The sequence below is a fragment of the Pezoporus wallicus genome, unplaced genomic scaffold (assembly GCF_028554395.1).
Source record: "Pezoporus wallicus isolate ANWC-B61680 ecotype Strahan unplaced genomic scaffold, APGP_CSIRO_Pwel_v1 contig_10706, whole genome shotgun sequence".
Lineage (NCBI taxonomy): Eukaryota > Metazoa > Chordata > Aves > Psittaciformes > Psittacidae > Pezoporus > Pezoporus wallicus.
The window spans coordinates 1-126745 of NW_026642616.1; the positions used below are offsets into that span (position 1 = coordinate 1).

General features: G+C 39.1%; 4 protein-coding genes across 18 annotated transcripts; 2 read left to right on the plus strand and 2 right to left on the minus strand.

Moving 5' to 3' along the window:
* Positions 1 to 9565: 9565 nt before the first annotated feature.
* On the minus strand, positions 9566 to 27374 carry LOC130610843 (ceramide transfer protein-like). The gene is made up of 3 exons (XM_057430968.1): positions 26995 to 27374; positions 23277 to 23411; positions 9566 to 9742 (listed from the first exon to the last, which is right to left on the minus strand). The coding sequence occupies exons 1-3, from the start codon at positions 27100 to 27102 to the stop codon at positions 9581 to 9583; spliced, it is 405 nt and encodes a 134-aa protein (XP_057286951.1). The 5' UTR covers positions 27103 to 27374; the 3' UTR covers positions 9566 to 9580.
* Positions 27375 to 27759: 385 nt separating this feature from the next.
* On the plus strand, positions 27760 to 63182 carry POLK (DNA polymerase kappa). 6 transcript variants are annotated; one of them, XM_057430950.1, is made up of 15 exons: positions 27760 to 27775; positions 37640 to 37818; positions 40122 to 40241; positions 46659 to 46811; positions 47185 to 47316; positions 49040 to 49193; positions 51176 to 51388; positions 52972 to 53096; positions 53258 to 53424; positions 55679 to 55711; positions 57538 to 57634; positions 58886 to 59057; positions 60514 to 61473; positions 62622 to 62673; positions 62818 to 63182. In XM_057430950.1, the coding sequence occupies exons 2-15, from the start codon at positions 37681 to 37683 to the stop codon at positions 62900 to 62902; spliced, it is 2601 nt and encodes an 866-aa protein (XP_057286933.1). In that variant the 5' UTR covers positions 27760 to 27775; positions 37640 to 37680; the 3' UTR covers positions 62903 to 63182. The 6 variants fall into 6 exon arrangements, with proteins under 6 accessions (XP_057286933.1, XP_057286936.1, XP_057286935.1 ...); XM_057430949.1 differs by lacking the exon at positions 27760 to 27775 and adding an exon at positions 36877 to 36971; XM_057430952.1 differs by lacking the exons at positions 27760 to 27775; positions 47185 to 47316 and adding an exon at positions 36875 to 36971.
* A 5776-nt stretch (positions 63183 to 68958) lies between these two features.
* On the plus strand, positions 68959 to 95441 carry ANKDD1B (ankyrin repeat and death domain containing 1B). 7 transcript variants are annotated; one of them, XM_057430963.1, is made up of 15 exons: positions 68959 to 69172; positions 72730 to 72833; positions 74895 to 74993; positions 76485 to 76583; positions 76679 to 76783; positions 78531 to 78629; positions 80233 to 80331; positions 82137 to 82265; positions 83141 to 83239; positions 84823 to 84921; positions 87450 to 87548; positions 91237 to 91332; positions 93787 to 93949; positions 94696 to 94827; positions 95180 to 95441. In XM_057430963.1, the coding sequence occupies exons 1-15, from the start codon at positions 69097 to 69099 to the stop codon at positions 95236 to 95238; spliced, it is 1557 nt and encodes a 518-aa protein (XP_057286946.1). In that variant the 5' UTR covers positions 68959 to 69096; the 3' UTR covers positions 95239 to 95441. The 7 variants fall into 7 exon arrangements, with proteins under 7 accessions (XP_057286946.1, XP_057286948.1, XP_057286947.1 ...); XM_057430960.1 differs by having other exon boundaries at positions 68963 to 69172; positions 93787 to 93985; XM_057430961.1 differs by having other exon boundaries at positions 68963 to 69172; positions 84826 to 84921; positions 93787 to 93985.
* Positions 95442 to 96850: 1409 nt separating this feature from the next.
* POC5 (POC5 centriolar protein) lies at positions 96851 to 126739 on the minus strand. 4 transcript variants are annotated; one of them, XM_057430958.1, is made up of 11 exons: positions 126592 to 126739; positions 120009 to 120156; positions 110145 to 110341; positions 109610 to 109786; positions 106860 to 106964; positions 105438 to 105617; positions 104117 to 104279; positions 100645 to 100763; positions 99680 to 99793; positions 98654 to 98830; positions 96851 to 97004 (listed from the first exon to the last, which is right to left on the minus strand). In XM_057430958.1, the coding sequence occupies exons 3-11, from the start codon at positions 110304 to 110306 to the stop codon at positions 96855 to 96857; spliced, it is 1347 nt and encodes a 448-aa protein (XP_057286941.1). In that variant the 5' UTR covers positions 110307 to 110341; positions 120009 to 120156; positions 126592 to 126739; the 3' UTR covers positions 96851 to 96854. The 4 variants fall into 4 exon arrangements, with proteins under 4 accessions (XP_057286941.1, XP_057286939.1, XP_057286940.1 ...); XM_057430956.1 differs by lacking the exon at positions 126592 to 126739 and adding an exon at positions 122766 to 122875; XM_057430957.1 differs by lacking the exon at positions 126592 to 126739 and adding an exon at positions 122766 to 122875 and having other exon boundaries at positions 100645 to 100717; positions 104113 to 104279.
* Between the last annotated feature and the right edge of the window lie 6 nt (positions 126740 to 126745).

Here is a 126745-nt window from a genome sequence, read left to right on the forward strand (position 1 = left end):
ATGATGAGTAAACAGCATGCAGACCTACTTGGCAAGGGTCAGTTTTTAACTGTTTAACCACTCACTGCTTGCACACTGCAGCTCTGTACTTCCTGTTCTTGATACCAAGAGCTTACCCTGATTTGAAGGGGCTTTTATCACCGAAGTCAAGCTTGGCACAAGTCTCTCTCAATGAACAATATTGTTTTTCAGGGAGACCATGCAAAAACATGCTGCCGCTCTGCCACAGGAGAGCTTAACTACTGTATCTACTGTGTGTCATTCTGCCAGTTACAAACAGCGACACTCTATTTCTGTTACATGAAAGTATATGCTGTCAAAATGATCTACTACAGTTGTTTTCACAAAGTGAATTAATAACATCTTTGAGTTTACTACTAGAATTCTATTTGTTTATAGAAGAGGCTAGTTATTTACCTCACAGCCAGCTGCACAGTGAGTCTGGTAGCTTAGTTCCAGTCACTCCCAAGACTCAGCATCAGACTTGGCTTTTACCATCTTTACTTTAGCCAGGTACATCACCCTTCGTCAAACAGCATTACAAAAATACTGACAGACATACTCTTAACAGCTTAGCAGTAGTGTCATATGCCTTTCATATTATTTGACACAGAGCTAGCACTTTTCAAAGTGCTTTCTTTCACATGGTATTACAGCCACCAGGCAATGCTCTGCTAATTTGCATTTTGGCCCATAGTTTTCAGGCATTCTTTAGAACATCCTGGTTCACCAGTATGGCTATACAGAGATTAAAAAGTTACTTCAACCTTTATGCACATATGCATCTTCAGTTAATTCATATATTAAGCTAATTTAAGGGAAAAACAGGAATCAACTATCCCAACCAAGGTCACTACTGTTAGGGGCAGCAGACTGAGAGACAGGAGTTCAAGATCTCTACTAAGATTATGAAGACTACCTGTTAATGTTCTGACTAGATGGAGGAGAAAACTTCTTTATTAGGAATATACAGCAGACAGTGATCACAGCTTTCATTGATACAGAGATTTAAGATTACCTTAAGTAAACATATGTATACAGTTTCAGACACAGATTAGTATATCCCAACAGAATAACAAGAAAGCTCAGCTATCATCTAAGATACCACTAAATGATCTAGCTTTTCTTCACCCAGCTAGCCTCTCTACTTTAGAAAGTACTAGGAGCAGTGCAATCACTTAAACTGAACCCAACCCAAGGGGCACAAAATTATTTCTGTAAAGAAACCAAAACTCAAGACAGCAGAACTGGAAAGACTGAAGTTGAAAGGGGAGCAGCAAAAATGTAAAACTCCGTACGCTGCAGAAAAAGGAAGTTTAAGGTTTACTTGGTTATGGAAAACACTGTAGTGCACAAGAACAGGACAGGTAACAACTGGCAGACAGTTTGATAGATGAATCAGATTTAGTAGTTCTTAAGCTCAGTAAGTTAGTAAAAAACAAAAACCCAAAAAAACAACATAGTAGTGGGTAGTCTACAAGACCCACAAAATACCCTACATTCTATACAACATCTGTAGGATCTTCAGTAAGAATACCTAGTCCAGTTTTGGTGCTGTACATTGAAGATGTGACTGAGTTTGGAAGAGAGCCGTACAAGGCATCGGAGATTTATAAAAGACACCCATATGAACAACAATGGAGAAGTGGGGAGCTGTTCTAACAGCACAGCTGTTCTAACACAACAGTAAGACAAGAAATCTTAAGTGTTGCAAAGATGAAGAGAATAATCTCTCCAGATTGACTATAATACTACTCTATGAAGTAAACCTCAGATATGACAAGAAGTTCCTTTAACAGAAGAAACAGGCTAAAATAATTCCATGACCCCTCACTGTTACAACACTTACCAGTCTAACTTACAAACATGTAATCCAATAAGGGTGACTTTACTTCATATTCAGGGAAGAATTACAATAAACTTTGTGACTCTTCCTTAAGGATGGCCCTTCAGTTTACTTCTCCTTTGATACCTACAGTAGTCAGATGTCACTGAAGAGCAAAGGAAAATACAGTATTTAGTGATGAACTTGAAAAGCTAGACAAAGTGCTTGGAGTTGAGACAGCTGCATCCTTCTCCTCTCTATTTCCCACTTTAGTCTGAGATTCAGGTCAAAATCCAAAATAAGCAAGTTTATTAAAGCAGAGTTAAGACTATGCTTGGACTTATTTTCTTGTTTAATAATCAGGGAGTATTTCTACAAACACTTCAAAGTCAGCTTTGAGGGGAGATGTCAAATGTGAATACACAAGAACTTAATTTATATATTATATGCCAACATAAAATAGTGACCAAACAGCAACAATAATACATCAAAGTTCCTGCGTAAGTCTGAGCCAAGGGTCATGGATTTCTAGTTACAAAGTAATATGCAGTGGTTTTGCAACACCTTTAAACATATTTCTTCCAATCATCAGCAGCTGGACTACAAATTTAAGTTTGTTAAACAAGTAACAACTTTTTACAGCTTAACAGACATCTGAATGCTGTTCTCCAGCATCCTCTCAGGCAAGTCCCACTGCTGCTGCAAGTCAGTGCCTTGCAAGTACATAGTGAGAGTGGGGCATTAGCTTCTGGAGTAACACATGATATCACAGAAACTAATTTGGTATTCTATACAATCCAAAGTGTCAGCATCAAACAAAAATTTAGACTTTCTTGACGTGCTGGAGGGCATCAGGCAACGGTACAAGGTAACCCAACTGAATATGATTGGGAACAATAGCTGACACCAAGACTACTTAAGAAATCTGTTCCAGCACTTTGGCCACAATATCAACAGAGAAAAAATGAGGCCTTATCATCACCCTCCTACAATTTCACTCTGAATCTGAAAAATAAAATTTAAACAATATTTACCTACTCTCCTACCTCCTGTGCTTTCCTTCATCTGCATTATTGCTTCCACCTAAGCTAGTCTTACTTGTGAATGGGTATGGAGGGCAAGTAGGGACAGAAGAACTGGTATTTGGATGAAATGCCAACATATTCACAGATTAGGGAGCCACATTCCTTTCCCTTTTCAGACCTCAGCAACCCTTTTGTAGTCCTCCTTTGCTGTGATCACCTGAGCTGTATTTTTCATAATAGAACTCTGATACTGGTTTCTGATCAAGTTATTTTGCTCTGTTATCCACTGTTAATAAAATAGTACAGGAAAATTACCTCTATTAGCAATTTTCAATGTTCTTTTAGCACAGCTAACTAAAAATAATCTCACAGATCAATATTTACATCCAGTATTTAAACAAAAGCTTAAGTATTGTTGTTAATGCAAAAGCTCTTAAGGCAGTTATTAGGTTGAAAGAATAGGTAGGTGCACTTGGGGCTCGGTGAAGCGCTTCAATTACAGAACAAACAGAGGGAACTGAGGCACTCTGTGTGTTTATCGAGTTGGAAGGGGAATTCAAGGTTTTCTCTGAGTCAGAAAAAGTTACTCCTGCCTAACCTCTTACCCTTGAGTTTGTAAGAGAAATAACACATAGACAGAAGGCCAGAACAACACACTGACAAGAGAAAGGGTAAAATTAATGACTCTAAATACCATGCTTTAACTCTTTTAAGAAGCATTTTGTGAAAACTTCAAGCTGGCAATTTGTAATTGTTTTTTTTTTAATTAGGTTTTCTTGTGTTGGTTGGTTTTGGATTGTTGGGTTTTGTTTTGGGGTGTTTTTTTTTGCTGGCATGCTTTATTGTGTTTTTTTTTTCCCCCTAAAACAATATTCTGAAGTGTCTTTATTAACTCCAAGCAAAATTACGCTGTTTAAAGTTTGCCCTGCAGTTTTCTAAATTAATCCATAAACTAGGATCCACAATCAGAAAATAATTGTCTCAAAACTCAATGCCCTAATTCTATGTCCTGGGTTCAGCAGTAGCAGTCATGTTTTTCCTTTGTGGTAGCTGGTGCAGCGCTGTGTTTTGACTTCCAGCCTGGGAACAGTGTTGGTGAAGCCGATGTTTTCAGTTGTTGCTAAGTGATGTTTACCCTGACCAAGGACTCTGTGAGGCTCATGCTCTGCCAGGGAGGAGGGGAAGCTGTGAGGAAGCAGAGACGGGGCGCCTGACCCGGGCTAGCCGGGGAGGTATTCCATACCACAGCACATCATGCCCGGGGTGGGGGGTAACTGGGAGTTACCCGGAAGGACATGGGCTTCCGGGTGGGACTCATTTTCTTGGCCGGTGGTATCGTATTCTCTTCCCTTGTTATTTTCCCTTATCATTGTTGTTGGTGGTGGTAGCAGTGGTGATTTGTGTTGTACATTGGTTGCTGGACTGTTCTTGTCTCAACCCGTAGGAGTTGCACTCTTTCTATCCTCCTCCCCGTTCCTCTGGGAGCGGGGAAGGGGAGAGCCCTGGTGGGGGGGGGGGGTGGGACACGACACACAACGGACCTCGATTGTTGTCAGCTCGGCACCACTCACTGGGAGTGAGTGAACAAGTTACCTGACTGGGTTTAAACCACGACATTCTAGTTAACTTGTCTGGAAATGTATTAGTGTTTAATAAAGGATGTGAACCAACTGTTTTAATACTTATGCCTAAATTTGACTTCACTAGACTGCCAAATCCAGCTTTTTGGTTTTTCACCATCTTAATCAGATCTGTACTTAAGCGATGCAAAAAACAGGGATGTGAAGTGTCTTACTGAGTGTGACAACTGAAAATTTAAAAAGACCAAGTTGCAGTATATTAAGAATTTCACAAATTACTTAAAAGCTAAAACACCTTTGACTCTCTGAGGCTGCCACATCCCTTCCCAAAGGCTACCAGGGTGGGGAGGGGAATGGTAGGAAAAACACTTTATAGTTTCTACTCTTTTCTGTTTATTGCTATTCTAACTAGCTGAGTCCTCATCTTGCAGTGTTTAATCAACAGTAAAAACACTAAAGTAATCAAACCTTCAAGGTAGCCAATTTATGCCTTTCACAGACTTCAGAATTCATGCTTACTGCTCTAGATAGTAACACTTTGTACCTCAGGACTGCAGGTACTCAGGGAACCTACCTACTCCCTACATGCCAAAATTGGTGGCACCTAGATATCCCTCTGCAGAATGACCTTTTCCAGTTTGACACGAAGAGAGCTTTTATAAGAAGTTCAGCAATAAACAACATTTCGGTTTGATAAACACAAGATTTTCAAAATTCAAGACTTAAACCAACGTTAACTTATTTTGCTAAAGAGTCACAGTCAATAATAAGCACATGCAGAATCTGTGTGAAAAAACAGAACTAAGTGGAACAAAACAGGACAAACCTTAACAAGCCAATGCAGAGTTTCTCATGAAACTTTCATTTCTAAACAAATTCTCATCAAGTGTTCAACTCAGGTGTTAGTTAAAAATAACAAAAAAAAAAATCATTACCTGAATCTCAGGAGTTCAAGTTAATTTGCTCAAAATAAGCTTAATTATCAGGTGGTTCCCACAGCAAACAGCAATTAATTCCCCTCATCTATACCTCTGGGAAGTAATGCAAGTTTGTAAATTAACTATCTGCTCTACCAGGGTAGAGGATAAAGAATGAAAACATTCTCCATACGTAAACCAGACATTTTCCTCATAGTACAGAACTATCAATATTTAATCTGGTTTCTCTAATGTTAGGTTAGAAATTGCATACTCCACTTTCAAATCACAATACAGACCTGGAGTCACTGTTTCAATGTATTATTAAGTAAGAGAGCAGCTTTTCAAAAGCATCAACAAAAGCACTGGTGCTCATGTACCATCAACGTTTTTAAACCAGCAAAATGTGGAAACCCTTGTCTAGTCCTGAGTTCTTCAGCAATATAAATGGCCATTAGATACATCTAAGGAAAGGTCATCAGTCATCATATATCTTGTCTCTTAGGGTAGGAGAATAGAGAAGCTTCTTAATGATACACACCCTTACAGCCAGGCATTTTACAGATAAATATCTGCTCAGTACACTTCCTGCAACAGTTAAGTAGAAGAAAGGACTCCTGGTTACACGAGCTATTTCCTCATTTGCCTCACTGAGGGTCTTACCACTTTAGACTTTTCCCTTCTCCATTTCAGGGAGATTACTAAGCCTTTTAGAAGGCGTACTTGAAACATTTAATCTAGTAAGTATTCAGGACTTATACTTAAGTCCTGAATACTTACTTAATACTTAAACACTAGTAAGTATTTAATCTAATTATTCAATAATAATAAAGACAATTCAATGATAAAAAAAGAGCAGCAAACTTAATAGTTTTTATGCTCAAACATTAGACATTTTACATTTCTCAGCTACCAGCTACCCATTAGTGTTGCTAAGCAGAAAGTTCTTCTAAGTCTGCATATACTCAAATTTAATATAAAATTAATTCTAAATCAGTGTTTTCTCTGTTTGGAACACAATGAGACAATCATAAAGCTTCAGTCCATCTTTCATACTCTAAACAACCTTGTGACACGCTACAGTAAGTCTCACAAACATACTTTTGTTAGCAAACAGCTTAAACAGCCTACCAGAGCTACCCACTCACTCAGTAAGCTACAAAGAGCTTAATAAACAAACAAAAAGAAAGTACTTCATATAGTAGTACACTCGATCAAAATGACTGCTTAGTAAAGGGAACAATTTCCTCTCTCAATTTTATTCAAATTATTATGTCTGTTCAAGAGCCTAGTTCTCAAAAAAAAACAATTTCTATTTGGTGACAACAGACTGACAAGAAACTTTTGCTTGAGTTTTGGTAAACTGACCTGGAAAGTTCCTTCAGAAAATTTCAAAGCCACCAGAAAAACATTAACTTTTCAGTGAAATGGGTTTTTTTGCCTTATAAAAGCCAATCTCCTGTCTCAATCAAATGCTTAGATATAATAACTCCGTAAGAGCTGAAGAAAATTAAAGGATGGGTGAAAAGTTACTAGAACTAAAGATCATCAAAGCATTCTTCACACAAATTCAAATGAAAAATGACATTAATTTCCACTCTTATTTTTTACATCCTATCAATGTTATTAAGAAGCAGTACATTTTCCCAGCACATTTTTCTTTCAAAGTTGTATATAAATTATAGGATATAGCACTATCCCCTCAATTTGGAAAAATATAGAAACAAGACATTTGGAGACATATTCTTAAAGAAACATTAACAATAACCAGACTGAAAACTGGATTTGGACACTTCTGGTTTATGTTTAATTATATCATTTATTTACGTGCATACAGCACTTTTCCAAGGCTTCTGCTGATAAGATTGCTATGTGTTTTAGTAGGAACAATTAGTAGGAACAGATGCACCTCCACACCTACAAGATTTATTCTATGAAGTTGCTACTGTATTATGAAGACAACAGAATATTGCCCTGGAAAAAAATGCAAGTAACTCACAATCTTCTGAGCTTTAATTACATACTTCTAACTTGAGCCAAAGTTATTGTTACAAGATTGCATTACCTTTTGGCATTTTCCTTGACTTATCTTGATCATGGTGTTGCATACTACAAAGAGAATGCTTTAAAATAATGTATTGCTTTAATATATTAAACGGTTTGATGGTTTATTCAGAAGTGCCACATCTCCCTCTCCATTTAAGAATGAAACCAAATGCTATTTGTCTCAAATACTCTAAACACTATAGAGCAAAAATGTGTGTACAACAAACTGAAAAGTGTTAAATAGCCATGAAACTGCAAGGTACACATACTGAAAAAGCCATCAGAACAGGAAAAGTCAAGTTCAGTGCTATTACATTAGGACAGCAAGATACAAACTGAACTATTTCCTGTCAGTTCAGCATATACAGAAAGAATTTTATTTCCACTTCCTACTTGTAGACAACTTCAATAAAATAATGAAAAAGGTACCCATTATCCCTGTCTTGATACTAAGTAAATACTGAAAAAAATGAGTAGTGGAATTATCTAAGAAACCTCTCATTCTACTCCTTCAAATGCAAAGACATACCTTGTACAATTTATTTCTTTTTTAAAGAACTACTGAATTCTTGCAAAGCATGGAAGTTTAAGCTGTCCAAACTGAAACCAATATTAAAAGAATCAGCTCGCCTCTTTTTAAGTGGAAAATCTATGTAATTAATAAGTATTCTTCACAAAGGGAAGTTACTTTTGGAATGCTCAAAACAGCACTCAACACTCATTAACTATCTGAGCAGGAGATTCCATATTTTAAATAGGCGATTATGTAAAATTGTCAGCTCAGAACTCAGCTACAGTTAAGGGCAGCCTTAGAAGAGGGAAAAGAATAACATGAAAAACGCCTCCCTTTCAGGTTGTGCATAGCAGATTTTAAGGCAGGATTTGGGGGTTTTCCTCATTCATTACTGCATGAAAGCATGCAATGACGCAGCCTGCATTTCAGTTTAGCCAGACTTCTGGTTAAGTTCTGCATCTCACCAGCTGAATCATTCACTAAACTCAGTGTGAATTTTAGCCCAGGGTTATCAAGTTTCATGGTCCCACAACCTCTTAACTGAAGGCTCCCATGCCTGCAAAACAGTTCTTGAAATGACAGCTCTATGGATGTGTAATCCAGCAGCTTGTTAAGTATGTCCTCGAGACATTTCTCTGAGGTATTGCAATAGTAACGAAGAGCAGTATTTTTGGCTAAAGAATACTCTGTGCTTAGCTTTGTATTTTTTCACTTGTCTACAGACAAGAATTCTGGTTTTGCAACTTAAATTTGATATGTCTTAATGTTACCTCTATAGCAGTGAAGGCAAAACGGCAAGCTATAAATGGACTAATATTGTAACTGAGATTAATTTTTTGATTTTTTTTTAAGAGAACCATTATGAAATGGCAGGACTTCAAATGTAAGAGCACATACTACTTATTGTAAGGATTGTCCAGGAAAAGGTAAAACTTCCTAATTATACATAGTACTTACGTAAGCAACACTTCAAGAAGCTGGAGGTAAAATTACCTACCTAGCTATCTATTTTAATTTGTATTCCAGTAGCACCTGTGTAATTCAGATTCAAAAATTGCACTGTACTAGGTATTGTAGTTAAACTCAATACTTTGGCACAGTGCCTACCTTGTACCTGAAAAACAAAGGATGTTTCATATGCTACATACTTTCAAAATAGCTGAGCATTAACCTCTTTAGGTAAAATGAAAATAACTGACTTCACTGGAAGACATAAGGAATAGATCAGTAAAGCTGAACCAAAATGCTGATGAATAGTAGGGCCTTAAAAGACAAGGAGACAAAAGCCAGATACAGTAAAAACAGCCAAATGATGAAAGAGAGGAGCCTAAAACCAGAACAATAACCTAGGACAACTGACTCCAAGACTAACAAGTTTAACACTGAGGACAGATAAGAAACAATTCAATAATCAGTGAGAAATAACAGACAAAACCATTAAGTAGTCACTCAACATAATGCAGGCTTTTTCTTTTTCAAGCTAGAGAGTTCAAGAAAAGGCTCACAGTTGTTAGCTCCCTGTTCTCTGAACTCTTATCTACAAAGAACAAGTAAATCAATTCCTTTGAAACATATTTAACACACAGCTTCAATCTCACAGCTTTTAGATGTCATAAATACCTTGAGTATTTTAATGACTGTACAGGGAAGCTTAAAACTGTCCACAAGCACCATTAGATATAAGGAGGGAGAAAGGAAATTAGAAAAAACAAACGTACCTTGTGTTGTTCTATTGCATCTATCCACTGCTGTCTGTGGTCTGGGTCCTGAGCTCGGAGGTACCAAACACTATCGTTTACACTAATATCAAATCTGCATTCATCAAAGTCATGGGGCTGTGACAGAAAAGAGTGTAAGAGTAGCTAAAATTAGCAACATGATCAGCAAAACCTCACAGAATATTTTGACACTTTCACACCAAAATTTAAAAAAATGGTTTACAGTCTTGAATTCAACCTTTATTCTAAGCTCCATTTTATGTAGCTGTCTCAATAATGAACATACACTCTTATAATAAAAAATGCTAGTCTTCTGAAATAAAAGAGGCTGTTTAATACATTCGTATTAAATAAAATTGTCACAAAAAGGTGCCACACAAACATTGAGAAAAAATTGCACACGCTAAAACAAATCCTTTAGCAAAATAACTACTGGACACAAGCAGCAAAATACAACTTTCATATACATTTTTTATTTCAAAGCAGGAAAAAAATACTAAGGTTATTGTTATCAGTATTGATTTTTAGATGGAATACACACATCATAACAAATAGCATCAGGATTGAACCATAAAAGTAGACTACAGCAAAATGACAACTAAGAGCAGGAACTAAAGGAAGCTATGGCATCCTCTTGCCTCAACTATTTTCACCACCTGAAACAACTGGGAGCAAGACTCAATCATTTCTAATGTCACCACTCAAATGCATCCAACTTCCAGTTCACATGTCTTAAATACTAAAAAGCTTTTATTAGCATTACAAGGAATCTGGAAGGGAAGTGGAGGAAAACAAAACAACGATCTAATCTGCCCTGTGCCCTGATACTGTCCATTCAAAGCTACTTCTCAGAAAACATCCAATTGAGCATAACATTCCCCACCCCACCCCCCGCCCTTGAAAACTATTCTTAAGGAAACATAACACACATAAAAGCAGAAAACCTTTTTGAACTGTAATACAAAGAAAAAGGTTAAACATGCAAAAAACTTTAGGAAGCTAACAGGTTCTGAGGTTAAGGCAAATAACACAATCTGAAGGACCACAAACATTGATTCCAGATGCTAAAGATGATTACATGTTAGTAATATCCTTCACAATATAAGAACTGCACTGCAAATACATTCATCTTTGCAGACAACTAAGGCACTGTGGATCACTCATTAAATACTCCTAGAGACAACCTAGAAGCAAGTCTCATTTGTTGTCATGCACAGTCCAGTGCCAGTGAGAATTATCTTCAAAGGATCTGAAGTTATGCTACTTATACATAATACACAATCTTTCTTGTTTAAATATACAAAAGAGGAAGGAAAGCACAACAGAAGCCAAACTACCAAATGAAAAACCAGCTAGGAAGAGTTTAACAAAAGTACATAAAGTTTCACTTTTTTAAAGCTTCACATATTTGGTCAGGCATCTGAACCTAAATTTAATTTAAAGAAATCTAAACTTCCCACAGAGGAAAAGAAAAAAAAATCCACACAAACCAGCAACTGACGAAAGTGACAAGCAAACAGCAGCAGCAACTGATTACTTGATACCTGACCATCTCAAGTTGATTCTAATCAAACAACTTTCAAAATGGTTATATACACTGTTTTGCCTTCACTGAACCACAGAATACAGGGATGTAGGAAGGGACATGTGGTGGGTCAACCCTGGCTGGACACCATGCACTTACCATAGCTGCTCTACCACTATCCTCCTCAACTGGAAAGAGGAAAGAGAGTATGTTGAAAGGCTCATGTGTTAAGATGAGCCAGGGACAGCCAGGGACAATAATCACCAATTATCATCATAGACAAACCTGACTTGACTTAGGAAAATTATTACCAATCAAATCAGAGTAGAATAATAAGACCAAATTTAAAGGTACCTTTCCCCATACCTCCCTTCTTCTCTGACTCAGCTTTCTCCTGATTTTCTCTTAACTCTCCTCCCCAGCAGCAGAGGGGCCAAGAATGGGGGTTAGTCCACCTCTGCCACTCCTTCCTGCTCAGGGTCTTCCCTGGTTCCAGTGTGTCTCCCATGGGAGAGAGCCCTCCATGAACTTCTCCAACATGAGTCCTTCCCACAGGCTGCAGCTCTTCTGACTGCTCCAGCGTGGGTCCCCTGCATGGTCACCAGTCCTGCAGCAAACCTGCTCCAGTGTGGGCTCCTCTCTCCACAGGGCCACAAGTCCTGCCAGGAGCCTGCTCCAGCACAGGCTTCCCACAGGTCACAGCCTCCTTTGGGCATCCCCCTGCTCCAGTGTGGTGTCCTCTATGGGCTGCAGGTGGAGATCTGCTGCACCATGGACCTCCATGGGCTGCAGGGGCATAGCCTGCCTCACCATGGGTGAGGAGTCTCTGCGCGGGGAATCTCTGCTCTGGCACCTGGAGCACCTCCTCCCCTCTTTTTGCACTGGCCTCAGTGTCTGCAGAATTGTTGCTCTCACATATTCTCACTCCTCTCTCCAGCTGCTGGTGCACAGCAGGTTTTACCCTTTCTTAAATTGCAGAGGCACTACTATCTTTGCTGATCAAGTTAGTTTTGCCCACCAGCAGGTCCATCTTGGAGCAGGACAGAACTGGTTCTACTAGATATGGGGGCAGCTTCTCACAGAAGCCGCCCCTGTAGGCCCCACCCCCTGCCCCCAAAACCTTGCCATGTTAACCCAATATAGGACATGAAGTATTCTAGTCCAGGCCCCTCTTCTTCAAACTGCACTTGCTATGTTATTATTACTATATATGAGAAAGATGCTTATCTGCTTTAGGGTAGCAAACCTGCTGTTATCAATGAGTCAGGCTTACATGCCTGTTCCCAACCACCCATGTGCCAGGCCCCCTTTAGCCATGTGGTGGGGTACCTGCATCTGCAACAATGGAAGATACTCCCAAAAAATCACCCAAAAACCAAGTGTACAAGAAAAAGCTATCAAAGTTTTTCCTCCCATGTTCTGCTCAATCTCACTCTCTGAAACCCTCTAGGAACAGTTACACGCTACAAGAAAGACTTGCCAAAATTCATCTTGAAAGCCTGAAGTACCACTCATTCCACACTTCCATACATAACTTACTTCAGTGCGCAACCATTCTCGCTTCCCTCCTTCCCTATCTCTAATCTGAACATCTTCCAATGTGATTTAAGACCAACGGCAGATTTATGTACTCCTGTTCTTTGCACAGCAACTCTTAATTGCTTGAAAATCTACACCTTATTGCTAACACTGGGAGGAAAATGTTTTCCTTGAGGTCTAGCTAAAACCTTAAACAATGGGGCATTCACTACATGTGTACTTCTGCATTACCTGTAGTTAAGAGATGAGGCCACCTAAAACTCACATCTAGGGTTATAGTCAGTTTACTGTGCAGTTCCATGTTACAAAAAAAGTTAGGTAATCAGGTGGTCCTGTTAGACTAGTTGCTTAAAGGTAAGAAATATCCACTAACAAGCCTAAATACTGCTCCAAAAGGAAGTTAAGCAGGTGATACCTGAATTGCTCGACATATGCACGCTACCTGTTTAGTATCCTATACTACTTATTAAACACCTATTTTCCTTATTTTTGACAGCTGAAATTAGATCCATTCCCCTCCTTTTTCCTCTGTGTGTTTTTTTTTTTGTTGGTTTTGTTTGTTGGGGTTGTTTTTAAAGACAGGCTTTACCATAAGAACCCTCATTAACTGAATATGAAAGGCAAGTTCTTTAATATGCATTTTACCAAGAGTAAATAAACACCTAAATGACATGTGACCCATTCTTGCCTTAACACAGGACAAATCGAGTTGTTGTTGATATACCCCTTCTCAACCAGGAATGAGTTTGTAGTTCATCTTCACTCATAACTTGGCAAGCTTCAATATGTAACTTTTTGGTATCATCTATCACATTCTCCTCCCCACTGAGCTATGGACAAATTTCTTTGTTTCTCCTCTTGCTATAAATGCTTTTACTGTTTGCTGTAGCTTCATCTAGCAAAGACCACAAAGTGTCATTCACCACTTCTCAGGTCTGTCCTTTGTGCTTCTAACATCCTCCTCAGACCAGTTTGAGTTTCTCCTGACACTAGCTGGAAGTTTTTCAGTTCTTCTTCCTTTTACTTTCTCCCTGCACCTCTAGATGTATTTCATCCAGGTCTCCTTTTTCTTAGGTTCACCTTTTCTAGCCTAGTGTTTGCTTTCCTCCTTGTGCTCAGAAGTGATTATGAAATAGCACAGTTCTTAAGCCAGCAGCCTAAGACACTGGAGGATAAATAGGGATTTGCGTCTATAATAAGCTAAGGACTTCTACTGAGGGCAGGATACGTTCTACTGCCCTCTCACAAGAAAGGTAAGGCAAGAAAGAGGAATGTTTTAGTCATGCAGGTAAGCACAAAGCAAGTAGGAGTTCACTATCTACCTTCATGATCTAAAGCACACTGGAGAACTTCAGCTGCTTTTTCCTAACACCCCCAACTTGAAGCAGCCTCAAGCAACTTGCATACATAGATCAAGAAGGCATTGGAGAACAAATCCCAGACTGGCCCATGACACTGTGAATAGAACCATCTGAAAACCTTTACAGCATTTTTAAAGGCGAGCTGAGCATACTTCAAGAACCTGCAGCAGAGGCAGCCTGTGTGTGCACAAAAAGCTCCTTCTAGAGCCAGCATTTAAAAAAAAAAAAAACCCAAACAGCTAAATCATAATTCCATGCAAGAAAATGCTGCAAGAAGTAGGTCTCCAGCAACCCCAAACACCCTTTTCTTTCTTTCAAGTCCCCTGCAGGGAATTCAGCTGTAATAAAGGCAATTGCAAGTATTCAAGAGTCCTGAATCTTTTCTGCGTAAACGAAACTGATACTAGCTCTTACACTCTAAAGAAGCAAGAACAGTTTACATGAAGAAACATTTACTTGGCTACAGTTACTGAGGAAGTCTGTAGCTAGTTCAGGTCTCATGAGTCATACCTGACTGCACTGCAACAAAACCCTTCTCAAGTCTGAGGTACTCATGAAACAAGCCTCAGAGCAGTATCTGCTTGGAAAATACTGGTTCAAGTGTTTGAGGCAATCACACCGGGAATATTAAGTGTTTTTATATACTTCATAACCTTCAAGAGTACTCTATAAAGGAAAAAAAAACAAGGGAAAAAAAAAACAAAAAAAAACAACCCTTGAATGAAGAAACTTTTGCTTGCTTTCTCACTACTTTAAAAGGCTTTTCTTAGAGGCAAGCCATGGTGGTTCACAGTACACCAATCTCAAGTCTGCTTATTACAACCATTAAAGTGTGTTTGTGCTACTATTCCCATTGCATAATTAAAAATTACCTGTGGTGCATTTATTTTAAAATTTTGAAGGCTTTTTGTATTAATACTTAGCGGGGGCACTACCACACAAGACAAACAATAGAGGCCAACAGAAAATGAGAACTATCATTCTCTCTCAGACACGAATGTCACTAACATAAACGCAACAGCAGCTGTTATTGAACCTAGCTCCATGGTTCACAGTTGTTAACCAAACAATACCCTTTACTGCTATGAAGATAACTGCACTGTTACATACTGTAATAACATATTAACCAAGACAAGCATTCCTACTTACCTAATTTATCAGTACAAAGCTACTGACCTCAGAAGCTATGACAGGGCACTTTTTTGTTGTTTTCTGTGATTCCAAAATTTTTTTTTTATGCAAGATTAAGAAAAATTTAGTATAGCTGCACACTGCTTTTGTCCATGGATAAATGTGAAAACCTGTTCAGCTGCTGAATACAATTCTTGAATTTCTAAATTTCAGTCATATTTAAGCCAGATTCTGTAAAATCTCTAATGCTAATTTTCATTCATCCTGCTAGAACACTACATTATTTGCTTTTTGTGGACTGAGTTATCATAGCCATAGAATCGTGTAAGAAATATACTCATAAAAGAGTAAATTTACAACAAAGGCAAGTATTCAGCATTATTCACACTATTCCCTCTAACAGAACTACTGTAAAACTATGAGAAATTGTTGCTTTTGAAAAGACATTTTGTAAAGCAATGCATTTTGGTTTACTTAGGTTTTACAAAATCCTCTTGAGGAGAAAAGCTCAAAGATCCGATTTCCTCTGGTGATCAGTTAGTTAGCTTTCCATCACTAGCAAAAACTTTAGTAGTACCTTTAAGCTAAAACATGAAAGCCAGTGGCTCCCATCACCCCTCTCTCACTGCAGCTCAAAGCAGGTTAATGGAACTTTTCATTCTTTTTCCAGGTAGGCTTAAAGATGGTGTCAGTCAAAAGGTACCAACTAAAAACCAAGAAAATGCATTCAAGTTTTTGTAATACAACTGAAAGTTTTTCTTAAAAATAGCCAAAACTTATATGCCTTACACCAGAATATCTACAGCTATTAAAAATGCTAATTCTCAGCTTAAAAAAAAAATCACAAAACACACACAAAGAGAAATGCCTTATATAAGTAAAACTGACTTGAGATTGTTCTTTCTATACAAATGCAAAGTGTTTGTTTTGCATATATTCCACTGCTGCAAATGCTGTAACCCATGCTTACAAGTGGTTTTGAGGTTGGGGTTTTTTTTTGGTGGGTTTTTTTGCTTGGTTGGTGGGTTTTGGTTTTGTTTTGGGTTTGTTGTTGGGTTTTTTTCAAGTAGGATGTGTATAGAAAGAAATCACCCTCAAGTCAAATCTGATGGGACAGTACCTGAACGTCACTCCGATGAGTATCTGCAAACATCCTTCACAAACACAAGCCTGAAAAATCTTTTAAAGTTATCACTCTCCACCAATTGCAACTTAAATGCCTCTTATAAAAGTGGACATGGAAAGTTATACACTGGAAAATGAGACAGTGTTCATCAGCTCAACAGAGCTGAATACACAATCTTTTCCAACATGAATGGTGGCAGTTTCCTACAATGCAAAGTACAATCCTCTAATTTGTGGATTTTCCACTATCTCCATGGAATTCATGCAAAAGTGTCCCTTCTGCACCATTGTGCAACTTCATGAAATCCTCCAACTACACTGTACCTGAACAAAGTCCCACTTCCTCCACAAAAAAAAAAATAATGCTCAGAGCATACCACAAAGCAAAACCTACAGATCAGCTCATTTTTCAAAATACAGCCTAAACACTGCAATTCCCAATAGTCTTTTCCTCCTTGTATCCTTCCTTAACATTCTTTCCCTTGAATTAGCATTATCGCAGTACTTTCCTTTACAGATTTCTTCCTTTTCCAGAATTCGAGTACACACAGCAGAAGCCTCCTTCTTAGGAACAATCCTTGTCCCTTCTTGTTCTTTCAAACATACACATTAATCACAAGCTAGATTACTGTGGTGGTTTGACCCTAGCTGGCTGCCAGATCTGCATCCAGCTGCTCTCGCACTCCTTTATCTCAGCTGTACAGGAGAAGATTACGATGAAAAGTTCATGGGTAAAGATAAAGATAAAGATAGGGAGATAACTTACATACAGCCACCATGGGCAAAAGAGACTCGACCTGGTGAAAATTAATTTAATTCATTGCTAATTACAGTAGAATGCTGAGAAACAAAGACAAAACTGAAAACATCCAGAGGGGCATGAGAAATGAGGGCTGCGGTCAGTTTATAGTGCTTTATCTCTGCTGCTTCTTCCTCACATTCCTCCCCTGCTCCTGCACAGCACTTCTCCATGACGGCAGTCCTTCAGGATAAACCTGCTCCAGCATGAACTCTCCTCAGTCTGCAGCCTTCTTCAGGGCATATTCAGCTGCTATGATAGGGTCCTCCACAGGCCACAGCATGGACATCTGATCTGGCCCTCTACACAGGATGCATGGCAATGGCTGCTGCACTGTGCTGTACCCACAGGCTGTGGGGGATATCTGCTCACTGCCTGTGGCACCTCCTTCCCCCTTCTGCTCTCACCTAAGTGCTTGCAGGACTTTTTCTCTCACCTTCCCCCCTACTCCTCTCTCAGATACCACTGAAGCATTTTTGCACTTTAACTATGTTTACCTGGCAGTCTCACCACCTGCGGTGCCCTGGAGCCAGCTGGAACCAACCTGCCCAGGGCAGAACAATGTGGCCTCCCATCACACCCCACCCTTGCCAGATATGTCCAGTAAAACTACAGAAGTCCATCAAGAGCCTTCCGTCTCTATTTTTTAATACACTTGGCTTTAGAAGTACATACATTAAAGTTACTGAACAAAGACATTGCTTTAATTTTGCAAGTTTTTTGTTTTAACATTAACTATTCCAGATCTAACTCTCAGGGTGGAATAACTTAGAGAAAGCACTGTGTTTCATGTTTATAATACATTTTATTTAAAAAAGTTCTAAAAACCCAGGGGACCTTGCCAGTTCTAATTCACTTTATTTTTTGATACATCACTTATCCCTAGTTGCCATCCACATCCAAGTAGATACACAAAGCTGGAAAATTAGGGTCTGACAAAATTCACAACACAAAATTCTGGTTTCCCTTTTGGAATTAAAAAAATCTAGACAAAACCTGATAGAAACACTGGACTAGGATGTCTTACATTTCCTTGCTGCTATTCTTAAGCAGTAAGAACCCAGAATATAGGAAAACCTTATTTCAAATAAGCATGTAAACAAGACAGCTTTAGGACCACTGAAACAGTAATGATCTTTTTATGTGGCAAAACATGGGACATCTAATCTTCTTCTCATGACTACATACAGAAAACTCTCACAATGGCATGTAGAAAAATCTTCAAGAAAACAGGCTTAAAAATATGAAAGACTATTAAACTCTCTGCTATTATCAAAATATTTTACTTCAGGTCTTTGGACATGTTCTTTTCAAAATGCCTTTCAACATTGCTTTTTCTTTTAAAAAAGAATCTTAACTTTCTCAAACCTACCTACAATAGAGGCCCACTGCACCCAGGAAAGCAGAAGCATGTTAAGTAAAATTTAATATTAGCCCATTAGCATGCTTTGCAAACTTTAAAATTAGCTTGGTTTAAACCATTGCAAGGAAACCCTCTCATTGGAAAATAGCCTTTTAATGCATATATTGTATATGTTACTTGAGCAGTGAAATCATATTTCAAATTTGAAGCCTACATTTCTGAAGAACAAACCTAGTCCATTGGGTTTCCAGCACTGATTGCAGACATTCAGATGCAGGAGTGACTATAAATTTTCAGATTTCTCCAAGGAATCAACTATGCAGGAGAGTCTTACAGTACCCAATTTGTTTGTTAATATTTTATCCAGCTATTTCCCTGATCATAATGTGGAATTACTATGTAGTACTGAGTCAAGCTGTATTGGTCTACATGTATACACATCTCAACACATGCTATTCTCAACTGCCTACTGAAAACAAATGACTTTAATACCCAGATTTTTGCCGCACGCAAAGAGTTGTGGTCAACAGCTCAATGTCCAGCTGGAGACCAGTAACGAGTGGTGTCCCTCAGGGATCAGTGTTGGGACCAGTCTTGTTCAACATCTTCGTCACTGACATGGACAGTGGGATTGAGTGCGCCCTCAGCAAGTTTGCCAGTGACACCAAGCTGCGTGGTCTGGTTGATACAATGGAGGGAAGGAATGCCATCCAGAGGGACCTCGACATGCTTGTGAGGTGGGCTGATGCCAGCCTTACGAAGTTTAACCATGCCAAGTGCAAGGTCCTACACCTGGGTCGGAGCAATCCCAGGCACAGCTACAGGTTGGGCAGAGAAGAGATTCAGAGCAGCCCTGCGGAGAAGGATTTGGGGGTGCTGGTCAATGAGAAACTTAACATGAGCCGGCTGCAGTGTGCGCTCACAGCCCAGAAAGCCAACCATATCCTGGGCTGCATCAAAAGGAGCGTGACCACCAGGTTGAGGGAGGTGATCCTGCCCCTCTACTCTGCTCTCATTAGACCTCACTTGGAGTACTGTGTGCAGTTCTGGTGTCCTCAACATAAAAAGGACATGGACCTGTTGGAAAAAGTCCAGAGGAGGGCCACGAGGATCATTAGGGGGCTGGAGCAGCTCCTGTATGAAGACAGGCTGAGAAAGTTGGGGCTGTTCAGCATGGAGAAAAGAAGGCTGCGTGGAGACCTCATAGCAGCCTTCCAGTATCTGAAGGGGGCCTACAAGGATTCTGGGGAGGGACTCTTCGTCAGTGACTGCAATGATAGTAGAAGGGGTAACTTAAGCAGGGGAAGTTTAGATTGGATATAAAGAGGAAGTTCTTTACTGTTAGGGTAATGAGGCACTGGCATGGGTTGCCCAGTGAAGCTGTGAATGCTCCATCCCTGGTAGTGTTCAAGGCCAGGCTGGACAGAGCCTTTGGTGACATGGTTTAGTGTGAGGTGCCCCTGCCCATGGCAGAGGGGCTGGAACTAGATGATCTTAAGGTTCCTTTCCAACCCTAACTATTCTATGATTCTGTGACTCTTTCTTCAGACTATATGTAAGGAGATGAGAACCTTAGAATTGGAAACTGCCAGTTTAGCTCTTTTGTGTATAATGTTCTTACTCTTTTCATAAGCTGGAACTAACATGTTCATATCAGCCCTAATTTATAACACGAATATTTAGTAATTTCTTCACAACAACAACTTGTTATTTAGGAAAGAAAAGCTATGACAATTCACTATGCCCTCTCTCAGGCAGGCTTCAGTTTTCTATCTTCTTGCCTGTCCTGAGCTCCAGGAATTCACAACAGAAACTCAAGAAATCCATCCTTTCAGAAGCCCATTCTGAAGGAGAGCAGTTTGCAACTCTTGTATTAATATTTTATTAATAAAATCATTATTGCCCTTATCAAGTGACAGTGCTTTCTAACTACTTCTGCTTAACACAAAAAAAAACCACAAAACTCACACCAACCCCCAATCAGTTTACTGAAAATATCTCCATTATGCAAACTAAATTTATTGCTCAGCCCTGTTCAGACACTTCCACAGAACCGTCTAAATGTCTCTTTGCAATACAATAAAATGAAAGCATTCATAAAAAAAAAAATCAAAAATCAAACCACACAAGACTAAAAACCAATACCAAGTCTCCATTAAGACTGACATGCGTATGCATGATCACAGTATAATCAAAATAAAGGAAAACCATTGCCTCACCCTTACTGCATCTTGCTTAAGCTACCGAATTAGAAATCAGCAAGTTTTACTACATCAGTAATATACAAATGAAGACAAAGATCAAGCACTGGAATAAAACAACATGGCAAATACAAGCTTTTGGAACTCTTCCTTGTATAGGTAACCACCTCTATTGACAATAATTACAAAGCTTACACATGGCTAATTTTAAGCATTCTTAAAATTTATCAAGCATGAGACTTCTCTAAGCATTTTCCAAGATCCTCCATATGGATCCATGCAGAAAAGCTATCCTGACCAGCTAAAATCTTTTTGGAAAAAAACCTAGAACTCATGATATGAGCACTTGGTTGTTAAGAATTTGTAAACAGGATTGAAAATCTATTAATATAAACTACCACCAGGATTAAATTAGTGCTGGCCTTTCCATGAGAATGCCTGGGCATGGGGGGAAGGGAGACACAACAGATGCCCTCAAGATTTCCCTTCCAGCTGAAGTCACACTGTGACTACGAGTCGGTGCAAGTCACTCCGTACAAAAGCAACACTATCAGAACAAACACAGCAATCATGGCAAAGACAGTACAAGCTGAAAGCCAATCTGCCTGGAAGCTGGACTTCCAGTTCTATAGAGAGTTTTGTGACAGACCCTAGACCTTTCAAATCCAAAGCTGAATCCCATGAATCCACCACTACAGGGATGCTACCAACATCAACTCCTAATCACATACACAAAGGTCACCATTGAAATTTTTACTTTGGGAATGAAAGAACTAAAAACCTTTACATTAATAATCTTTAATAAACACCACCTGACATTGACAACCAACTACAGCAGTAATTTACAAAGTCCAGGGTAGATTAGTAGGTTTAAATTTGCACATATACAAACTGTTTATAATACCCAAAATTCCTTTTCATTCCTTGACCACCTAGCAGACCGCACAGCTTTTAACTTGAGTTCAAGCCTCCGCTCTGCTCTAAATCAAACAAACACCTTTGAGGTGTTTTGCCTTATCTGGCTAAAAGCAACTCAACATCATGTATTGATTTTCATCGTCTGCCCCCATAGCTACATTTGCTTGGCCAGTTCTTGACAGTTCAGTACTTGATGTAATCCAGCGATTATACAAGATTCATACTTTAGTCCTCCGTTCTAAAAAATTCAGTTCTTTACAGTCCCAGTGATTAATATGGCAATTAGTCCAACCAAACCCCACTTTTTTCATTCAATTAAAGACTACCATCACAGGAACCTACCTGTTTTGGACAGATGGCATTATAATTCTATACTTGAAATACCTGAGAAAGCTATTCTAACAGCCTAGTTTAGCTATTTTCCTCTCATTAAAGGGAAGATGAATGTCTTATAAAATATCCCTGTAGAATTGTCTGTTACCTATCTCTGCCCAATGTGATAGGACTTATAAAACAAGAGCAGAAGCAACTGTGGCTGTCTGAATACAACACTCATATCTCAATACTATGACTTATCATCAGGCTGATCTTCATTGCTGGAAGTACAGTAAGACTCAGTGACAGTAGCTTTCCACCTTTATACATCAAAAAACATGAACATCCCATACTACTAGTAGAATTACATACAGATCATTACATTGCCTGTTGAAATCAAATGTGCATACCTGACTAAAAGAAAGCTTTGTGAAAATCCAATCACCCTTTCCTATAAGGAAACATAACAGTAATCAACTCCATCTCATACCACCCATATTCTGCTTTGTACTGAAGGAAAACTTATTGAAATACACCAGGTTATCAGACAGGTAGTTCCTATGCCTGAGTCTGGATCAGCAAGATCAAGGAGATCTTGATACCAAACTTACAGTATAGTGAACATAAACAGTAAGATTTCACAGTACTGTTCCAGGAACTTGTGTGCTACACAGAAGTCTAGCTATTTTTCCCTAATTCATAAAGCTGGACTGGCTGTTTAGTAACACAGAAAAGCTACAGCATGTTTTTTGGCAAACATTAGTCATAACTAATACATAATTCTGAAAGCCACAAAGAGAAGGTTGTTTTTATTCTTTATCTTTCAAGGCTAATTCATCTTTAGGAGATTTCGTCTGTATTTAGGTTCATTAGTCTTACTAGCACAACAGAGGATCTTTTAGCATTATACAAAACCAGCAACACATTAACTTGTTCAGAGGAGGAAGCAAGTAGTAGATCATTTTCTTTTGGAAATGTTCTACAGAGTCATGTTCAGAAAGTACAGCCAAAGAACTATTCCCCTCTCTCGCTAGTGCAAAGACTGTGACAGACATCTTCTGGAAAGTTGTGGCAGGGTCTTAAGCTGACCCCTGGAAAAACTTTGCAGCCTTCAGAGGCAAACTGTATCTCTACCCACAGAAACCTCTAACGTGAGAGATTAAAAGGTACTTACCAAAGCCACAGATGAGAACAGCTTATTTTCTTATTGGGAACTCCTAGTCCTGCTTCGCAGTGTTCCACCAATACCACTAACTCTCATTACAGCTGACCTAATAGAATTTGCCATACCCACATTTGCTTTAACCAGACATTACCTACAAATATGTAACACCTCAAAACATGAAAAGATGGCAATAATAAAACACCACTTACTGTAATCACAGCTTTGCTCAGACAGATGGAACCTCTACAGCCATACTCCTTTTCGTCTTCAGACTTGTAATAACTGAGTGTGCTGCTTTTCAGAACTACCCATCGATCCTGCCATCCATGAATGTAGTTGGTCCACTGCAAAAAAAAAAAGAAAAAAATTCCAAAGATCAGCTAATAGAAAAATAACAATACAAACCAATGTGGCTGATGTTTCTCAGGCTTTCCAGCACTAGGAGAACAAAAATGCAATTTATGTTTATAAGTTCTTCCCAATTGAGAACCTTACTCTTCTCAGAACTTATGAACTCCTAATGGTACTAAAACCAAGTTGTTTCAAGCAAATAAGATAACAGATGATTTGACTACAACTGCATTGCCAAGGCCATTTAAAATAACAGAAATAAACATACTGATAATACAAACTGTGGAAAAGATGAGTTTCACCACTCAATTTAAAACCTGAAGTTAGACCTAAAGCCAAACTTAAGTGAAATCATTTTATTGACTTATTTTATATAAAAGTTAATTTCTACAAAAAAAATTTTACTTAGGTATTTTGTTCTTTTCATATGAATACAAACATTCTATTATCCAACAGTATAGTAGATAACTATTGGAGTGACTGGAGTAATCAGTTCTTTATCAGTTTAATATTCCCCATAGACAGTGCTTTAGGTTTTAATTCCTAACCATTTTCTCAGTAAGATGATAACAGCCTATCAGCAGACATTCCAATCATCCTTCCACTATTCAGATTTTTTTTAAGGACTTCACATTCACACATTGAATAAAATAAATATTCCAGGAACAAGTCCTGGATTCACCCTACAAAGATAATAGTAAGGAGTAACCTAAAGTTGTGGTTATTGATCTTGTATTTGCAAGATCTTCCCAACTGCACTCTGCAGAATCAAACAACACTGACAGAGTATTAGGCCTGTTCTGTAACTCCAATTATACACTGGTGCTTGACCGTCAATCACAGTGCAAAAAATATAAATTAGATAAAAAAAAAGAAACAAAAGCACAAAAATTAATTTTATCACACAAGCATTTCTTTAATCATAACTAATGTTCTTTTACCAAAAGCTCTGAGAAATAAGCTCTTTTTAGCATTTAAATCTAACCATTATTCACCATTTTGTAATATATATAATAATACATAAATGGAGAAAAGAAATAAGACTAACAGTCTTATGTCCACATTATATTGCACATACTAGTTAATATATGTCCCATAACTACATATTAACTCTAGTAATAACAACAGGTCTAAGTAAAACAAATTCTATAAATGAGAAACTCCTACCAATTTTCAAGCATAGGTGAGACACTGATTTGTTCGTCAAGGACAAAGCCCTTCTTGATCTCTTAATACATGAAATTGTTAAGTTCAGTATTTCCTAAAGAAAGCCTCAGCTATGCTCAGTACATGAACGGTAGCACAAGCAGGCCTGGAGGTTTATTATTTCCTGCCTTCCTCCTTCCTCATCTCTCACATTCCAAACTCCTCCCAGATGCGAAAGGCAGAGTTCAAAGTTATATTGGGCAAAAGAGCAAGGGACAGGGAGGAAAGCATGCTCCCTTCTTTGACAGAGTTAAGTGAGATAAATATAGAAGTCAATCTTGCATTTGCTGTTGCAATCAGCGCTTGTTGTTGCAATCAAAATGTGCCATGAATTAATACGCTCCTTAAAGTGTATTGAATAGGCACAAGATTTTGACAAAAAGCAAAACAAAACACTTCCCACTTTTTTCCAACAGCTAGATTCCTGTACTTCAAGAAAGTCTATTCCACATTAAAATTCTTTCTTCATATCTGCCTTAAAATCTTTAGCAGGAAATACAACAGGAAAAAGTCTAGAGTTCTGAAACACCAAGACGTACTTGTAATATGCTTCTCTTACCATGTTACTCTATTTCTTTCAAAGCTTCTCTTTACTAAAGGGCACAACAAATGATACACTACCAAGCACAGAGAACTGAAGGCACTGGATTTTTATTATAGACAGCAAGTTATTAAAAATAGGTATTTTCTTACTAGAAAGTTTGATATGTTACCATTTCAATTAGTTTGTCCCAAGTATTGCCAAGGCAGCAATTAATAAAAGGTAAACTTATCCCTCAATATATTCACAGGCTCCACCATAGCTGACTATTTGGATTACATCCCATGTTCTCACAGTAAAGGCAGCATCAGCTACACTCAGCATTATCATCCAGAAAAATAAAAAGTTTGCACATACCTAAACTTCAGAATCTCAGGAGCCACAGCTTCACCTGCTATGCAAGGAAGAAACAGCACCCGGACTTTATTTAGTTTGGCAACATAAAAATCAGTTACATCCCACAAATTATACCCCTTCTAATGATGAAAGAATCTAATCAGAGAAAAAATTTTCAACTGGAGAAAAATATAGCAAACTAAAACCTCATGTTTTAACTGCTCTAACATCTCACATCCACCTCATTCTCTCTCTCCCATTCACAATTAGAAGATGAGATCTTCCAAATGAAAACCAAGACACTTCTCCTAACCATCCCTCTCATTTCTGGTGTTAGAAGCGTTTTCAGGCTGAAAGAAGTTCACTGACCCTCACAAAAAGCAGAGTGCTAGCCCTGTTACAGCTGTTTCCTCAGCATCCATGGCCGGTTCTCAATCTCTATATCCTGTGCCTTCTATGCTGGCTTGTGTTCAGCCTTATCACGAGAGCAGGAGAAAAAAATCGAAACATAAACCTTTAATGCTAAAGCTATTTCAACCTTATTCTGAATGTACTCTGTAATAATTAAAAACATCTGCGTTCAAACTTAGTAATTTAATACTGCACTTTCAAGTACTCCTAAAACCAAAATTTCCCAGTAGAACCTAATGCATACTTGCAAGTCCTCTTACTTTCTGTGATTAAAAAGTAAAACATTGCTTTTAATTTTAAGAGGTGAAACAAGTTTCAGGGCCATTTTCCTTCTGCTCATCCCCACCTCCTATATCCCTTGTGGTAGCAGCACAAGTGCTCCGATACTTGAAGTAAAGCCTGTGCCATTTCTGTGCCGGTGACCGCTCCTGGGAAGCGACCACAGGCTGCGCCTTCGGGGAGCTGCTGGAAAGCGAGCAGGGCGACGCGGGCCCGCAGCCGGCTCCGGCCAGAAGCCCGAGGAGCAGCGAAGACGCCCTCCCCCGGCGCACCCCGGCCGCGTCCTCCCAGCCCGACTCTCCGGAACCTCACGCCAGGCAGCCAACGGGCGCCGGGCAGGGGCGGCAGGGACCTCCGGGCCGGGCGGCAAACAGCACCTTCCTCCGCCGTCCGGCGGAGATGAAGTCGCGTCCGTGGCGCTCCCCCGAAGCAGAGCTTCCTCCCGGGGTGGGGAAGGACGAGCGGCAGCTGCGCACAGGCGGGGAACCCAGCAGCGGGGATGTGCCGGCGCCCGCGGCTGAGGGAGGGGGGCACGGGCGGGTGGCGCCGGGCGCCGCAGCGGCTGCCTGGCAGGCTCCCGAATGTCAGGTGGCGGCTGCCCCAGTCATGCCAGCGCCTCCTGTGGAGCAATCCGGCTGCTCCGCCAGCCCCCCCGGCCCAATCCTCTAGAGCGGGCAGGAGACAAGCAGAGGGGGCTGACAGCCTTCGGCCAGCCACGAAGTGAGGCGGGGCCAGGGTGCGGAGAGGGGAAGCGAGAGGCCGCGGCTGGGGGGGGGGGAAGGGGGGGAAGAGAGGCGGCTTACCTTGCTGAGCACCCCGCAGAACTCAACCTGCAGCTCGGTATCAGGGTCCTCCTCAGAGCCGGAGGACTGGTTGTCGGCACAACTTGTCCAGCTCTGGTTGTCCGACATGGAGACCCGATCTGCAGCCACCGCCGAGCACGAAAGAGCCGAAGCGGCCCCCGCCCACAGCAGCTTTATCTTCCTCCTGCCGAAGGCACGGGAGCTGCGGACTCCACCTGAGCGGCACCTCTCCGCGTATGCGATGCCACCAGCGTCGCACGCCCGCCCCTGCCAGCGACCGACCGGCCGGCCGGCGCAAAGACACGCAGGCTCAGGCTTCCCTCTCACCGTAGCTCTGCAGCCCTTGCCCGCGGAAAGAGTCACAACATAGAGGTGGCGCGGAGGGGGAGGAGGAGGAGGAGGAAGAAGAGGAGGAGGAGGAGCGAGCGAGCGAGCGCGCGTCCCCCTGCTGCACGCCCTACTCACACATCCGCCGTTCCTGCCGCCGCCATTTCATGTGAGGCGGGTGCTCGGTGCCACTATTTACCAGCTCGCCCCGCCCGCCGCCCAATCCCTTCGGCCGGTCTGGCTAGAGCAATAGTCTTGCCTTACGCAGCGGTCAGCGCCGCCGCTGCCTCTCGGGAAAGGTAGTTTCTGGCGCTCGCAGGTGCAGCACGACGTGCTGGGAGATGTAGTCCGCTGAGGTGGCCACCTCCTTGACTCGTTCCAGCCGGCAGGCGGCTGCCATCTTGGGTTCCTAGTTTCTGTGGCGCTACCGGCGGGTGTCGCCTCTGTGCCTCCGGTGAGTTGAGGACTTCGTGGTGCTGCTTGGGGTGATGCTCGCTTGATTTTTTGCGGGGTGAGGGAGGGCTCTTTCTTTAGAGAGGTGAGGAGTCTAGCTCTGCTCGCTTTCTGGCATGAGAGGTGGCTTTCTCTTCCTTGCGTCAAACCGGTGGGGCTGGGGGTTTCCCTTAACAAAAATGGTGGCTGGGGAGGCTGGAGGAAGGGGCGGGAAGCGCTGCCAGCTCTCGGGAGAAGCGTGAGCGGGGTGGGTCACGGTGGCGCCGGGAGCGAATCTGTCTACTGCATGGGGTTGGCGGCGCTACTTGGGGCTGCTGACTGGGGCCGTCGTCGTGCAGGTATCAGCGATCGTGGTTAGGTATAGTAATCGGCAGCCCGCTCCTTCCCGCCCGCGGGGTGGCTCTGTGCCCAAAAGCGTGTGGTGAGCGGAGCGGCAACGGGCGGTCAGCGGCCTGCCTCGGCTGCGAGGTAGCGCTGTCTTTACTCTCCTTTGCCCAACGTTTCGTAGTTTAGGGAGCGAAACGGTTTTTCTTTTTCTTTCTTCAGTCTTAAGTCTGAGATACGTGTAGTTCCCGATATTTATGATTAGAGAAATGTTTGCAGAAGGAGGAAAATATAAAAGCTACTTGGACGTGTTGCTTTACAACTTACGTGTTAAGTAGCGTTTGTTGTAGAAGCTTCAGTTGGTTGTGTCGCAAGAATAATGCTGTAGCGTTGCATTTTCTCGGACTTCGTCCTTATGCAAATAATTGTGCAATTTTCCATGTTATGCTGCTTGACGATTTCCATTGAGGGTTCATTATCGGTTTTGAAAGAGCTTTTGGCATTGACACAGCTATTTGCATTATATATAGCAGCTGAAAGTTAGATAATATTAGCATCAGCTCAGTGTTCCTGGTATAAAGATATTTGCAGTAAACGGAGCACTGAGAGTGCCTGATGAAGTAGCATCATTTTTCCTAAGCAGTTAGAAGTAAAGAATAGTCACAGACGTCTTAATATTTGTGTAATCACTGGAATGCACCGAAAAATGTTTCTGTGAGTCAGTTGTGGGTGCTATTTTTAGAAAAAAAAAAATTTTTTTGAAAAAGTGGTTTTTGATTAACCAGCTGCTTGGAAGGAAACCGGGAAAGATACTTTTTTAGTGGTTGTCGCAACATCGTGCTTTTGTTTGGCAAGCAGAGTGACAGTTTTGTATATATTGATATGTATGAGAATAGTTTATAGTTCTTTGCAGTATATTGATAAAATTCAGGAGTATCACCTGTAAAGCCGGTCGTGTTTTCCCCATTACACTCTGAATGAACTTCTCTATACTGATCAAGAGCAGGATGTGAAGAGATATGTCTGAACAAATCCTTTTGGCTGTGACAGTCATAGCCATGCGCTGTCATGTTTTCAGCCTAGGACTATTTGCTTAATTCCAGTTCACTTCATTGCTGGGTTTGTTCTTTTATCACAAGTCCCTCTACTCAATCTATACTTCTTCTGGTGTCTTAGAGATTGCACGAAGTTTACAAATTACTGCATTAAAATAGTCATCAATTTTGTTAGAATAGTAGAACAGATAGTGTTGTTCTGTATTGCTGATACACTACTTGTAATACTGTCCTGGGTTCAGCAGTAGCAGTTATTTTTCTCCTTCTTGGTAGCTGGTGCAGTGCAGTGTTTTGACTTTTAGCTCGGGAACAGAGCTGATAACAAGGATGTTTTGGTTTGGCCAAGGACTTTGTGAGCCTCATGCTCTGCCAGGGAGGAGAGGAAGCAGAGACAGGACACCTGACCCAAACTGACCAAAGAGCTATTCCATACCACAGCACGTCATGCCCAGGATGTAACTGGGAGTTAGCCGGAAGGGCTGGGAGATGGCAGGGTTGGAGGAGGTATGGGTCGGTGCTTGGTCGGGCTTGGGGGACAAGTTATCAGTCAGTTGGTGGTGAGGTGTTGTATTCTCTTCCCTTGTTATTTCCTTTATCATTATTATTATTGGTGGTAGCAGTAGTGATTTGTGTTATACCTTAGTTACTAAACTGTTCTTATCTCAACCCGTGGGAGTTGCATTCTTTTCGATTCTCCTCTCACTCCCTCTGGGAGTAGGGGGAGGGAAAGAAGGGGGACAGTGAGTGAACGAGTTACCTAACTGGATTTAAACCATGACAAATACAAAAATGGGGATTTTTTTGGTGGCTTTTGCAGTTAGCTTTTTAAATACCTATTTTTTTTCATCATCCTTATTATACTTCTTATTTCAAATGTTGTACCTTCTGGCTTAGTGTGTTCACTGTGTTACTAAAACACATTTTCCAGTATGTTCATGCTTCTGGATATGTTTGTGGTTACAGACTCTTTTTCCTAAGAAAATGAAGGAGCTTTCTTTTATGTCATGGCATATTGCCTGATAGTGGAAGTTCTGAGATACAAATCATTCAGACTTTTTCCCCACAAATTTTGTCTTTCAAAAGGCAAAAAGTGTCTTTGAGAATTGCTGTATTAGGGTTTTTCTTCCAAGAAAAAAAAAAAAAAAAATCCCCCCAAAAGACAAAGTCCCAAGCCAGAATATTACTACTGCTTATTGATACATTGGCAATAAGCACGTATCTTTAAAAATAACGTTGCAGATAACTATTTACTGATGAATGTTGTTAGTAATTGTTCAGTTCCTTATTTTCTTTATGGATTAAGCTGCTAAAACATGTTTTCAGTAATCTGGAATTACTAGGAAAACTTGCTTAGAAACTTGAGGTAAGTCTTCCAGGTTAAAAGTTCTTGTAAGATGCTGAATATAGACAGAAGATACCAGAGTACTTTCCCCTTTGGATTGACTTTGAAGTTTTAAAAGACAAAGACATTTTAGACGGAAGCTGAAATCAGGATTTGGAGCAGAATTGCGCTGCCTCTTGCCTACAGAAAATTGGTAATGGATACTTCTTTCATTTGTGTTGCTCTTCACATAAGCAAAGAATTATTCAGTTTGAATGGTATAAAATACATATTTTGATGTAACATTTTGGACAATGTCAAGCAGTCTCTATTATCTGTTCACTTTGCAGTATGAATTACTTTTTAAAAGGATTGAATTGTCTGTAATTCGGTGTATCTGAAAGCCAGTGAGGTCAGAAAAGACAATTCTAGGGTTGTGATTTTTTGAAGTCTAATTCTAGGTACTTGTGTGGGATCTATGTTTTTGTAAAAACCTGAGTCAGCTGCTACTCGAAAAACAGTCGTATTCGGCTGTGTCAGCTTGAACTTGAAACTTTTCCTTCTGTGAATCCTCACCCTGTTTTCCATTCAGTATTAATTTATTGTGTACCTTGGCTTACTACATTTGTAACACCAGAAGTTTCTTAGAAGATTGTTTTCTAGGAAACTAGATTTTATTTTATTTTGAGAGATAGAATAGTGAAACAGTAGCAGTTTTGAATGCACTAGTAGGCAGCCTAGGCAGTTAACACTGTGCATAGTAGATGCTAGTAACACGCAGTTCCTCTTACCAGTTTATTTCTTGTAAATCAGTACAGAATTAAAACTGACAGGAGTCCTCCGCGCTATTTGGAAACCAGGGCTGTAGTAAATATCCACTCCCCTGTGGCTGAAAAGAATCGAGCAGATAGTTCAGGACTATCTGATGTGCTTACTTGCACGTTTGTTGGTAGTTTATGCTGCTGAGAAGGAGAGACTTGAGAGCAGCTGATATACATAAATCATTATCAGAGGAGCATGTTTTTACAAAGAAATAAGACTTAAGGAATGTTCCCTTGCCAAATTAGCTTTCAGAAAAGACAAGTGCACTTCCTCTCAGAAAGTATGTAATGTTACTGTTTTGGGATAAAGCGTTTTCCAAGTAATGGATAAATTAAGTAGTATGGAATTAAGTGCACTACTGCAGTTTGTAGTGTAACCTTTTAAATATCAGAAGTGTTAAAAATATTCTAGCTGAGTTGAATTTTCCTAGTTTGTTGAAGATATGATTTTCTTGTTTTAAGAAATAAAGCAGTGCATTTGTGGAAAATGCATTGATCAAATGGCCTGACTATTGGTACATGAATTTTTATACTAAAGTGTGTTAGCTAGGTTTTAGTTCTTTCACAGAGGTGACTCTTCTGAGTTGCATGCATGGCCTACATGAAGATACTTCTGTGCAGTGAGTGGAGTAAGAAGTGTAGCTACATGGACGCCAGTTCAATCTTAATTAGCAATTGGAGCAAAACCAAAGTGGTGTTCATTAAAATGTTGATTTAGATGAATTCTGGCCTTATTAGGAAGATCTCATATGGTCTCTTGTATTTATTACTTACTGTTTCAGTAGTACCCAGAGGCTTTGGTTCTAGGTAGCCTGTGATGTGCTTTCCAGTTCTAATAATTTCCAGCACAAGAGAAATATTTGAAAAGTTGGGATTAAGAGTTACTCTTGGAACAGTCTGCTTGGCTTGTTTGTTCAGTCTTCGGTTCTTTATTCTTGAAGTATTTCTCAATGCTTGGTAAAAAGTAATGAAATAGATAAATTATTTCATGATTAATTGTGTGGTATAGGTTTTGGTACAAATGATTTTCATTTCTGTTCAAGACTATCTTCATTCACTTACAGTAGAGTTTATCAGCTTTCCATGTATCTTGTCAAAACAATTTTCTTAGGGTTTTGGGAGGTGCTTTTTTTAAAAAAAAAAAAAGTTTTGGTGTTTATGGAGTTTTGTTGTTTTTTTTTTTCTGATGTTGGTTGGGTTTTTTTTTTTCAATTACTTGATTTCTTCTCTGATTCAGTACATGTATAACATTCAACATGTCATCCTTGGGGTGTATTTTGTATTTTACATTTATATAAATGGAAGTTTATGCAAGTAGGGGAGTATGAACTGTCCTGTCTAGGGTCTGGAAGGGTCACTGCTCATGTGTTTATATTTCTTGGTAGAAGAAGCTGCTTACAACAGCTTAATTCCATCTCAGTATAAAAGAAAGTGACTGCAAAGAATAGTTATTGGTGACTTTTTTGTAGCATTCTCACCAGGGAAACACAGTTACCGTGCTTATTTTTGTTCTTGTTGCTTGTCTTGGCTTACAAGGTTTTTGGTTGGCTTAAGTGTGTACTGTGTTGAGGTGGTGGCCCTGCAAAGTTTGATGACAGCTGTAGTTTTTGCAGAATCTGCCTCATAAACTACTGAACTACTGAAGATGTGTTGAAGCTGGGTGTTTTATTTTTGACTCATAAGGAGTTTATGAACACTTATGAAGTGTTCTAGGAGTTTCATATTCACAACCATCTTCTACATGAATGGAATTATTTTAATTGTTTTACAGAAGTGATATTTCCATCCCACACTTGCACTGAGTGCTCCTAACTTCAGTATTATTTGATAATGGGTCATGTGTAAAGTTTTCATAAGAAAAGACCAAGGATTTCATGTGTATACATATTCATATTTGGAAGGTTGTTTGCTTGGGTTTTTTTTTCCCTTGTCTCTTTCTTCTCTTTGATGTTTTTGGTACTGTACTAAGTCAGAGGCATTTATCTTTTGAACACAGGGTGATCCATACTACAGCACACTTGATTTTAGACAAAAGCCTGAGAAGTGATCCTTTGTGGTCAAAACTGGATGAATTAAAGTTCTAACTTTGTTTATTCTACTTTCTACTTTTACAGAACTCCTATTAACATCTTGATCTTGTAATTTAAATTAGGAATAATACTGGGTTTTTTTTCTGATGCAGTCTGTGTGATGACAGGATTCCTGAAGCTGTGCCTTCATCTGTTCTTTGCATTCATATGTGAAGTTAGCTTTTCTAATTTTGTTTCGTTATTACTAAAGTAAGAATAGAAAAATTTAAATAAAGGAACTTCTGAAACATTTTAGTTGAGGGAAAATGCAAAGTTCATTTTGAGCTCATACCATAATAAATGAGGTGTCAGATTTTGATGTCAAGTGTTATTGAAGGCTTTTGTGAGTTTTGCAGAAATTAAAGAAACTATTTAACTTGAATCATTGTTTTAGCCATCCAAAGAATAACAGTTAAAAATCATATAGAGAGGAGTTTTAAATAATTGTGTTTCTATTTGCAACTTTTTTTTTTTCCCCCCATTGTGAAGTTATACTCAGGGCAATTGGGATGCAAAATATGGTCTTTTTCATCTGTAATATGTCTTGATTCCTATGTTTAGCTTTTGAGCTCTGGGGGAAGCTGGCAGTTGTGTATTTTAGTAACTTCTTTGCGTCTCACTATTGGCATGAGCACCTGTGATAGCAAAGATGTCAGAATTCAGTTTTCTTTGAGGACTGGTACACAGTTTGCATGCATCAAATAATGAATCAGCATGTAAATAAATAATTATTCAAGCTTTTCCACACTGGTGTCATTTTTCAGTCCGGATATATCTTTGTAATAAATTGCTAATGCTATCAATAAAAGACAGACTGTTAACATACTTTGCAGGTGTTAATAACCTGCTAATAACCTGCATAATAACACTGTGTCCACTGAGCTGAGTATTAGAAATACTTTTTATCTTATGTATTCCTTTATTACATGAAAATAATAATAGGAAAGCAGATTTTCACACAACATACAGGGTTTCTGTTGCTGGAATTGGAGGATTTTTACTGAAGACAGGGTGGAAGAGTGGCACAGAATCAGATACAAGCCATTTCCTTAAATCACTTAAGTCAAGTGCCTCTACCTTTATTCAGATTTAGCATAATTTGGACAGTTGACTGCCCAAAATATGCTAAATCTGAATAAAGGCAGGGGCACTCGGAATTAAATTGATGCTCTGACTTTTGCAGTTTCAGTCTCTTAATACTTTCATACTACATAACTCTGTCTGATTGGTTCAGTTGAGTTTCTGTGCCTGCTCCTAGAAGAGCTTGATTGTGGTTTTGTAAGTGGTCTTTATCCACTTGTAAGCATCCCAGGTTAGTAACAAAGCTTCCCACTCAGTAATGCTATTTTGTGTTTACTGTCCGCATTTTTGGTTTGCTGTAACTGTTGGTATCCACTGCCAAAGTCTTTGTCTTTAACTTTAGAAGTCCTTCCGGTAGCAACTTGAAAGTTACCTCCTCCACTTATAGATGATTCTCCTGCTACCCTCCCCCCGTTCCCAAGTCAGAGAAATAATAGGTTAGTATTTAATTGTAGCCTAACTTCACAGACTTCTCTGATTTCACACCCTACTTACTCAGTGTGATGCTGAGAGAGATGTAACATGTTCTGTTGGAGGAAACAGCTCAGTCTTATAGCATCTTCTTGAGATGACTGCATGCCAAAAATATGTCACTCTTTGTCTGGACTGTTCTGAGTTAGTGCTTCATTAGACTATAAAACTTTACCCACTTTTTCCAAGTTGTTACAGCAAAAATTTTGTAAGATTGTGTCACCACAAGCTAGGTGTTTTCTCTAGGTCTGTTTTCCATTAAAATGTTACTACTTTAAGTCCTTACGAGTTTCTACACTGACATTTTGGTTCACCTTTTGCATTGTGTTTCAAACTGTGCTTCTCCTTAATTTCCTTTGAATATTTCCATTTCTATTTTGTGTATGGCAGATGATCCACTGGTTTTATCTGACAGTGGTATACACTTTATCAGCTGGTACTAGCAACATATTTTGTTCCACACAGGAAGCTGGAAAGATAAAATCCATTAGGAGACCACCATTTGTGAGAATTTTTAAAAACAATTATTTTTTTCATCACTGGTTATCATCATGGTAAATTTTTTTCTTGCTCAGTGTGTAACAGTGTGATAGAGAAGGTTTTTGACTGACATGAAATAGTGTTTAAAGCCTCTGCTATAAAACTGAGCCTTTAAGAATGATCTGAATAAGGAGGGGGAAAGATTTGTGTATGCTAGAGATAAGGACACGCTCAAGATGTGCCTAAAAAATGTTGTGAACATTGGAATAGGAAATGGAAGCAGTCTTGTGTTCATTCAAGCTTCTTGAAGGGAAAGAGTGATAAAAGAACTAGGGAGATCCTGGGGGGGCATTTACCCTGAGTAAATTACTTCTTGGGAATTGTGCCCATTATTTACCAGATGCTGCCAGTAACAATGGAATTATTGTGGGCTTAATTGATACGGGGGTGCTTATGAGCTTGAGATGAAACTTGGTATGCCATGCTGCTTCATTTGATTCAAGTTCTGGTAAACGTGTATGTTAACTGTAAGAGATTCTCCTACTGTAAGTGAAAAAAATCATGAAAACATTTGTCATCATGGTTTTACTTTATAGGTATATGTAAAAGCTATGAAGCCATTCCCTTTTCTAATTGCCATTATAGGAGCTTAAGTGCTGCTAAAGGATCAAGAGGAGTTCTGGTCTTTACATCACCTTCTGTTCTTTGAAATACAAGCGGGAGATAAACACACACGATCTTGCATCTTCAGAAGTCATCATAAATTATCTGAATTAATAGAATATGATTAAGGTTGGGATTTTTTTGTTAGAATGTTTTTTGAAGATGGGTTTCTTTAATATCTTGACTTCAGTTGGGTAGTATGTTTCAGGATACGATCTTCAGGAAAATATAATTGCCATTAATTTTAAAAAGTCACCCATGTACTTCAATAGCAAAAATCATCTCTAAATGCAAAAATAGATATTGACCTCCAGTTTGGTTGCTAATGAGGCCCATTTAATTCCTGGAGTGGGAAAGTGGCATTTAAAGAAAAAGATGTTACAGTCTCAGGTTTATGTAATGTTACAGTCTCAGGTTTATGTAATTTGTGGTTGTTTAATAGAGCTGCTGCGTGTACCTGGAAGGCTGTCTCTTCCAGCAGGGAGTGCTCCGGTCACGGGGAGTAGTGAAGGGAAAGTTTAGGGGTGGATGTGCTTCCTGCATGACAGTAAAGCTGAAATAGTTTATGAGTCAGCGACTTGGGATAGGAAGAAATTCTTTCTATATGCTTTCCCAGTAACAAATACATGTTAAGTAATTTGTGCCAGTATCACATTTTCTGCTTGTTTTAATCTGGCAAAAATAAGACCACAGGTTCATTCCATAAAGGGTAAAGTTAGCTTAATTTAGGTTTTTGGGTTTTGTTTTTTATTTTAATCAATTTAGTCACTAGACAGTTTACCGTATATTTAAATCAAAGGATTTAGCTATTGATTTTCGTAAGCAACAAGGATATATGTCAGAAGTTCCCATATCAGAAGTACCTGCATTTATAAGAACTTACTGATGACAGTCATTGAGTAATAGAGGCTTGGTAAGTTACATTAGTTGGATATCATTAATGGAAAAAAGAATGCATTAATCTTACGCTGGATTAAACAATAGTATTTCATTCAGAACTTTTAATTGAAGCCATCTGTTTCTAAAATAAGAGATTCTTAACATCAAAGTTTTGAATTTGAGCTAGAAATTACTGGGAAAGAGACTATGGCCTGTCTCAAGCAGGAATGAGGACTGAATGAACAATGGTCTTCTGCAATTTAAGAATCGTTCAGTTTCTTTTAATGTAATAATCTAGTGAGCAGTATTTCATGTTTAAGGCAGTATTGTTTTGTCATCCACCATAATATACAGCCATAAAACTCATGTACATGTGTAGGTACTGGCCTTTGCCAGAAGAAGTTGGTGCTCAGTTATTTCTGTAAGGGAGCTTTCAAAAAAGTGCATTTCTAGCTTAATATTAAAAATAAAGTTGTGCAAACACTGACAGAGTTACAAGTGGTTTTATATACTGAGAGTAACAGGTCAACCACTTTACAGGACTACAGTGTGTTATCGTCTGAAAGTATAAAATACTTATTCAATAAATAATCCAAATTGATTCCATAAGGTTTTTTTTTTTTCTATTGTTTATCTGGAACTTGGAAACAAATGTATGATTTCATTTTATTTTTTTTTTATTCTCCCTCCCTCCCATTCCAGGTATTAAGTCTTAAAAGAGGGACTTGTTTTCAGCAATTACTATGGATGACACGAAAAAAGCTCGCAATAGCTCTTGCAATGATGGAGTTCTACTCAGAATGGGCCTCAATGATAACAAAGCTGGAATGCAAGGTTTGGATAAAGAGAAAATCAATAAAATTATTATGGAAGCTACTAAGGTTGGTTTGCTTACTCTTTCCCTGCTGCTTTATCCATTGCCCAGTATCATAAGGTCCTCTTCCTCCCTTCTCCAAATGTTGTCCCCCACATGGAGAAAATGGAGGGCATCTCCTAAGAAGAAATGCATGTGTGGGGAAGTAGGAGAAAGACTATAGCTTAATACCATAAGGATTAATTCACTGGGATGTGAAGGAACACAACTGAATACGTCTTTAAATACTCCCATTTTGCCTGAAGCAGTGTATAAATATCACAGTATTGTCCCTTTTGCCTGTCCCATCGTTAATCAGTCAAGCAGATATACCCTTATTGGTCACCTTCTTATAAATTTTGAGTTTGATATAGTCAGGTTTTTCTAGTCCTTTCAGTAGAATTTCTGTGTGTTTACTACCTCTTTTCTTGACTGTCCTCTCAGTATTCAAGAGACGTGGCCAGCAGTGTGCAACTTTGTACCTGAGATCCACAGAGGACCCCACAAAGCATTGGAATATTAGTCCTCTTGTTCTTGGAGAGTCTTTATTTGAGCATCTCTGGGTTTTTGTACTTTTCCTTCCACAAGTGTATATTCTACTTGCTGCTGCTTTGGCCCTGGGTTATCTGGTTGATATTTGGCTCATGAATTCTGTGTTAACTGCTATTGCTGTGTAGTAAGGTGCGGGGGAGCAGAAAATGTACTATAAAGAGCTTTTATTTGGCAAACTTTATTTTCTGCTTGCATTTTCACTTTGGTACTTCATATGCTGTCAAGCCCCTTGTTGGTTAGATGTTTCTTTTACTTACTCTGCTCTTTCTTGAAAACACAGTGCTTTGTCAGACATATCCCTAATAATGATATTCGGATAAATCGTTTTGTCAGAACAGCTACTGTTTCATTTCCTGTTGTGGAATAGAATGAATTATAAAACAGGCTTTCAAAACTGATACACAGGCCTCTATCTATGTGTCAGAAATACATTTCTGTGAAAAAAAAAGGCAAAAGAATGTAACAGATATAGCTCAAGAAATCTGAAAAGTGTTGATTCTTTTTCTTAACCTTTTCTTTAGTCTTCAAAATTACACCTACAAACACTACCCATAACTGCGTTACAGCAAGATTTTATAGCTTTTTAACTGTAAAATACTGCAAGAAATTTAAAGAACGCCAAAGCTTAATGAGAGTCTTAACTATTGGGCTGATTCACACACCAATAGTTTGGTACTGACTTCTTTCAGTCAGACTTGATAAGGCACATTTGATTGCAGAGGGAAGAAAAGATGAAATGCATGTCTGATATTGAAAGAAAACATACAATAGTTTCTTATAATTAGAGATTTCTTCTAAGCAATGAGATATGACTTGTTACAGTCTTGCCGTTCATCCTTTTTATCATTATTGTAAAAGTGGATATTGTTGCTTTTTATATTCATGCCTGATTCTTATTTGACAATAGCTGAATTCTTGTCACTGGCAACGGTTTGATAGCCAAAGGCTTAGAGCTAAAAATCTGGCCACTTTTACAGATTTTTATAAACAACATTTCAGGCAGTTCAATAAAAGACATTACTTCTTCCTGAAAATATTATTTCTCTTGTAAGCTAACTAGGTATTGCTAGAAAAATATTTTATTTCCTGTTTTTTAATTTTCTTCTATTTCATCGTATGCCCTCTTTTCTTTGTTAGGAAGGAAGTCGTATACATTCTTTGCATGATTGTTGTCTGTTTATGTTTTTATTACATCTGCTTCATTCATTTTCTTGAAGGAGTAATTACATACTTGGGGGTGAGAGGGCTTTTTTATACTCATTTGCTTTTCATCACCGTCTTCCAGATGGCTTGTAATTCTGCAGTATCCGTCAAGTTTAAATGGCCTGTGAAACAACGTTATAATTGGATTTGACTTTTACAGTGTCATTATTTATTTCTGTGTACAGTAAAGTATATGGAAGTTTGCCAAAATGCTTAATTTTTTTTTTTTTATTTTTACTTTTTTACTCATCTTGGCGGTATTACAAAGAATACTTTGGCTTTTAGCTACTATTTCAGATTTTTGTGGTCAAGTGTTAGAATGCAGAAACATCGTAAGTTCTCTAAATAATCTCTTGTACTCATCTGAGTATAGGGTATCTGAGAAGGAGAAATACATCTGTGTCTTTTGAGGAGAGAGATGTAAAGCAGCACTGGTGTCTCTTGCGCATCATATGAAAATACAAAGTATGCATTAGAAACCATTACTGTGTTTTACGTTTTCTGTATGTAAAGATCAGATGTGTTTATTCATAGGAAAAGACACAAAAACATAGGTTTTTTGCAATTTTCTTCCAGGGTTCTAGATTTTATGAAAATGAACTTAAAAAAGATAAACAAGTTAACCAACGGATTGAAAAAATGATGCAGCTAAAAGAGAAAATTACAGCACAACAGCTCTTGAAAGCACAGCTGCAGGTACTAATTAATCTTATAAAAGCTTTTTGAAGTAAAAGGTGAATGAGAAACACTTTGGTGTGTTCTAGTGTTTTGCATTAAATTCTGGTAATAAGTACAATGTTAACTACCATTTTGATGTTAGTCACAGAAGTAAAACTGCACAATGTTTTCATGATGTAATCTTAAAAACTTGCTAGAAGAAGAAATTGTAAAATCACTCTGAAATGTTCTCTAAATGAGTAAAACAAAATAATTCCTGTTTTTCTAAGTCTGTTCAGTTTATAGGGCTGTCACGGTTTATGTAAACATTTTGTGAAGTACCTTATTAATACCAGTCTTGAGTTTACTTTGTATAATATATGTATATTTGTGTTCAGTGGCCTGCAGTGGGAGGAAGGGTATCACAGTCGTCAACTCTTCTGGATATAATTTATTTCTTATTTATGCTAATTAATGAAAAAATCATCATGGCAAGCAGTCACAAGAAATACAAGTGTCCTGAACTAGAAAGATGAAGGGGGTGTTTATCTTCTCAAATGCTAAAGACAGGTAACAGCATCCAACGTGTTACTGTGTATGAAAGGTGGTTGAAAGAAAACAACAGCACCAAGACTGCATGCTAAACATTCTCAGGCGCAACAGAATTAAAGTTGCTTGTAGAAGCTTAATTTCTTTCCATTTGTACTGTGATTCAATCTTTAATTACATGATTGCTTGCTGGTTTTCCCTAACAGGCTTCCTGCTTCATTCACTACACAGTGCAGACAGTGTGCACTGAGTAGGAAATTATTCAATATTTACTGTTCTCTTCGTTGTTCAGTGGGTGGCTGTAAACTTTATTTGTTGTATGCTAGTCTAACACAGCCTTGAATGCAGAATTACTGACTTCCTCATATGCTTCTCTATGTTGTACACCACATAGTGTGAATTCTTTAAAGTATTGCAGTACTCCAGCAGAGTAGTTTGTTTTGTAGATGAGGAGCTGAAGCACATGAAGATTAAGCACATCCATTAATTTTGAATGCTGTTGTGGGGATTGCAAGTCCTAAGCTTTGGTGTACAATCTTTCTTCATTCATTGCAGATTTGCAAATTACTTCTGTAAATTATGTCAGTATATCAAATTTGTGCCCAGGAAAGCTTCTAATTACTGAGTATCTCTGGGAAGTTTGTTATATGCATGTATGCCTCAACTTGTTTTAGTTAATATTTAACATGGATCACTTATGTCTCTGGTTGTTCGGTATTGTTTTGTTTGTTGTATGATTTTTGTTGGTTTGGGCTTCTTTTGTGGTTGTCTGGTTGGGGGTTATTTTTGTTTGGGTTTTTGTTTTTTGTTTTCTTTTCTGTGTTTTGTTTTTTGTTTGTTTTGTTTTGGTTTTATTTTAGGGTGGCTTTTAAGTCATTTAATCATGAAAAAGATAACTTCCTGTTGCATCCTTCCTGGTTCATGATTGCTGTTGCCCTCATTTATTCATTGCAAGTTCTGACCCTTTTGTGCTCTCTCTGTGCCTTTCTTTTAATTTGTCCTACCCTTGATTTTCCTCTTCTTGCCCCACATCCCCAGATTCCATCAGTCCTCTTTCCAGAGCAGTCATTGTGCCCCCAGAGTCCCCATTGAAGTCTCCAGTCTCCTGGCCCAGCAGTCTGTCTATGCCTGATATTCAGAATGCCTCTCCCTTTTCCTGTCACTTACCTGCCAGCTACTCTTTCCCAGGTCATTATCTCCACCTTTAACTTTGCAAGTCTTGAGTGCCTTATTTGTTTTTTTTTTTTAGTATGTGCTGTGTGTTTGTTTAATCAGCTTCTCTGGGTCTTTGGATATATACTCAGGTCTCATTATCTTCTTTAATTTTGTCTGTCGAGTTAACTCTTATTTTCATTTCTGCCTTCGGATACACCATGAGAGAATTTGTTTTCTTAAAATTTTAAGTATGAGGTATTGACACTGCCATGGGATTCCTCTAAGTAGGTCTTTGAAGAGGCTGAAGATTTGCTGGTGATATGAAGCTGGGGGGAGTGGCTGATACACATGAAGGCTGTGCTGCCATTCAGCAGGACCTTGATAGGCTGGAGAATTGGATGGAGAGAAACCTAATGAGGTTCAACGGGGCAAGTGTAGGGCGCTGCACCTGGAGAGAAAGAAGGCTGAGTACCAGTATAGATTGTGTGCTGACCTACTGGAGAGCAGTTGACCTGAGAGGGACCTGGGAGTATTGGTAGATGATAAATTGACTATCAGCTGGCAGTGTGCCCTTGCAGACAGCAAGGCCAATAGTAACCTGGGGTGCACTGGGAGGAGTGTGGCCAGCAGGTTAAGGGAGGTGATCCTCCCCCTCTACTTGACCCTGGTGAGGCCACATCTGGAGTTCCTGTGTCCAGTTCTGGGCTCCTCAGCACAAGAAAGACAAGGAGCTACTGGTGAGGGTCCAGTGGAGGCCACAAGGATGATCAGGGCTGTTACAAGGAAACACTGTGGGAGCTGGGCTTGTTTAGTCTGGAGAAGACTGAGAGGGCATCCTTTGATGCATATAAGTATCTCAAAGGTGGGTGCCAGGAGGATGGTGCCAGACTCTTCAGTGACAGGACAAGGAGCAATGGCCATAAATTAAAACAGAATGGGGAGAGGCTTCTTAGCATGGCCTGTTGCAATAGGATGAGGGGTGATGGTTTTAAACTGGAAGAGAGGAGATTCGGGCTGTGTGTGAGGAAAAAAGTCTTTATGATGATGGTAGTAAAATACTGGCACAGGCTGCCCGGAGAGGTGGTGATATCCCTGGAGATATTTAAGACAAGGCCAGATGTGGTTCTGGGCAACCTGATCTAGTTCAAGTTGTCCCTGCTCATTGCAGGGGGATTGGACTATACGACCTTTGGAAGTCCCTTCCAACCCAAACCGTTCTGTGGTTCTGTGAGGAAGAACTTCTTACACTGAGTGTGGCAGAGCACTGAAACAGGCTGCCCAGGGAGGTTGTGGAGCCTCCCAGTATGGTGACATTCAAAACCCACCTGGATGCATTCCTGTGTAGCCCTGCTCTAGGTGGCCCTGCCTTAGCAGCAGGGTTGGACTAGATGATCTCCACAGGTCCCCTCCAGTCCTAATGATTCTGTGATGTAAAAATAAGCAAAAAGGTCCCTGCTTACTGGATTTATTGGACAAAATCCTAGTTAAATGGTGGAAACAGTAACAAAAATAGAATGTAGAATCTGCAAGGTAAACCACTACCGGAGTGTATATATGCCAGGAAATTTGTGAGGATCTTTTTCATTTTTGCAGGTTTTTTTAGAAGGCCTTCTTTGCAGAAGTGCACTGATGTTTTGCAAATATTAGCACAGTAGAATGTGCTTATGAAGCTTCTTAAAACTGCCATTTATGTGTACAGATATTTCTTTGTTTTTTGTTTGCTGGAGTTTTTAAAATAATCTTAAATTTGAAAGGTAGTTTGAAGTTTTTCTAATGATTGTCATTGTTATATTTTAAGAGAAATGATATACTGTACAGTATTATGTGATTCTTAATTTTGGAAAACTTTTCTGTAACAGAGTTAGATTATTCAAGCAGTCTAGAGTGGAATTGCTTGAAATTCAGCAGTAGTTAATAATGCTTTAAAAAGTATCCAGCTGCTACCAGATTTGCGAACTGCTGTACTAATGTTGGCTATTTTTATCCATGTGGATTTTTCCCAGATGTTTATTCTGTAAATAGTTACTATTAACTCAAAATCAGTCAGATGCGCTTACAAATATAAAAAAAAAATTTGAATGATCTTTTCTGTCTTACTTTGGCAAAGCAATTTAAGATGGAAAACTTGTATTTTGCATCATGAGATAAAAAGAAGTGAGAGGTTATTCGTTAGGTCATTTGAAAGTCACTAGAAGCAGAATTAAACTTCAGTTACAATTCGTAATTTTTTAGGTTGTTTTTTTTTTTTCTTTTCATCTTGCTTGGAAATAAAAAGTCTCAGTATCTCTTTCTGTCTTTAAGGAAAAATTGGAAGCAGCTTTTAAAAACTTGTCAGCCTGGCTTCCTTCTAAGAAATTATTCTGTGACTTATCTTACTAAGGAAACATTTGTAGGTGCCTGAATTTGCTGAGTATGTCTGGGTGTGTTTTGTTTGGCTTTTGCTGAAGTGTTATCTTTTTGTATTTCTGATTAGTTTATGTAGTTTTGCTTTATTCTTCAGATGCATGTGTTAACTGATCAGTAAGTATGATGATACATTTGCGGAGAAAAGGCAAAAAAGTTTGTTCTTAATTTGATCAACTGAAATGCAGAAGTTATGTAACTAGAGAAGCAATTTACAGAATTAATTAAGCAATTTGAGTTTCAAAGTAACCTGAAAATTATCTGTATATTTTAAAATAAGGATGTTTTTCATTATCACTGCATGACTTGAACTCTTACTGAATTAGTAGCATAATGAAAATGATGTAAATCACCCAGTTTTTGTTGTTTGAATGGCTTTCCCCGTGCGTTTTTAACTTCTCTAAACCAGTTTTCTTGGCCTCAGGGAGCATACTGTGCTCTTCTTATGGAATAGCTTGGTTTGAGGCCCCATTCTAGCCTTTGATCCCTCAAATCAACTTGGAACAAAACAGGATACTTCATAAATTGTAACTCGGCAATTTAGTTTGAACATTCATACCCATTTGCCTTGGTTCAAGAGTCTAAACACGGGTTTTTGGATCAGGGTTTTGTGTTTTTTATTAATGAGCTCTGTTGAGGGGAAAAAGACAGAAAATGTCTTCAAGTAACCATGCAAGTTACACATAAACGTCCCTCTCCAGGACCATAAACCCACTGCGATCAATCCAGAGACATTTCTGTAATTGTATCCTGATGTCATTAATGTGTGTGCGTCCTTGTACTTGAGAGCAAAGAGTACTTAAATTTCTTGAGCTCTATTATGCCTATTTGGTGAGGGTTTTTTCTTTTTCTTTTTTTTTTTTCTTTTAGTGTTGTTGAATTATCTCCTTCACTTACAGAATGGTGTGCTGTACTGCCAACATAGACATCTTAAATTCTTAAATCAGTGGACCTTAAAAATTGCCTGCCAAATAATGCGTTCACACTTCCTGGTCACACAGTTCATAGCTCATTCACATTTGAAAGATATTTCAGAAAAATGATCTGCAAGTCTTTTTGCAAAAGAATATAAGCAAATTAAGCCCAATTAAAGTAGTTCATGGAGATGTCCTTGTGCTTGGCTTCTGCCTCACAACATCATGGAACTAATGCAGCAGAAGTATTGCTCACCGCCTGCTAGGAGACAGTACATGTTTAACTCCAAGTGAAATGTGCTCCTTTTGCATCGGCTTTTCTTAAAAACTCATCTTGGATTATTTCCTAGCAATCTAGCCTTGTATGATATGGATTCCTGTAACAAATGTTGAGGAATTTTATAAAGGGATTATGAGACGAGGAGGCACAAAAGTACAAAATGTAATCAGTTCTGTTAAGTTTGATGGCTTTGTAATGGAAAGTAACTGCGGTGCTTGGAGGTAGTTGACATAGTTTCAGGGCCTCAATACAAAAGGTGTGAGAAAAGCAGAATAGAAGGACAGGGATGGGGAGTATCCCGGACTAGCAGATGTCCAGGATGACAGCAGTTAAACTAACTGATAAGTAGAAGGCCAGGATGATTGCTATGTCTGTAATGTTAATTAAGTTTGTTGGGAAAGGTAAACGACCCTTAAAGACCACCACATTTTGTATGCATGCCGGAAACCTTTCGGAAAATGATGTAACCATATAAGGATGACCTGTATAGCAATTCGGGGACACGCGTTAGGAGGAACTATCCCCCGTGTCTCCCGGCGCCGCAATACCTGCTTGTCAACTTGAAACTCTGTTGGCAAGTTTGTTCCTGGAGTTTTCTCCGAACCAATTAAGAGTAGTTTACTTAGCAGTAAATGAACCTGTTTGTTTGAGACCTTATTTTTCTGACAAGAAAAATGGATCTGCCCTGTGAGCTGTTGGCCTTCTCTTAGTCTGTCTAAGCCGGTTTTCTTAACTGTGGTAGCTTAGTTTAGGAGCACTGGAAATTCTCTAAAAGCATGAAAGCATGTTTTGTTGCTTTTTTTTTTTTTTAAATAACCTGTATCCTGTAGCTAAAATTGCATATTCAGTGGTCTTACAAAGTTTCTGTTTTAGTCAGGTGATATATCCTTTCCCCACCTCCATAGGTGGGGTTTTGCTGTTTGTTTTTTTGTAGCATTTGCCGCAGTAACGGCAGTGTTCTGAGAGCAAGCTTCATCAGAAACTTGGCTGAGGGTGGTGGGTCTTTTTGGTGGTGCTGGTTTGGTGAGGTTTGCTCATTTGTTTTGTTTGCTTTTTTAGCTACATGCCAGATGCATTTGATTTTCTAGGATCATCTGTACTGTTGCACTTCTGCCAGGTTGATAGTTTTTTCAATTACTGTTTTATTCTGTTCAGGTGGACAAACTTGTGGTAGAACTAGAACAGAGCCGTAACCTTAGCAATACAATTGTACACATTGACATGGATGCCTTCTATGCAGCTGTGGAGATGAGAGACAAACCAGACCTGAAGGAAAAGCCTATAGCTGTGGGATCAATGAGTATGTTGGTATGGCCAAATGTCAAACTGATATAGAAATCAATTACGTGAATCTAAAGCCTAATAAATTATACAGTCATAATGCAATATGACACTGTTACATAGAAAAAATTTGTAAGTGTGGAACACTAACAGAAATAATAGAGGGAACATTGGTTCTCAGACTAGACCATGTAAGATGGATTTTATTTTTTGGTAAAAAGTGTACTGATGAAAGTTTAAGGGATGTAAACAGATTGAAAGATGGTGGGAGGAGATGCATATAAATTCTCAGTGTTTTGAGTTTTTTCTTCGTGGAGATATGATACAATTTGATTATTTAACACTGAACTTTAAGAAAAACCTGATTACTGAGCACTAAATTTATTTAATCTCTCCTAAGTCTACCTCAAATTACCATGCTAGGAGATTTGGTGTGCGTGCAGCCATGCCTGGATTTATTGCTAAAAAGTTATGTCCACATCTAACTATAGTACCCTTAAACTTTGGAAAATACAGCAAAGTGAGTAAAGAGGTAAGTCTAAAAGTTCTCTCTAACCAAAAGTCAATGAACTTGGTATTAGACTCTATCAATACATAACTTTTAGGTAATATGAAAAGTAGTAGTTTAAATATTGAATGCTTCAGTGATGTGGCTTTGAAAACAAAACAAAAAAGGAGGGGAAAAGCATTGCATTCACCCATCTTGCTATTTAAGTCATGCTTCATTAAAAGCATGCAAATATCTATCAGCATCATTACTGATGCTGATAGAGATTTGCAGAACTGTGTAGTAAGCCAGTGGTACCACTTGAGCCTTACTATTCTTAAAACATCAAAACCATGGAGCATAATCTAATTACTGGGAAAGCACATAGGTAAAATGGAGATAATAATTTCATAGAATGCATGATCATTATTTTGAATGCTGATTACTGGAGAGAGGACCAAAGAGCATTAGTGATTTCTAAATGCAGATTCATTTGTTTCAAAAGAAGGGGCTTGAAACAAACGGCAAAAAATTAAGGAGAAAATAAATAATTTTGCTTTACTGGAACTAATTTTACTTAGTGCCAGGAGAAATACGTAGGATTACCTGAAATCCTACTAAAAAGAAGAAAAGTATCTTTTGTAGACCTGAAACCAAGCTAATGCATGGCACAAGTCTCCTGATTTCAGTAACATGCCAATATTTATTTATTCTTATGAAGCTTCTATCTGTTTACATAAATGAAGGTAATTACTAATTTTGATCCTATTTGATTTTTCTCACTTCTATTTTAATAAAGCATATATAGATATGAGTATTTCAGAATGCATTTTAACTTGTTAAGGATCTCAGATTTCATGATATGTATTTCACTTTTTGTTTGATGGGGTAATATATTAAACGTTGAGATTTATTTGGTTGTTATGTTTTTCTCTTAGGATTTGCATTGAAAATATTTAAATTTATTTCATTTTGTCTTTAAAAGTTGAGCAGTGAATCCTATCTTCAGTCAGTTTCAGAAAGATGAAGCGCATGTTTGACTAAAGTTAACAGAGAAAACATGACACAGTCAAACTGTCCTCCTTGTTTTAGGGAAAAAAAAAAAAGGTTGGGGAGAGGAGAAAAGGTAGATAATTTATTTTGACTGTTTAATTTATTATATTGCCTTCTGGGAAGACACATTATCACTGAAGATTTTTCTAACCTGTGGCATTAACCAGTGATTTAAAACATTGGCTATAATTTCAGTTTGAATATAATTTAAGACTTAAGTGTGGGGGTTTGCAGTGGTTTTTTGGTTGGTTGGCTGGGGGGGGGCTTGTTTAGTTGGGTTTGTTTTGGGGATTTTTTTAACCTTTGCATGTGTGAGGTCTGAAGCACAGTCCCTGGAAAGGTGCATCAACTCATGTGCTTTGCTGAGTTCCCAGGTCCACAGAGTTTTGTTCAGGTGGTACTACCATGTCTGTGAACCTTTTGAGTTCCTCTGAAATCGCTATACACTGATCTGAATGACCTGTGTAAAATCAAGGCATAGATTAAAGTACACTGCTCAAAATCCATTTAGTTCTCACTTATTGTTGGTATCTTGCTCCTTGTAAGAAGCAAGTAGCAGTAGTTACCAGTATCGATAAATAATTTTATGTATTAATTTTGCTTATATTACTTGGTCATCTTCAAGTTTCAGAGTATATTGGTTTACTTTAATTGTGTGTCAAGATATGCTCTTAACAGCAACACAGCTTTAAACTTCCACTGTGTGTTTATAAAGGTTAGAGAAATACTGGCTGAATATGATCCCAATTTCATGCCTGTGGGCCTAGATGAAGCCTACCTGAACATAACAGAGCACTTGGAAGAAAGACTGAACTGGCCTGAAAATAGGAGAAGATTCTTTTTTAACACAGAAGGCACCACAGAAAATGGTAAGGAAGTTATTGTCTTTTTATGCAGTTACCTGAGACTGAGGGAACAGTCAGTTTCTTTTAGGGTTCCTTGGCAGAATGAGGATGGCACTAAACAATAGTTACAATTAAAGCTTTATTTTCCTAATAGGAAGTCATGATCAGAATAGCACAGAATTTCTCCAAGCAGAGTCAATGAAGTACAATCTTTGAGCAACGTTAATACAGAATTTCTAAGACAACTTAACTTTAAAGTTTCTAATCATCTGGATCCTCCGAGGGTCATGTCAGATCTCAATACATGGATTGCTATATCAATATAACAATCATAACCTAGACTTGAATTATATTAAAGAATACTCAGTCCTTGGAGGAAGCAGAAGACACAGTGGAGGTGTCCTGGGCAGGTCCTAGTCTCCCTCCCTGTCCAGCACAGTTCTGGTCCATGTTCCCGGTTAGGACTTGAGTTTGATTTTACAGACGGTGCACTGGTGCTGTTACCATCCTTGTTCTGTGTCAGGGTCATCAACACCACCAAGCTGTCTGGGTGCCTGGGACCTTCAAGGACAGTAAGGACAGGAGTAGTCGGCCTCATGCCCATGAACCAAGGCTGGTAGGAAGGGGAAGGAGAAATCTGTTTCCTTTGTCTGCTTAAGGGCCTGATAATGAGGGGGGAGGGAGTGAATACATGACGTGGTCAGTCTCACAGAATGGCTGCTTGCCCTGTAAAATAATATTAGTTACACTAAATGCATTACCAGATGTCAGGAGAAGGGGGGTAACTCATAATGTAAGCTTCAGATAAGATGCACTCATTGAAAGTGCATAAAAGGTGTGCAGCTAATGTTTTGGACTCATAGGATTTTTTTTTTTTCTTTTTTAACCTGAGGAAAATGTGTGAAAAGTGGTAGTAAGTTTGCTTAAGGAGGTGTGAAATAAACTACTGTTCTAACAGTTATTTGTATTTTGTAAAGATGTTTCCAAAAATACTATAGAGTTCTGCGCATCAGAAACAGGAGAAAATGTCTGCAAAAACAGTATGTGTAAACACTAGTTACATGATTGTTTTACAGGAATAAAAATGGATAAAGTAATGAGCGCTGCAGAAGTTGTGGTAATTCTTGAGGTGTGACTGAATTTCATTTGGCTCTAGAAGACAGAGTTGGAACCACATCCACAACTGTATACACAATCAGGAATACTAAAAAAACAAGGAATCATACAAATGGTTGACAGATGCACAAATGAGAACATTTATATTTTAACTATTAAAAAAATATCTAAATAGTAAGAGGATAATGAAGGATTCACTATGACTGGAAAGTATTAATAGAATAGAAAGAAAAAACCAGGCATAGTCTTTACAAAATATCACTTAAGTGTAGTCATGTGCCTTTCATACTTCTTGATCATCTTCATCCTTCCAAAATACAACTGAGCACTCAGAATGTGAAAATATAACAGCAAAGTTTGTGGAGTCAGACGAATGGCTGCTGACATTATTTGTTTTATCATGACTGCAGTTGAAAATAAGAAGCTCACCAGCTTGGTGGTTCTAAAACCAGATATTCCAGAACCCTGGTTTTCTTTGGAGAATATTGAAAAAACTGCTGCAAAGGATTTATATTTCCACAAAAAAATGGAGCATCTGGCCTTCATTCTGATATGAATCAAAAATAATGCCAAAATCTTGATGTTTTTCTGCTGCTAGAGCAACAGGCCAGTAAGTATAACTTCTTGGAAGTTATATCTACTCTCCTAGCGAATTCTTCCAATCTCAGCCAAGCTCAAATCACATTAAGAACAAAGCAGTTATGATTTCTTTCTCAAAAAAAACAAACAAAAACCCAGAAAAACAAACAATGCGATTGCTTTGGCTATTTTTTTTTCCAAACAGAAAAAAACACCTGCTAATGAACTCTTTTCAGCCAGTGCAGAAGGAAATCGGTAAAGTATGTGTTTTATACACATGGATTAATTGTTTCTGTTTCTTTCTAACATAGATAAAGATGATATAAATATATCTGCCAAATTTAATGAACATGGATGTTCTTCACCGGTATTGTTTGAAGACAGCACACCTCCGATTAATGACCATCCTGAACAAAGAGATCAATTGGTGGAAAATTCAGTTGCCTTTGGAACTTCTGCAGAGGAAGTTGTGAAGGAAATTCGCTTTAGGATTGAGCAGAAGACTCAGCTGACTGCGAGTGCAGGTATTCAAACACACATGAATTATAATAATGGTTTGTATTTCCACAATATCTGCTGCTCTAATCTCAGAGAGCATTACTTAGGAAATCAGCATTGCCACAGCATTGTGCTGCAAAGAAATACACACTCTTTGCCAAAACTGCAAAGACTGTGATTTTCAAGTGCTTCAAGAGATGTCAGGGGTGTTGTGTCACTCCTGGTTTTTGTTTGTTCTCTTTGGTTGGCTTTCGTGTTAGTTTTTGGCCTTTTTTTTAATCACAGAAGTAGTTTATCACCTCTTTGCTTCTTTCTTCTTGAAATACATGTAGTGTGGAACAATGACCAGCGTGCTCAGGAGCTAAGTTTAGCACTGGTAGTTGTTATTTTAGTGTTCTGTGTAAGTTGTTTTTGAAAGCCAGTGGTCAAGTCAAATCTGTCACTGGTTGCTAGTTTGATGTTAGTTTGCATAGCAGATCCATATTGTTAAGTACTTCGAACTCCACATTTGTTCCTTGCTTAAGGCAATATCAAAATTCATCCCATCTCTGTCATTTTAATATTAATCTGGATTAGGTCACTAATGTGTGTGTCCCCAGCCACTTAGTTTGGATGCCATCTAATCTGTTCTGTGTACCAGGTCAGTGAGGTGTCAGGGAGTGCTGAGCTTTATGAAACAGATGTGGAAGACCAAGGAAGTGTTGAATGTTAAGCAGACATAAAGGAACAGCTAATAAGCAGGATGAGACGACCCTCCCATGCAGGGGATGAGACAGCCCTCCCCATGAGTAGTAGCAAAATAATAATTTTGGTCTACTGAAATTTTGTCTTTCTGAAGAATGAGTTAATGTTTACAAAACAGGCATGTTTTGTATAAGTGCATCAGGTTTTTTTTTCCCCAAAATGAAAAACGATAAGAAAGCTACTTGAAGAAATACTAGTAATCAGTAATAATAGAATTACTTAAACTTTTGAATATTATGATATATTAGGGAGCAAATAAAAATTTAGACCACTAGGGCTGTAGCACAGAGTAATTCTATTTTTCTTGCTAAACCAATTCCAAGTTTATTTGTAAAAACAGTTACTTTGATAGAGAAGAGCAATAGCGAATAGCAGTGGTAGCCCACAAAAGACTTGAATTTGGTAAATTCTGTCAAAAATAATTTAGTCTTTTTGCTGAAATACAAGGGAGAAGTATCTCCTTCTCATTAAGAGGTCATTATAACTGCCATTTTATTTCCTTTTGTCTTATCATGATCACTGTCATAAAATCGGTCAATAATGTAACTGATGTTATTATTAAACACATGATATTTAACCTCTCATGACCGAGTACTGCATGTTATGTTACTCTATCTTAAAATAGTAGGTACACTTTATCCATTACATTTGATCTACCACATGCATTTATGTTCTCACATGTCTATTATAAATTTTTTTTGCAGATTTGTACCACATCTGGTTAGCAGCTGTTGTCATTCTTCTGCTTATGTTTTGTCTTTGCCAAAAATGTAGGCTACTTTTGTGCTTTTAAGTATTGAACAGTTGAAATTAAACATTGTCTTCCATTTTTTATAAATACGGGTTTTGTTTGTTTGTTTTTAAGGAATAGCACCGAATACCCTGTTAGCAAAAATGTGTAGCGATTGTAATAAACCCAATGGGCAGTGCAGAATTGTCCCTGAGAGACAAGCAATTCTAGACTTCCTAAAAGATTTACCCATTAGAAAGGTAAGAGATACCATGACATTTACAATGCAATCATGTTTCTTATGTTCTAAAAGCAATGGACTTTTCTAGGTAGTCTGTCCAGTTGTGTTTAATTTAAATTATTACTGGTATTAAATCTACAAATGGAAAGTTTCCAGCATAATGAACTTCCTCTTTTTCAGGTGCCAGGTATTGGAAAAGTTACAGAGAAGATGTTAAAAGCCCTTGGAATTGTGACTTGCTCAGAACTTTACCAGCAGAGGGCACTGCTTTCACTTCTTTTTTCAGAAGCATCTTGGCGTAATTTCTTGGATATTTCCCTTGGTTTAGGTTCTACATATTTGGAAAAGTATGTTTTGTTTTGGTAGTTTTTTTCCCTCTTCTGTTTATAATTTTCAAAATTTTTCCTTGGGTATGTTACATACTGTATATTTTTAAGGTATTTTATTGGCAGATACTAAAATTTGGCTTTCTTAATATTTTAAAAGATCTACCTGTTACTGTTATACTTGTGGCTAAAATATACACAATGGCCAGGTATTAAAAATCAGAAGTTTGTACAACCATGTCAAATACACAAAATGCAAAAAGTCTGTCAGAGAAGTTGTGCATAAGTATGTATCAAGAAGTAAAGTCAGTGTCATTTAGGATAACCTCATAATTATTAAAATAGCTAGAGAGAAATGTGATATCCTAAGCAGAGGCATTCAGTCCTGTTTCTTGTATAAAAAACAATATACATTCATTGTTTATTATCTGTTGTAATGAAAAACCTGATCTTTGGTGGTAAATTTTCATATTTCTAATGAAAGTAAGTGAGTTTCTCTCTCTCCTACCATGTTTCATAGAATCATAGAATGGTTTGGGTTGAAAGGGACCTTAGAGATCATCTAGTTTCAACTCCTCTGCCACAGGCAGGGACACCTTCCACTAGACTAGGTTGCTTCAAGCCCTTCCAGCCTGGCCTTGAACACTGCCAGAGACAGGTCAGCCACAGCTTCTGTGGGCTACCTGTGCCAGTGTCTCACCACCTTCACGGGGAAGAATTTCTTAGTTCTAGATCTGCCTTCTGTCACCATGAAGCCATTCACCTTTGTGGGTGGACACCTTGGACCTATGTAATCACTTGTCATGCAGGGTTGTAGGTGTAACATAGTGTAACCTGTTCCATTTCTGTTCTAGTCTAGTGTTGTCCATTCTGTTCCAGTCCATTCCGTTCCATTTCATTCCGTTGCATTCCACCCCATTCCACTCTATGCCATTCCATGCTTCTCCATCCCATTCTATTCCCTATGCTCACCCTGAGGTGAATAATGCTGAGACTGTTATTTCCGTGCAGTGACAGGGGTTTTAAACTCCAAAACCACTTTGAAGGACACAAATCACAAAGCTTACAAGTGAAAACAGGATTTTATATTATGATTCCATTTGATTTTGGTTTTGTAACTTTTAATTTTATGTCATGTTACTTTTATGTTATTTTATATACTTTTTTTTTTAATGGGGGGGTTGGTTGTTGTTGTTTTTTTTTTTGTTTTGGGTTGGTTGCTTTTTTTACTTTATTCCAGAGCTCACAAGCATCAACAAAATGCACGTGTAGCCAGAAGCAGGTTGATGCCTTCTTCAGCTTAGCTTGAAAAAACATCCCTTGCAGTCTGGGAAAGAAAAGCTACAGAGCCACGGAAAGCAGCAGCAGGAAGACAGGCCAAGCAGTCCGTGTATCCTGAAGAGAGGGCACATGAAGAATGATCAATAGGACCAACCACACACAGATGTTCAAGAAGAAGCAAATAAACCCCACCAGTATTTTAAAACCCAGCATTATCATTGTGAAGGGGAACACATTTTTAATGGTGTTGTCTGAGAAATTCATTTCTTTGTTTTACAAGCACCAACTTGATTTCAGTGATTTTTAGTGTGGAGAAAGCAAGCCCTTAACATACCCACACGGGTCCTCAGTAAATGGCTCATATAAAGGTTCATTGTCTTTGAGCACCTTCTTTTAGGAATATTTGAGAATACCAAACTCGTTATTTCCAATACTTATGAACAGAAGAAAGAAATGCACTGGAGAACGCTTTACATGCAGAAAAGTTGTTAAAGGGGGGTTCAATTAAAAATGAAAGAAAGAAACAGAAAAAGCCTTAACATATCTTTAACATAGGGAATAATTTAGACATAAAGCAATCAGTTCCTCAGATAAACAAATATTCAAGTATAGAGTGCTTAATAGTTACAGGTGAGACAGCATAGGATTCATAGTTTTGTTTTTAAGTAAGACTCCTGATATGAGAAGGGAGTTTTGAGGGGTTTGTTGATGGTTTGGTTTTGTTTTTTTTTTTCGTTTTACAGACTGTTGACATCTCTGCCTGATCTGTGTCTTTACTTTTCATCTACAGTATAAGGTTTTTTAAAGAAACTTCTTCAATTTCATACTCATTTAAATTTTATATAGAAGATTTATAGAAGAAGTTAGCATCCAGATCTTTGAGATACTGCTGTTAGTTATTGAATCATGATTGGTTGAATTAAGAGTTTATTGAAAATGTAACAGTTGACGGTAAAGTGAGTTTAATAAATTTAAATTGTTTTTGTTTTTAAAGGGATGGAGAAAGAAAAAGTATGAGCACTGAAAGGTATGCCTCTTTAACGCTGAAAAAACAGTAATCACTAATCCTATATAATACAAGATAGAGTATACTGTAAATATAATTTCATTGTGTAATGTGTGTTAAAAAAAAAAACAAACCACTAGCCTACTAAAACAGATTCAAGCTTGCCTTTTTTTTTTTTATTTTTTTCCCCTTGACTTCAAAATACTGTGTAATTGTTCTGGCAGTTTGTGTGTTCTCTTCCTCATCATGTGATCCTCCTAATACCTTTAATTCATCAAAGTGGTCTTCGAGCCATAATACAGGGTGGAAATACATAACGGATTGAATTTTTTTTTATATGTTCCAGTAATGTCAGTATCAGCCTATTAGCCTTCAGTCCCATGCATAGCAAGTATAGCGTAAGATAGACTTGTAAAGCAGAAAATAATTTTGCTTGGTTAAATAAAATTTCTGACTTTTATGTTTTTACCAGTGTTAAGTTCCTTAAGGTGGTGTATGTCATTCTCAGAAGTTCATTTTAAAAAAATAAATACTGCCAGGAGAATGCGTATAGCATCATAATAATTATCTCTACCCTCATGTGTTGCATCATCTTAGAAAACAAGATTTTTATTCCTACGGACTTGGTAGTTGTGGGCATCTTATGGAAGCTCCATAAGGTTTTGTGCAACCAAAACTGAGGATTTTATGGCTGTAGTCCTGTGCTGGTTTGCAGGCAGACAGATAATCTGGGTAGCCTCTTGTACTTTAGCTTTTCTTAACTTCCTTTTTCCCTGAAGGAAACAGTTTTAGATCAGAGATGTTAGTGAGCTGGTGAGATCATGAAACTTGTTTATAGGGGGGGAAAGATGGACCTGAAATGGCATTGTCTCTATCCTGCCCCTTTCAAACCCAGGATTTACAACCCAGTTGCTGCAGTGTTGTAACTGCAGCATTGCCAGGACAGCATAAATTATGACTTGGATAATGGCATGGAACCCACAGCACAATATTCATCCCAATAGTTCAGCAGCGTGCATATATTCTTAGGGAAACGGGAATCATAACAGAGGATGACTTTTCAATATGATCCGGTAAATCTGAATATAACTTAGAGATGTAAAATGCAGTGTGACTATAGTGACTTTACACTTGTTAATATAAAGCTTGGCATGAAATAATGGATCTGTGAGACCTTTCCAAAAGCATCTGGTTGCAGTAAGTTTTGCTTCCTGTTTCTCTTAAAACCACTACTAACTGAAGGTTGCCTTTCCTGTCATGTTATTACTAAAAAGCAGATGCACAACAACAGAAAAATAATGCTGTAATTCCGCTGGTAGCAGTTAGCAACATTTTTGGCAGAAAGATAGTTTTTCTTCCTCTGAAGCTAAACATAATTATCCTAGCTGACTTTTTTTGTTAGCATCTGCATTATTTATTTATGATATGTGTCTCTAATGTTGACTTTCCAATCCTTTCTTTCTTTTGATATTACAGAGCACTGTACAAAAGAGATTAAATACCAGTTATTTAGCTGTCCTCATGAGTTCGATTAGTGTTAGTGTTCTTTTGCATATATTAAAGCATTAATGACCTTAAATCTAATACATTTTCAAATAGTGCATGAAAATTTGAAAGCCAGATTATTTTGTTATTTGAAAGGCTTCGCAAACATTTTGAAATGCATAAATGTGCACAAATCTTTCTGTATATTTTGGCTATTAATATTCTTTTTTCCTTGAAGTGAGCACTCAAACCTATACAACTTACTAATGCAGGTTTGTTTAACTGTACAAGAAAATTTTAGATGGCAGCCACTGAGCAATTTTTAGGATTCATACTGAAAAGATGTCATATCTTTGTCTTAGAACATTCAGTGAAATGAACACAGCAGAAGACCAATACAGCCTGTGTCGAGAACTCTGCAGAGACCTTGCTCAAGACCTACAGAAAGAGGGACTTAAGGTATTTATATTATTCTCTGTAGCTTGCAAAATGACAGCACTTTGCACTAAAACTTACTAAATATTTTAGTTATGTTAGCGTGTTATTTTAGTAACGTGAGTGCTTTCAGCAGCATCATACCATACATAGGATGTCTTTGATTCTTTAATTTGCAGATGCTTAGAATGATTTAGGCAGCACTCATTAGGTGGCAATCTAATAATGAGTGGGAAAAATTAATTAACTAAGTTGTTTAGCATGCAAGCATTTTATGCTTAAAGTAATGTTTATAAACAAGTAATGGAACCGATTGTGATCTGTGCTTTGTTCGATCATGTGATACTAATGTGTTCAAGCGCTGTGTTTCTTTCCCATATTCATACGGGATCCAGTCAATAGCCAGTAGTGTATTTTAAGAAGTACACATGTCCCAGACTTGCTTACAAGTTATTCATCCCATTCAGTGGTATGAATGATAGGAGCAGTCCCTGTATTCCTTCTCACCAAGTTTCTGTCTTTCATATGGAAAGAACAGTTCATATTTTCTATGGATGTCTTTATGGTAAAGCAGGGATTGACATTCAAGACCTAAGGGAATTGTGATTAGTCTTCTTCAACCATAAAAGATTGTCTCAAAAGATGATAGGTTGAAAAAGAAATCATCAGCTAATAAGGATGAAGAGATAAGCTTACAACAGCACCAGAACAAAAGGAATGCCATTTGTTTACATTTGGAGGGACACACTAAATTGCACAAATGGTGTAGAAGGTGTGACCAGGGGAATATCTGTGCCGGACAGATGCTGTGTGTGGCTCTGCTAGCACAATGCAAGAGGATGGAAGTCTTCAGTGAATCCTCAACTGGATAGCTCTTGTACTTCAGTAATTTTCCCTGCAAAATTAAGATATCAGGCACTGAAAGTTAAGAAAATAATTGTTTTGTAGGCAGGTTAGAAGTTGTGACTGTAGCAGAGCATGAAACCTATTGAACATGCACTGGTGGCAGATGGTCTGTTGGGAACCATAGCCAAATCACCCAGTCAGAGAATTCAACTTTGGCAGCAGTTTAGGAGCAAGCGCAGAAGCTTGCAGACAAATTCTTGGTAGTGCCCCTTGCTGTACACAGATACGCACACTGTCTTGACTATAGCTTTAGGGCTATATAGATGCTATGTAATTTTTTTTGTTTTCTGTGCTGTATTTGATACGCTTAACCTTTTTCTTTTCTCTCTTTCCCCCTTTTTCTCTCCTCTCCCACCCCCATCATCCCAGGGTAAAACTGTTACCTTGAAACTAAAGAATGTGAACTTTGAAGTAAAAACAAGAGCTTCAAGTGTGCTGTCTTCTGTTTCTACTGAGGAAGAAATATTTGCTGTTGCTAAAGACTTGTTAGGAACAGAAATTGATAGTGTTGCTCCTCACCCTTTACGGATACGACTTATGGGTAAAATATTTCAAACTTATTCTTCCTTTTCAGAGTTAGCTCTTATAATGCATAAAAATAATAGACTGTAGTCTAAAGTAATGGTATAAATGGTTGATGGAATTATAGAATGGTTAGGATTGGAAGGGACCTTAAGATCATCTAATTCCAGCCCCACTGTCCATGGGCAGGGATACCTTCCACTAGACCAGGTTGCTCAAGGCTCTGTTCTTGAACGCTTCCAGGGATGGAGCATTTACAACTTCCTTGGGAAGCCTGTTCTAGTGTCTCACCACTCTCACAGTAAAGAGCTTCTTCCTTATATCTAACCTGAACTTCCCCTGTTTAAGTTTGAGCCCATTACCCTTTGTCCTATCACTGCAGCCCCTGATGAAGAATGGCATCCTTGTAGGCCCCCTTCAGATTTTGGAAGGCTGCTATGAGGTCTCCATGCAGCCTTCTCTTCTCCAGACTGAACAGCCCCAACTTTCTCATCCTGTCTTCTTATGGGAGCTGTGCTACCCCCTTTATCATCCTTGTGTCCTCATGTGAATTTGCCCAACAGCTCCATCTTCTTTTTATGTTGGGAGCACCAGAACTGCACACAGTACTCCAAGTGGGGTCTCATGAGAGCAGAGCAGAGGAGCAGAATTAAGTCCTCCAACCTGCTGACCATGCTGCTTCTGATGCAGCTCAGGATATAGTTGGCTTTCTGCACTGCGAGTGCACACTGCTTTATTCTTTCTTGCAAAGTAGAATCAGTTGTGGAGTCCTGAATGGTCCTGACTGAGAAATGTTTTCCTAATTGAGGTTCTACTTTCCTTACCACCTGTTAGCCCCGGAACAGCACACACTGGCACAAAAGTAGAATCTTAATGCATAGCAGTGCTTAATTCTGCTGTCTTGAAAGAGCTTTTAAATCTGCTTTGCACCACAGCACCACGTAGTTTCTTTTCATAACCTGTTTTAGAAACAAATGCTTTAAATAGAAGTGCTTATAGATTTGCAAATGCTATATTCTGCGAGAAAATTGAACGTCTCTGCAAAATAGACTTTTGATTCTGAGATCCATGTGTTTCACATGCTTATACATTCTGCTTGAACTGTTCAGTGATACATAAAAATTATTTGTTGATTGCATTAGAATACACTTAAGAAAAATTATATTGGTAGGAAAAAATAATGCAAAACTCTTTCATGCTGAATTATGTATGTTAAGGTTCTGCCGTAGTGTTATGGTTCAGTCAGTTAAAACTTCATGGATATTGAAGTCAGTATATGGTTGGGCAAGTGTTCGGATCTGATAAAATAGTATTGTGATCTATTGTTAGTATCTGATGGTAGTATAGGCTCTGTTGAGAGATAAAATTCATTTTTATTGAGTGTATGCATACCAGGACAACCTGAAAAGGTTTTAATTAGAATTAGTATTAAGTTTTCATAAAACTGATATTATAAATTTTGTTTTCATCATCAGGTGTACGAGTATCAGGATTTCTGAGTGAAGAAGAGAGGAAATACCAACAAAAAAGCATTATGAGTTTCTTAAAATCAGGAAAAGAAACTGGTTTTCTTAGACTTCAGCCAGGGAAGTCCAACAAAGAATATTTCAGAAACAAATCAGAAGCATCTACCACAGGGAGTTTTTTTGATAAAAAGCGAGCTGCAAGAAAGCTAAATGGTGAGAATCCTTCTCCAAATAAATCTGTAGGTAAGCATCTATTTCATGATAGGAAATCATCAGCAAATTTTGTAGAAGAAACAAAGGAAGTCACAGACTTGCAGGATTCTAGTGATGTAGGTAAGATCTTCACCTGCCCTGTTTGCTTTGAGGATCAAAGCAGCAGTAGTTTGGAAGAGCTTAACAGGCATATTGATGTGTGCCTCAGTGGGACTCTTTTTAAAGATACTGTGGAAATAACCAAGAATTATGATTCAAGAGAAAATACGTGTAACTTTCTTCCGCAGTTTAAAAATGAAAATGTTGATGTATGTCAAAAAAATAAACCAGATCAACTAGCTGGAACAGACCAGTCTGCGAGTACATCTGGGAACTCTATCAGCAATAGCACAGAAAAATTCACTCAAATAATATCTGATAAACCTCACAGAGGAAGACAGCCTAGCAGTCTCAGTGATATTGCTAGAAGCATGTGTATGAAACAGTGTCTCCTCCCCAAAGGAATCTCACAAGACAGTGAAGACCATTTTGAAAAGACTGAACATACAGAAGAAAATAATTCATCCTGTTTCTTTGAAAGCAAAGAAGACAGTGTTCTTGTTTGTCCAGTTTGTAATTCAGAACAGAAAACAACAAGTCTTGTGTCATTTAACAGACATGTGGACGTCTGCTTAAATAAAGGCCTTATCCAGGAACTGACAGAAAAGAAAGATTTTCCTACAAAGACTTCTAATACGGAAAACTCAAACAGAGTTGGTGAGTGTGCGCACTAAGATACATTGGATTATTCAGTTTATTTGCTTGTACAATTAATATGGTAATGGTATACCTGGAACTTTTCAAAAAGGGCTTTATGATTTTTCCAACAAATTAATTTGAGTAAAGGCTATGTAAGAGTTTGCATTTTTTATATCAAACTAGTTTTCATTGCAACTAGATTTATTAATGCAATGTTAGTCACACAGTGCATTCTCATTTGCTATAATGGTAGCAAATGGAGAAATTACTGCTCATTTCTGTGAATTGCATTTTGCTACTCCCCAGCTGTGTTCAGAAGGGTGTTTGTAAGGCCACTGGAATCTAAATGAAAATCAGTGAAAACATCTTCAACCTGGATTGTTGCAAAGATGCAGCTGACAGAAAGTTCTATTGTATAACGTGCTGGCAAATACAGAGAGGTGGTGAGCTAGAGCATAAAGGCAGAAACTGCAAGTGTGTTTTACATCTGATAAAGTGTATCACGTAACTCCACCTGTAACATGCCAAACCAGCAGCATGACTCAAGTAGTTTCTCCTTTTGATGAAGAGTTAATCTTTGGCCATGTTAGAGAATATGTGAAGGTAGTTAAGTATCTACATACAGTACTTTGTCACTAATCTAAATTTGGGGCTTTATAAGAGGAATTTAAAATGTTAGTGTTAGAATATTCAGAACACAACTTAGACTTACAATATGAATCTTTTACACAAAAAAACCCCTTTATAAGCAGTATTATTTGTTGTGCAGACAGGCTTTGTTTTAAATGAAAAAACTTGCTATTGGCAAAGATTATTTCCTCCCTGAAGGATAAAAAAAATTAACAAAACAGTTTTCAGCAACCACCTTGAAAATCAACTACATTATGCTAAAATACTTCTGGAAAACCACAAGCAGATTCAAATAAATCCCTTAGGATTCAATAAATTAAAGGCTTTTTGTTTTCCTCTCTTAATAATGTTAATATAAACTACAGTTCTCTAACTGCAGATAATACGTTATTTGCTCCTTCAGATAGATCAAATTAAGTTATGAAAAAAAATAAGTTTACCAAAAACTTTTTTTTAAAGTTCTGCCATGTGTCATTTTCGACGTGTCATTTCATTACTGAATTAAATAATTCTGGTGGTTTCCAATTACTTTTCAGGAGGTTTAAGCAGAGGACAGCAATGCGTGAATCCATCACAAGGAACGAAAAGGTAAGGTTTTTCTGGAAACTTGAGTACACAAGTGATTTTAAAATAATAAAGTTTTGAAATCCAATGTTGTAAAAATTGTGTAGGCTTGCATTGTGTATTTGAATATCTTACCAGTTTTTGGTTGTTTTTTTTTTCTTTTTTTAGGTCTGGACTAACAACTTCACAGTCAGCATCAAAAAAGGCCAAATCAGGCAATTCCAAGCATACAATTGAAATGTTTTTTAAATGACTGTGTAGCAGCATATTCTATATGAAGTATTTCATAATATTTTATCCTGCAAATTAATTTAGCATTGACGGTAGGCTGGATTGAGATGCCAGTCACTCTAGAGCCATGGTATGCCTGTGTAAACATGATGACTGAGGTAGAAAGAGCTGCAGCTGAGGTAATTTTATTTGTTTGTGTGGCATTTTTTTGAGAATAATATTGAGGTTTTTTTCCAGCTGTTCCTTAGAATCAAAATTTGCTAGCACAGCCTCATGAATTCTCTCTGCTGTTCAACAAACAGAACAGCTGCCATTAAGCAAGCCTGTAGGGCAAGGTCCATGGAAAGCAGGAATCATTAGCTAGGGTACCATGTTGTGCTTACTTGATGGCCCCCTTCCCACACCTACCTGCCATCTTCTCTGTTGGTTGTATTGGCCATGGTAGCCATAGTAGCTCAGACAGACACTTTCTTGGACAATTCAACACCAAATTTAACTGAGGTATGATCTGTGTGGTAACAAAGACAACCTGAGTTGCTTGATTTCAGCCTATGAATGTCTGTCTTCTCAGTAGATACAAAAATTGCTTGGTCTTGCAGTTTCAAAGGGAAAGAGCAAAAACATAAAGCACTATCTGGCTTTCATTGTTGTCATTGAAAATGTCTTCAGTAAGAGTTGATGGACCAGCCCTGAAGCATTCATTGTGATGAGATGCAGGATGACTTGACTTATTTAAAAAATGTTAATAAACCTGTTGGTGGAAGAAGGATGTGTTCAGGCTGGTGAGACAAATGCTGTTTAATCCTTACCCTGTCCAGAGAGACTGAGAACTTCAATTTTTGTCACAATTGTGAAATTCTTACTGGTCAGTAGCGATAAATTTACTCTGAATAAAAGGACTAATGGTGCAATAATAATATGAATTATGTGCAAATATGCAAGATATTGGTTTTTGTATTATATACCTATCTCTTTAAAATTATTTTGTATTCTGAATAAGCAGTATTTTGTGAGTGCGTATGTGGAAGGAGGAAGCTGTAAAGTGCAAATATTTAGAATATTTTGGTTAGTTTTTTTTCTGTTCAAGATTAATTTCTTTCTTAAATGTAGAAATCTTTTTATAATAAAGTATCAGGAAAATAATTTATGATGACAGCCAGATTTCTCATAAATTAATCAATGTCAAACTATATATGAAAAATGATTTTTAATTGGAAAATATTCTACGAGAAGTTACTATAGAAGCATCTGTTCTGTTGTTTAACTGTATTAGAAGAACTTTGAGTTTGCTTGGGTTTTGAACAAATTGTATGTTTTAGATGCCCAGGGTAAGTCCAGAATGTGCTTTTTTGTTTCTAAACTTCCTAGAATTGTTTCACTATCTCTACCTGCTCATCTGTTTGTTTGCCAAATGCCACTGTACCCACAGCTCTGTCACTTTAAATCATGTCAGTGCTTCCTTATCTGCTTCAGACCAAATCAGCTGGACTAGTTTGACTGTGTAAGCTGACTGTGTGGATTTTTTCTAAACTGGGTCAGTGAGCGTTCAGCATGAGCTGGCAGAGGTGGGAGCTGGAAAGTTTTAGTTAACATAAAAGCAACTGAGGGAACAATGACTTAAGCTGCCGCTGCTGTTTAGAAAGTGGACACCTGTCCCTTTATTAGTTTTTATCTATCTGGTTCAATAAAGTATAGAATATAACTATTAACTTGTCATTGTGTGTATTTCTTTAAAAATGTGTATTTTTAAATATGCATTCCTTAGCAAAAAGTAAAATAATGTGCTTGAACAAATTGCTCTGGATTCTGCATTTCTGTTAGTGTCAGTCTTTTCTGCATGTTGCTGGGGTTGCTCGGAAGAGCCAAGGTTGTGGGAAGTGCTTAGAAGTGTGTCACACTTGCTATTTGCAAAGTTTGAGCACATAAGGTATAGTTCTACTGGCAGAGTTAGTTAAGAAACTGGGGATATGGCTGTGAAAGAGTATTGTATGATTGTAATTAGAACTGGAAACTAACAGCTGGTATTTCCAGACCGTAAAATTATGATCTTGGTTTAAGATTCACACTGTAACTCGTGCTCTGCATGAGGCTGTAAATCTGTTTCTCCTTTGGTGCTAGCTTTGTAGGCAAACCTACTTACCCCAAAGTTGTCTGTTGTCTCTTACTTCTAAAAGGAACATTTCTGTTGCAAACAATGGGTCTGTATTAGTAGCCCAGTCATCATACAGGGAAAAAAAAAGAAACTCTAAAGAAATTTTGCTGTAACATTTGGTTCACAGGAAGCAAGAAGTGAAATCCTGTGATTCAGCTATGGCTAAATGAGTTACTTGTTCTTCTCACTCTGGGTTTATTTTCAGAGAGTTTTTTTCAGCTGAGTAATATTCATCTACTGAAAGTACAGTTGATGAAACTGTCTTATCAAGCCTAGGTGTATCAAGTGTGAAGTTTCTTATGCATTACAGCCTGACTGCATCAAAAATGTTTAAAGGAAAAAAAGGACTGTAAAATCTCTTCTTGTATGATAAGCAGAATCTGAACAAATAGCTTTGTTCCAAGTTTGCTCAGTTTACAAGCTTTTGAGTCTGTCAGATTAATTCTGCTATGGACATGTATGGTGTTAATAATCTCGGAAGTTAAGATGACTGTAATTTTAGTATAAAGAAGAAATTATAGTGAAGGAACTGAAATGTGCCTTCAGTTGTCTAAGGCTGAATATCTGTAGTACTGCATTCTTCTCCAATATTGGTGCTACTTCTCCAATATAGAATCATAGAATAGTTAGGGTTGGAAAGGACCTTAAGATCATCCAGTTCCAACCCCCCTGCCATGGGCACAGACACCTCACACTAAACCATGTAACCCAAGGCTCTGCCCAGCCTGGCCTTGAACACCGCCAGGGATGGAGCATGCACAGCCTCCCTGGGAACCCCATTCCAGTGCCTCACCACCCTTACAGGAAAGAATTTCTTCCTTATATCCAATCTAAACTTCCCCTATTTAAGTTTTAACCTGTTACCCCTTGTCCTGTCACTACAGTCCCTAATGAAGAGTACATCCCCAGGATCTTTATAGGACCGCTTCAGGTACTCAAAGGCTGTTACAAGATCTCCATGCAGCCTTCTCTTCTCCAGGCTGAACAGCCCCAACTTTCTCAGCCTCTCTTCATACAGGAGCTGCTCCAGCCCCCTAATCATCCTCGTGGCCCTCCTCTGGACTTTTTCAAACAGTTCCATGTCCTTTTTATGTTGAGGACATCAGAACTGCACACGATACTCCAAGTGAGGTCTCATGAGAGCAGAGTAGAGGGGCAGGATCACCTCCTTCAACCTGCTAGTCACGCTCCTTTTGATGCAGCCCAGGATACAGTTGGCTTTCTGGGCTGTGAGCACACACCGGAGCCCGCTCATGTTAGATTTCTCATCGACCAACACCCCCAAATCCTTCTCCGCAGGGCTGCTCTGAATCTCTTCTCTGCCCAACCTGTAGCTGTGCCTGGGATTGCTCCAACCCAGGTGTAGGACCTTGCACTTGGCATGGTTAAACTTCATAAGGTTGGCATTAGCCCACCTCACAAGCATGTTGAGGTCCCTCTGGATGGCATTCCTTCTCTCCAGCGTATCAACCGAACCACACAGCTTGGTGTCATCGGCAAACTTGCTGAGGGCACACTCAATCCCACTGTCCATGTCAGCGACAAAGATGTTGAACAAGACCAGTCCCAACACTGATCCGTGAGGGACACCACTCGTTACTGGTCTCCAGCCAGACATTGAGCCATTGACCACAACATTGATGGCGTGCGGCCATCCAGCCAGTTCTATATCCACCGAGTGGTCCATCCATCAAAGTGATGTCTCTCTGGTTTAGAGACAAGGATGTTGTGTGGGACAGTGTTGAATGCTTTGCACAAGTCCAGGCAGATGATGTCAACTGCTCTGTCCCTGTCTATCAGTTCTGTAGCCCCATCATAGAAGATCACCAAATTGGTCAGGCAGGATTTCCCCTTAGTGAAGCCATGCTGGCTGTCACCAAGCACCTTGCTGTTTTTCATGTGCCTTAGCATGCCTTCCAGGAGAATCTGCTCCAAGATTTTGCCAGGCACAGAGGTGAGACTGACTGGTCTGTGATTCCCCGGGTCATCCATTTTCCCCTTCTTGAAAATGGGGGTTATATTTCCCTTTTTCCAGTCATTGGGAACTTCACCTGACTGCCATGATTTTTGAAATATGATGGCCAGTGGCTTAGCAACTTCATTTGCCAGCTCCTTCAGGACCCGTGGATGGATTTCATCAGGTCGTATGGACTTGTGCACATTCAGGTTCTCAAGATGGTCTCGAGCCAGATCCTCTCCTACAGTGGGCCCAAGGTCTTCATTCTCACAATCCCTGCGTCTGCCTTCCAAGACTTGGGTGGTGTGGTCAGAGCCTTTGCCAGTGAAGACTGAGGCAAAGTAGTCATTAAAAACCTCAGCCTTCTCCAAATCCAGGGTAGCCACTTCTCCTGATAGCTTCTGGAGGGTGCCCATATTGTCCCCAGTCTGTCTTTCATGCGCTACATACCTAATGATGTCCCTAGCTTCCTGGACAACATCTCTGTATTCTTCCCAGGCCGCCTTTCCTTGCTCCCACCTTTAATAAGCCTCTTTTATCCCTTGAATTTTCCTCAGGAGCTCTTTATCCATTCAAGGAGGTCTCCTGGCCCTCCTGCTGCACTTCCTTCTGGTTGGGATGCAACACTCTTGAGCTTCCAGTAGGTGATCCTTGAATATCATCCAACAGTCTCGGGCCCCCCTGCCCCCTAGGGCTGTATCCCATGGAACCTTCCTAAGCAGGTTCCCTAATTGGCCAAAGTCTGTTCTTTTGCAGTCCAGGTCAGTGAGCTTGCTGCACACTCTTCTCACTGTCCTGAGGATCTCAAATTCGAGCATCTCGTGATCGCTGCAAGCAAGGCTGCCCTGGAGAGTCACATTTCCAACGAGCCCTTCCCTATTGGTGAGCACGAGGTCAAGCATGGCACCTCTCCTTGTCGGCTCCTCTAATATTTATTTAGGAATGTCAGCAATATCAAAGGCTGTTTGTAAAGTCAAATTTAATTTAGTCACTTTAAAGAGGTTTTATGCTTATCTCTGAAAATCACTGAAATCATGAAATATCAATGCTGGCTCTAGTATGCCAAAGTAACTGTTGACTTTAAGATAAACCTAGAAATACGAAGATTAGGTGGACCTTGGTATATCAGTTCACAAAAACTGAACCTTTTGGGATGTATGTATTGATTTTGACTGGACTTTGACAAAGTAAATGAAAGTCTACCTGAAAATGAAGAGTCTGGCGACTGGATCAATGCCGCTATTGCACATGTGTATTTCTGCCCACATCTATGGCAGAAGCACCTCAGTCTCTCACCTCCCAAGGCTGTATCAAGCGTGCAAGGGCACAGGGAATGTGACCCCCTCCACTCCATTGAACACTGGTTGACAGCAGCAAGAATAACTGCCAAGAGGGATTTTCCCTGAAATAACTTTTAGCTTTGCAGAGAGCTCCATGACTACCCTGTAATTGGTGACAAGTCGCCTGGTTCTGGGGCTCCTGTGTGAGCTGCAATGTCTCTGTGTGTCTGTACCTATGTACTTGTGGCATTGCTTTTCAAAACTGCCTCGTTTGTGAGATGATAGGGGAATCACTTAAGCAACGAGGATTATTTTTTTGTCTTGTGAGTGCATCTGTTGGTGCAGACTGCTATCTGCATGTAATGCTAGAGAAGATCTTGGGGGGATTGTGCAAGCGTGACCCTGTTCAGTGCCTAGCTAGTTCATAGAATCATCCCATCCTTTTTATTGGCCCCTTTTAAGGATTGAAAGTCTGCTAGGAGTCTTCTCCAGGCTGAATAGAGTCACAGAATAGTTTGGGTTGAAAGGGATCTTCAAAGGTCATCTAGTCCAAACCATGTCAAGAAATCCTGTGTAGCTAGTGCCTGGTTTCTTTTAAAATGAATTCCTAAGGCTGCTTAGCACCTCTCCCTCCCTGGGCGCTGTGTCCCAGTGCCGGGTGCTGCTGCAGGCACACCCGCAAGGGGTGCTGGGCCTTGCCTGGGTGTGCTCTGCTCAAAGCTTGGGCCCCAAGAACCGGTTTGTCAGGGCCAGTGAAGGGCACCTCCCTCAGCACCCGACCTGGGCCCGTTCCCTTGTGTGAGGAGGAAGAAGAGGCGAGGACAGCGATGAAGGGGCTGAACCACCTGCTCCATGCCGGGAAGAAGGCCACACATGGAGCCACCGCAGCCAGCCATGATGGCCGTGAGTGTGTGGGGGTCAGAGGCAAGGCTGCCCTGTCAGGGTGCCAGGATGGTGGGGCCCACCCCAACCCCCTTTTGCCTCAACCATGGAACAAAAGGGATTGGGGGGGAAGGAAGAGATTAAATGTGAGCTGCTTTATATGTAGTAGAAGACATCAGCAAGGATGTGTGGATGTGGGGTTGGGAGCTGGGGTTTGGCACCTGTGCTTTCCGTGAACTGCACAATGCCCGCTTTACCTGCACCCCGCAGTGGTCTGAGGGGGGTCGCTGGAGTTAGTCACATCCCTGGGGCTGAGCACCTGCCAGCAGTAACACAGCTGACCAGCACCCCTGTTCTGGGATTCAGTCAGTCTTGTGGCCTTGCCCTCAGCAGCACAACTCCCGGTGAGGATTCAGCACGCAAACCGGCTTGTGAAAGAAAAGCCCACTCTGGCCTGGGCTGCAACTACTAAAAACACATTAATTTGTGCAAACTGAGTGGTAATTTTTCAGTCCTGCCGCAGCCCTGTCCTGTGATCACAGCATGACAGCCAGAAGCCGTCCTCCTGCACCGTGCTTTCTGATTCCAGGCTGGCAAAGAGGGCAGATAGAAAAGAAACAAATAAAAGTACAGTTGGACTCAATAGGTAGTTCTTCCCATTGCTTCTTTGAACTGGAAAACAATTATTCTAGAAAAAGACCCTTCATGACTTAATGAAATACCTGCTTTGCCCCTGTCATTGTATTTCCAGTAACAAGAAAATGTAGAAGGAAATATTACCAAAGTATTAAATATTTTATTTAATTTTTAGAAAAAAATAAATATTTTTGTTATTTGAATCTGAATATTGTTCATATTTCTGTATTTTTTCTCCTTGGAACTCTTCAGCCAATTCAAGTTCCTGTTTAGCAATTTTGAGACAATTTAGTGCTTTTTGAGACAATGACAGATTTCATCTTGTGAATGACTACAACAGGAAATTAAGAAAGGAGCAGGGGTAGGGAGGTGGAAAAATTTCCATTGCTGATGAGTATTGAAACCTCTGGTGCGCTCTTTTACTCCATGGGAAGTCATCCTTATTTGTGTTATTACTGAAAGACAGATTAAGGCCACTAAAATCAGATGTAAATATGAGGAAAGAAAAATTGAAGGTACTTCAGAGCTTGAGTTTCTGTGAAGAAGACATTCTGTTTTCAGGTCAACGAAGTGATTTACTTTTCTTTTTACTTCCTTTCCCTTCCAAGAGAGAAGAAATGTTAGGATGTTCAATTTGCCACGGACCGGACCCTCTACAAAGGAAATGAAGTGAAAATTACTACTTTATTAGCTCAAAAGAAAAATTGAATCTATTTTCTAATTATATAGTTACAATAGAACCTGTAGGGCAATGAGCCAGACATTTTGTATGAAGCCAAAGAAAATAACCACCCAAAAAGACTGACAGCCACAAATACATAATCAGTTGCTGCTGTCACATGAAAATAGAGTGATTTCTAATAACGCATGGTCTGCCAAATCGTGGATACCACAGCTTGGATAGAAGGCTTCCAGGAATTTGTAGTCTGACAGCTCTATACTGCTGTAATTTCATGCATAAAAAAATTATTTTTCAAGAGCAGCAAAAGGTTATGCAGCTAGTCGGTGCCATAGTGTCTCTGGATTGCCACTGCTCTTAATGCCTGAGTTAAGATGTATTAAGGAAAAACACACCCAGAGCAAAAGGCCTTTATTTTTTTGTGACTTCTGGGACAGGAGAGAAAAGATCAGTTATTAATACTTTGTCAGAACCACAACAAAATGCAGATACAGTAAAGAAATATAATTCTTTTTTCTTGAAGGCAGTGCAAGTAAACTGTTGTTCCTGAATCACAGAATGTTCATGTTAGGGTTGAAAAGGACCTTAAGATCACCAAGTTCCAATCCTCCTGCCTGTGGGGAGGGACACCTTCCACTGGGCCAGGTTGTCCTGAGATGCAGCAGCATTTATCTTTGCATCCTCGTGCAAGATACATGTATGAGTGCTCAGCAGCAGGCAGTAGGAATGAATATGGCCTAATTGCAACTAGTTGCAGCTAATTGGTGCCCTGCATTTTGTGTTTTCATGTTTGACCAAAATTGCTTTGAGCAAGATACCCTATGACCGTTGTTTTACCAGTGTTTGAAATCTAGATAGTGAAAGCCCTGCTGGATAGTTCTTTAGAGTGCAGACTATGAAAACACACTTGTATCACAACAAGTGAGATACTTACTCTGCAAAGATCCCTGTTCATGATGCTGATGTTGCTGTCAGCCACTCTCCTTGTCACCGGCTTTGTGTAGTGTATTCTGTGATTTTCAGAGGATTTTGGGAGGATGCTTTTGTTGTTAGAGGTGATTGGATAATGTTATAGGAAAGCTGAAAACAGTTCTGAAAATGTCCAGTTTAATTTCTAGCTCATTATGTATAGTACAACTGCAATTATTTCCACTGAGATAATAATCATGTAGAATGGCATTAAGTGAATGTCATACTGATTTTCCTTAGTATGCTCTGCAATTATAATACTTCAAGCTGTATTCTCATTTGGCATTAATGAACTTAGACATAATGCAGTAGGATGAACTTTCATGAGAGGTCTCTAAGGAACAGATAATTGCTGCAGTTTCTAGCTCAACAGAGACTGCTGTCCTCTTTGGCGATATCATTGGACAAGTGGCTTTCAGGCCAAAATAGTCTAGACAGAAGATACCTAAGCAATTAACTTTTAAAGTGTTATATCCTACGAAATTAAAAATATCTACTAACATTTTGCTACACTAATTTATTGTAAATGTTTCATTAAATGCTAAGGTAGGAACATAAGACATACTCTTACCTCTAAGTTAGCTAAACCAGTTATTAGACATTGGAATTTTATTTTCCAAAGTTACTGAATATTATGAGTCTAAATGCACACTGCAGCTACTTCAATTGACCAAACGGATATTCATTTTTAGGTTTAGATATTAAAGGAAGGTCCCAATTTAATAGTAAATTCCACAGAGTAGCCAAATTTTGAGTTCAAGTACATATCTCTTTCAACACACCCTCTTCCCACCCCCCATGAAACCGCTGATTTGTTTGATTGTTTGGGGGGGCTTGTTTTGTTTCCAGTTGGATCATACCATTTGGTTACTGTTTTACATTTTTATGTATTTTGGTGATGTGTTCTGTTTTCAAACAGACCAACTTTTCCAATAATAGGAAATAAATGCTTCCATTTGTACTGTTTTGTGCCAGTAAAATATTTTGGGACCCATTTAGATGCCAGAGCCTTATAAATTAACTCCTGTTCCTGTGAGCAGCGCGAATAATAGTAATCCATGCTGTGAAAAGTCTGCCTCTTTGCACTTAGAAGTTGGAACTCGAAACATTAGCCAGATGTCTCTAGAGGAGAAAAAGGTAATCCTGGAACACCTCTATCATGAGAAAAGCAAATGATTTTCATAACATATGTAATCAGGACAAATAACAGAAAGTAAGAACAGTACCATAATTTCTTATGTTGGTTATGGCTATTTTTTTAATAATACAATTTTTTCATCATGTTTTTCCACAGTATTGCCAGATGAGAGAGAATTTCAATATGCTGCTAAAATGAACAATCTGGAAACCATGGAAAAGCTGTTTAAAAAGAATATTAATATAAATGCTGTAGATACTGTGAGTATGAAGCATCTGACAGGTAACAGATCTGTAATATGACTTCTTGGCATTTCATAGTGGAATGACAGCAAGGTAGTGTCAACTGCAAGGTAGTGATGCTGCAGAGTCCCCACTAGGACCTCATTAAGAAATATTTTATGCATCCAGAATGTTCAGTAGGACTTGTGCAGTGTAGCTCACAGGTCTTTAACCACTAGTCTGTGTGTCACAGGGACTAAGGAACTCAGTCCTTAGGAACTAAGGACTTCTGAACTGTGGTCTCTGATTTACTATTTACTTTGTGTTCTAATTTCTTGAATTCCCCATGTTTCAGAGTAAGAGGACTTAACCTCACAGTCACTTTGAGAATGAATTTATGCTGCTAGCATTACAAATTTCAAGTGTGAAGTGTTTCCATTCAGTTTGTATGGAACCACAGGAGTGTTCTACCACACCCACTGGCCCCAGGCTGAGTTCAGAGTTCAGATTTACCCTAGACAGATGAAAATGCGTTTCTTGTGCTGATATCAGCTCTAGGCCTGAATTATGAGGATCTGTACTTCACAGTAACAAAATGTAGTGCTGTGTTCCACAAGAGAAGTAATTCAACAGCAATGGAGCTGTCATGATATTAATCTGGGAGTTGTGGAGAACAGTTTGCCCTCAGTGGCTATGTATAAATCATCTACCCATGACTATCAAGTGTTACTTAACCATCAGTTCTGAAAAACCTTGCTTCCCATGCCCATGTGCATATTTTCCCATGGGGAATTGTGGAAATAGCACAGATGCATTGCTTGGTTTGTTTATGAGAAAGAGAGGAAGAAAAAACTTCTCAGTAAACTCTTGAACAATGAGAGTGTTCCCATCAATTACATAGTACTCTAAAAAGTCACTTTTAAAATGTTCTTTCTTCCTTATTGCTTTCCAGAACCCAGGAAATTAAACTGAATACTTTTCCAGCCCAGCAGTTTGAATCTTTACTCTGTCATTCTAAAATCAGACCAATAGTACATGAGATTTACTAGCATAGCTGCATGGGTGTTGAGCATTGATTGATTCTCCTAGGGGTGATGTAGCTTATACTGGCAAAACTTTTCTTTTGTTCACATTGATCATTCCTGCCCCTGCACTGCCAAGGCAAATAAACCAGGCTGCCAAAAGGTGAGTTTTGTTGATAGAACTATTTCTGTGCAAGAGGGTTTTTCTGGCATAAATGCATGTCATAAATCCCACCTTTGAATTATTTTAATGCATATAAACTGTAAATTTAAACTTATACATGGATAAGTCAGCTGGTCTGCATAGGTGCTTAAGATAACAAATCCAAACTTACTTTTAAAGTTAGCTGGTTAAATCACTTCTGTATCCTTGGCATGTAAACTCTCAATGAATTTTGTTAAACCCAATTCTGTTAACTTTAACTGGAAGCAAAACTCTCTCCACTAAAGTTTGATGCAATTTAACCAATCCTTTTTTAAATTCACACCATAAATTACTTTAAAGGAAAATTAATCAAGTGTTCCTTAGAAGCACTGAAGCTATTCACCTGTGTAAAATTACTCACTGTTGGCAACTGGAAGCTTTCATCTACATGCATAATGACTCAGTCTGGCAAGGTAACTGAGTAGGGGAAGAATCTTATCATGCATTGCAGAGAGATAATAAAAAGGAAGGAAGATACCAAAAGCAAATCTAATTGTATAAATCTAGTTGTCAGCTTTTCAAATTAAACCATATAATAAAATAGTAAACATGGATGCTTTTGTACTGCATGCATCTCCTCTAGGGAGGATATGATTACTTAATCACATTTTGACATATCAGGAAGGGACGATGCTATGTAGAGAAACTAAATCATTCTGGTTCTACAAGAAATCTTTAAGATCAATGCCTCAGTTCCACCCGAGGGAACAAAAATGCAGATAAAGACCAAGCATAGCTGTTGAAAGAGAAATATATAAATATATATGTATTAACAAGTACATTTATTAATCAGAGAATTCAGAAATCCTGATCACCTGCACAAGGAAAAGACCTGTATTATGGACCTGACAACCAAAGCTTTGCTTATTTCAGCTGAAGCGCACTGCATTCCATTTTGCTGTTGCGAGAAGTCATGTATCAGTAGTGGATTTTCTTCTCCATCACAAAGCTAGACTTGATATGGCAGATCAGGTAAGCTGTTTTACATGTTTTGAGTCACACTGTGTAGGAACATCTTAGGGGGAAGGTTGGTATTTGCCTCATGCTCCCTGTTTTACAAAATTAAGTGCTTGTGTAAAATCTTCAGTTTGTCTTAAGACTGCACATGTTTATAAGGAAAAATATTAGAGATGAAATGCATTGCCCAGAGCTTTGGCTGCGCTGCATACTTGAGTGAGCACAAGGGTGGTTGAAGTGACTTGTGCAAATATACCATCTGTGGTAGCTGTGTGTTAATCACTGGCCACTTTATATGAAAGCAGTCACTGAAAGTAAAAAATAGCTCTGGAGATTGCTAGGAGTTCAGAAAGTAACACCTTGTGCTCTTCCCTTCCATTTTTATGTGAGTAGCTTAATGCAAAACTGTCAACCACTCTGCAGATTCCAAGACATTAAGAGTTTAGCAGTGTATGGCTGATTTGGTTGGGCCAGATGGTGATCCACAGTGCAGGATTTATTCAGATATTAAAACCAAATGTATGGTATGTTATTAATAAACAGGCTATTCAAACTAGGAGTTTTCCAGTGAACTGAATAATGCAAATAGACAAATCATTTACGTTTCCCCCCTGTCCCCTGTCATGGCAAGCATCCTGCTCTCCAAAGTGTTATACCAACAAGCATAAAAACTGTTCCTGTTCTCCATTAGAGGTGGAAGTCAGCCTATTTATATAACTGGGTGAGGTTATAGCTGCTAAGGGAACGCCTTTCTCCCTCTTGCTATGTTTATATTCCTCTGATTTCATCTCTTAGACCAGGTGTTTTTATGGTGGCATAGAAATGTCTTGTATTTACACAGCACATAGCACAATGAGCCATGATGTATGCTGCTGCACCTGAACACAGTACACACAAACTGAGGAAGGTGATTCTATGATTCTATGATTCTATGATAAGAGATGCGGAAAAGCTAGAGTCATCTGTGGCAAAGATGGAGAACACTGGCTGGAAGTTCTATATCTCTATTCCTGTTGGCTCTAAAGAAGTTAACAACAGAGCTATTCTTTTTTCCTGTAGAAAAAGAACTTTTCAAGAGACTTTGAAAGACAAGGGAACTTAAAAAACCGGGCTAACTAGCAAATTATGGTGACTCACAGAAGTACAGTCATTACAAATGATACCTGAAATGTCACCCACCGCAGCCAGTGCTAGTGGTTTCTGGTAAAAGGAAATAATTTCCAGGGACTATTTAATTCCTCCATCACAAAATAAGATCAGTCCTTTCCTGGAAGACCTTTTGTTAAGAAGAGGGGCAGCCTGAACATTTAGCTAGGTCTTGACGCACGACATTTAGCTTAACGTAACTGAAATGAATCCCACTCACACTGCCAGGTGTTAATACTGATTTTCTAAGAGCCGACAGAGCAGAACCCACTTGTACATTGAATTAAGAAAAAAAGATTTAAAGAAATTTGGCATGAGGTATTCTGGTGGTAATTTCTGCCTGTATCATTTTATTTGAAGCACGGCCTGACAGTGATTCATCTTGCTGCTTGGACTGGAAATCTGGATATAATGCGAAAATTAGTTAAAGCGGGAGCTGATCAAAAGGCTAAGAATGAGGTTTGTTGGTTACAAATTTTTACCAGCTCTAAACGTGTTTATGCTGGAAAAAAGAAATCAGACTTGTTCTTAAAGAGTTGCTTATGGCTTTTCAGGAAGGAATGAATGTATTGCACTTTGCAGCTCAGAACAACAGCGTTAAAATAGTTGATTATGTTCTCCAAGATCTCCACCTGAATGACTTGAACAAGCCTGATAGGGTACAGTATGTTTCTTTTTGTTTATTTCTAGATGTCATGAGGCATCTGTTGTGGGCAAAACAATCTTGACTTGAGAATTTCAATGAATTTATTTTACTGCCAGCTATATAAGCATTTAATTATTGATTTGGGTATTAAGAAACAAGTAAAACAAACGGCCAGACAAGCACTTAGTGAAAACACTTTTCCTCCCTTTCTGGCTGTCTCAGCTGAACTCCAGACACCTCTCCTGCCATGCTTCCCTTGCTTTCACTGAATGTGATGCTCAGTCCCATCCGTGAGGTGGTGGAAAGCAGAGGAGATTGATTTTTTTTTCAATCCATTCCTATATTTTCACTCTTCGTTTCTTACTCTTTTTGTCTGTTCTAGCAAGGGTTCTTTTGTGGGCTACAGTCACCCTGTGGGTGTACCTTCTCCTGAGTCTCCTCTCACATCCTCTCGTATTTCCTCCTGTACCTTCCTTTGTGCATCCTCCCCCTAGCAGTGACCAGCCTTTCTTAAATGCATTTTCACCGAGCCATCAGGCACTCCTCTGATGGCTTGAGTGCTGACACGTGGTTAATACTGTGTCAGTTTTGTGCCTTGTGGAGCCATCTGGAAATGGCTGTGACCAGAATAAGGCAGCCTCTGACCTCCTCCCACACAGTTCACCCTGCAGCCCCCCGTCCTTACCAAAACCTGCCAGTCAAGGCCAACATGGGAATATTGCACCAACACAGAACATAAAACTATGTGTAGCCATTCAGCAGAAGTGCACTAGCTGTGTAACAGTGCCAGGGCATTGTCTTCATCAGGTTTGCTGCGTTTTAAGTTTTCCTTCCCAGAGCTTAGGGATCTTGCTTTGAAGGCTTACTTGGCTAAGTAGGGTATTTTATCTTTACGTGAGGAAATTTATTCTTGTAGGATCTCTCAACAACAGAACAAAGGTTCCCTATTTTTTTTTTTAAGACTTGTTGACCCAATGATGCAAAATTCTGAATTTTTTCCACATAAGACAAGGCACAGAGTTAATTTAACAAAAGAAACCTTTGTGGCCTAGGACTTGGGAAAAGAAAGGTGACGAAGAATCTTCTTTATGTTGAGGTTATTTCATAATTATCTATTAGTTGCTTGCATTTTCTTTTTTCTGAGACATTTAATATAGGCGACTATAAGGTAGTGAAGCCATCTAGTTATTTGATTAGATGGCCCCACTTTCTGACCAGTGGTATGGTTTTATATCAGGATAACTTTCTGCAGTTGAGCTGTAAACAGCTGGAAAATTTTTTGTTAGTTTAACCACCACCAAAAAACCCACAATGCAGAGCACTGAATTCAGACCTCCTGGATAAAACATCCAAGATACGATTGTTCTGGTCTGTTCTTGCAGAATTCAGATCATGTTATGCCATGGAAATGAATCTTGCAACTTCTTCACTGGCTGTTTCTGAGCATCCTCAGACTCTTAATGACACTGTTCTTCTGATAAATATTTTCATACTGAGAATAATTAAATATTTTTAGCACATTTTCTACCTTGTCACCATTTCTGAACAGTTTTCAGATGTTTTCTTCAGCGCATGCAAGATGTGTAGTCTGGTTTTTCACACTAAATATTGCAATTTTTAAAAATTCTTACTCTTGTGTACATCTACTTTTTTAATCTACTTAATCATATATAATTTTTAATACACATATGCAGGCCATATATCTAGTATCTGAAAGCAAGTATTTTTATTTTCAATAACACTGTTTCTTTGTTTTCTAGAATGGTAAAAAGCCATTCCTTCTGGCATCTGAAAAAGGCCATGTTGACATGATAAACAATTTGATTACTCTGAAGCTGTTTACGTCTGAAAAAGATAAGGTAAAGGCTTCTTTTTCACAGAAGTACAACTAAATACATGCTTAAGAAAGATTACTTCATTTCAGTGTAGTTACTATGCAATCAAGTATTGTGGATAAGCTATACAGATGTGCTGGTAATGATATTCATTGGACAAACAAACACATGGGTGATGATTCTTCAGTAATTAAGGGAAGGCAGTGGGACTTCTTGTCTTACTGCCAGAAGACTTTTCCATATGCATAAGTAGTGCATGTAAAGTATGACATACATGACTACTATGACAGCATATGCTGTCTGTTGGGACAAGTGGGAAAGGCTGGTAATTAAGGTGTTTTAGCCTCTGTACTGGGAGATCATATTTCTGTTTTTCACTCTGCTTGACTGTTTCTTTCTGTCACTGCTAAATCCCACGTGACTAATTTTTCAAAGGTGTTTAAATATGTCAGGATGCAAACAAACACCTATGAGGATTTTTCAGAAGTGTCTTAATACTTTTATCTGAGTTTGCTTCTGACACTGCATTTTAAGGTATCTAAATGTCTTTCAAAGTTTCCTTACTCAATATATGTGGAATGAGCAAGTTGGTATTTCTCCTCATCTGAGGCATTGCAAGGATAAAAGACATTAAAACTATGAAATGGACAGATACTGTATTAATAGAACCATATAAGTAAGCACCCAGGAAGTGATGGTGTTTTTCTTGGTATTCTGGTAATAGTTTAAAAGCTGCAGTGTAACCCAGAGCTCTACATGCTAAGGAGTTTATCAGCAGATGTTAGAAGACAGTGTTGTCCCAGACATCTAGCAGGCTGAAGGTATAAACAGCAATGATGGAAAGCAAATGTGATCCTATAGCGTAAGTAGATGAGAAGCCAGGGCAGAAAATCATCTCCTAAAAGCAATCACAGTGTATCCATAATCACTGAAAGGACTTCCTCTGCCCTCCACCCCCATCTCCCCCAAGCTGTGAACAGAAAGCTGTTCTGGACTCTAATTTCTCTGATGCTTAGGAGTCTTTGAAATTGCAGCTTCAGCGTTCTTTTAGCCAGTTTGATACTCCTTCTTGTTCCAGCATGGTCTTTTAGCTCAAATCCTAATGCTCTTCCTGAACTTGCTCTGTGGTTTTATTTGTTTGCTGGTGTGTGAGGGTTTTTTCTTAATTAGCTAGTGAGAAATTGTATTGATGGTGAAGGAGATTGAAGATTGCCATGTTGGCATCAAAGGCACTACAAGTTTCTATACACTTACCTAGGTTTTGGCCATTAATCTTTAAATCAGTGATCTTGAGGGCTTGGTGTTATTCTCAACATTGTAGAAACAGTACCCAAAGTTTTCTTCTGATTATTCTTTAGGAGGTAGAATTTCAGGTCTTTTCCCTGGGCATACACTACAGTTTTCACAATATAGGACAACTAGCTAACCAGCAGGATCATGTTTGCATACAGATGAAAAGGCCCCTGTCGTTTCAGTCTTAATCTTGGAACATGCTTCTCCTTGTATGTAAAAGAGAGATGTACATAAAAACCAAAAGGCTTTGTATTGCTTTTACTTGATGTTTTAACTTCATTCTTATGACTTCATTTTTGTTTCATAACATACTATTTGACATTTCAATTTCAAGGAGGGAAACACAGCATTGCATCTAGCAGCCAAAAATGGTCACAGTGAAGTTGTAAAAATTCTGCTGGAACAGTGGGGGGAAATAAATGACCTCAATGAGGTAAGGGCACAGAATTTACTGAAATACACAGAGATTTGAAAGATCAACTAAAAGCAAATAAATAAATAAATAAGTATTGCACTGAGAAGATTTCAATACCTCAGCTGCTTTTCTAGTACCATTGCATCCTGTTTTGTTGTACCTTCTCCGATAAATTCAGCTCCTTTAACTCCTTCACTGTCTCTTGCCCTGTACCTTACTCCTCACGTAATGGCTTCCCATCCATCCCGCATGCCCTTGAACAACTACTGGCAGAAAGAAACAGACGAGGGCCTAACTTCCACCTTGCTTCCTGTCCTCCAGCATTTCTGGCTATGTAATCCCAATTCCTTTACCATCTCTGGTGTTTCTCAGGCTATTCACTGAGGCAGTTCATTGTGCACACCCAGCACATACCATCACAGACACCTCAGCAAAGAGATCTCAGGTTTGTACCTTGATTATCTGATCTCAGTTGACTGCACAGAACTGGCAGCAGACACTGCCTACCCACTTTTTCTTTCCTAGATCAGCGCCAGTGAGCTCAGCTCAGCCAGCACATTCATAAATTGCACAGTAGCTGTGAAAATTGCATCCTTGATCTGGTGCACTAATGAGCTTAATTTTTGAGGCCTAAAGTAGGGGTAAAGGAGGGGAATGCATACTAACTACTCAACTTGGCTTTCCTGCTTTGCAGAGAGTCCTTATGTCTTCTGTTTCTCCTATGGGGCAGCTGGAATAAACTAGGCAAGTTAATTTGTTTTGCTGCAGCTGGCATGCCCACTATTTGAAGTTGCCACATAGCTGAAGTCTGTTCTGCTGGCTCAGCTCGCAAAATGAATGCCCACTCATACCCACGGCCCTCCTCTTCCTTAATCAGCAACAGATTCATGGGTCGATGGGTTCTCTTATCCAAACTGTATGTATTTCCAGCTATGCAAGCTCTGAGGGACGGGAATCCCTTTGAAATGTGAAGCCCTGCTGTTTCCAAGCCGTGTCTAACAATGTTGCTTCTGCACTCAGACTTGTACTTCTTGTGTCCCTGTCTTGCCCTGGCTAGTGGTGTGACCTTCCTGTCCAGCTGATGGTCTGCTCCATGAATAAACAGGTCTCTTTTTTCAGCATGAGCAAACCACTACATTAAGTTTACCAGAATAATGGTGGCAGGAGTTCAAGCAAAGAAGAACCAGGATTTATTGATGCTTCTGTGAATGCTAAAACACTAAAGTAACTTTCAGTAAAGTTTTGTGTATTTTAGGAGTTGAGAAGCAGTGATTAGATCATTGTTCAGCTGATATAACTTACCTTAGAGATTCACTATGGAGACTTGGAGACTCTTTGGGAGTGAGAAGATTTCAAATAAGTATGTAACAGGATTATTTCTGCTAAAAGTGCACCAGAGTTGGGAATTCATCACAAATCCATGGCATTAGAGTGACAAAAATTGGTTCTGATGATATGTGCTAGTGTGATAATAGTGTTGCTTGGAGTTGAAAAGCAGAAATTGCTACCTGTTGTCTTTGCTTCTGTGCTTGTTGCTTGCAATCTTCTTTCATTAAGAGTGTGATTAATATTTATGAAATAGCTATCTGTATCATAAACCTCACCAGACATCTGTCTGCATAAATACCATCTGCCACTTAAGTATTGGTGAGTGCCTATTTCATTTAAGTGTTAATTTCGGAGCATTCAGATTGTGTTCTTGTGTGAACATCTCTCCTTTTCTGTTGAGCTGGATACGTCTTACTGAACTAACCTGTTTTGTGTCACAGCATTGCACTCACATGTCTTAAATTGGAACAGACATTTTCTCTCTATTGGTCTAGAATGGAGAAACTCCATTTTACTTGTCTGTTGAAGGAGGTCATGAAAAATGTGCTGAGTTCTTGCTGGAAGCAGGAAGTGACATCAATGTTCTAACTCAAGTATGTACACAATATCGCACCAGCACACAGGTAGTGGGACATCCTGGCCTGTGGGAAGGACCTTCTCTTCTCTTTTCTGTGTGTGCTAACAGTATATTTGCTCTGCTAATTTTTATGAAATGGTAAAAAAAGATATTAATTAATAAAGTAGAATTGGGGATGTAAAGAGTGCTAACAGAATAAAACTGATGTGGAAGAAATATAGCATAGATTTATTTCATGGAGTACGGTGGTGGAGACATTAATTTACTGTACATCCAACAGTAAAACATACGACTAGGAAATGTAACCAGCTAGGGTTGAAAATCCTCCTTTTTGGCAGCATATATGACTGAACTGATGGCAAACCTGTTCTCCACATCTGGTTCCTAGACTTTAGTCCAGCTCACATCTGTTAAATGGTGCTAGCCTGCCTGCTGTGAGAAGTTTATGATTCCAGCAGACTGAGGGCTTGTTTGTTTTAGCAGAATTAACTGAAAATTTTCTACTGGTTTATTTTTAAAAGTTTGTTAATGTGACTGTACTTGCTTGTTAAAGGTCAAACTGAAGTAATAGATGAGGAGACGTGGGCATTGTCATTGTCCATGGCACAGATAAATCAGCTGGCAATGCTGATTCATCAGTTTCTTAAAAGACATTGAGGAGGACTATAGAATACTGTTGGTTTTAGCATGTTTGTTGTGTTAGAGTAAAAATGGGAAGTTCCTTCAGTGTTTACAAAACCACCATCATGCTAACGGCTGATCCACTTCGGTTTATATAATTTTGTCAAAGGGAGTTTTTTTTGGGAGTGGGATAATAACACAAATTTAAGTGAAAGATCATCCTATATTGACAGCTCTCTTTAATACTCTTCTTCCAGCAACAAAAATGTAAGTTTTTGCTATATGTATCATTTGTTTCAGAACAATAGCAGTGCTTTGCAGGTTGCAATTCAGAATGGACATCTATCCTTGGTTACTTTTCTTATTGATAAGAACATTGACCTGGTTCCTAAACCTGAGGTGAGCATATATCAGTCTAACCATTCTGTTGTTCAGCCTGTCCTGTCTTTTATGACCTTCTTTTGGAATTTAGACAGCTGAAGGAGGTTGACTAGTTCCTTGATTTTTTACTAGACATGTTATTATGTGGTTTATGGATGTTGGTTAGCAATATGTATGGACCAAAAAAGACAAGGTTCTGTTGCACAAACCCAGTGAGCACTTGGGCAGATTGGTGTAGTGCAGTGTAGAGATGGTCAGGCTAAGCCAAGGACCAGGCATTAAGATGAGTGAAGAACCCTGCTTGAACTATGCAGCAGTGATGTAGGCCTCCCTGTGTGCTGTGAGCAGAGTTAACACTTTCAACTGATTATGAGTGAAGGTAAATACAAGGTAAATAAACACTTGAGTGCTTTTGCCCTCTGCACTCAAAGCATATACCTTCAAAATCTGCCACTGTTCTTAGGGGTTTAAAAAGAAAGAGGTATTTCTAGTATAAAAATCTTGTCTCAATTAAGATGTGACAGTTTTTGTTACATCTGAGATTTTCTGTGTATAGGAAATTAGTTTTTGCTTCTACAATACAGGATGAAAATAGCAACTGGGCTTTGTGACTTATGCCATGATCACTGGCCTGTTGTGTAATGTCATCAAGGAAGAACTCATGATGTGCCTGCAATTATTTATTTGAATATGAGGTAGTTGTTGTGCTGCCTGTTCTCTTTGGCTTTCTGTAGCAGAAGCAACTCATAAAATTGTAACTTTCATTTTGGAAACATTTCCAGTGCAGCATTACATAAAAGCTTGCTTTACTTTTCCGTAGCCCTGAAGAAATGGCTGTGGTTTATAAAGACACTAATGAACAGGTGTCTGGCACCCATCAATGGCACTAGTATGGGATTATTCTTTAGCTGTGTTTAACAAGAAACTGACAACTCACAGGTTCAACATACAAAGTGATCTTGCCCATCTAATGGCTGGATTGTGACTGGTGGTGTGTCTGTGCCTCAGTTATTTTAATAGTAATCTCTCAAAGAAAATAAAACCAAATTAATTTCTTTCTAGCTGTAATTTACTTTGTATAAATATGACAGGAAGTCAGTTTCATATGAAGAATAGTTCCAGCAGCGGTATCTAACAAGAGTTTATTCCCGGAAAGTAGATTTTGACATCTGTTTACCCAGCAGAGAATAAATCTGCGTCCAGCCTATTCAACTAAGAGCAAACCCAGTTTTCTGGGGGAACAGAAACATTGTCCTAAACTCTCTATTGTCAGCCAAGGGTAGCAGCATATCCAAGGTATAAATACATCAGAGGAGTACCTTGCTGTGTTCCTAAGTGGTGACACACTGATACTCAGTCCGTGGACTCAACATTTCCAAGTTCCTCGGTTAGCATTTGTTTACCTGCTGCTGAGCCATTGCAGGAGCAGGCTACCATGTCTGGCGTAGCTCTGCACCTCCAGATGTGTTTTCTGCAGTCTGGAAAGTCTGCTAGAGCATCTCGCCTTTCCAAGGGGTGGATTTTAAAAAAAACCTCTTTCTTGTTTAAATGGACGTCTAATAATATACCAAGGATAATAGTCTATTATTTTCCCTCCACAGCAGAAGAATTCCCCTCTCCATTTAGCAGTCATCAATAACCACCTACCAGTAGTAAAAAGCCTCTTGGATGCCAATCATGATATAAACTCCTTAAATCACGTAAGAAAAGCTGAGAATTAATATAACATCACTTCTAACAAGGAGATTATGTGGATTTTGCCTGAAATACATTGTATTTTTTTTTTCTTCCTGAGCTCAGGGTACAAAAAAATAGGAAGGAAGAGGCAGTTCCCTCCTTATCTTTTTGCATGTGTGCATATGTATTAGTCACTGGTACATGCTGTGCTAGTATTGTTTCTGCAAGATAAGGATAGCAAAATGCTATGTACCCAGAAAATATCTGATTGTTCAAGTATTACAGTTCATGTGTAATAACTGACAAAATTGTCTCAACAGCACTGACCTCAGACAGAAACCCAGTACAGAGGGTCACTTAGCTGGTAGGGAGTTAATTTTTTAATAGCAACCCATAGTGTGCTGTGTTTCAGATTTGTGACCAAAACACTGCTGGTAAGTCAGAGTTTCAGCTGTTACTGAACTGTGCTTACACAGCACCAAGGCCTTCTCTGTTTTGCACTCTGCTTCTCCCGGGGCATAGGCTGGGATTGAGCAAGAGCCTGGGAGGAGACACAACTAAGCAAAGGTCCAGAGCTGCTTCTCACAACACATCACACTGAAGGATGAGGTCACAGCTGTCTGGTGGAATCAGTTGGTGTGTCTGGGTGTTAACTGAAAGTTTTGTGGTTGGAAGTCACCCAGGGACATTGGCATCTGCTTTCTCCACCTTTACCAGGATCTTTTTCTTTCCGCTTGGTACCAGCAGTCTTTGGAGGCCTAGCTGGCTGCTCCCCAGTTCACTTTGAATGCAAGGTAGCTCCTCAAAGAAGGTATTGTAAACCAGCAAGACAAGTAGACTATCATAGAAGGTATCCAGTATTTAAGGGAGTTAATGGTGGTGGAGGTGGTCTACAGCAACCTAGCCAACAACCAGGCCTCCAAAGATCTGAATGACATCCAGGTCTCATGGCCAGTAGCAGAAGTTTGTACACTGGCCATGTGGATGTAGTACATTGGTGCCCTGGCCGCAATGGATTGGGCAGACACTGAGACACCAGCTGTGTATAGACCAGCCTGCCAGCTGTGTCCCTTCAAAGCGAATCTCCTCCCCTCTCCATCAGCCCTACATCTCAGCTGTGGGAAGACCCACCAGGTCTCTCAAGTCCCACACCCACACTGGGGACTGTGGCTCCCTGTTGGTGAAACACACTCTGAACTCTCACATGTCAGATGGGGATGCTCCCCAGTAGTCTTTGAGAAATCTGTAGTTTGCCTCTTCTTGTTGATCATTTTATTGCTAAAGATTAATTTGTACACATTTTAGTAGCAGAGGCTGTAGTTAGTGGCTTGAGTCAAGTATGACAATGAGTCCTTCTATCACATAAAATACAGAATTCTGTTCTTGAGCACATGATTTAGAAATGTTCCATGCTTTGTCCCTAGCATGTCTGAGTTACATACATTAGCTGCACGTATATCTCTGAACTACTGCAGCAAAGAAAGTAGGGTGTATTGCAGTGGGAGATTCATGAGGTCACGTGTCATAGTGTGTATTCCTAGAACAGCTGATGAGACACTCCAAGGCGGAACCCTGAGGCTGGTGTTTCTTCATAAGGTGTTGCTGTTTGACTCTGCAAACTTTAAGTCAAGATTTAAAGAACAAAAGTTTTCTAATCAGACCTGCAGAATGTGGACTTGCAACATCAGAGAGGTGCAGGTACAAAACCTTCCACCTAAAAGGATGCTGTGTCACATGAAGCATGCTACAGGATATGTCCAGAAGATATGCAGGGCTTCCACAAATGACAACATATCTTATTTGCTGCTGCATTACACCCACAGATGGCTGGAATTTCTAATATTCTGCAGAAGGATAAATAAATAGGTTTCATTTGGGTGCACGCAGTCTTGTAGTGGCTACACAACCCTCATTTCAGACCTAAAGATTAGACTTGAAGCTGAATGCCCCTTTAGCTGTAGTTCTTGTTAATAATTTGGTTTTGTTTAATCCTTTTTTTTTTTTTTTTAAATTTTTCCCCCTTTGTGTGTGCTTGCATGGTTTAAGGTTCACTGAACCCATTACAGAGCTGGTAGACTTCCAACACATATCACCATTTTGTGGCAGCGCTGGCTAACAAACCCTGCTGTAGTGTTGAAAATTACGGATGTCCAGTTGTCTTTGTATGAATTTCAGCTGGGAAGAGGTTACTTGAGAGATAGTATGGGTGGGGGTTGGCAGCTGCATGAAGCACTCTGTCCAAACCACCTTGTTTTAAGAGGGAAGAAAGAAAGCTTGTTAAATTACAGTACATTACAGGAGCATGACAGTGACCTTTTCCTGAGCCAGCTGGAATTCCTGCCGGGTTTTTCTGCAGAGATCCCAGATGCTGTCTTGTTTGTCTGGAACAAAACTGGCAGGTAGATCACTCAGAAGCTAAATGATTTCATCCTGTTCAGTGTTTTCTTTCCAAGGCCATCTCATGTGAATCTTCTTCAGATTCAGATTATGAGCACTCTATTTCTAAGAGAGAATTTGGCTTACTGTATTTATTTGGTGTCATTAATTACAGAGGCAGGAAACCCCACTACATCTGGCAGCTGATCTTGGCAACATGGAGCTGGTGGAAGTGCTGCTGAAGGCTGGCTGTGATCTCAGGGCTGTGGATAAGGTAGATTGCATTCCCCATATGTGCAAGGACATTGTGATTTTATGTTTTGTTTTACAACTTTCTTCCCAGAGATGCAGAAAGCACTTACTGGCAGTTCTCTTTCCTAAGTAAAGCTGTTAGTTGTTACAAAGGAAGCCTCCTTTTTATATTGCATTACACAGCTTGCAGAGATCTGAAATGGTTTTAGTGAAGAGGTTCCAAGCTCCATAGTTTGAAGGGTGAAAACCCTGCTGCCAGAGACCTCTGCTGGAAAAAAGGATTAGGCTTATGGAGTGGAAAACAGCCTGTGGCTGTTGTAACTGTGTCCCTGCAGCATTCATTGCCAGGAGAGGCACAGGTACTGCCAGCTTCACTAACTGCAGCGATGGCGAGTTTCCCTTTACCCCTCTGGGCCACCTGGAAGTGATGGTGCTGTGTCCTTGAGAAGACATCCCAGGTCTGCTCAAGTGGGTGCTTAGACCTGTTGCTGATGTTCAGCCTGGAAAGACAGGGGCAGGAATGGCTGGAAGAAGTGCCAAAACTAAGAGCCTCTGCCAAAGTGCTTTCGAAAGGACAAAGTACCAAATACAGCTTTTACAAATTCTGCTAAATTATTGCAAGACTGAGCTTCCCCTTCTTATACTGTTACCATTATACTGACTTTCTGTATAACTGGATTGACAGATCTGGTGTTTATCATGCTGCATTGTTAAGAGTTATGCCTTATCAGTTAAGCCTTGCCGTTAAGAGTCATACCTACACTAGCTGGAGAGCTGCAGTTCTCATGTGGGCTAACCCAGAATGAAATCTTGTCTACTTTAGTTAGTGCCTTTGCCATGGGAAAATTGCGTCCACCTAGTCGTATTCCAAGGGCAGGCACAGAAAATTACTTCTTACTGCCTGTTTTGATCTTAAGCACCTCAAGCCTTTGGGCTGGGTAGTGCTTCAGTATTACAGCAAGTTGACATTGTTCAGCACATGTCATGAGAAGGTGGTTCTCAGCCAGCACAAGTTCTGTCACCTTTCTGCTCTGGTTTTATTTCTAGGAGTAGCTTGTCCCTTGCCCATTTGCTGGTTCACCCCTGAGGCCATGCCACTTCTGGGAACATTTGAAAGTTCAGCTCTCCTTGAATCAAATCGCTGCCGAGGTGCCAAAAATGTTTCCATCCCCGCTGAACAGTAGGCAGGAAAAGTGGAGCCAGCTTCAAATTGCACAGTTTTCCTGGCCTGTGTGCCCTGGCAGCAAGAGTCCTCAGATCTCCAGAACATGTCATGCATCTGTGTGAGTCATGAACTCCCTTGGGAGCTCTTCCTTCCTCCCTCCCATCTGCAGAGATAATGGTTGTTGGTTGTCATTGGTAGTGCAGAGACTTGTGCACACAATCTGGTGTGCAAGACTGCTGTGCCATGTGTGCAGTAGCATGCCAGCAGTGTCTGCATTAATACAGGAGGCCAGAAACAACCCCTCTTCCCATCCCCTTCACCTCTCTGTGAAGTACAGAGCACTTTCCAGGGCTGGGTCCCAAGGAGCTCTTGTGGTCTCTGGACTCTTCACATACAAAGTATGTCTGTGCTATAAAAATTTTATGAAAGGTAAATTCTTTGGATTCCAATGTGATGCTTTTCTAAAACCAGGCTAATTAGAATGATCTTGAGCAAAGCCTGGAGGCAGAACTCAAAAGGGAACTCTGTAATAGCTGGAAAGTTGAAATGCCTCCTAATTGAATTACTGAACCTTTTAATTAAGGTCTTGGCTTCTTTTAGGCCTAATTTTCTAGAATGCCTATCACTTGATATGAAGAGAATAACCTGAATGCTTAAATCTGAGGCAGTTCCACCAGTGCAAATTCGCTGAAAATAGATAATTGCAGAGGGAAGTGGGCAGCTGCAGTTCTCTGCACCTAGAATTAAAGCAATGGCTTGTAATTCCTTTGACTGCCTGTACTACTTGAAAAACACCTGTTTGCTGAAACAGTCGGTGTCCTCACTTCAGTTGTCACAAGAACAGAATTCCCACACTCTCATTCCTTCTATGATGGGGCTACGGAACTGATGGACAGGGATAGAGCAGCTGACGTCATCTACCTGGACTTGTGCAAAGGGTTCTACACTGTCCCACACGACATCCTTGTCTCTAAATTGGAGAGACATCAATTTGATGGATGGACCACTCGGTGGATAAAGAACTGGCCAGATGGCAGCACACAAAGGGTTGTGGTCAATGGCTCAATGTCCAGCTGGAGACCAGTAACGAGTGGTGTCCCTCAGGGATCGGTGTTGGGACCGGTCTTGTTCAACATCTTTGTCGCTGACATGGACAGTGGGATTGAGTGCGCCCTCAGCAAGTTTGCCGATGACACCAAGCTGTGTGGTTCGGTTGATACGCTGGAGGGAAGGAATGCCATCCAGAGGGACCTTGACATGCTTGTGAGATGGGCTGATGCCAACCTCATGAAGTTTAACCATGCCAAGTGCAAGGTCCTACACCTGGGTGGGAGCAATCCCAGGCACAGCTACAGGTTGGGCAGAGAAGAGATTCAGAGCAGCCCTGCGGAGAAGGACTTGGGGGTGTTGGTTGATGAGAAAATGAACATGAGCCGGCTTCAGTGTGCACTCGCAGCCCAGAAAGCCAACCGTATCCTGGGCTGCATCAAAAGGAGCGTGACCAGCAGGTCGAAGGAGGTGATCCTGCCCCTTTACTCTGCTCTTGTGAGACCTCACTTGGAGTATTGTGTGCAGTTCTGGTGTCCTCAACATAAAAAGGACATGGAACTGTTGGAACAAGTCCAGAGAAGGGCCACGAGGATGATCACGGGACTGGAGCACCTCCTGTATGAAGACAGGCTGAGGAAGTTGGGGCTGTTCATCCTGGAGAAGGCTGCGTGGAGACCTCATAGCAGCCTTCCAGTATCTGAAGGGGGCCTATAGGGATGCTGGGGAGGGACTCTTCAGTAGGGACTGTAGTGATAGGACAAGTGGTAACGGGTTAAAACTCAGAGGAAGTTTAGATTGGATATAAGGAAGTTCTTTACTGTAAGGGTGGTGAGGCACTGGAATGGGTTGCCCAGGGAAGTTGTGAGTGCTCCATTCCTGGCAGTGTTCAAGGCTGGGTTGGACCAACCCTTGGGCGACATGGTCTAGAGTGAGGTGTTCTTCCTCTTGGCAGGGGGGTTGGAACTTGATGATCTTAAGGTCCTTTCCAACCCTAAGTATTCTGTGATTCTGTGAGCCAGTTTCTCTTACCGTCTGAAATAGGACAGGTTTGCCATAAAAGTTGGAGGTTTCCAGCCCTGCTAGCCTACCCTTATCTGAAATGCCAGTCTAATCATAACATGGGAACAGACTGTGTGTAGTATTTTCAGCCTGTAGGTGCAAGGGCTTGCAGCAGGCACTTGAAAGCAGTGACTGAGGAGCCAGAAGCTGGTATGAAGTACGCAGGAGTCTGAGTGTAGAATGTTTCTTGGAGCAGCTGTACCTCAACAGAAATTCTGTAGGGGTAATTCAAGGCAGGAAAAAATTGACTACTCAGGGCTAGGGGATCCTGCAAAGCACAGAACTTTCACAGTAGCTACCCTGAAGCCATAAAACTAGCAATACATTTTCTCGAGGAGAAGGGATATGGCTCTGTAAACAAACCTCCTGTTTTTTCTATCATATACTTATCCTAAATATAAGAGATAATGTTCTGATTCACTGTTTCTGCTTTCAGCATGGAAAAACTGCACTAGCTGTGGCATCAAGGAGCAATCATGCCCTCATTGTAGATATGATCATTAAAGCAGAAAGGTATTATGCCATGAAACAGGTAAGAAACACTCTTCATTACACTGAGGAAAACACTAAGGGAGTACAGCCGATTCCGATCCTGAAGCACCTTTTGCCTGAGGTGGTTCCTTTTGGCAAGCTGCAAGACTGGCCTTGATAAATTGGTTTATGTGGGTTCCATGTCATGATTTTGACACAACACAGTTTAAAACCCCTAAGATTTCTCAGGTACACCTTTTGTTTGGAAGCAGGTCCTGGTGAGGCAGTATAAGACATCTCTTGTAGCATCCACCCTAAAACCTGCAAGAAAGAAGATGCTGACACAATTTATCTATGTCAAGCAAGTAAATCTGTGAGCGCCAGAGCTAGCAAACCAGGGCAAAAGGACTAGCGAAAGGAATGCACTCGACTGTCAGCTCCTGTGCTTCATTGCTGAGCTGCCACACAAATATCTAACTTCATTATCACTCCTGCTTACTGTCAGGGAGTGTTTGTTGTACCAGGTTAGCCAAGTGCCTCCCACACTTAGGTGGTATAAGCATATGGATCCTGCCCGAGTGCCAGCACATGAATTAGCCATTTTTACCACCCCACTTCATCCCTATGTGCCCAAATCCGTGATACTTCGTTTTACAGGGCATTGTGCTGGTAAACCACCCATCTAGATTAACTATAATGAAAACCACCTCCATGAACTCCCTGTGTTGTGCATATTAGATTTGCACCAGTTCAGCTGGAGTTGTCAGGTACATGATTGTTTCTTTTGGCTTAAAAGGGGAATTAGAAGTAATCTCTTGTCAAAGAAGACATGACAAGTCTGACAGCAGTGAGCCCTTAATGCTCCTAACTCTTAGCATTGTTTACTGAATTGCCTGAGGAGAAGATGTCTAAGCAGATGGTCTTCCTCAAGAGCTCCACAGGTGTTGGGAATAGAAACAAAAGTGTTTGTATCCTATTACTACGAGCACAGCCTTTGGCAGCTGCTTAGATCTTACAGGTATGGAATATAATGTTGCTCAGGTGGCTTTACCATATAAGAAACTAGAGTGTTTTGAACCATTATTTTGAGAACTTTTTGTTACACTGAGCTGACTTACCATCTGTGACAAGGCATTAGTTACAAAAGGAAATGTCACGTTGCTGTGAGGAAGTGCACATGACACTAATGTGTGGGAGTGCCTTGTTCTTTCCATTTGCCCTTTTTTCTATTTGTTTGCCTGTAGGTTTTTTGTTGGTTTTGTTTTTCTAAACCTCAGAGGTTTTCTATACCCCCTCTGAACCAGGGAGAGCCTGAAGCTGCCTGGTAGAATGCCCTGACCCTCACCTTGCATGTATCAGGAAGCATGCAATAAAGTCTGCACTAGAAAAGTGGAATCAAACATACATGAAAAAGCTTAGTTACTGAACTAAGATTATTTTTTTCTTGCAAGACTATCATAAGGTTAGTAAACAACGCTGTTGTATTTTTCTAAATTTTATCTGGAATGGAGTATTTTATGCTTAGCATTTTAAAATGTGGCATGCTGCCATTTCCTTTTTTGCTTAGTAGCTGCTCTGTAATCCCATACCAACTTCCTGAAGACATTTTTCACTTTGGAGAATTATTTGAAACAAGACTAGCATGTAAACAAAAAGAAATACAAAAGTAGTTTAGGCTTACCTACACTAGGAAACAGGCTTTCCACTGGGCACTGCTCAGCTAAGGCTAAAATCACTGCTACATTCTAAATGTTGCTTTCGCAGAGGTGCCCAAACAAGAAGCAATACCTTCACTCCTGTATCATGCATACGGTAGCAACACCACTTTTCATTTGGAGGGTGCTTGTGGTTTTGTTTTCTATCTAATTTTGCTTACACTGGCAATAAAACTAGATCCAGGTTCAAACTACATGTGCTTACCAGTGCTTGGACACTTTGCTGAATGGGGCTCCATGCACAAAACCCAATGGCTTCATGCTGGCACCAAATGACCTGGTTGTCTCCACTTCAGGCGAGCTGAGCTGATGGGCAGAGGCAGAACAGCCTGAGCAGCACCATGCTGATGGTGCCTAGCCTCTTCTCAGGTAGAAGTCAATACTTCTAGAAGCAAGAAAATAGAGTAAGAGCTGTGCTTGAAACCCAACCATGTTCAAAACATGGCATACAAAGTAGACAGAGCCAATGAGCACAGCAGTACTGGCACGGGACTTGCTGCTACTTGCTATTGTGTAACAAGTGCCAGAGAAAGGAAGTGGTTTATTTTGAATTTAACTTAATATGACATAGGAACAGACACAGGTGGGATTCATTTACGTTATACTACTTCGACTGTAATAACATCATCCACGCTGACACATCTTCCAAAAAGCTCAACTAGCCAAACACAGCTCCTTTACCTGCACTGAACAATCACTTGTCAGGAGCTACATGTGGCTGTAGAGGACATAATGTTCACTGCTCTCTAAGTGAAGTTCCCAGCTTCATTACAACATTTATCATCTGCTTTCTTCTTCAGGAACATCTAGTTCACAGTGATGATGGGCCAGACTTCAGCTTGTCCTTCAAACAAGATCACAGTACACAGACCAAGCATATCCGTTCTTCCCTTTGGAATCTAGCATATAACCAGTTAAAACCCCAGGAATGGAAAAAACTGGCCCTGCTCTGGAAGTTCACGGGTGAACAAATTAGAGCTATTGAAGAACAATGGACAGGTAACAATATCTGAATGGCTAGACATAATAGGTAAGCTATAAAAACCACAAGGCAGAGCGGCTTTTTAAACTACATGAGTGTCAGATTCACAATGGCCATACTGCTCTTATTCAAATAATGAAAAAGGGCAGTGAGTGGGTACAAGCTTTGTCCCTGGTTCGAGTGGCGGTGATGTAGAAGTACAGGCCACTTCTGTTCTCCCTTTTTGCCTGAAGGAATCTTCATCTTTAGAAATCAGAAACAGTGAGTGGCATGGAAGGGTCTTGCAGGTCATGCTGCAAGTGAGGAACTGGGAAACCTCGTGACAAGAAGACCTTGTTCATGCCCTGTCTTGACAGCTGCCATAAACCAGCATTTTTTGGTTTCAGGCCCCTCAAGTGCTGGGAAAGCCATACTTCTAGAGTATGCATTGTACTTGCTTACTACTACTCCACAATATACTTCCACACATTGAGGAAAAATGAAAGGAAAAAATCGTATTAAGGTGTATTAGCTTTTCTCTCCCTTTACTGTAGCCTTAGAATAAAACTATAATTTGTTTGTCTGCTTTTACAACTTTTTAAGCCTCAGTCATCATTTTGCTTCTGGGCAAGAAAGGGAATAGTTAAATGAGTAGGTTTTAAAACCTCTTGGAACTCTAGAAGTACAAAAGCACAAAATATCCTGTTCCCAGCACATGGAACAGACAAATGCTTTGTGTATTGCATAGGGAAAAAAAGTTACAAGGAACATGGAAATAGAATGTTGCTCATCTGGTTACATGGTATGCTGCTGGCCCGTCAGAATCCTGTTAAGCACATATACGAGGATCTGGTGGAAGCAGGATTTCAGCCTTTAGCTGGTAAGTTGTTAGAGACCACCTTACACTGTCCTCTGCCAGGCTGCAGTGCAGTGCAGAGGTGCCTGCTGCTGCTGCCGGGAAGGTGTAACTGTGGCTGAGCTGGAAGACAGTCCCTTCCTTTCTGGGACTATGCTCTTCCTGGGGGTGGCATGGGGGTGGGTGACATTCCTTGAGAAAGAGCATTTAAGCAAGACTTGTGATTTCTAAAGGAAGACAAAGAAACAGACAAAGAAACTTTGCTTCCCTCCTTTGTCCTGCAAGTGAATGTGATTGGCTAGCCCTTAGTTAAGTTAGTCTGACCTTGTGAAATATAGAGCATGTCAAGCAAGTGACTTCTCCTCTTACTTTACAGAGAACATCAGAGGTGCAAGTAGCACTGGCATGGACTCGAGAAAATGTGCTATTTCATGAGTTCATTAGTAAAACACGGCATATCTGATGGATTTACATACCAGACGGAAGGGGACTTCCAAATACAAACAGTATCTTTTCTGGAAACAAAAACCTATTTTGAAGTTGTATGACTTTTTCCAACCTAGAAGAACTTGTAGTCCTGAAATACTGGTTAGTTCTCTTATAAGCTTGCTATACAATGATTTAAAGAATTAAGAGTGAATGGCTATTAGTATACTGGTAAGCAAGAACCACACTCCTCTGTTCCCCCCCACCAAGGTTCTGCACCTGGCCTAACATTGATACACTAATTCTGTACTGGAACTGCAAATTAAGATATTTTGTTTGACATGAAATGTAAATGAGATGTTTTCTACCTGAATAAAATTAATAGGTGAAAATTATGTGTATAAATCAACACTTCCAGAAATAGGCTGGCACCTGGCCTCATTTGGGATTCAGGTTTACGTAAGGGCTTGCTAGGATTATAGTGTTCCTGTGAGAAGAGGGCTTTTCTCTTGTTTAAACAGAGCTACGATTAGGACAAGTCTTCCTCCTTCAGCATTTGATTTATGTAGTGAAAATACACAAAAATATCATATTTAAAACCATGTGAGGATGGCCTATCATGGCATAACCTTGAATACATACTCAAAAAAGAATATTTTATATTTAATAGTTAATACATCTAGAAATTATTTACCTATTTCTTGGCCATATCTTGAATTAAGACTTGGTAGTGTCTGGCTGAACATGTTTAAAGGTTTCCTCTTTACTGAATATATTTCATATCTAAAAAATTATATAGCATGTCTCTCTTTGTAGTCTTCGCTAACAAAACAGCAACAGTTTTATCACGTAAAGGAAGAATTTAATTGCCTTGTCTGTGTGTATATAGCTAGCAATATATTGTACTGAATCTTACTGTTTGTACTAAAAAGATCATGATTTGTGTCTTAGTCTGAAATGTTATGCCTAACTGCCCTCTTGTGTGCAGCCTGTTTTGATGTGGCTGCAGAGCACCACAGGAATATGAAGCACAGACTAGTATTAGAGATACCAGATCACAAATTCTTGGATCCTGACAGGTATGCACCAAGTTCTGACACATTAGCTTGGAAAATGAGAATGTTTATATCAGTCTGATGGACTCGGTACCTCACCTGGCCTAAGCTGCACCCTGGATATGAAGTATACCACCTTCGTTTAAGTATGCTGTTGTAGGATATAATTAAAATGCACATCAACTACACTTGTTTGCACTGGCAACTCAAAAAAAGCATATGTAACAAAAATAAATTTAATTTTCACTTCAAAATATATGTTAGTAACATTGGAACTGAACAAAGTGATTCAGACAAAAAAATGCATTCATCCTTTATTTAAAAGTGTGCAAAAGATACCTTAAATAGAAACTGTTTATCTTAATAAAATAAGTTCTCAAATAGTTTGGAGGTAGAACAACATTTCAAGTTCTTTTTATCCCCTCCAGATGTTTACTATAAAAGCACTTTTCATTTAGAAAAGGATAAAAACATGATGCATATTTTAGGCCTTGATACATCAAATCTGTAAAGACTGGAAAGAGGTTTAAATTGTACCTTGATAAAAACCCCCACCAGTGAGAAAGTTACTCAGTCAACAACTTTTATTGACTGAACACTGGCATGAGTTTGGCCCTGAAGCATTCGCCCAACTTGTCCTGCAGGTATCACAGTGGTTGAGCCAGAAGAATGGAGCACAGTTCGAGGATATTTAGCAGCAGTGGCTTGAGATATGGTTTGCTGAAAAGTAATACATCAAAACATTTAACAGTACAAAGAATTCCACCTTATAATAGCTCTAAGTGAGCTGTAGTTCAAACAGAAAGATTCACAACCCAGCAAACTGAAATACACTTAATGAGTAATCTTTTTCTTCCTCATCTGTAATATACTTTTTAGAATACAAAATGCTAATAAAATGCTAAACATTGTTAACTAAGTCCCTGAGCTTTTATCATTTCAATCTTGTTTTCAGAGTTGATTTTTTTTTTACCAAATTGTTCAGAATTTTCCTCTGTAGTGCTAATTTAATTATGCCAACTTTCCTTTTGAAGTCCAGTATTTGCTATGAGGAAGTCCCTGAAAGGTCTCTGGTCTCTGAAAGGAAAAGGTTTCCATTTATTTAACAATTAATTTTCTCCCTTCAAAAAGCTAATACCTTACTGCAATAAACAGCAGTAATTCTCCTTTCAATCAAGGTAAACTCTCTCCCATTGTCAAAATAATTCAAGAGAAATACTTCAATCTGATTGACCTCCACTTAGGCATTTCTGTGCAGAAAAGAGCATATGGAATATCTCTTTGGGACTGTCATATTTGTTATATTTTTAGAAGTCAGTTTTTGGTACAGCAGTTCAGGTACTTCACTCGTCACACTAGTCACACAGTTTGAATTTGGAAATTGTTCCTAGTGAAAGAATTCTCACACCAAACCCCTAACCCCTAAGGGCATAGAATTTAAATATGAATTTCTGCTTAGGAGCCCAACTTCTTGAAAACTATGTGCAGCCTGTTGCAGGGCCCTGATTCACTAAAGGAAATGAGCGAAAATAGAATATTCCTCCCACAGTTACCAGTGACTCCAGCTCAAATTAAGGGACCTGATGTAAATCTGCTTCTTCTGGCAGTATCACTGACAAGAAACTGGACTTTCAGATAACACACAGAAAACTAATATCCTACTTTACAGGTTAAAATATATAAAAACCAGTCACCTGTTTCATACACCTCCAGTTGAAAACATTTTCTGCTTAGACTGGTCTAAAAGTGTAGTGATTGGCAGGCCATACAAGCCACTGTTTACAATCTTCCTGTATGCTGATCTTGTATCCTATTAATGCACTTATTTCAGTGTTTTCTTCAGGATAAACAGGCACAGTAGTACTCAAAACACAACAAACAGCAGGCTTGATGAATCTGATTGCCTCTGGACAACAGGTTTACTTCCCCCTCCCCCAGTACACTTAGCCTGATCTATAGTCTGTCAGACTAATCTATATCTCAGCCACTTCTAGTTCAGTCACTCTTCCTGCCATACACCACAAAGCTTGACTTTAAACTGTGGCCGCATGGTGATGACACCAAAAACTGCTGTACCAACTGACCACTTCTACAAAGAGGAAGACTCATGGAAGAGCTGGGCAAGAAAGAGACAGCCAATGCTGCTGCTGTGAAATAATTATATAGAAACAAAACAAATACATTAAAATGGCAATATTGACTTCCTCTATTCACCTGTGCCTTCTACCCAGACCAAAGATAGTACTGTTTGTTATTCTGAACAGGCCTCCAGTTTAAGCTTTGTCTACTACCACTTTACAATGGTCGTTTTTCTTTACTACCAGATGTGAGGTATTAAGAATGCTGTTACAAGCATAATTCTGACTTACCTGAGTGACTGGGTGATGTTTTTCAATAATGACTGAACTAATGGGCGGAGCAACTCCCATCACTGCTAAACTACCACAGATTCTGGCTTTTTGTCCCATATCAGCTCGACCCGTGATTCGAGCAGTGATTGTTCTTCCTGCTTTCTGTTGAGCAGATGTTATTACTTTTGCCATGGGCTAGAAATAAATGAAGTATCGGTTGGTAAAAATCTAAACATATTTGCGATGCTCTAATATGTCTGCTTAGTTTTTTCAGTTACATGCCTAAACAGAACATAAGAAGAAGTTGCAAGTAATTTAGTTATGTTATACAGGACTGAATTTCCTCCACCTAGTCACAACCTGGTCTATTCCATCTTTTTCCACCTTAAGTATGAGATAGCATCTGTCCTGAGGGAAGTAAGGCTAATTTGATAAAATTCAAACAGTATGGATAGTTTAGGTTTGCTCACTGGCTGCATACTCAAATGACAGCTGCAGGCACTTCCATCATCCTGGACGGACTTTCTAGCAGTGACACAGCAGACACAAAAAAGCTTCCAAGCAGTAAAATGCTGCATCTTTCTCTGACAGCGTGTAGCAAAGCGTATCAGATGGGAAAAAGAAAGGAGGGCAATGCAGAAGACAATGGAGAAAATAAAAAAGACAGTTCAGCAACAAATATGGAACAGGGAACAAGAGAGATATTCCAAAGAGGATGATACTAAAGCAAAGCATACTCTTTCTGCAACAAAATGGTTTCAAGCGAAGCACTAATTGTTCTTGTTGTGCTATATGTAAGTGTGCATTCACCCCTCCGCTCCCCACTGCAAAAATCATTTAGAATTGCTCCTAACATAAACAGGTTTCTGTAACATTAATGAACTTTTGCAAGGTAGTGTCTTCACACAGCTATGTAAACCCAACTACATATGCAGTTTTCTCAACTACATACTTGTATTGCTCTGAAAAATATGGAATGATATCCAAACTAGTATCTGCTATAATTATGCCTTAGAAACCGAAAAGTTAATTTTATCACGTTACCAGTTTTTGGGTTGATGCCACACCAGACCCTGCAGCTGTGCTAGTGATGATTACTGGAGAATCAGAATCCAGCCTTGTTTGAGAAGTGCTTGCATGACCCAGGTGGGCAGAAAACTGTGAATGAAACCAGAGTTTACAAAGAATAAGTACAACTTTCTACAAAATATAATTTCACTCTTTAGATGGTCAGTTTTTGACTATTTCAATTACTCTTCTCAATCTAACTTTGCAGATATTTTCTCTAGTTCACTGTTTTTTGGTTAATTTAAAAATACTTGTCTGAAAAATGTGGAAACAGTGTGAATAACATTTGATACTATTAGAAAGAAAAATCAGGAAAGAGGCAAGCGCATCTTCTCTGCTCTAACCTGTATTCTAGCTTGAAATTGTTTTATGGTGGCAGTATCTTCAGAATGACTCCAGGGCAGGTCCAAAATATCCAAGCTACTGGGTAATGATCTTGTTAAGCTGACATGACAGGACAATAAGCTGAGTTCTCTAAGTGCCTTTTATATGTTACACTTAAAATGAAGCTTCAAGTCAGCCAGTTTTTCTTCTTTTCAGGTTATTATATTAAGCTCTTTTTTTTTTTTGAAGGAAAACAACCCACAACACAAAACACCAAAAAACCCCAACCAAAACTCTTTAATGTCTTTTTCCAAGGAAGAACTTTAAAGAGCAAATTCTACTTATCATAGTGATCTTGTCTTCTTTAGTTTCATATATTTTCAATAAAATAAAAAGCAGAGCTTAATGAAAGTATAGCAAACAACAGCAGCTGTGCCCCAATCACTTCATTTATACAATGCAGCCTGAACATACTCATAGGTTTCTTTTTACATTTAGACTGTTTTCAAATTCCTTGCATTCCTGGGCTCCTATTCATAATGTTTTCATAATGTTCCAGCTGAAGAAGTTAGCTTTTGTCACTATCAAACATAGTTCTGTTCCAGCTACACACTTACCATGTCTTCCATCTGAAGAGTATTTGCTGGTGGAGGTGGTGGTGAGGGCAGATTATATTGTGAAGCAGGTATTCTTCCCGTAACAATGGTACCGTTATCATTTCTCCTACTTCCTATATCTGTTATTAGAAACACAAAGTAATGGGATCAGCACATAATCTAGCAAAACCTAAGGGCGGAGGGGAAGGGAAGAGGTCAAGTCAGAGTAAAATTCTAATATTCTTTGGAACTTCTGTACAATCTAATTAAAAGGATCAGCCTGTTCATTTGGGGGCAGGGGGTGTGTGCATAAAAATACATAAACATTCCTGTATTTGACCTTTCTCAGATGCTTGGAAGTAATATTTTTCAAGGGGCTTGTTTCTGTGTTATGCCTCAACATCCCTGTGACACGTCACATACTTGTAGTGCAAAGAACTGAGTTTCTCTGTACTGCCTGCCAATATTAAATTCAGTGTGCAAGAGCTGCTCTTATATTAAAAGGCTAAACCCAGCTCAGATAGAAATTAGCAAACCACAGAAAGACCACACCAGACTTCTGTGAGGGTATAACATCCTTAAGGGGGATCACTGTTAGTAAAATAAAGTGCTATTTTAACTTTCCTGAGAATGTACTGCCATTTCAAGGGGCCAAAACCATGCTTAGCAGCATCTCATTTCCACATATATGGCTGGACACTGGGCACATCCCATCTGTAGGGCTGGGACCACCTATGAGTGCCCTTTAGCTCTCATCTTCTCCCAGCAGCTGGGTAAACCTGTGCTGGTGCAAAATCCATCCAGGATTCTTTTATCTTGCAATGCAGACATCCTGGGGAGGTCAGATCTGTAGACCTAAGCCCTGTATCTTTTCCAAGCAGTTTCAATCTTTTCCTTTAGAATGCAAACTTCCTTAAAGGAAGCCAACAGAGGTATTCTTACTCATTCTCCAATTTCTTAAGCAGATGACCCTATCTGCAGTTTCAGGCCAAGGAAACTTTGCTCATTTCAGGGACTTCAGTGACACCATGTGGTAGTTGTGTTTTTTTCTTCTCTTGAAGTGAGCAGGAAAAACATAATGAAGATTCAAATTGGTACTCAAGGATTTAGAGTGAAAGTATGCCAGAATACACATTTTGTACGTACATACGTATGTACACTCACATTAAGCTTATGCATAGACAGAACCAATGCATCGTTACAGACCAATCAGATCTGATCTACGTTACTTAAAAATGCAGTGTCAGCTTTTTAAAGAAAAATCAGTATTTCTTGTAGGTTCAATGTTCCTTTAAGTACACAAAGAGATTAAAAATAATCTTACTATAATAGTAATTATTAAAAATTTAAGTAACCTGTCAGTGTGTCAGCCAGACAGATTTTAGATCATCAACATTGATTCCAAATGTTATGGACCCATTAAAGTCACAATACTTGTACAATATCAATAATATACACTATAATGTATACATAATAGGTATGTTATCTGTACATTAAATGTACACACTAATAAACTAGTAATAATAAACAGGTAAATGGATCAAATTCTGCTTTTTTTTCCAATGACAGTAGGTGGCATTGCAGTGTTCATTTCCATATATAACCACTAACTCTGACACATGGAAGTTCCAATGTCCACAGATTACAAGACTAGAACAAATCACAATAACTATCTAATCTGATATTTTAAGTTCCCTGATATCGTGATCACTGTTCTGCTATACCTAAGGAAGACTGAAAATAAATGGTTGTACAACCATATTAAATAACTATTTAACTAACCTCATTGAATCTACTGTCTGGCTGTAGCAAGAAAGGTAGTGTGTCTGGAGTAGGGGAGGTGGTATGAGAGGCAGTGGAAGAAGATGGCCCACAACAGAGGACCACGACAAGACAACAGAAACCAGACTGTGAGATTCTATGAAGCTTGATGAGGACTACACTGACCACAGGAAATTAAAGAGCATGATGCTGCACACCCAGAAAGTTAGGTATAGGCACCGCAGTGTTGTCCATTACAGCAAAATCTCAGGCATTTGCCTGTGTAGCATATCAGTTCCTGCTTTATAGCTCAAGTGGTTCAGCCCATGAACCTCTGGGGTTAGTTGTGGCAGCTTTAAAGCTCAGTTTTCTTAATTTCCTTCCTACTTACCCTCTTCTTTATAGATTTACAGAAACAATGCTTTCCTATTTCACACCACTCAGTCACCCATCATTATTAGGGAGACCACTGTCTGTTGCATGGTTTTAGTACACAATAAACAAAGAAATATATGCTAAATCTTCTAGAGAAAGTAGTTCTTACTTTATGAAATAGTAAAACAAGTACTTTCACAATGCCTTGTAACTTTATTCCCAAACACAGTATCTTCAAGAAATCATTCATTCTTGACCTTCCTCAAATACTGATCCTGTGTTTTCACTAACACACAGCTACTGCACTTAGCCAATGTCATATTCTAATTTCCTAAGCAACTGCACAAACACTGCATATACTTCACAGGCTCAGACAGCTGCTCAGGTAATTATTCTCTAAAAAAGCCTTCTTCAGGTTTTTATTTCCTCTTCATATCTATGCTTTTAGTGAGGAATTTTTCTGAAGTAATTTAGAAACTTCTGGTATAAGATTGTTAAGTTTAGCAACTTCAGTTTCTTGTCTAAGGCCACTAACAGCTGCTGCCAGTACAGTGGGTTGTTAAGCCACAAGTACAGCTGTGAGACTCCTGCTGGCACAGTTATTTTCATTTCAGTGTAGACTGCTGCACCAGCATGATTATGCTCCTGCTGCTATAGACTGTCTCACTCTAAGGACAGTAACAGTAGGCATTACATCAGTAACACTATGCAACTCTTTCCTGTATGGCTGCACAAGTTTTATGAGTGTATTGCGATATAATTAGACTGGTGTTTCCTGTTCTGGCACAGAACTTCAGCTAAACACAGAACCTGGGAGATTCACTTACCCTTTTTGCATTATACGGCAAGATTAAGAAAGAAGGGAGAGCTGTCTGGGAAAAGCAGATTCATTGCACATTGAGATTCTAGGGGACAGAGGAGGGTTTTCCAGGGTTTCCCCTCACCACTCCATAACCCAGGTGCTGACAGAATTCTGGGTAGTCTTCCACAGTGTTTTAAGATGTTTGCCATCCCTTGTCCTTACTGCAGTTGCAGGCTATCACCCTCCAAGCAAGATGAAGAGAACGTGTTCCACCTTTCAGCTACAGCAGTACAAAGCTCAGCATCAAGTATTTCTCAACATATTCAACAGGACTTTCTAAACCAGTAAGTTTGATAATCTTTGTATTGCTGTATGTCCTCAAATTAAAAAACAAACAGAAAAAAAAACAGAAAAAAAAAAAACCAAAACAGCCCTGAAAAAAAAAAAAAAACAGAGAGAGAAGAGAATCCTTTAAAACAAACAAAACCCCCCAAACAAGTGAACCCAACAAACTCCACACTCACTACCAGATTAGAGCGGTTTTTTTATACTGACCAGGGTCTGTCCTACTATCCTTGCCCTGGAACATGGTCATTGCTTCCAGATTCAAAGCACATACACCACGCATAAAGGCTTTCTTCATTGTTGCTTCATACTCTTCTCTTTCACTGTGCAGACGCAGAACCTCAGCTTTTGTTTGTTCCAAAGTAGCAGTTAGCTACAAAAGAGAGGAAACAGCTGTCTCATAGTTCTGAATGCAAACTACATGAATATTCCTCAAGTAGCTTTGAAAATCACTTACTCCACTTACAAAGATACGAATTTTACTTCAAAATCTCTCTTTCACCACAAATGAAGAGCTACTTGTCATTTGTTTACACTACAGCACATTCTTTTACTAGAGAATACCAAGAACAAAAGTGCATTCAAAATCACTGTCAGATTTTACCCAACCAGCTTTGTCTTGCAAGTTCAGAAGTTAGGCATCTGGCACAAGCTAGATTTCTGCAAGAACATGGATTTACTCAAGAGAAGTATAAGTGTTCTTAGAAAACTATTTAAAGCATTTGTAAGAATAGTCATCAACAATCTCTCACTTCTAGATACTGTAAAAAAAAAAATAAATACCAATCCTAAAAATGCTGAGAAAAGACAGACCAAGTCACCTTTGTAACTCACTGCTTACTGGTTTTGGGCTGGTAAGCCACGTTTGTAAGCCTGTCCTTAAAATTCCAGGTTTAATTTCTTCTTAAAACACAAAGCATTTAAAGCATATCTTTTAAAACTTCATTTAGTTACCGTGCACCAATGCACATATTGATAACTTCAGGTTAAGCATTGAAAATTATTTAACAAGCTTAACTGGCAAGTTGAAGGTAAAAGCAAACTTAGGTTCAGCCTTTAACGGAGTAGTTATTGTAAGAAAAAAACCCCGACTGTACTCATCATAATCATTCATACTAAGAATAGTCTTCTACTTCCATTGCCTTCTTCAATAAGACCCCTATAAACACACAGCCAATATTAAATGTGCTTTTAGAAAACAAAATACCATCCTTACTGACAGGCAGATAGATATTTATCTCATTTCAGAAAGAAGCCAATTTACTTCACCTGTGAGTGCAGATAAACAGCATTTTATATCAGATGAAAGGGGGGAAAAGAACCAAACCAAAACACAAAAACCAAACCAAAAAAACCCAACCTATTTACATCTAGAAATCATAATGGAGATCTCAGACGTTCTTGGGTACTTGGTAGCTCTGTTCTACTGGAAACTCCTCATGTTTTTCAAGTTTGCTGAGAAAGAGATACTTTGTATGGATGGGAGATAAGGGAGTGAAGGAAAGAAAGAATAAACCCCCCACGATATTACCTCTGCAATTTTGGCTTCGTAATCATTGGTGAGCTGAACACAGACATCTTCTGCCCTTAGCTGACAGGCTTTTGCTACTTTTTCTTTCCATTTTTCCTCACTATGAGAGCGCCATGCTGTCCATACTTTCTTCATCAAAGCTGTCCGGAATTGTCTGTCTGCTATTCTGTTTGCATATTCCTTAGGAAACAAATATAACCACTTCATATACAAGTTCATGTTTACTAAAAATTTAAGTACCCAAGAGAGTGTGGATGATTGTTTTACAACTTATTACACAGCCTGCAGGAGGAGCACTTAAACAGAGTTACATGTGCTGCAGCAAAATGGTACAAAAAAAAAAGCATCAGCAGCAAAATGTTTCTCCCTGCACTGAAGTGTTACTGTCCCCAGTATCAGAAACCAAATTTGAGAACTTAGATTCCACAAACGAGTGTTTTTACCCTTAGCTTAATGACACTTAATCAACAACCTCACATATATGATGTAACCACGTATATGTAAAGCCATTTACAGGGTATGTGGGACAACTTGATTCACTGCAGGAACCATATATAACATGCAGTTACAAAGATTGCAGATGATTAGTACGTAACACCTATCTTTTTAATAAGTTCAGACTTCAGGATGTTTTAAAAAATCCTTATAAGACAATTTTGGTTTTCCTCTATTTCAAAATAGTCACCAGAAAATGTATTTCAGCATTATTTTTCCAAAAATGAATTACAAAAAAATAAAAAGAGCTTTGTATAAACTAGACTCAAAATGATGAGTAAATTACAAGATGGAAAGGAAAGAGTAAAGGCTATCCCTCTTTGCAAATCAGTCGAGTTTTGCATAAGGTCAATGAACTTGAGTCCAGCCAGGAATCTGTACCTGGTACGGGAAAGGTTTGCACTCTGAACATGTGATCCTTCTTTTCTGTCATACTTCAGGTAGTAGACTGCTTACCATTAGATGCATGAAACAACATTCAACATTTTGTGTGACTAGCTCTTAACTACTTAAAATTCTGACAGTGTGAGAAAAGAGGGGAGCTGAAGTTTTAATTGTGAAAGTGGCTTCTTCAAAAAATGTGATAGTGTATCATATCGCTCTCCAAACGTTATGAGTTTGAAATTTACAATGAGATTCCCTTGGCACCAGCTTGAAAATGTAGACTACGTGATCTGCTGTGAGCTGATCACAGTAATTGGGGCAATGTAAGACAAGTACAGGTTTGATTTTTTTCCTTATCCTGGAGAGTGGATGACAGCAGTGGTCTTTTTAGAATTGATGTATTCAAATCGTTATTTAACACAGTCAAACACATCAAAATAGAAACATTGTCACTTTTTCAAACTGTAACAGGAACTGCAGCAACTCTGACCCTTTTATATGCAAAGGTTTCATTTTCATAGCATTTTTATTTTACTCACATACCTCTTGTTTGGCTTTAATATGCTGAATCCTCCAGAGCGTAAAGTTTCTCATCAGCTCTATTTTCTCCTTTTGCCTCTCTAATGCTCTGGTCAAGTTAGTAATCACCTGCAAAAATATTAACACTATTTCAATAGCTATGATCTTTTTAAGGTCAAAGAGAATACATTGTATGCACCAGTTACTTTTCATTTAAAGCATTTGCGTTTAACAGATGCTTTCTACTCAACCTTCCCCTTACTCTAACGGAGCAAGAGACAATAATCAAGAGTTCAAATCAGAAGTAGAATTCCTGTGGCTTCAATTCTCAGACTGTACTTAAAAAAAAACAACTGTGTAGTTTTAAGAAAAGCTCAACTAAATTGTTATTTCACCCTACATCTGCAGGCTTCTGTGCTATGTTCTAATAATTAAATGTTACTGTAGCTTAGGGTCACAAAAATCACTTATTTCACAGATGATTTTGATACATCAGGTGCATTTATATTAAAAGTTTGTTTTAGTGCTTTATTAATTAACTGAAATAAAATTATTTATCTGCAGAAATCTTATTGAATTGTTTGAACAGATTTAGCAAGCTAAGAAGCTGCCAAAAAACTAGAAAAATCTGATCAAGAACTGTTATTCTTTTTAAAAGTTCACATTAAAGATACCATATAGGCCTACAGCACTCAAAACATCTGAGAGGCAAGATGGCCTACCAGACAGGCAATGCAACTAGGGACTTTTACCACCTATCTTTAAATATGTTTTAATTAGCATACAGAAGCAGCTGAGGTTCCCGATCACAAATTATGTGTGTCATGATGCAAAATGGGATACACCAAACCACTGAGTATTTCTCTATATTTTTGCCTAATTTAAACTAGATTCTGCCATCAAGTCACATCTGTGCAACTCCAATGGGCATTAGTGAACAATCTTGGGACTCCAGTGAATAACAAGAAGTTATTTCAACTACCACATTAAGACTGTGTACAACAACATTCTATGCTATTTGATAACATATCTTAATATGTTATATTGCATGTGTTACATGTAATTATTGAACATACATCAATTAAATAAATTATACTTAAAATACACCCTTAAATCAACAGCTATCTAGCAAACAGTAGAGAACTCCTATTTTGTTTCAGTAAGGAATTTCATACAGTCAGGCTGTTTAATGAAATATTACTAGCAAAAAACTTGGTTTCATTAATGTGTCTACAATATCAGTCAGAAACAAATGAAGATAAGTTTCATACACTTAAAGCTGATTATTCTCTAGATTTCTAGAATGAATTCTTCACATTACTGTATGTTAATATATCTACTATAAGGTTTTTTCTCCTTAAAATGACCAATTTTAACATTTTGCATTTTGGGAATAACTAAAGTCTCAGCTATATAAGTAACAAAGAATTTATCTGGAATTAAATTTGCATTTCAACAGATCACTAGGAAAATAGAAAGCAAATTAGTATAATAAATTACATACATTTGAAAATATGTCATATACTAACATAAAATATTAACTTTTGACACTGCATACCTGTTGATACCCACCTAGAAGTCTTGGCCTAAATCCATGTTCCTTGATTAGTATATTTTTGCCACTAGAAATCACTTGTGAGACTTACAATGTGAAAATAAGAATCTACAGTATTTGTAATACTTGGGAGGCTGACGGATTCAGCTTATGCCCATATAAGAATACAGCAGTTTTGGTAAACATGGTGTGATACATGGAAGCACTAACACCTACTGATAAGGTGATGGCAATAATCATTTTGTATTGAGAATATGTTTAGTTTTTTTTTAAACTGAACTATATTATTGGCTGCAGAACTGATTTCTTCATGGGTAGAAGAAAAAAAATGCTTTCAAAGTATCATCGTGAATTATGCTGCATTAAACGTGAGTGACAATGATATCCAACAAAATCAGGTATGTTTCAATGGTATACATTGAAATAACTACGGTTCTGCAAATATGCACTTAAATGACATTATACTCATCCTTTCTTGTAATGTTACAACATTTGCATTTGCTTAGTCTAAGATTAGACTGCCGAATGGACACAGAACAATCAGCTTCCTCCATACTTTAATTCCTTTGATGCATTTTTTTATTAGAAAAAGGTAAACAGAAATTTAAAAAAGCTAACTCTAAAAAGTGTTCTTAAGTACAAGGTTAAAAATTCAAGATAGCAATAAGAGGGTTCAATTATGTTATGTGATCAAAGGGCTGGCAAAATTTTATGTCCGTTTCCACAATTCTAGTTAATTCTGAAGCTGTTGATATTGCTGATAGCAGAAAAGCCCAAGAGCTCCAAGTGTACAATCCTATGAATCTGTACAAGTACACAATTCCTAAGAATCCTGAACCAGAGACTGTTTAAACACTTAGGAGACTGCTGCCCATTTAAAATTCAAGAAAACCAAACCTAAAATTGAAAAACTAAAGACTTTTAAAGTCTTTAAAAAGAGCTAATGGACTCATCTAAGCATGAAATAAGTAATGAACAACATCAGACCCTAGATTTAAGAAGCAAACAATACAAAATATGTATATACAACATGTTCAGTATCTTAAGTTTCCACTGTTAGTATGGACATTATTAGCAACAATGATTCTTCTTCTGCTGTACATTTATTTCTCTATGTTACTTGCTGCAAGAAGAATTTTGTTCACAGACGGATCCAAAAAGTCATCAGTGTATTTTTAAAAATAGAGGAACTACTGAGTTACGAAATTGTTATTACTACCTCATCTTTCCTGCCAATAGAGATTTCATAAGTACGCAGCAACTCCTTCAGGTTCGCCATCTCATTGCTCAATTGTCTCACATGTGAAGCATGCTTCTCTTTTTCTTGTCTCATTTGAAGCTTGTGGTGTTCAATCAAACTAAGCTTCCATTTTCTCAGTTCAGTCAGAACATTTGTCTGAAAAGTTAAAGGAATGACAGTAGCACAATTGATAAAATTATTCCCTTCTTCCCAATCTTTAAAACTTAAAACATTTAGCAATTAAGGAGACATGAACATTTACAATGATGCCTTCATTAGGCAGGCTGTTTATAAACACTATCAGACATAGTGAACTATTGAATATAACTGAACATCCCTAAAGGAGAAAGTTATTCCAAAGTTCTTGAAAGAATATATTCTAGTGCTTATATGCAATACACAACAATCAAAGAAAAACACTCTTTCCCAGTGCAATCACACTGCAACTTTTCCTGCAGTCTCACTTCTTTTACAACACATTAACATTTGCATGTGATTTTTAAGAAATAAATACCTTAAGACTTCCACTCCAGAGATCAAGTATGTTTTCTATTTGAGTTACTTTTTCGTCAGGTAAAGTTAATTCAGTCACTAGGATATCATTGCTTTCTCCTGGACTGTGAGTGGACCCTTGTGAAGAAGTCTCTCCCAAAACAGCAGGGTGAATTTGTTCCATATTGGCCTCAGAAGGCTTCTCCACTGATATTATGACTAAAAATGAAACAGAGAATAAGGATTGATACTCTGGAAAGGCTGCACTGCTTGCATTCTGGATGGAAGCGAGAAGCCAGGCATTAAGAAAAACAAAACAACCCCAAAATATTTATGCCATCAGATACCTCTTCCCCCATGTAAAACAAACAACCTAATTCAAAGATATGCTGCAAAGATACAAGTATATTTAAATGCACAGTCCCATCATAACCTTAAGTCAAATCAAAACTACCACTCCCCTAGAGAACAGAATCTTCTAATCTGATTCCATTTTAAAGAGGATAATCACAGTAAGTACCAAAAAATTAGCATAGCCAGAAATAAAAAGCATCTTTCTCAGGAAAGACTTCTCATCGATTAACATCCCTGGTCAAAAAATGAAAAACTTTAGCCAATTTCCCTAATGAGACTGTAAACTCCTGAGGTCAGCAGCCTTCCTTTGTGCATTCACAATGCAACCTGTGGATATAATTCAGTATTGGTACGTACCTGCATCAATTTTCCTACAGCCTTCAATTTCCTCATATAATTAGTTTTCCAACTCTTTGAGTAAGGAAGTATCTACTATGAATTTATATAGTGCCTTACACAATAAGGCCTCACTTTCAGGTGCAATAAAAATTAAGTCGTGTCCAAGAGCAAATGGGCATGTATTTGAGTTCCAAGTGGGGGGGGGGGAAGTTTAGAATAGAGAAATTAATATTTAAGTCAATGGAAGAGATTAAATATCGTTTCATATTTATTCACTGCAGAAAAATTATTAATTTGACAGCTGAATGAAAAAATTGGAAAGGAAATGGATTACCAGATTCCTGGTATCAATAACAACCAGGACAACTTCAAAAGAATACTCTTCTTCTTTCATAAATGGAGAGAGGAAACCTACAACTTGTTAGTCTTCATTTCTGGAAATGAATATTGTCTGTACAGCTGTTTGATAGTGGATGGGTACTATTTTTTGGTACAAGCATGAAGACCTAATTGTCACAAAGCAGTATTTTCTAACTTATCCAAGGCCAAGCCTGATGCTCGACACTTAGTTACTGTCACTGCTCGGTCTCCTTGTCCAAAGGAAATGAGAAGAGCTGTCTGACTAATACTCCCTCCCCCCCATGAAGTAGGCTGAATTGAAACTATTACATTCATCCTCTGAAACAAAAAGGAAAAAAGGAAGAACTGTGATGCAGAGTTACAACTGCTTTTTCGTGCTTATTCCAAGGTCACACAGAACTACACATAAAATTGAAATCTACTTCAGCTAAAGAAGTCTGACCTAGCACACCATTTCTATAGACCCTACCATATTACCTCAGCAGAAGACCATTAAAAGATTATCCCAAATCACACTGATATATTATGATCAGGCTCTAGCTTTTTGCTATTGCTTCTCCTGCAAATGAGAAAAACATTGCTTAGCTAATGGCAGAAATTGCTTATTTTTTTGCAAGTAAGGATCTCTAAAAAATATATGCTAGACAGATGACCCAGGCTACTTGAAATACATCTAATCTCAGTGATGAGGAATCTGGCTGTCCTTTCATAATATAAAGCATTTGGCAGTGTTACTACTGTCAAATACTCCCAGTTTTGTCCTTCACCACTTGTTCCCATTCCTGCATGTCACTGTGCTTTTCCTTCAGTTGTGATGTTGCTGTAAAATGCATGATGGCTTGTCTTTATTTTTAAACTTTTAATATTAGTTTGGATTAAAAGACACTCAACTTACAGAACACAGTTTGCAAGATACTCACAAAGCAAAAAAACGAACAAAAGGTAATCAATAAAAACAGGATACTAGACTGACAAAAGCTATAGTCCGAGATCATATTATACATTCACCACTCCCTTCCCCTTAATCCTCCCCAAATACAGGTTATGCTAACCCAGCTTCCACTTTTTTCATTTATCACAGGATGTATCCTTCACTAAATCCACTGAGTGTACCTGTTACATATTTATATCATCATCTTACATACTTTATCTTGGCCTTCCAGTATTGCCATAATTTTCTAGTTGTATACATATTAACTTCATTCTTATTCCTAATGGTCTCCTTTTGTCACCTCTATTCCTTCCACTGCATTACATGATGACACTCAGTTACAGTTCCCTAAGGTACCGAGGACATGGAACCATTTGGATATGATCAAGTATAAAAATATGCTTCATTAAATAATGCCCACATGCATTTACACCGACAAATCTCTAGACTGTATTTATCATGGCGGTAATGAAATTGGCTGTTTTTTTCAAAGTGTTTGTTATCCCAATACTATTGTTGGGGGCATTTGTTTAGAGGAATTTTTGTTCCTCTAGTATTTGAGATTTTCTGCTTCATAAAGTAAGTAAGTTCTGACAAAGTTCTCACACATGATCTGCTACCAGTGGCCCAAAGCAAGGGCAGCAATTTGCTAAAATGCACAGTTGAAAAAAATTAAAAATTAAATTCCTCTTATAAATTTAATAGATCAATACTAAGGACTGGTAGCCTGAAGAGAAGGAAACTTCCCACTGTGACCTTAAGATCACCTAGTTCTAATACCCCTGTCATGGGCAGGGACACCTCACACTAAACCATGTCACCCAAGCCTCTGTCCAACCTGGCCTTGAACACTGCCAGGGATGGAGAACTCACACCTTCCCTGGGCAACCCAGTCCAGCGCCTCACCACCCTTACAGTAAAGAACTTCTTCCTTATATCCAATCTGAACTTCCCCTGTTTAAGTTTTAACCTGTTACACCTTGTCCTATCACTACAGTCCCTAATGAAGAGTCCCTGCCCAGCATCCTTATAGGCCCCCTTCAGATACTGGAAGGCTGCTATGAGGTCTCCATGCAGCCTTCTCTTCTCCAGGCTGAACAGCCCCAACTTTCTCAGCCTGTCTTCATACAGGAGGTGCTCCAGTCCCCTGATCATCCTCGTGGCCCTCCTCTGGACTTGTTCCAACAGTTCCATGTCCTTTTTATGTTGAGGACACCAGAACTGCACACAATACTCCAGGTGAGGTCTCACGAGAGCAGAGTAGAGGGGCAGGATCACCTCCTTCGACCTGCTGGTCACGCTCCTTTTGATGCAGCCCAGGATACAGTTGGCTTTCTGGGCTGTGAGCACACACCGCAGCCCGCTCATGTTAGATTTCTCATGTACCAGCAGCCCCAAATCCTTCTCCGCAGGGCTGCTCTGAATCTCTTCTCTGCCCAACCTGTAGCTGTGCCTGGGATTGCTCCAACCCAGGTGTAGGACCTTGCACTTGGCATGGTTAAACTTCATGAGGTTGGCATCAGCCCATCTCACAAGTGTGTCGACGTCCCTCTGGATGGCATTCCTTCCCTCCAGTGTATCAACTGAACCACACAGCTTGGTGTCATCGGCAAACTTGCTGAGGGCGCACTCAATCCCACTGTCCATGTCAGCGACAAAGATGTTGAACAAGACCGGTCCCAACACTGATCCGTGAGGGACACCACTCGTTACTGGTCTCCAGCTGGACATTGAGCCATTGACCACAATTCTTTGTGTGCTGCCATCCAGCCAGTTCTTTATCCATCGAGTGGTCCATCCATCAAATTGATGTCTCTCCAATTTAGAGTCAAGGATGTTGTGTGGGACACTGTCGAACGCTTTGCACAAGTCCAGGTAGATGACATCAACTGCTCTACCCCTGTCCATCAGTTCTGTAGCCCCACCATAAAAGGCCACCAAATTGGCCAGGCAGGATTTCCCCTTAGTGAAGCCATGCTGGCTGTCACCAAGCACCTTGCTGCTTTTCATGTGCCTTAGCATGCCTTCCAGGAGAACCTGCTCCAAGATTTTGCCAGGCACAGAGGTGAGACTGACTGGTCTGTAATTCCCCGGGTCATCCATTTTCCCCTTGAAAATGGGGTTATATTTCCCTTTTTCCAGTCGTCAGGAACATCACCTGACTGCCATGATTTTTTAAATATGAACAGTGGCTTGGCAACTTCATTTGCCAGCTCCCTTAGGACCCACAGATGGATTTCATGAGGTCCCATGGACTTGTGCACGTTCAGGTTCTTAAGGTGGTCTCGAACCAGATCCTCTCTTACAGTGGGCCCAAGGTCTTCATTCTCACAGTCCTTGCATCTGTGTCTTCAAGACTTGGGTGGTGTGGTCAGAGCCTTTGCCAGTGAAGACTGAGCAAAGAAGTCTTTAAGAAGCTCAGCCTTCTCCAAATCCAGGGTAGCCACTTCTCCTGATATCTTCTGGAGGGTGCCCCTATTGTCCCTGGTCTGTCTTTTATTTGCAATGTACCTATAGAATTCCTTTCTTGTTATCTTTCACATCCCTAGCCAAGCTTAATTCTAACTGAGCCTTAGCTTTCCTAACCTGGTCCCTAGCTTCACAGACAGCATCCCTGCATTCTTCCCAGGCTTCCTGTCCTTGAGTCCACATTTTATAAGCCTCTTTTTTCCCCTCTAAGTTTTCTCAGCAGCTCCTTATCCACCCATGGAGGTCTCCTGGCCCTCCTGCTGCACTTCCTTTTGGTTGGGATGCAACACTGCTGAGCTTGTAGTAGGTGATCCTTTAACAACAACCAAGATGTAAGACATCTCTTTCCTAGACTGACATGGTGTAGTGACATTTTAAAAAGCAAACCTATGTTTTGATAAAGCAGGAGAACGCCAGAAGTTTATTTATACTGTATAGCTAACAGAGGCATGGTGGGGCCACGTAAATATTCTTTTTATCTCAGTCTCCAAGAAGATCAAGAGCACCTTTACTGTTTTTTAACCATTTTACAAAATTTTGAAAGTAAAAGAGAAGCCACATTTTACAAGGTGCTGCCCTTTGCAAAGATAGTAAACATGTGAGTGTCTGTAACTGGGAGGAATACATGGTTCTTTGTAATGAGCAGTACATAAAACTTCAATGTAAAATTTTGATCACCATCCAGTATAGAAGCATTTCTTTCCCTTGTCTCTGAACAATTAAGTACAGCTTGCAAATTACTACATTTATCTGACAATACCATGTGTATTAAGAGAGAACTCTATTCAAATATTTCAAGAGAAGCAATCAATTGAATGTAAATTCACCCTCTCAGATCTGCTGCACATCTTTAGGCAGTAAAGAGGAACAGATTTCATAGGCTACATATTTGGCCCCAGCAGAAAAAAAAAAACCAAAACAACGAAAAGTCTCACACCATTAAAGACAGAAGACAGTGCTGGCTAAGATCTTCTGTTCAGACAAGTCTGATAAAAAAAATAGAATACAGTCGTCTAGCACCCCCCCCCCCAAGTCTACTGTTTTGATTCTGATCTCGTCATGAACAGCAGCATCACACCTCACAAATATTCCCTTGCAAAACAATGCTCCACTCAAAATGGGAGACAAAACTGTAATTAGATACAGCACTGGGGAAAAGACCTGAACTAGAATTTGCTCCATAATATATAATTCCACATTGCTGCGTTTGGAATTTTCTTCTTTCCATGTAAGAACAAGTTCTCAGGCTGAGAAATGCTTCCAGCAGCTGATCTGAACTGATCTGCAATTCAAGAGTTTTGCAAGTGTATTTGAATCCTGACAATCTCCTACTGTGAGTGATCAACAGCCTCCTGTAATGGAAGAAGATTCAGAGGAGATGAGATGCTAATGAAGCTCAGAGAAGAATACAGGGAGTGACGACAGCTTTACTGAACTTCTCTCAACACAGGGGCGGGCAAAAGGTGGCCTTTGTTTTTCATAAAATGCTGTACCAGTTGAGTGGATCAACTGGCCTTAGTTAACAAAAAAGTACAAATTTATTCCTGTGCTAGCCAAAGGAGCTTGCAGGAAGTGTTGGCTCCAACACCATATGAAAACTGAATAACCAGCAAAATGAACCTTCAACTGAGCAACAAGCTTGCGCTGACTTAACCCACACAGGTCCTTCCCAGCAACAAGGGACACCTCATATCTTGATGGCTAGTGTAAAGAGACTGTAACAGTGATCTAACTGTGTATTACGATTATTCTATCACGCTGTGACTGTTCACTCAAGTCTTGCTCAGATTTTGGCTAACGCACGTTAAGGCCTGGTACATCCTGGAAGTAGTATCACCAGGTCAAGGCAAGAGCAGCATGCAGACAGGATATGAAGGACAGAAAGGCTGAAGTTAATTGCACAGCCGTTATCACCTGCAGCTTGCTATCTCCTGCTGCCATAACACCTTGCGCAACCTTGCCTGGCAGTTCCTTCAGAATCCACTAATTTACAGAAATAGTACAGACCAACCTTTTAAGCTGCAAGACACAAATATGTCAGTTTACCCAAAACGCTTTTGAACCACATCCAACAGCAGCCAGACTGATGAGGCTTTTGTGCTTCCTGCTGTGATACAGGGTATCCTGCACTGTGATGAAGAAGGAAGGATAAGCACTCTCTCTGCTGTTCAGGCAGGTGTTCACAGAGATGTGAGCTATGGGTTGCAAGTTACGAATTGCTGAACTTGTGAGTTATTCTAGTTTCTTGCTCAACATTTTTGTTCTTGTTCAACATCTTTGTCGCTGACATGGACAGTGGGATTGAGTGCGCCCTCAGCACATCTGCCGAAGACACCAAGCTGTGTGGTTCAGTTGATATGCTGGAGGGAAGAGATGCCATCCAGATGGACCTTGACACGCTTGTGAGGTGGGCAGATGCCAACCTCATGAAGTTTAACCATGCCAAGTGCAAGGTCCTACACCTGGGTGGGAGCAATCCCAGGCACAGCTACAGGTTGGGCAGAGAAGAGATTCAGAGCAGCCCTGCGGAAAAGGACTTGGGGGTGTTGGTCGATGAGAAACTTAACATGAGCTGTGCACTCACAGCCCAGAAAGCCAACCATACCCTGGGCTGCATCAAAAGGAGCATGACCAGCAGGTCGAAGGAAGTGATCCTGCCCCTCTACTCTGCTCTCATGGGACCTCACTTGGAGTATTGTGTGCAGTTCTGGTGTCCTCAATATAAAAAGGACATGGAACTGTTGGAACAAGTCCAAAGGAGGCCATGAGGATGATCAGGGAGCTGGAGCACCTCCTGTGTGAAGACAGGCTGAGAAAGTTGGGGCTGTTCAGCCTGGAGAAAAGAAGGCTGCATGGCGACCTCATAGCAGCCTTCCAGTATCTGAAGGGGGCCTATAGGGATGCCGGGGAGGGACTCTTTATTAGGGACTGTAGTGATAGGACAAGGGGTAATGGGTTAAAACTTAAACAGGGGAGGTTTAGATTGGATATAAGGAAGAAGTTCTTTATTGTGAGGGTGGTGAGTCACTGGAATGGGTTGTCCAGAGAAGTTGTGAGTGCTCCATCCCTGGCATTGTTCAAGGCCAGGCTGGACAGAGCCTTGGGTGACTTGGTTTAGTGGGAGGTGTCCCTGCCCATGGCAGGGGGATTGGAAGTAGATGATCTTAAGGTCCTTTCCAACCCTAACTATTCTAGGATTCTAAAAACCTTATGAACTGAGGGATAAGTGAATTCACGTTAGACTAGTTTGTACAAAGGGGATTGAGCCCTTGTCTGATGTGTTTGCTTTCTTTCCTATTGAGTTTAGAAAAGAGAGTTTAATTAACAGAGTATGCTGACCTGAAAATCTGAGAGATCCCATGGGCTGTGATTTGTGCTTGCACTGCAATTTCAGTACATTGCTGTATCACTCCGCTAAACCAAGATCCCATGTAACAGCAAATGCCTTCAGACGAGTAAACTGGTACTAGAAGACTAAACCCTCTTCATGTACAGGATCTAAAGGAACCTCATGACAGTACCCATGGAAAGTTCTTTGGCTGTGGAAATCACAGATAGTTTAAATGTTACCTTCAGCTGAATCTATCTGCAATTTTTGAGACCTTGAACTTACGTAACAAACGAGGATGTTTCATTCCCCTATCAAAACATTTTATATCATAATTCTTTAAACACCAAGCAACTGCTCTCATTCTAGGATTTGCAGGATTACCTATTATTATAGTGGAATTTTCTGTGTTTGAATGTTCAAGAGTAACTGCCATAGTACAAAATACCAGCAGCTTCTATTGATCTGATTTCTTATGCATCTTGGTATAATTCCCACACAGGATAACTACACTGGATCAGTTAATAAAATTCAATATGTAAAAAGCAAAATTAAAAGGCTGCACTTTAAACTTTTCTGTTGGCAGAAGTTTTTCTAACATTATTCTGTATTGGAGGTAAATCTGGCATCAGAATGTGAATATTCTCTCTCTCCAAAGCTCCATTCTCATGCTTAAAATGAACTCAAAATCATGCCTTCTATCTTTTCCTAAGCAGTCTGATATTCAGAAGAACAACCACACTAATTCTGCATGGGGAGAAGTTGCAAATATGATGTCCTTAAGGACTAAGATTTTCAATTTTCATAAAAATGATAAAACGTTTCTCCTTCTGGCATACTGGGAAGAAAGGTGCTAGCTTGGGTGTCTGAACATACCCAAACTCCACTGCACAGACTCATTGTGGAAAGATACAGAACATTACCAATACCACCTCTCTCATTTTAATCACATTCCTTATTTTAAGAGCCTGTTGCTAGATAAGTTTTTATCATATTGCATTAACGTGAGTTAACTAAATGGTAGTTGACAGCCTACCAAGACTGCTTTATATTCTAGTGAAAACAATGTGCAATTTAAGAAGATAGACTGGTTTTCATTCATAGTTCTCTTGCTAATATGAAATGAACAACTTTCTGCACTACCCCTTGCAATCACACTAGTCAATTCCTGCTAGCAGAGAGTTGTTCAGCTTGGATCAGCATGGCTGAGAAGTCTTGCATACATTAGCCATAAACAATATTTACTCCAAGACGACAATTAGTGCTATACTTACACAGCACTTCAAGGCTGCTTTGTCTCTAATAATAAAATTATCTACACATTTTATACTCCATATTCATTTCAATAGTAGAGATAAAGCTATTCTAATGAGTCAAGAAAGAGGAGTGAAGAGAAAATTGTAGGCAAAAGTTTTTATCATGCAATAGCATGACAAAGAATAGAAGTTAATTTAACTTCAGTTCTTTCTGATTAAGCTAAACTCCCTAGTAAAGAAATAATGCAGGTATGATTGTTTACTATTTCTTCTGAAGCAAAATTAACAGAGCTTCCTTTATCTAAATGCTAGGGAAAAGCAAATAACATATAACCATAAACAGCATTGTTACTAATGCATCACATGACACTAAGTTTATACAGTCCAAGTAATAAAGTAAAACTGGAATAGAGTGACTAAAAGACTGAGAATGATATTTATTAGTGACATAATTAGTCACTACACAAAGCCTTTTTAAGGTAACTCTTACTTCCAAATAACTGTATTTTAAATACTCATTTATCTATCATGGCAGTCAGGTAGCAGCAAAAACAGTCCGATGTCATCTATTGCACATAAGGGCACCTCTTTTTGCATTATTACTCCAAACACTTTAAATATCTGCATCACAAAACACATGGAACTGTCATCTGAACAATACTATTATCTGAAAGTGATGTCAGAAACCCCTTCAGTGAATATGCTTTCCTAAATTTCTTCTTGTGCAAAATGTAAATGTACTGTATATGAGCTACACGTATTTTTCAAACAGAAGCTATTAGAAAACTTAAGCCAAAACATTTCTATGCTTGTTCTTGGAAGCTCAACACATAGCTTTGCACATACTACCTGGAGTCTTATGGTGAATGGCATCATCTGCTGCACTTGAAGACCTGCCACCAGCTCTCAGCTCTGAAGCAGGTTCTGACCCCTTTGAGAAACACTGGTCAAACTTCGGAGCCACTACAGCGTAATGAAGCAGCTCTTCATATTCATCCTGTCCCAAGGTGATGACAAATAATTATAATACTACAATGACTTTTCTAAAATCTAGGTTTATGTAGGAATATACAAGAGTATATATAAGGTATTTCTAGGAGTAGAAATGGGTTTCAATAATTTGGGGGAGCTTTTTAAATTATTATCATGTCTAAAAGAGGATTTCCCTTAAAGCAGTAAAAGCAAGCTGTTTTCCTACCATGACTATAATAATTTACCTTTCTCCTGTTTCATGTTCATTCCGATTACAGCTAGAAACACTTTGCTAGATGCCAGAACTGGATGCTATAATAGCCATCTTAAACAAAAACATGAACTATGAAAAAAAAAAAAAGTTCCACATCATATCAGCAATGAATTATCTGATATTATTTCTAAGCACTACTATTACTGCAAAGAAAAATACATATTTTTATAGGCATGGAAAAGATGCTACAGAACACAGTCACATGCAATATTCCAGAACATTACAATTTCTTTGTTGTGAATTCTAAAACCAATCATCAAAAGATACTTGAGTATCCAGTATTTTCTTTAGATTGGATAGAATTATTCTTACCTTGTATTATGAATTTTTAAAATTATACAGGTGTATGGAACACATATATATAAGTAACAGAAAAGCTTTCCTGTTAAAAAGTTATAAACCAATCTAACTGGTGTGCAGCATTATACTATGTACTGAAGTAAGCCAATTAACATTTTTAAAAAATCTCCTAATTAAACAGACTTTTAGAATGAAAGTTCAGGGCAAAACTGTGAACAACCTGTATTATAGCTTAAACATACAAACAAGTAATTAATTAAAAAAGTTAATTAAAAAAATTAAAAGTTTCAGCAGCTAAATGCTGAAACTGATCAAAGCCACTAATTAACATTTGGGAAAAAAGGCCAGTTGGAAAGTACTAAACCAGGGCATCAGTAATCATTCTTTCTTTACTTAATTCTATCATTGTATTTTACTGTTTTAGTCTTAAGTATTCTTTAACAATAACACTGCAAGTGGAATACAAGATTGACCAATAAATTTCAAATAAAAACCTAATAAAATAAAATTAACAATACATCCTTGGTTCATTTACTATCTTTGTTCTGCTTAAAACAAAACTTTAAAGTCAACCATAAAAATCCTGTTAAAGTATAAAACTAGAGGAACATAGTCCAAGGCTAGAAGGTCAGAGTTTTGATCATTTAATTCACACTACCTTGGTTTTGTAGAAGTAAATAAATCAGTGTTGCAATGAGCAAAGAGCACAAGAGCATTTAAGAGGTTTCTTTTTTTTTTTTTTTCTTCCTTCATGAAGTATTATAAAAACCTACAGATGCTGCTTAGCATTTATCCTTAGGACTGCACTCAAATTTACTAAAACAACATGAAAAGAATGAATTGAATGGACAAAGTCAGGCACAATTCAATTATAAGTAAATGGAAATTCTCTAAGAGCTAGTGGATTCATAAGGAAAAGTTAATTCTGGCCTCTATTTAAAAGCACCCAAACAAAACAAAAGTCCCTTCAAAATTATGTAAAAGGAGTACTTCCCTGTCAACATTTATATTGCTCAGCTCTGACCCCAGCATTCTTCTTTTCCAATAGTCTTCTGCGAGGAGCAGGTAAGGACCTTGGGCTTGTCTGGATTGGACAAAAGGAGGCTGAGGGGCAATCTCATTGCTCTCTACAGCTTCCTGAGAAGGGCAAGCCAAGAGGGAGGAGCTGATCTCTCCTCTCTGGGATCCAGTGACAGGATGCATAGGAATGGTTCAAAGCTGCACCCAGAGTGGGTTAAGACTGGACATTAGGAAGCATGTCTTCACCAAGAAGGTGGTCAAACACCGGAATAGGCCTCCAGAGAGGTGGTCAATGATCCATGTCTGTCAGTGTTAAACAGGCATTTGGCCAATGCCCTTAATAACATGCTTTAACTCTAGGCCAGCCCTGAAGTGGTCTAGATGATTGCCGTAAGTTACTTCCACCCAAAATATTCTGTTGTATTCTAGATGTGTTCTCAGTTGTGAAACAGTCAACAAGGTGGCCTTAGAACCTCCTTATAAATCAATCACGTCATAAAAAAAATTTTAGTCTGTCAAAATTCATGACACAACACCTTCATCTTGTTTTCTGACTACAAAAGGCTCTGGAAACATGGATGAATTACTGCTGCTGAGCAAAGATCAAGAGAACTTATCCATGAGATATGATCACAAACAGAGAAGCATACGAACTGCAGAAATGAACTGCCCATAAACAGGCAGTTTAACACGGACAAAAGTTAACCCACATGAAGAAAATACCTTAAGAAATCCACTTAACAGTGCTTCTGTACATGCCCAGAAAAAAGAAAACTTTACTACTTTACTCATAGCTGTCACTGATCAATCTCTTAAATTTTGATAAGAATTTTCACATAAATCAAAATTGCACAGAAGGGAATCCAAGTGAAGATATTTTAATCCCAGATTGGTTTTATCTAATTTTCTTTTCACTAACATTTTTATTATTTTCCTGTATACATAAAATGAGATGCAAGTTTTATTAGATTTGCTCATAATTACCCTTTGACAAATAAAATGCAACGACAGTGAACCAAATGAGGTTGCCTTTTTCCTACCTTAAGATCTGAAGAAACAGAACTGCCCCAAACAGTGTCTTTTGGCAAAACAGGACTTGTGCTTTTCTCCTCATCTGATGACATTCTGCACAAGTTAGTCTATAAAACAGTAGAAGCTGAACTTCATTTTTCAGTTCCAGTATGATTACTGTATTTTCATCAACATTTCCCTCACAAAAAAGAGATTCTACTGTAGAAACTGCATCAACACCCATGCTATAGGCTAAACTGATTGTACATTTTCATTATATAATGCTAGGTAGGAAACTGCCTGACCCAATCCACACTCGGAAGACTTCCACTGACTTAAAAAAGAAAAACAAACCCACAATGGAAGACCCAAAAGCAAGAATATAAGTTTTCTTTTATTTTACATGGACTGAATAAGTTTAATACCTAATGCTTCATGATAAAAAATTTCACATCAACGGTAAATGAAATACATTGTTAGAGAAAAAAAAAAACAAAACACCAAAACCCACAAATGAAACATGTATCAAGAATAACTGAAGCCTTAATTCACAGATATATTTCTGTGACAATGTCAATCCCTCCTTCTTATTCACACTGTATTTTTTGGAGATTAACAGCTTATTTCACTACAAAATTCCAGGAGAGTGCTACAAGAATGACTCAATTCCTGTATGACTTTTTTTTCCCCTTGAACTACCTGAAGTACTTCCCAAGCTGCAATGATGCCCTGAACACTCCAGTTCAATAACCTGAAGCCCTCACTTACTGGTCAACATCACTATCCCTCCACTTTCTCGACACTTCTTGCCTTATAGGCCCAGGAAGACACAGACATGGAAGAACAGGTAATGCTTTAGATTCTGATAATGTCAATCATTCCAGCATTTTCTAAGCAAAATAGCGAGGTATTCTTTGAACATTTGGGAAGCAGATGATGTAGAACTGAGAATAAACTTGAAGACTTTCTGAAAGATGTATGTACCTTTTAATCTACAGCAGCCTTGTAAAGGTCTTTCAGTGAAGAACTGAAGCTCTTGTGATGGGGCTTGGTAGGGTTCTATCTCTAGAATGTATGGGGAAAATCCTAGAATGTATGCGGAAAAAAAGAACTCTGAAGGGTATTTGGGGGTAACGGAAGAAACTACAGAATGAGTGGGAACTGAGTACTGAGCAATGTTATTTTGTTAATGAATGAATGGCAGAGTGATATAGTTGGCTGATGCACATGTAAAACGATCACCAGACACATTGAGCGGGGAGTTACCAGCTGAGAGTAAGTTTGGGAAGAGGACCACCATAAATAACCAGAAGAACTGACTGCTTGTAGAATGTAGCAAACAACCATGCAATGAAAATTTATTTTTAGAGAGACCTTTAAAACTATCAATTATTCTCAATTGTTTTTTAAACAGATGCATTTTCTGACATGTTATTTTTAGATTGCTAGTTGTGTTGTCGTTAAATTGAAAGGAATAGCCTCCTTAAGCATCATCATAATTTTTCAAAATGTCATAAAACTCACAATAGTACTCTATAATGGAATAGAGATGGAAATAGTCTTTCTGTTCTGTGAGTTATTCTTGAGGCTGATTCTTCCTAGCACCACAAAAGCTCTCTTTGCCACAGGTATCTGCACCATTCAGAATGGCAAGCTTGTTTCTGTGCTTAAGATAGACACTATAAAAATGGTATAAAGACAATTTTAAACGCTGAGATTTCCTAGAGCCCAAGGTTCAAAAGACATGATTACCATTGCTCTACTTCCTGCTGAGCCCTAATATACTGACCATGGTTTTTATTACAAAATATGAAGCCTCGGGGAGGTTTACTAAATACTTTTATTGCTGTATATTGGTCTGTAGATGAAATACTACATAGATAAGAAATACTACCTTCCTCATCTCTTCCATTTTTATTGTCTGCTGCTCTGATAATTTCCATTTTCTCCTCCATCCCAGAAATTACTCCCTATCTGTTCCTTTGGCTTTGGCCTCTATACCTAATCAAGTAACTATACTAGCACCCCTTTAGTCAATATATTGTTTTAATAGCCAAAATACAGTTCTTCACTAATCTTAAAAAGTCAGCTTCAATTCCATATGCCTTTGCACTCATATAGTTTATCAAATTGCGGGTCCTGAATACCCTAAAAGTTGTGGAGGTATGAAAATGTGCATGCTTTGGGGGGTGAGGGAGGAATAGGGAGGCTAATATAGCACTTACAGGAATTAAAGCTGTATTTACAGCCATACAGACACCGTTCTCTTCCCTTCTCAGTCCACTTAAAAAAGTAGTAAACTGCAACAAACTCTCCAGAGGAACAGGAAGGCAAATGGACTTTCATGTGAAAAGAGATGAGTCCAAAGAAGCAGAAGAGAAAGGTTTCGTCTTCAAAAAAAAAAAAAATTTTTTGTCTAATAACTTAAAACCACTGTTGTGATTTCTATTTTCAGGTTTTTGAGATCATGCCCTGACACTCATTCTCATGTATCTAGTTCTCTGATTATCACTGAAACTACTCTTAAGTTTTGTGGTCTTCCAAAATTCAAAAGCCTCTTTCACTACAAGTGATGCTATCTCTCCACTCCACACCACCTTCTCTTCAAATCTGTAACTGCAGTTTACCTGTTTGACATAATCTTTTAAAATTACTCACTGTCACTTCAAGCTCTCTGTATTTGCCTCCTCTTCCCATCCCTTTATGTTCGAGCTTTCCTCATGTTTATTTTGCCTGTATGTACCTCTAATGCTTGTGTCCAGAGCCTAACCTTGCAATTTGATTATTGCAACATTCCAGTGAAAATCACAGTAAACCTACAATTCTAGAAATCTGCTTAGGTACAGAACAACAGATTGGATTACTACAATAACTTAATACACTTCTTTTAATGCAGTGTTTACAGACATCATTGCCATGTGATCTCAGTGAACAAGCACTAAGTTTAAGAAAACACTAGGTAAGTTTCTAAGAGAGAAATTAAGATATTAACTAAGACACCATCTCTGAGTCAACAACATGATTTACTAGCTGAAAACCACTATATGGTCAGAGAGTGACAGGAGCATCTTTGTGCTTACTATATTGTTCTATTATTACTTGAGCATCTGCCAAAACACATATCTGGCTTCATTAAAGAAAAATTCCTGTTAACAGCAGTAGTTTCTTCCAAATCGTAAGTGTACATCTACAATGTTAAGACTGCTATTCTTGGAAAAGGAGACAATTATAATGATCTTTGACCTGACTCACCATGGCTGCTCCAATCCTTAGTTTTGAATCACCTGAGATGTGCTCAGGATTTTTGCTTTTGGGTTTATGTTTGACTAGAAGTAATGCTTTTCAAATAATTTAACAGTGCCCTCAGATAAGAGGGCTCAACAGCTAGTAAACAGAACTACTCAATCTTCCAGCAGCCACAAGACATGCTATTTCCCTTTCACTGTATCCCCTTGCAAAGCAGCACTGCTCAAGTCCACATTTTTAAGCTTCTCACGGCAGCATCTCTATAACCACACTACAGCGACCACCGCTGCCATGTCAACTAACGGTCAGGACGCGGCAGTCACGCAGACACCTGGGAGGCACAGTCAGGTAAGCACACGGGTGGAGGGGCAGGTGGGAGCACAGTTATGCAGGTGAATAGGACACCTTTTTACAGGGCTTTTAAGGCAACCAGCTCAACTACCCGGGGGCAGGAGGTGCCCACAGACTCCCTTAGTGAGTGGTGGCAAGCTCGGGAGGGGGATGAGAGGGGTTGCCAACGGGTACCCCGCCGGGCAGGACCCCCATGTTCATGGGGCCGGTGCTGTGTCAGTCACGGCGCCCCCGGCCGCCCCCCACCGCCCCTCTCACCTGCGGGCACCCGTGGCCCCGGTCCGCCGACCGAGGCGGTTCAAACTACCGGACCGGAAGAAGCACGTCTTTGATAGGCTCAAGGCGCGCTTACAAACTATTCTCCGATTCGGCAGTTTGTCGGCAAAATAGCCAATTAAATTGCTCGCCCGGG

What these genes read in the sequence shown, in the direction of transcription:
- LOC130610843 (XM_057430968.1), bottom strand. Translation starts at nt 27,102, where the DNA reads ATGTCGGACAACCAGAGCTGGACAAGTTGTGCCGACAACCAGTCCTCC. An exon ending in TCTGCGGGGTGCTCAGCAAG is followed by an intron (nt 23,412 to 26,994) that starts GTAAGCCGCCTC and finishes TTTTTTTTGCAG; the next exon opens with TGGACCAACTACATTCATGG. An exon ending in TGAGCAAAGCTGTGATTACA is followed by an intron (nt 9,743 to 23,276) that starts GTAAGTGGTGTT and finishes TTTCTGTCACAG; the next exon opens with CCCCATGACTTTGATGAATG.
- POLK (XM_057430950.1), top strand. Translation starts at nt 37,681, where the DNA reads ATGGATGACACGAAAAAAGCTCGCAATAGCTCTTGCAATGATGGAGTT. An exon ending in TTATTATGGAAGCTACTAAG is followed by an intron (nt 37,819 to 40,121) that starts GTTGGTTTGCTT and finishes ATTTTCTTCCAG; the next exon opens with GGTTCTAGATTTTATGAAAA. An exon ending in ACAGCAAAGTGAGTAAAGAG is followed by an intron (nt 47,317 to 49,039) that starts GTAAGTCTAAAA and finishes GTGTTTATAAAG; the next exon opens with GTTAGAGAAATACTGGCTGA.
- ANKDD1B (XM_057430960.1), top strand. Translation starts at nt 69,097, where the DNA reads ATGAAGGGGCTGAACCACCTGCTCCATGCCGGGAAGAAGGCCACACAT. An exon ending in GACTTGATATGGCAGATCAG is followed by an intron (nt 74,994 to 76,484) that starts GTAAGCTGTTTT and finishes TTTTATTTGAAG; the next exon opens with CACGGCCTGACAGTGATTCA. An exon ending in TTACGTCTGAAAAAGATAAG is followed by an intron (nt 78,630 to 80,232) that starts GTAAAGGCTTCT and finishes TTCAATTTCAAG; the next exon opens with GAGGGAAACACAGCATTGCA.
- POC5 (XM_057430956.1), bottom strand. Translation starts at nt 122,849, where the DNA reads ATGTCATCAGATGAGGAGAAAAGCACAAGTCCTGTTTTGCCAAAAGAC. An exon ending in CTGTTTCTTCAGATCTTAAG is followed by an intron (nt 120,157 to 122,765) that starts GTAGGAAAAAGG and finishes ACCTTGGGACAG; the next exon opens with GATGAATATGAAGAGCTGCT. An exon ending in ACGAAGCCAAAATTGCAGAG is followed by an intron (nt 104,280 to 105,437) that starts GTAATATCGTGG and finishes TCTCTTTTGTAG; the next exon opens with CTAACTGCTACTTTGGAACA.